General features: G+C 62.8%; 7 protein-coding genes across 9 annotated transcripts; 4 read left to right on the plus strand and 3 right to left on the minus strand.

The window, feature by feature from the left end:
• Positions 1-297: 297 nt before the first annotated feature.
• LOC125126702 (cytochrome P450 2W1) lies at positions 298-5,888 on the plus strand. Its single transcript, XM_047779109.1, has 9 exons — positions 298-496; positions 1,307-1,469; positions 1,776-1,925; positions 1,993-2,150; positions 4,006-4,179; positions 4,497-4,635; positions 4,724-4,908; positions 5,228-5,369; positions 5,493-5,888. Exons 1-9 carry the CDS (start codon positions 323-325, stop codon positions 5,687-5,689), a joined length of 1,482 nt encoding a protein of 493 aa, XP_047635065.1. The 5' UTR covers positions 298-322; the 3' UTR covers positions 5,690-5,888.
• A 2,702-nt stretch (positions 5,889-8,590) lies between these two features.
• Positions 8,591-103,514, minus strand: C5H7orf50 (chromosome 5 C7orf50 homolog). The gene is made up of 5 exons (XM_047779253.1): positions 103,342-103,514; positions 94,652-94,772; positions 19,675-19,835; positions 13,849-13,930; positions 8,591-9,152 (listed from the first exon to the last, which is right to left on the minus strand). Exons 1-5 carry the CDS (start codon positions 103,512-103,514, stop codon positions 8,967-8,969), a joined length of 723 nt encoding a protein of 240 aa, XP_047635209.1. The 3' UTR covers positions 8,591-8,966.
• On the minus strand, positions 24,121-28,409 carry LOC125126974 (uncharacterized). The gene is made up of 2 exons (XM_047779394.1): positions 28,292-28,409; positions 24,121-25,529 (listed from the first exon to the last, which is right to left on the minus strand). The coding sequence occupies exons 1-2, from the start codon at positions 28,367-28,369 to the stop codon at positions 25,158-25,160; spliced, it is 450 nt and encodes a 149-aa protein (XP_047635350.1). The 5' UTR covers positions 28,370-28,409; the 3' UTR covers positions 24,121-25,157.
• GPR146 (G protein-coupled receptor 146) lies at positions 40,381-51,516 on the plus strand. Its single transcript, XM_047779390.1, has 2 exons — positions 40,381-40,477; positions 49,613-51,516. The coding sequence occupies exon 2, from the start codon at positions 49,619-49,621 to the stop codon at positions 50,615-50,617; it is 999 nt and encodes a 332-aa protein (XP_047635346.1). The 5' UTR covers positions 40,381-40,477; positions 49,613-49,618; the 3' UTR covers positions 50,618-51,516.
• LOC125126971 (uncharacterized) lies at positions 59,752-65,405 on the plus strand. Of its 2 annotated transcripts, none has more exons than XM_047779388.1 (2): positions 59,752-59,858; positions 64,087-65,405. In XM_047779388.1, exon 2 carries the CDS (start codon positions 64,099-64,101, stop codon positions 65,086-65,088), a length of 990 nt encoding a protein of 329 aa, XP_047635344.1. In that variant the 5' UTR covers positions 59,752-59,858; positions 64,087-64,098; the 3' UTR covers positions 65,089-65,405. The 2 variants fall into 2 exon arrangements, with proteins under 2 accessions (XP_047635344.1, XP_047635345.1); XM_047779389.1 differs by lacking the exon at positions 59,752-59,858 and adding an exon at positions 63,040-63,415.
• GPER1 (G protein-coupled estrogen receptor 1) lies at positions 69,109-74,064 on the plus strand. Of its 2 annotated transcripts, XM_047779392.1 has the most exons (3): positions 69,109-69,614; positions 70,011-70,355; positions 72,287-74,064. In XM_047779392.1, the coding sequence occupies exon 3, from the start codon at positions 72,432-72,434 to the stop codon at positions 73,521-73,523; it is 1,092 nt and encodes a 363-aa protein (XP_047635348.1). In that variant the 5' UTR covers positions 69,109-69,614; positions 70,011-70,355; positions 72,287-72,431; the 3' UTR covers positions 73,524-74,064. The 2 variants fall into 2 exon arrangements, with proteins under 2 accessions (XP_047635348.1, XP_047635347.1); XM_047779391.1 differs by having other exon boundaries at positions 69,109-70,355.
• Positions 103,515-115,042: 11,528 nt separating the features above from the next.
• On the minus strand, positions 115,043-121,825 carry ZFAND2A (zinc finger AN1-type containing 2A). The gene is made up of 5 exons (XM_047779395.1): positions 121,700-121,825; positions 120,401-120,497; positions 119,870-119,964; positions 117,769-117,897; positions 115,043-116,046 (listed from the first exon to the last, which is right to left on the minus strand). Exons 2-5 carry the CDS (start codon positions 120,453-120,455, stop codon positions 115,891-115,893), a joined length of 435 nt encoding a protein of 144 aa, XP_047635351.1. The 5' UTR covers positions 120,456-120,497; positions 121,700-121,825; the 3' UTR covers positions 115,043-115,890.
• Between the last annotated feature and the right edge of the window lie 15,075 nt (positions 121,826-136,900).

Below are 136,900 nucleotides of genomic sequence, written 5' to 3' on the forward strand. Positions count from 1 at the left end.
CCCCGAGCTGGGCTCTGATGGGGAAACCGAGCAGAGGCCGCGAACCGGCCGCCAGGCTGAGTCCTCCCCAGCGAGGCGAGGGCCGAGGGTGCCCAAGTGCAGGCCTGGACGCCGGCCCCCGGGCCCCGGGCCCCTGCCGCAGACTCGACCCCACATTCCACGCACGCCTGCCGCTTTAAGCCGCCTGGCCGTCCCCTGCAAACTGCTCATTCCACATTCTCGGGGTGGCGGGGTGGGTGGGGTGCCGGCACGCCCTCCCAGGAGGCCTATAAGGCAGAGGGCGGCCCTGGAGGGGACTGGGGCCTCGCCACCCGCCGTCCTCATGGCTCCGCTGCTCTTGGGGCTCCTGGGGCTCCTGGGGCTCTGGGGGCTGCTCTGCACCTTCGCCCGCACCCCTTCCCGGGCCCCTCGCTGGCCCCCCGGGCCGCGCCCACTGCCGCTCATCGGGAACCTGCATTTGCTGCGGCTGTCACAGCAGGACCGGTCATTCATGGAGGTAGGTCGGAGCGGGCGTGGCCTCGGCCAGGATCTGCGCCTGGGCCAGCGCCGGGCCCCCTGCCAGCCCTGAAGCCACCCCAGCCCCAACTCAGGGGACCCTGAGCCCCCATTTTCCAGGACCCCTGTGGAGTGGGAGGTGCTGGCCTCCCAGGGGACACAGGAAGTCTCAGTGCCTGTCCTGCCTCGGGGAAGAGAAAGACACTCCACCCCAGAGGGAAGCAGGTGGGCAGTGCGAGGAGCAGGGACCAGGAAGCAGGCCGGGAGGGCTCCCTGGAGGAGGCAGCATTAGACGAGGGCGCTCCTGGGAGCAGCACCCCGCAGCAGAGGTCTGGCACCTGAAAGAACCAGGAGCAGGGCACACGGGCGCCTGTGGGGCAGGGGGGAACTGCTGCTGGGTATGGCCCCCCCCACCGCCTGGGCTGCAGGCCGGACCCCAGCCCAGGTCGAGCTGGCTGGCTCGAGGATGCAGCGGAGGGGCAGGCCTGGCCCTGGCCCTGAGCGCCGTCCAGCCAAAGCCCCCACCCATCATCCCCTGCCCACGAGGCTGCCTGGTGGCCCCTGGGGCCCTGCAGGTGGGCGGGGAGGAGGGCAGGGCAGCCCTGGCTCCCAGGGGAGCCGTGACGCACAGAGTGCTGCCCTGGGCTGCAACAGCCACCCCACCAGGCTGCAGGCACCAGGGTTCTCAGGCCCTGGAGGCCGCCGTGCATGTGCTGGGGGCGGCAGAGCGGGCAGTGAACCACACGGACTGAAAGGCTCCTGGGGGAGCTGGGGGTGGGGCTGTGGGCTGATGCTGGCCTGTCCCCTCCAGCTCGCCCAGCAGTACGGGCCAGTGTTCACTGTCCACTTGGGGCACCAGAAGATGGTCGTGCTGACCGGCTACGAGGCGGTGCGGGAGGCCCTGGTGGGCACCAGGCAGGAGCTGGCCGGCCGGCCCCCCATCGCCATCTTCCAGCTCATCCAGGGAGGCGGCGGTAGGTGTGCGGCTCGGAGCGGGGCAGAGGCCAGCTCTGCTTCTGGGGCCCACCGGGCACGGGAGCCCTGGGTCCCGGGGGGCGGCGGCTGAGAAGAAGGGCCCTTGCGTGGGGAGCAGGCAGGGGCGTGCCCAGCGTGGTCCTGTGGGAGCATCGGGGTGTCCACGTGGCAGGGTGGGTGCACACAGGACCAGGGCACACCGGCGGGGACAGGGCCAGCCAGGGCCAGCTCCGGGGGAGCAGCCTTGGGGACGGGAGTGAGTCCCCCGCTCCCGCCCCGCATCTCTGCGTGCGTCCGGCCCGCAGGCATCTTCTTCTCGTCGGGGCCGCGCTGGAGGGCCGCCCGCCAGCTCACCGTGCGCGCCCTGCACAGCCTGGGCGTCGGAAGGGCGCCTGTGGCCGACAAGGTCCTGCAGGAGCTGCGGTACCTGACAGGGCAGCTGGACAGCTACGGAGGTGAGTGGGGGCTGGGGGACCCCCCCTCGCGGGGCCCCTCAGTCCTGAGGCCCGTCTCCGCCCCCAGGCCGGCCCTTCCCGCTGGCGCTGCTCGGCTGGGCTCCCTCCAACATCCTCTTCGCGCTCCTCTTCGGCCAGCGGTTTGACTACCGGGACCCTGTGTTCGTGTCCCTGCTGGGCCTCATCGATGAGGTCATGGTTCTCCTGGGGACACCCAGCATACAGGTGCGGTCGCCCTCGGGTGGGGGCAGGGGGCAGAGAGCCAGCCTGAGACGGGCAGGAGGGGGTCCCAGCACCGCCCCCCGACAGAGAGGCGGGCTGCGCCTTGCGGAGGCAGCGCTGGATTTGGAGCCAGGAGGCCCGAGGCGTGTGCTGCCCTCACAGCGACGGGCCGTGGGTCCCTTGCCAGGCCCCCGTGCTTCTCGGAAACAAGGACTGGCGTCCCCGCCTCTCCCCTCTCCCCATCAGTAACAGCCGCACCTGCTCAAAGGTCGGGGTACGCACGGGCCCTTCTCCCCTGGATTTGGGGTTTGATGCCCCCAGGCCCGAAGCCCTCAAACCTGGCGTCCCCCCTCCACCACGGCTCTTCAGCGTCACAAACGCACTGTGCCTCTAGGCTGTGTGCGTGTCCTTCTCTCCCAGATTCTAAACGTCCCCACGGGTGGCCACCACTGCCAGTCTGAGCTGTGACTCGTGTTGGCACATGCGGGGCACGGCGAGGTGGGGGAGGTGTGCACCGCGGCGTGCGCATCCCTGCTCTGCAGGCCAATGTCTCCAGCCCCCGAGGCCACAGGCTTCAGCCCCGATTCGAACCCACCCCTCGCGGCGGGAGGAGCTTCCTCCCGAAGCTGGGCTGGCCGAGCCCCCAGGCAGCCCCAGGAGGACGGAGGCCAGACGGTCAGGGGACTCCAGGGAGTAGACCACCCCAAGGCCTCTGTCCCTGCGCCCCGTGTGACGGTCCCTGCGGTGGGGCACGGGCGCGGGACAGCAGTTGGGCGCGCGGCCCCCAGACAACCTGGCCAGACAGGCTGTGCCGTGACCCCCATTTCACGACAGGCTGAGCTGAGGCCCTCAAGTTTGCAAACCCACCCCCCTTTCTCTTTTTGGCTGCACCCGCGGCATATGGAGGTTCCCAGGTCAGGCATGGAATCCGAGTGGCAACTGCAGCAGTGCTGGATCCAGAGCCTGCTGTGCCAGAGGGGAAGCTCCTCCCTTCTCTTACTTTATTATTTTTTTAGAGCTGCACCTGCAGCACATGGAGGTTCCCAGGCTAGGAGTCTAATCGGAACTGTAGCCTCCAGCCTACACCACAGCCGCAGCTGTGCGGGATCCTTAACCCACTGAGCGAGGCCAGGGATTGAACCTGCAACCTCATGGTTCCTAGTCGGATTCGTCTTCACTGCGCCACCATGGGAACTCCCTCCCTTCTTTTTTTTATTTTTTAATTTTTTTACTTTTTAGGGCCGCATTAGCGGCATTTGGAGAGTCCTAGGCTAGGGGTTCAATCAGAGCTATAGCTGCTGGCCTACACTACAGCCACAGCCACAGCAGCAGCGCCAGATCTGAGCCACATCTGCAGCCTACCCTGCAGGTCACGGCAATACCGGATCCTTAATCCACTGAGCAAGGCCAGGGATTGAACCTGCAACCTCATGGTTCCTAGCCAGATTCGTCTTCACTGTGCCACGACGGGAACTCCCTCCCTTCTTTTTAAGAATGAGTCGCAGCCCATTCTAGGTTATTCCCTCAGCAGTAACCCCCACCCCCACCCCCGGTTCATCTTATCCGCACGGGTGGGCGGGGAGCAGGGGACAGGCTGACAGTTGCCTGCTGCGACTTGCACAGACCCCCAGGTGTGTTGCCTACCAAGTGGCCCCTCCTTCGGGCGCTGAGATGGAGGATTTCATCAGAGCCCCTGGGGCTGCTGGGCCCACTGGGAAGGGCAGGGCAGGGGCCCCAGACTGGGTGCACTCTTGCGGCACCTCTGCCTGGAGCCTGGGGCTGCGCCAGGGGCCCCAGACAGGTGAACACACCTGCTGGGGGATCGGTCGGCGCCCTCACCCTCCCGCCACGCCCCCAGCTGTTCAACATCTGCCCCTGGCTCGGGGCCCTCCTCCAGCTGCACCGGCCCGTCTTGCGCAAGATCGAGCAGGTGCGGGCCATTCTGCGGACCCTCCTGGAGGCGCGGCGGCCCCACCCACCCAGCCAAGGACGTGTGCAGAGCTACCTGGACGCCCTGATCCAGCAGGGCCAGGTGAGGCCGAGCCCCGCCTCACCACCCAAGAGGCCCCGGGTTCCCCCCAGGAGGAGCGGGGGTGGAGAGGGATCCTTGTTCGCCCCACACCTCCTGGCTGGGGGCCTCTTTGAGCCTCAGGCTCCTCACCTGTGAAACGGGGTGGCGGGGAGGCTGTGGTGCCCTCAGGAGGCTGCAGGTGCTCAGCTCGGACCTGGCCCTGGCCCTCCTGCCTGACCTGTGGTCCACACCTCTCCTGAGCCTGGGCCTGCGGGAGGGACATGGAGCCAGACGGAGCCACAGCCTCCGGCTGAGCCTGGCCCCTCTCACCTCTGCAGGGGAAAGACCCCGAGGGCCTGTTTGCCGAGGACAACGTGGTGGCCTGCACCCTGGACATGGTCATGGCTGGCACGGAGACCACCGCCGCCACGCTGCAGTGGGCCGCCCTCCTGATGAGCAAGCACCCGAGTGTGCAGGGTGCGCCCAGAGCCCATCCGCGGGCGCCAGGGACCCGGGGGGCGGAGGGAGGCTCCCGGGACACTGGCGCCCACCCTCTCGCCCGCAGGCCGGGTGCAGGAGGAGCTGGACCGCGTGCTGGGGCCCGGGCGGCCCCCCCGGCTGGAGGACCAGCGCTCCCTGCCCTACACCAACGCCGTGCTGCACGAGGTCCAGCGCTACATTACGCTGCTGCCCCACATGCCCCGGTGCACGGCCGCCGACACCCGGCTGGGCGACTACCTGCTCCCCAAGGTGGGTGGCCGGGCCTCCCCCACCTGCCCCTCTCCTTCAGGGTGGACAGGGCTGAGGGCCTCAGAGACGCCCGCGGGGATGCAGGAAAGAGGGTTCAGCAGGGGGCAGCCCTCGGCGTCACAGCCCCCCCGAGCCTGGGGCCTCCCCACAGCAGACTGGGGTCCACACTGCGTGGCCCGGGTCACCTGGGAAGTGGAGCTAGGCCACAGCTGGCGTGGGTCGGAGCGGAACCCCCGGCAGACCCCTGCCAGGCCCCGCCCAGGGCACGGCCGGGAGGACAGGGTGCCCGGCCAGAGGCCCACCTGCCACCCGCCCACAGGGCACGCCGGTGGTGCCCCTGCTGAGCTCCGTGCTCCTGGACGAGACGCAGTGGGAGACGCCGCGCCAGTTCAACCCCGGCCACTTCCTGGCCGCCGATGGGTGCTTCGTGAAGCGGGCGGCCTTCCTGCCTTTCTCTGCAGGTACTGCGCCCTGGCGGGCAGGCGGCCGGGTCCCCAGGGGCCTCGGGAGCCCAGGCTCGCCGGCCGGCAGGGCTCCCCCGCCGCCGTCTCCGGGAGCCCACCCTGCACCCGTGTCCCCCGCAGGCCGCCGCGTCTGTGTGGGGGAGAGCCTGGCAAGGTCCGAGCTCTTCCTGCTGTTTGCGGGCCTCCTGCAGAGATACCGCCTGCTGCCTCCGCCCGGGCTCAGCCCCGCCACCCTGGACACCACGCCCACCCCAGCCTTCACCATGCGGCCACCAGCCCAGGCCCTGTGCGCCGTGCCCAGGCTGCAGGGGCACTGACTGCGGGAGGTCTGGCCTGGGTTGGTCCTGGCTTGGGATGGTGGAGGGTGATGCGGGGGGCTCTGTGGGTGATGGGGACCACGTGGCAGGCCGCCCGCCAACCCAAGCCAGGCTCTCAGCCAGCGAGGGCTGTCTATCCTAGACCTGGCAGCCACGTCTGGGCACCAAGGGGGACAGGGGTGCCCCACCCCTGCCCTAAGACCCCGCCCAAGCCTCGTCCTCTTCCCCACCGCCCTCCCCCCCCCCCTGCCGGCACAGACCCTGGGGCGTGACTGCTGCCTGTCTGCAGCCAGATGTCCTGGCGGCGCCTCCACGGCACCCCCTCCTCACACCCCCACAAGCCTCCCCTGGCCTTTCCCTGCTGCTCTCTCCCCCGTGCCTCCCCCACTGTCCCCATCTGGTTCCTCAGCAGGATCAGTGTCACCAGGCACCACCCACCTTCAGTTTAGGGCTGTAGGGAGATGGCAGCGGGCTGCTGGGCCGCCCAGAGGCAGTCTTGGCACCGCAGGCCCCACGGGCCCCCGCTCACTGCACTGAGCTGGGCCCTGGCTCCACTGCAGCTCCTGCAAACGCCACCGTGCCAGGTGGCACTCGGCCCGTGGAGCCAGGACCCTGAGCTCTGGGGCTACCTTAGTGGGAGACAGGCCAGTCAGAGGACAGCCACCAGCTGGGGTGACGGCGGGAAGGGGCAGTGGGGGTTTGCAGGCAGGCCACCCCCAAGAGCCTCTCCTCTGGGCCACTCCCACCGCTCGCCTCCTCGTCTGCCCCGGACCTTTCCCGTGGCCAGAGCCTCAGCTTTTCACGGGCTGGAACCAGCCCTTCCTCTCTCGGGGGACAGGCACCCTCAGGGGCCAGCTGGCGATGGTGGACACTGGGGCCCAGGACCGGGCTGGTTAGCGACGCTAGCGGATTCTGCACTAACAGCTAAGGCCTCGCCAACACCTCCGTGGAGCTGGATGCAGGCAAGCCAGGCGTGGCTCCTGCCCTCCCAGAGCCCGGCTGGCAGACCGGACTGGAGGGGGCACAGGGCTGGGGGTGTGCAGAAGCCGCCCCCACTCCAGCTGGGGGTCAGAGGCCCTTCCTGGAGAGTATCAGACTAGCAGGAATTAAAAAGCCTGACCGCGCTGTGCTGTCCATGTGGGGATGCTTGCCTGGGGGCGCGAACTGGTGAGTGCGCAGGGTGGGGGGGGGCCTGCGGCCCAAGGGTTCAGTGCCAGGCACCCTGTGACGGGGAGCATGCCCCCCAGCCTCTGGGCCGTCTCCAGAGGTCCTGCTGGAAGGGCCTAGGGCTGCAAGGTCAGCACATGACGCTCCAACGCCCCCCGGGGGGCGGGGGTGGGAAGCTCCCTAAAACCAAGGGCAGGGCCGCGGCACAGGCACCGGTGCTTCTGGATGTGCTGGCGACACGTCCAGAAAGGGGCCCGGACGGGGAGGGCGGTCCTGGGGGAGGTGGAGCCGGACACCTTCCTGGAGGCAGCGCTGGGATCGTGTGGGTAAGTGGGCTCCCTGGACGGCTGTCCTCACGGCTGCAGCCCCGGCCTTGGGGTCTCGAGGGGCTGGTGGGCGGCTCTTGGTCCAGATCTGCCTTTGGCTCCAGGGCCTCCCCCGCCACACCCCAGCAGCCCCAGACCATGAGCGAACCCCCAAGAACACACACACAGACGGTGTCTCAGCTCCTGGGCCCGAAGGGACCCTGACAGGAGACATTTTCCCATGAGTCCTGAGCCCACGGAGCCACGATGCTGTGCCCCCTCACAGGGGAACACATGGGGTAGGGGGTCTAACTTCCAGAAGCCCCACTGTGCAGGGGTGCCCAGCAGGGACACTGGCTGGACGGTCCCTGAAAAGTCACAGGACCGACTGTACACGCTCAACCCAATTCACCCAAAGTGGACACGACCCTCCTGGGGCCGGGAGGGAGGGGCACCGTGGGGGGAGCAGCTGCTGAGCCCCCACTTCTCACAGTCGAGGGCCAACAGGAAACACCCGCTTCTCAGCCATAAATCCTACAGCTCCTTGGCCCCAAGGGCGGCTTCCTTGGGGGGCGAGGGGGCGGTCGGTGAGCCTGATGGCTCTGCAGCCACCCCACAAGGCACGGCCCACACCTGCCGAGCTCTGTCCTGACTCCTTTACAACAGGGGGGGCTCTACCCACCCTCTGGGGGCTGCTCCTCAGCCTCACCAGCGGCATTAGTAACCGACAGGAACCGCCCTGCGGGCCGGGGCACCGCGACGGCCCTGCCGTGTCAGCCTACGTGGCCCCCCTGCCTTCCGTCCTTCTTGGGACCAGCACTCTCCTGCCGATGGCATCTGGGCGCTGACGGGGAGGACAGCCACCCCCAGGGCTGCCAGCCCAGCGGCCCTGACAACCTGGGAGAACCAGGGACCTGCAGGCAGACCTCCCACAAGGACTCACCCGGGCTCATCAAAGCGCCCCCTCTGGCCGGCACGGGGACCCCAGGAACTGCCTGGATCTAGAACTTGGTCCCACACCCAGTGCTGCCAGGGCCGCTGCGGAGCACAGCACTGCATCCCCTGGGGCCTCAGGGAGGAAGGAACCCTCAGGCCAGTGCCCACGAGGAGGATGCCTGGCTCTCTCCTCAACGTTTCCACGAACAGGCAACAAGGACCAGTTCCCACCACCTTTTTTTTTTTTGGCTGCTCCTGCAGCTCAGGATGTTCTCAGGCCAGGGATCAAACCCACGCCACTGCACTGACCTGAGCAGGGGCACTGACAACGCCAGGTCCCGGACCAGCTTCACCACCAGGGAACTCCTCACTCTTCCCTTTTTGATTTGGCTGCCAGGGAACTCAGCTACATTCTTGATCAGCCAATCTGCCCTTCTTTGCACCCCGGCAGCCACTCACGATCCGCCCGCATGACCCACAGGCAGAGAACGAATCACAGGAGAGCCACGGCCTCTGGGGGCCAGTTTTTACTGAAAATACTCAGCTTTCCCTTATAATTGGCCAGCAAGGCCCATGAGCCACAGCCCAGGCCCTTGGTGAACACAGGGACGGACACGGCTGGCAGGAAGGGCTGACGCCAGCCAACCTCCAAGACATCCTGGTAGAAAAATAGACACGTCCCTCAATAAGCCCCTCCTCGGGGGCTGGAGGGCCACTGGGAGGCCAGGTGGTTTGAGTGAGCGCCTTCCGCTGCGAAGGGGCTCAGCCGCCATCCCCTACGGGATGAACTGGCTGAGCTGGAGTGAGAGGCAGTCCTTCCGAGAGCCAGGGGTCAGGGGGACTGGAGGCCCAGGCCCACCCGAGCTCCCCTAGGAGAGCAGCTGCAGCACCTGGCGGGCACGCTGGGTCTTCCCCAGCAGTGAGGCCTCCGCGCCGGCCCCCGCCTGGTCCAGCTCCTGCATCAGCGCCTCGGCCTTCTGCACAGTCAGCTCACGGGCCCGGCCCTGGAGCCCCTCCAGGTAGGCTAGCAGCGTGGGGAAGTGCTCCTCGGAGACCTGCAGGGGAGAGAACGTGTGGTCAGGGGCCGTGCGGACGGCCTGGGGGACCAGCCGGGTTTAGTGTGCTCAGCTGCACCCGCGCCACCTGCCCGGTCGCCACAGGACCACAGGGCCAGGAGCTGGAACAGGCAGCTGGCCGCGTGTGTCCTCTTCCAGCCGCTGCTGTTTCCCCCAGGTGCCAGGCTCTGGCTTGTGCTAGAGGCTGGCAGACATTAATTTTCACGCCTTCCTGAAAAGCTACCAAAACAACAGAAAGCAGATCGATTTTTTTTTTTTGGTCTTTTTTAGGGCCACACCCGCAGCATATGGAGCTTCCCAGGCTAGGGGTCGAATCGGAGCTGCGGCCACCAGCCTGCGCCAGAGCCAGAGCAATGCGGGATCCGAGCCGCATCTGTGACCTACACCACAGCTCATGGCAACGGCAGATCCTTAACCCACTGAGCGAGGCCAGGGATTGAACATGCAACCTCATGGCTCCTAGTCGGATTTGTTAACCACTGCGCCACACGGGAACTCCAAAAGCAGATAGATGTTTACAGAGATAGAGCTCTGAGGACAAAGAGAATAGAAAAAAGACAACGGTGGCAACGTCTTGGGGCTGAAAACGAGTGTTGGTAGGCCTGCGGAAGATGAGGCTCGAGCTGAGAAACCCCGATTATGCTGCAGGCTCCACCGCCCCGACCCTGCTGCCCCCAGGACTCCAGAACCAGCTGTGCAGTCACTTTCAGGAGTGAGAATAAAGACGGGGCTGAAAACGGGTGGCGGGAAGTTCACTGAAAAAGCAGGTAGCAGAGTCCCCGCTGTGGCGCCACCGGATTGGCAGCATCTTGGGAGCACTGGTCTGATCCCCAGCCTGGCACAGCAGTCGGTCAAGGATCTGGCACTGCCACACGTGCGGCTTAGGTCGCAGCTGCAGCTCGGATCTGATCCCTGGCTGGGGAGCTCCCTGTGCTGCGGGGAGGCCAAAGCAGCAGCCACACACACGAACTTCAAAACCCACTAGAAAGCTGCGTCGGTCAGGACGGCGGAGCCCTAGGCGTCCGCACACACACGGACCAGGGACAGGACTGAGAGTCCGTGGCCAGGCGACCTCTGAGGGCTGCCAAGGCCGGATAATGGGGAGTCCTCTCTTCAACAGGTGGTGTTGGGACAGCTGGACGTCCATGAGCAAAGCGAGCTGACCCTCACGCCACGTGCGAAAGTTAACTCAAAGCGGATCCAAGCCCTGGAAGAAAGAGCTAAAACTAAGACCCTTAGAATCTAGGAAATAAAACCCAGGGGAGAACATCTTTGTGGCCTTGGATTCCTCGGGCTCAGCTCCGACAGCAAAAGCACCAGCAGCTAGAAAAGCCCAGAGACGCTGGACCTCACCACAGTCCAAAGCTCGTCACAGCAGTGGATGTCACGTGCACGACTCCCAGCTCGAAGAAACTCACTAAGCGGCTGGGGTGGCAGAGCCCAACCCTCTGAGGGCCGCGGAGGCCGCGGGTGCGGGGCTCCAGGCGGGCGAGTCCAAGGGGAGCCGGCGTCGAGAGGGTCTGTGTGCTGGAGGCGCGCCCCCCCCCCCGATGTTGGCAGCTCTGTGGCAAGACTAGAAGCTTCTCTTCTGGAATCTGAGAAATACAAGAGAGAAGGCCCAGAGAAGCTGACACTGGGGGCTGAGCCCAGCCCCCCCCCCGCCCACGCTGCACGGAAGCCGGGGGCCCCTGGGCCGGCCAGGCTTTGAGGCTCCCCCTAGGACACGTGGGCCCCACAGGGCACCAGATGTTGGAGCAAAGTCTCTGATTTCGAAACCAGAGGTCACACAGACCAACAGGCCACAAGCAACGTGGGTAAAACGGGGCCGCACAGGAAGAGAAGCGTCTTGAACGTGTGTCCCGGCTCTCAGGGCGAGACTTGGGGAAACAAGAGGGAGCTGCCGCCCGGCGGGCGGGAGGCCGTGTCCTGACCTGACTGCGGTCCTGCCCTTCGCTGAGGCCCTGCCCGCTGCCACGGTCGGCGCTCACCGGCCTCCTTTGCCGAAAGGCTCCTGCCGGAGCCTCGGCCTGCTCTGAAGCGCCTCTTACCCCGACGGAGACGAGCTCTCTGAACGCCCCCGAGGCGGGCCCCTGACTGGGGCCTGCGGGCGGCTGCTTCACTTTCCCGGTGAAACTGCTGCCGGCTCAGGTTTTCCTGCTGGTCCGTTTTCTGGGTCACGGTGCTTTGGGCCCGGACGGAGACCGTGAACTCCGCTCCGCTCTCGCCACTAAGTCTTTGATTGGTTCTGGGTTTAGGTTGGCACCTGACGTGACGAGGGGCCGCCTTCATTCTCTGGGTGGGGGGCGGTGGCGGACAGGGAGGCGCTGAGAGCCCCAGGCTGGCGGGCAGGTCCCAGGCCCGCCAGGAGCAGCCAGGCCATGACCGCTTTTACAGCGAGAACAAACGTCTCTGGAGACTGTCCCTTCTCTGGGTTCCCAGGAAGGAGCCAGAAACCCCTCTGTCCACAGAGGCCGGGGCCAGAGCAGCACAGGACCCCCCGGCCCCATCCTGACCCTGCTGAGCCCCCAGGAAACATCTGCTGAATGAGGACGCAAAGTTCCCAGCACTTCAGACCCATGGGCAGCCAGGTGCCCGCAGCCCGAGGTTTTCTGACGGCCCGGCCGGGCCCTGTGAGCCCGTCCCTGACCTCAGGGGCTCACCCCCCTCAGGGGCTCACTCACACTGGCTACCGCGCCCTCGCAGCTGCCCATCCAGACACGGTCCCATCTCCCAGGGCAGCGCTGGAGGCCAGGTTCTGAGAGGGCACCTGCTGTGCCCCGTCGTCCAGGCTGCCAGGCTGGGGGCCCGGGGGTCAGTGGAAGCAGACGAGCCCCATTCCCGGGGGGTCACAGCGCAGCAGGGCAGACAGAGGAGAAGGACCGCAGGTGCGGGGAGGGGCTGGGAGCCAAGACCACCCGCTGGGGGAAGAGCCGTCTTCTTCTTTTTTTGCTTTTTGTCCTTTCAGGGCCGCACCCGCGGGACATGGAGGTTCTCGGGCTAGGGGTCACATCGGAGCTACAGGTGACAGCCTACGCCAGAGCCACAGCAATGCCAGGTCCGAGCCGCGTCTGCGACCTACACCACAGCTCACGGCAACGGCGGATCCTTCACCCACGGAGCGAGGCCAGGGATGGAACCCGCAACCTCACGGTTCCCAGTTGGATCCGCTTCCACGGAGCCACGACGGGGACTCCGGAAGCGCCGTCCTCAGGCCACGCTGCTGGGACCACAGCATGGCCTCGCGCTGGCGACACCAAGATCACGCGACATTCGGAAGCGACTGTGAGGCGACCAGAGGCTGAACGTGAGAACGGAAACTAGAAACCCCTTGGAAGAAAACGGGGGTAAACTGCTCCGCCCTGGATCAGGCAGCAATGGCCTCTCGGCAATGTCGCAAACACACGAGCAACCAAAGAAAACACGGGAAAATCAGACTCCATCAAAACTGAAACCTCCCTAGGACACACCCCAGGTGGTCTCGAGGGGCCAGGGGCAACCAGGCAGCAGAGGGGCTCTGGCAGCGGCAGGTGGCTTGGTGGGCGGTCAGTCTAGCCAGCTGTCACCCCAACCCCTCAGTCCTGGGAGAGAGGGGTCCAGGGAATGGAGACCCGCGGCTCTCGCAGACGCCTCACGGTCTGTCCCCTCAGCCTAGGACGTGGGGACAGACGTCTGAGGCCCACAGGGAGGAGGGGCGGGTGCCCCGGGCCGAGTGGGGAGTGGACGTGGCAGGACGGCGGGGACCCGGGGAGGGGACCACGCGGACCCACAGGGAGGCAGCCAGGCTCTTCCTTGGCGGGGACACGATGAAGGACACAGCAAAGTCCCATCGGGTCAGCATCACAGCAACACTGACTCAGACAGGGCCACAGCGGGACAGGAGAGCTGGTGAGGACAGGGCAGCGACCCCACAGACGCGAGCTCGTCCCCGGGGGAGTCGGTGAAGTTACAGAAAAGCCGCCAGCAGTCACGTGATTGGCGTCACCATCAAGCCATCACACATGTCCCCACCCGGGCATGGACAGGCCCAACCCAGCTCGCTGGCCGCACAACTGCCCTCTCGGAGCAGGTAGGGCCACGAGGGTCAGTGGACGAGCAACGACCCGGACCAGAGGACGCTGGGGGGGGGGCGGGGGGAGGGCAGACGCCGGGCGAGTGTGACGTCCCCCCGCAACCAGGACGTCACCGAGGGTCGGAGCTGGTGGTGGCCACGTGGTGTGGAGCCCTGGCTGAGGCCGGTGTGTGGGAGACGCACGCGGGAGCGCCTGGGGTGACCGGCCCCCAGCCTCAGCCTCAGCCCCACACCCCGCCGGGCCTCCAGGGCTTCCGGCGGCGCTGCCACACCCGCAGCCTCCTGGGCTCAGAGTCCGGCCACCGGGCAAACCCAGCAGGGTTCCGACCCCACCCCAAGCGGGTTCCTCCTGAGCCCGGGTTTCGTCTCCGTGAGGACGGACGGGGGCCACGGCCACGGCCTCTTTGTAATCCGAGCAGGGGCTGGGCCTCGAGAGGAACGGGCCGAGGAAGGAGCTGTGCGGCCGGGCCCAGTGGCCGGGGGTAGAGGGAGGCCAAGCGCAGAGGGGCCGGGCGCCCAGGCCACTGTGCCGGACGGGGCCTGCCCACCCCACCACTGGGCGACCTGAGCCCCCGAGGGTGTGCCCCCCGCCCCCAGCACACCCACCTGGTCCCTGTCGTACATGTGCACCAGCAGCCAGGTCTGCCTCGTCTTCTGAAACCTCCAGTCCTCGCGCTTCTGGGCCCAGCTGGGGAAGCAAGGACAGGACGTCTCAGCGCCGGGACACGAGGAGCAGGAGGGCGTCTGGGCCGACTGGCCTGGGGGGGCCCTTCCCCGGCTGGGCGCAGGGCATCCAGGCCCAGAACCTTCCCCGCCCGAGGGCGGCTCAGAGGCCCCACGCCGGGGACAACGTGTCGCCGCCACACACCTGCGGGGCCCTCGGCCAGGCACCCTCCCCCCCCCCAGCACGGACGGCAAAGGCACTCGCGCTTCACCGTAGGACGCTCACAGGAGCCTCTGGAGCCCACATCAGTCCTTCCGGAAGGGCCACCCGGCCCCGGAGCAGGGCACGAGGATGAGAGGACAAGCCCGGGGAGGCCGGGAGCCTCGACCCCAAGGACCGCGCCGGCCTGCACGTCCCACCCAGGGGCCGAGGACACCAGGACGAAGCCCGCTGGCCACGCAGAGCCTGGACTGGCGGGGTCGGGGGCAGAGGAAGCGGGCAGCACAGGGCGCCAGTGCCAAGCGGAGATGGGAACGCCGGGACGGGGAAGGTAGGTGGGGTCCGGGCGGTGCGCGGGGCGGGGGGGGGGCGCGCACAGAGACCCTTCTCCAGGGCCCAGGTGCACCCAGGAGGGTGGTCCCGCCCTGCCCCAGGAGGTCGCACACGCCCAGCCGCTCCAAGGACTGCAAGAGAGCAAAGGACCAGTTCACAGCTCTGGCTATGGCTGAGGGGCAGGGGTGGCACCGGTCTGCCCAGCAGGTGTGAGCCCTGCCAGGCCCAGTGGGGTCACCAGGCTTGGGTGAGACACCAGGTCTACCAAGGGGGAGCGGGCGGAACCCAGGTTGCCCGTGACTCTTCGGGGGCTCAGCCATTCCAGGAATCCAGAAGATTCTGCTTCATCCAGAGCCCAGGGGCGGCTGGGCATCACCCCCTCCATAGAACACAGGGCTCTGGGACGCCCCCGCCCCCACGGTGCCCTTCCTGCCTGTCACGGGGTTCACACGGGGACAACACTTTTGCCCCGCCGGCTCTCCCGGGAGAGCGCCCAGCCACCCTGTTCCTGGACCCGGCTCAAGCCTCAAAGCCCAGCCTTGGCTGCATCCCCAGGATTCCAGGAAAGAAGGTTCTAGAGGGAGGTGCGGGGTCTGCGTGGTGACGGTGATGACGCCGGTGGCGGCGGCGGTGACGATGCCTAGAGTGGCTGTGACGGTGGTGGTGATGCAGCTGACAGTGGGGATGAGACTGTGGGGACGACGGGGGCGAGGAGGGGGCGAGGAGGGCAGTGGGGGTGGTGACAGTGGCGGTGATGGTCCCACTGGTGCCACCCTCCTGGTGTGCACGGTGCGGCTTTCAAGGCACCTGCGAAGCCACTGTTTTGTCAGGTTCTCAGCACGGAGGGAACAGGAGACCCCCGCCCATTCTGTTGACCTGAGAGGCAGGTGCAGAGAGTGGCCTTGCCCAAGTGCTCACAGCCGCGCCTGCCTGGGGGGCGTCTCAGGACACCCCCACCCTCGCGCCTGCAGACTGCGGTCTCAGCACCCCCAGGCACCTCCCTGCTTGTGGCCACACCGGCCGACCGACCACCTGGCCTGCAGCCCCACTGCTCAGCCCGGGCCCCCCTCCGCAGCGCAGATGTGGCTCTGGGGAGTGCCAGCTCCGGTGTCTGAGGACACTCCTTGGGGTTCAGCCATGTCCCTGCTTCAGAGGACATTCCTCTGTACCCCCCGGGGGGGACTGCGCCCTAGGACAGCCAGTTAGCACGTCACGGCCGCCCACGGCCAACTGCACACGAAGTCCCAATCCTTCCAGAGGCTCAAGGGCACTTGAATAGCCCAGCTGGGGGCGCCAATGGTGCCCTTGGTGCGTGCCCACAAGCGCTGGGCCACCACTCACAGCCAAGTGGCCTGGTCACCAACCTGCCCTGGCCTGGCTGAACTCTCCCCAGCAGAAATTTCTGGTCCCAAGCCCGGCCGTGCCCAAGCACCTCCTCCAGGAAGCCCTCCTTGGCTTCTCGACTGTCAAGCCCCTTCCGCGCCTCATTCGCCATTGCCTCGGTCCCTGATGGCTGAGGCTCGTGCCTGCCCCCACCAACCCCGTGTGCCAAGCTCACCACTTGCCCAGGGTGGACCAACTGGCTTGGGGGCTTGGCCTCCCTGCAGCTGAGCTCAGCTAGCTGGTCTCACGGCAGGTGCTGGCTCTCGGGGCTCTGGCTCGCAAACCCACTGCAGCCTTGGGCGTGGGCAGCGGGTGGGTGGGTGGGGGGTGTCCCTGCCGAGGCCGTGTCGGGACCCTGTTGGCGACTCCTTGTTTGACGGCACCGACTCCCGTCTGATCAGGCCCAGCAGCGGCAGGACCGTGAGGGCTGCGGGCGGTGCGTGGATCTGGCCTTGCCTCCCGTGGCCCCGCTCCCAACGCGACCTGCATCTCGCATCTCGGGAAGGACACCAGGACCCTACCCCACCCAGGGGCCCGTGGAGCACCGGCTGCGAGGCGCACTGTTCCGGGAAGGGGGCGTCCTCCACTGCACCTTCCAGGACCTTCCTTGTCCCCCTGGCGTCCAAAGGAGACCCCAGCGACCCCAGCGACTGCCCGGCCACGGCCCCCATCCCCACACCTGGCCTCCTCTGCCCGTGGCCTGCCGCCCTTCTGTCTCCAAGGCCACCCGTCGGGGCTCACCCACCACGTGGGGGTGGGCACGCGGAGAAGACGGCTTTCTGGGGAGCCTTGTGTTCTGGGCCCAGGCTGCCTGCAACCACCACGGATCCTGGGGGCGGGGGCACCCAGTAAGCCATCCCCTTGGGCAGGGCGCATTACTGGGGTGTCGTGCGGTCCTCCAGAGGCTGGAGGAAGGTGAGAGCAATGGCCACAGTCAGTGGCCTCCTGGGGACAAGCGTTGGGGGCACTAGCTCTGTTCTGCCACGTGGTGGGATATTTCTGAGGTGAGACCCCTTAGTTCCGGCCTGTCCTGCTTCTGTCTCTGCGCAGCCTCAGGGATCTTGCGAGAAGCTCAAGACGGGGTGGAGGGCAGGCTGACGTTTCGAGTCACCTGTGTGTTCCCGGGCCCCTCAGCACCCCTGCACCCCAGCGGTCTGTCCGGGCAGCACCCACAGCCGGCCTTGCAGGCAGAGGACGCGGCTCCCACGCACAGGAATCCACCATCCCTCGGTCCCTTTAGGGAGCACGCAGGTCACTTCTCAAGGTGGCCTGCGGGGAGGTGCGGGGCAGGTGCAGGGACCGGGGCCCGCCTCCCGGCCGTGCTGCCTCCCGTCCCTTGGTCTGGCTGAGAGTTGCTCCTGCCACCCCCCGAGGGCTGGTTCTGGCCCCAGAACCACCCAGAGCGAGCCTGGCCGGCCAGCCCCCGGGCTCTGCCCGCCTACCAGGCCAGGAAGTCTGGTCAGCCCAGCGGGGGAGAGGACCCGCTGGGCGGTGTCCATCTCCGTGTCGCCGACACTGGCCGGCGGGTTACCACCCCCGAGCAAGAGTCCGAGCCCACGCCTGCCCTCGAGAGGAAGTGGGGACCCTCTGACCGGAAGCCTCTGCTCCCCCCGTCAGCGAAAAGGGTCTTGGCACCAGCCAGAGGGGGTGTCCACACCCACCAGCCTTCAACTCTGGGCTTTGCTTTGGGAAGAAACCTGACGTCCCTGAGGAAACATCTGGTGGCCCTTTAGTCACTCGTGGGGTGCGGCGGCTGGGCCCCCCGATGGCCCTGCCACGGGGATCAGGGCCCGCCAGCCGTCTTCACGGGGGCAGCAGGGGAAGACGAGGTCACTGCCCGCAACTGCGACCGAAGACCTTAAGGGCTCTGGAAGTTCGGTGTGACACCTGAGCTGCCAGCCGTCAGCCACACGGGCCACCCACTGCAGGCTCCTGCCAGGACGTGGCCTAGAAGGATTCACGGCCCCAACACCCCGTCTGGGGGTCTCTGCACCCGAGGGCAGTGGGGAGCTCGTCCTGCCCTCCAGGCACCTGGCAGCCCACGCACCCGCGACCACCTCAAAGCCAGAGTGGGGAGGCCCGGCCCCGCGGGTGTCCGGGCACCACGAGTGCCCGCAGGGCCCGGAATCCGAGTCCTTCAGGCCAAGGTTTGTGGACGGGGTCAGGGCCCTGGCGCAGTCCCAGCCGGCGCCCTCGGGTCCCTGGTGGCTGCTCGTCCCCAGCGTGGTCTGAGTAACAGCCCTGCATCTGCGCAGACCCTCGGCTCTCTCCTGTGGCCGCCTGACCCCGCGGACCAGCGGGTAGAGCCACTGGCTAGCTGTCCCCCCAGAGCCGCGGCAAGTCCCAGGGAGCAGGCCCTGTCTTCCTGCCACTGCAGGGGCCATGTCCTGTGCCCATCACAGATACACCGGGTGACGCCTCGGGGGCAGGGAGGGGCACTCAGCTGACAACTGGACCCTATGAATTCACGTCTTAAAACTGTACAGAAAAAAAAAAAAAAATGGAGTTCCCGTTGTGGTTCAGTGGTTAGCAAATCTGACTAGCATCCATGAGGACGCAGGTTTGATCCCTGGCCTCGCTCCATGGGTTAAGAATCCAGCGTTGCCGTGAGCTGTGCTGTAGGTCGCAGACGCGGCTCGGATCCCGCGTGGCTGTGGCTGTGGTGTAGGCTGGCGGCTGCAGCTCTGATTCGACCCCGAGCCTGGGACCCTCCAGATGCTGCGGGTGCGGCCCTAAAAAACAGAAACCAAACAAACAACAAAACACTGTACAGACTAGAAGACCACTCGACCCCTGCAAAGGTGGCTGTCATCACAAAATCAGATGCTAATGGGTGCTGGGACCCTCCGCCACTGGGGACGTGAGACGGTGCCGCTGCTGGAAGACACGGTCCTCAGACAATGGTCACTGCAGGCCCTTCCCTGACACGCCCAGGAGATACGGCCACGCGGCCACATGGCGACCTGCACACGCATGTCCACGGCAGCTCTGCTCACGGCAAACAACCCCAAGGTCCCTGAGCCGGTACACGGACGCACGTGGTGCATGACACACACGGCACGTGGCTGCACACACGGCACATGGATGCACACATGGCACGTGGACACACGTGGTGCATGACACACACAGGAGCGTGGACATACATGGTGGAAGATTCTTGGGCCACGAAAGCAATGAGGCGCCAACATGCGCGGCAATGGGGGTGAACCTCAAAAACATCCCACTAAGCGAAAGGAGCCAGTCCCCAGGGTCCACGTTGTGGATGACTCGGTCACCTGAGTGTCCAGAACAGACAACCCCAGAGGGACGCAGAGGGGACCCTGTGGTTGCGGGTCCAAAATCAGTGGTGGTGATGGCTTCACAGCTCCGTGAACACACCAGGACCGCCAAACAGCTCACTTTCCACGAGCAGACACGTGGCACGCAGTTTCTATCTTGATAAAGCTGTTCCCCCAAAGACACAATCAGGGCGCTTAGAGGGGCGGCCTGGGGAGCCTCTGCTCACTGGCCCTCTGGGTGCAGGGGGCACATCCGGAGAAAGTGTTACCCCGCTTCCTGGAGGAGGAAGCAGGTGCACAGAACGCTGCATCCCCGTGACCTCGCACAGAAACTGGGCGCCTCCCCAGGACTCACTTCCCGGGGTTTCTAGGGGCTTTTGGACGCGGCTGTTGGCGCATCTGCAGGGCTGTTGGCGCCTCTGACGCTCCGGGGGGGTGGTGTGTCTCCTGGGTCCACCCCGGGGGCCCCAACATCTGCTGAGAGGGTACCCAGCTGCACACCCAGCCCCTCCCGGGACAGCAGGGACCCACAGGGACAGCCACCAGCCCCCTCACCCGCACAGGTAGTCCAGGGCCAGCTCGGCCCCCGAGGGCCTGGCTGGCGGGCTCTGGGCCGCAGGGATGCCGGCCTCACGCAGCAGCCTGCGTGCCTCCTTCTTCCGCTCCTTCTTCAGCTTCCTGTCCAGGACCCTCTGCTCCTCTGGGGACACAGCTCCCTGGAAGGCAGGGGGGACGGCATCAGTGCCACAGGAAGAGGCTGCACCCGAACCCCGCGGCTCCTATGACCCGTGCTGGGCCCCTCCTCACACTTGCACCCCAGGAGTCCTGCGGGGGGGCGGCCTGCGCCCGCGAGGACCCCAGACCCTGCATGTGCGCACGGCTGCGGCGGTGGCCACACTGGTGTTTGGGGCCCGCAGCCTGCGGGCAGCAGGCAGTGCCCAAGTCTCTCTCTGCGTGGGGAGAGGGCCTGTGAGGCACCCTCCCTGCCTCCCCCCACCCCAGCAAACCAAACAAGAGCGGAGTCCAAGGACTCCCTGGCCTTCCTGGAAATGGTGATGCCAGCGTGACCATGGTGACCCAGGCGGAGAGGCCACGGGGCCGGCCTGGGGGACCGAATGGAGGCCCCGCCACGCACCCCTGTGTCCAGGGCCCCCGCCCTGGAGACCACACGGCCCAGCAGACCCCTCACCAACGCCGATCCCTGACAATCCTGTGCGCCCACCCTACACCCACGCCTTCCGGAATCTTCCAAAACTCGAGAGGGGCCCTGCACAGCCCCTCCCTCCTCCTCCAAACCAGCTGGGAGTCACGGCAGCCGGGACCGGGATGCGGCCCCCGCCCAGGCGGCGCCTGCGGAGGACGGGCTCTGGGCTCCTCTCCCGGGAGGAGGGTGCTGCCTGCATGGCCCCATGCGCCCGAGGGGCCAGCCGCGTCTCCAGGGACGTCCAGAGGGTCCGGCGTTAAGGACTGAGCTCGGCCATGAGGCCCGGAACCCGGCAGCCACAGAACCTGCTTCCGTGAGTCACTCTCGCTTCGCCCGCGGCGCCCGATGCGGCAGCGGTGGCCGCCCTCGCTCTGCGGCCCGAGGAGCTGCCGGAGCCACCAGGGCCCTCGGGGCCGCGCCGGACGCCAGGGGTGGGGTGGAGGGGGCGGCTGGGGGACCGGGGCGGGGGCAGGGCAGCCGCGGGGCTGATGGGACGCTCGCGGGGCCGGACACGCAGACCCACGGGCGACGCCTCCTGCATTTTAAGCGCTGGCCACTCCCGACGATGCGGATCACGGGCGAGCCCGCTGCCGTGCGCACCAGCGAGGAAGCCGGCACCCCGACCCCGGCTCCGCAGCCCTGACCCCCCCCCCCCACCGACCCCGGGTGAGCCTGTGTGGGACCCGCTTCCTTTTCCTGACTCGCTAGGCCTGAGGGTGGCCGTGCCTGCCGCCAGCCCCTCCAAGGAGGAGCAGCCTCACCTGGGGTGGGAGGTGGGCACGTGGGCCCCACCGCTGGGCCCTGGGAGGGGTCAAGTCCTAAGCAGCAAGGAGGCTGAGGGGTGCAGGGCGCCCGCGGCCAAGCCTGGAGCCGACACGCCCAGTGGCTCTGTGGTGCTGTGCCCGTGCAGGGGGGGTGTAGGGGGGAGGTGGGCGGGTGGAAGAACCCAGAGCTACCTGGGGTGTCCGGGGTCCGGGATGGGGTGGGGGTGCCTGCCGGGAAGGCTGAGAGGAGACGGCCCAGGGCGGCATCATTGTCAGCTGGCCGCGAACTTGCTGGGGCTGCGGTCCACGAAGCAGGTGCGGAGAGCAAACCACTCGCTTGTGGGCACCGTGGGGCGAGAAGGGCTCCAGGGAGCCGGCTCCTTCCTGGGGCACTGGGTCCCAGAAGCAGCAGTCACCCCAAGGGGCCCCCAGAAAAGCAGCTCCAGGAAAGGGGGACCCCCCCCCCGACAGGCGGGCCGCCTCCAAGGTGCCCTCCCCGCTGCCCACCCACCCACAGGGCCAGACAGGCCCTGCAGCCCCAGCACGGCCTCCACCGTGGCCAGCAGTCCTGGGTCTTCCCCCGACCTTCGAGGCCAGGGAACACGTGGTGGCCTGGACACACCCATCCCTGGCCACCACTTCCCTTGCGCCCAGGGGTCTGGGGCCCAGACGGTAGCACCCTGATGCCCCCGTCACTGAGCCGTGTCCACACCGGCCTCGAGGCAGGCAGAACCCTAACTCGGGTGGCCAGTGTAGGCGCAGGGCTCCGATGCCTTCTTTGATGTGGCCCTTAATTGACATCTGTGGCGCAAGGGCTCCAGAGAGTGACCCCCCAGGCCTTGCTTTACCGTGGGAAACACTGTGCCGTCCGCACAGGCTGCGTTCACGCTGGGAACCGGGCCTTCCCCACACGCCCCTTCATCTCTAGCCTGCGCCCCAACTGACAGAAAAGGCAGGAGAGGAATGGTGACTTAGCCCAAGGGAAGAGGAGGACAAAGACACCACGAAACTTACGGGACGTGTCCCCTGAGACCCCGCTTGGATCCGGACGGACAGCGCGAACCGGGAGAGGCCAGCGGGAGAAAGCCACATCCTTCTGGACGCTGGCACCCACCCCCATCTTTAAGGGATAAAAACCCCTATAGGACGACAGAGCGGGGGCGGCAGGGGGCTCTCTCCTCCCCCCGCCCGGCTTCCCTGGGAGCTATTTGCTTCCCCGCAATAAAGACGCGGCGCGGCTTGCCTGCTGCCTGTGTGTTTGCAACGTTCATTCTCCGGCTGCGTGAACAAGACCCTGGACTCCGGTGACATCTTTCTGGCATCACTGTGGCCCCGTCGGAGCCCTGGGGCTCAGACACCCGGCACCCTGCGGGGACCCATCCAAGGTCCCCAGGAAGCTGCTGGCATCAAAGCAGGGAGCCTGTGCCAGAGGGGCCTGGGGTCAGGGTGACCAGACACAGTGACACGCCCCGCCCTGCACACCTGAAGCCCAGGGCGGCCTGGCTGGTCTCCCCGCCATCTCGGGCCCCGGTGAGAAAGGGGTGGGGGTGAGGCACGTGCCTGGAGGGGAAGAACCCGCCACCCACTCATTCCTCAGAGCCTTTTGTCTGTGGCAGCAGAAAGGGTCGTTTTCTCTTTTAGGGCCACACGTGTGGCCTATGAAGGTTCCCAGGCTAGGGGTCGAACTGGAATTACAGCTGCCAGCCTACACCACAGCCACGCGGGATCTGAGCCGCGTCTCTGACCTACACCACAGCTACAGCCCCGCGGGATCCCCAACCCACTGAGCAAGGCCGGGGAGCAAACCTGCGTCCTCACGGCTGCTAGTCCGGTTCGTTTCCACGGCACAACAGGAACTCCCGGAAGTGGTTTCAAGCAGCATCGGACTAAGTGTGTGGGATCCAGCTCCTCTTTTATTTTTTTTAATTTTTTTTGTTTTTTTTGTTTTGCTTCATCTAGGGCCGCTCCCGCGGCATATGGAGGTTCCCAGGCTAGGGGTCGAATCGGAGCTGTAGCCGCCAGCCTACGCCAGAGCCACAGCAACGCGGGATCCGAGCCGCGTCTGCAACCTACACCACAGCTCACGGCAACGCCGGATCCTTAACCCACTGAGCAAGGGCAGGGACCGAACCCGCAACCTCACGGTTCCTAGTTGGATTCGTTAACCACTGCGCCACGACACGGGAACTCCCCAGCTCCTCTTTGATCACACCAAGCCACAAGAGGCAGGCTGACCAAGAGCCTGGCCTTGGCTGGAGCCAGCAGCGTGTGGGAGCGGGACCCCGGGGGGCCGGCTGCTTGCCCACGGCTGCCGGGGTGGGGCTGGCCCACGGCAGGGCAGCCTCTCCAACCTGCCCCACGCGTCCAGGAAGACACGTCAACCGCCAGGCCTGCAGAGCCAGGGGATCAGGAAAACGTGCCTAAAACCCATCAGTCAAGCACGAGCCTGCACGTGGGACCAGCCGTGAGGGGTGACCTTGCCCCGGAGCCGCGGGGGGCAGGGGCCCGAGGAGCCACCTCCCTTCTCCCCTGCAGGCCTGGGCGGCACGAGGGCTCCGGCCACTCAGCTCAGCTGTCTGCTGGTCCCAAAGGGCACAGCGACGCCGCAGAGCTGGTCAGAGCCCGGGTGGCCTCCAGGTTCTCCCGGCCCAGGGCAGAGATCGCTAACCAGGGCTGCAGTTCAGACCCGCCAGGGCCAGCCGCTCTCCGGGAAGCCGCACGGCCCCGGCGGACGCCCGGAGCCCGGCAGAGGTCGGGGCGGGAGCAGCTCTGGGGACCGGGCTCTGCAGGACGGGCACCCGCGAGGAGGCCGGCCTCAGCCCGCGAGGGCCCTCTTCCTTCCGGTTCTGAGGCCAGGCGTCGGTGGGCAGGAAGGCCAGTCCCTAGCAGCAGGCGACTCCTTGGAGGCACTGCTCCCGCTTGAAAACGAAACCGTCCCCAGGCAGTCACGCAATTATTAAAACCCAAAAGACGGACTCAGGGTAGCCAGCTATTTTTCCTTCTTCTAAAAATGAGGAGGAACAAAAGACAGCGTGTTTCCCACAGTATTTTAATCCAACTGTGCACTGGGAAGTAATGAGCCCCAGCTCGGGAGGCAGCAGACATCGGGAGCCGTCCCCCCGCTTCCCCTTCCCCGGGGCCCGAGGGCACCGTCGGCAGACACCCAGGTTTCAGTGACGCTTGATGATGCGAAACGTGCGGGAACGAACTGTGAGGTCCTTAAAGGCTAACGCCCAACCTCTGAGTGACGCCCAGGTCCCTCTGCTGCTCAGAAACATGGAATAGGAAGCCCCCCCGCCCCGCTTCTGTTCGCAGAACACCCAGCTTAACGCCAAAACAATTCCAAACAACGTGCAGAGATGCAGGATGCTGCTGGGCGCGCCGGGCAGCTGCAGGCACGGTGCCCTCCGGAGGTGCCCGCTGGGCTGGCGCTGGTGCAGAGGCAGACACGGGCTCTGGCCTCGAGGAGCTCACGGCCCAAGGTAAGTGAGCTCCTGGAGGACAGGGACGGCGGCTGCCCCGGGCCCGAGGTCCTAGTTCAGGGCAGAGCAGGGCTGCTCCATCCAGACACTGCCCAGACCGACGGCCTTCTAAGGAGAGAACCGGGACACAGACACGGGCGCACACACGGGGACGGGGACCCGAACCCAGAGCACAGCCTGCGCTTCGTGGACGCCCCTGCGGCAGATCAGGGAGGAGACGCTGAGCTGTCCCCACACCAGGCACAAGCTTGTGCCCACCACGGGCCCTGCCGGGCTGCTGGGATCTGCTACCACCGTCCACAGCGGAAGGAAACAATGAACCGTAGTCAGAGGCAGTAGTTAAGTTATTGCTCCTTTTTTACAAGTTTTTCTTTGACTGTGCCCACGGCAGGTGGAAAATCGCGGGCCAGACTGAACCCACACCACAGCAGCGACCGGAGCCTTGGCAGTGGCGTCGGATCCTTAACCCACTGCGCCACGAGGGAGCTCCGAGATTGACTTTTCCTGCTTTGATTTTGCGAGACGGGGCCTCTCGCACGAACCCCCGGCCCGGCGCCTCCTGAGGACGGCTGTCAGCTCCCCCGTCCTTTAGAGCCCGCTGCCCTGGTGGGCCCTCCTTGCGGTCAGCCTCGGATCATGCGACCAAATCACCTCCATCTTCCCAGAAAGAGGCACGGATGCCCCAGCGAGGGAGCCGAGCCGCTCGGTTCCAGAGCAGGTGCGGGTCTCGCCACAGCCTGGCACAGAGAGAGGCCTGGGGGGCCGGCCCTGCACCGGGGAACCTGCCCCCGTCTGGGCGGAGACACAGCCCTTGTCAGAACCCAGCTCCAGGACAAAGGCTCCAGGCCCCGCTCCACACTCAGCAAGCTCGGGCGCACGGGTGACCAGAAGCCTTAGCGCTTGTTCTGCTGCTCCTGTGATCCAGGCACTGAAGTGAAGTTTCTCGGCTGCCGCTGTGCGCTGCAAAAGCCAGGAGACACGATACAGAGGTCAGGGTGGGAAGCCCCGCAGGCAACCACCTGCCTGCTACCCTTCCAAGGTCCCCAGGGCTTTAGCCTGGACGGCGCGGGACCCCACGACTCGGCCAAGGCTGCTGGGACCAGCTCCCTGTGTCCTCTGGACAGAGCGGGCCCGGCCAGCACGGCCAGCCGCTCTGCACGCCGCCGGCCGGCAAGGTGAGCGCGGGGACGGCGAGCTCCCGGCTCGGCTGGGGCAGCAAGAACCCTCTTTACAAGGACCAGACTCGGTTTCTGGGAACAAAGTCCCGAGTCTGCAGCGTGTTAGCCCTCAGAACCACGTGCCGCTCACAGGCCGTGCACGCTGGCCTGTCCCCGGGGCGGACAGGAGGAGCAAAGCCAGGCCAGGGCTCTGGGGAGCGCCCCCAAAGGGTGACACGGAGGGGGGGCACAGGCAAAGCCCCAGGAATGCACGGCCAAAGCAGGAGGCAGAGTACACACACCCCTCCCCGGCTCGCAGCAGAGAGGTGGGCACCAGAGGCCCAGGGGACGCCGTCCACCTGCAGCGCCTCCAGTCGTGCGGGTCAGCGTCCAGGACAAGACTGTGCCTGCAACGCGCGGGGCTGAGGCGCTGCCTGAGCCCGTGGATGTGCGAGGCAGGACAGCAGAGGTGGAGCCGACACAGGTCTGGGCGGGGGGGGGGGGGACCCCCACAGGCTGCTGGTGCAGGGCGCTCATCTGCTGAGAGGTGGGGGCGTCGTCCGCAGGGCCAGAGGTCTCGATGACATCACAGGACACGTGGCCAAGGGGGGCCGGGGGACAGGAGAGGGCCCATGTCACCAGGTGAGACCAACCTGCAGTGGCTCTGCTTCCAGAGAGGCTACTCTGCTCCCCCAGGAGCCGGGGGCCAAGCATCTACAGGCGTGGCTTTTGTTTGCCCACTTGAAGGGGAACCTGGCTCCTTCACACCCAGTCTTCAAGGCCTTCTGAGAAGAGGACGAGGCTGGACGAGGCTGCCTGGGCGGCCAGCCCTCTGCCGGCTCCCTGCTGCCCCCTGCAGACCTTCACAGCTCCCCCCCCCCCCCGCCCCCTCGCCTGAGGGGCCGGGGTCTCCTGCGGCCAAGCCCTCCCAGGATCCTGCTAAGCCTCTGGGCTGGTTTCACCCACATCCAGGTGGCTGTCCTCCGCGGGAGCTGCGACATGCACACCAGGACCCCCAGAGCTCTGCCTGGGTGTCAGGCCCGAGGGTGACTTAAAACCCTCTCTCCTCTTTCACGGAGGGAGGCCAGCACAGGCCCGCGCCCCGCGGGGTCGACAGCCTCGCTCGGAATGTCCCAGGTCCCAGGAGGCACAGGGCACACCGCCGGCCCCCTGGCCTGAGTCGGGAGAAGGCCTGCGGGGTTGGGGGGGGGGAGCAGCCACGCCCACCTCCTCCCACCGAGAACCAGCCTTCCTTTCACCCCCGGAACCGGGACCAAGAGGCGTCCGGCTGCACGCAGCTTTTAATGTGGAAACGCGGCTCTGGCGGGCGGACAGGCAGCGCGGGCAGAGCCCGGGTGGAATGCTAAGCACAGGAAGCGTGAGTCTAGAAGTAACACCGAACACACACTAGGCTTCCTTCCCAACGCCTTCCAACGTTTAACTGACAGCGAACGTGACAGCAACGGCCCCTCCGTTGTAATGAAAATCAGATTCTTCACGTTTAAAAACACAAACCACAAAGCCACAAAGACCTTTCTCCCCCTCACTTGAGGTGGATACTTGGGGCAGCCCACTCACAGCATCCCACACTGCTAACCTTAAAGCAAAAACCCCCACAAAACCCCAAAACACCCAACTATTTTTTGCACAAGATTTTCAATTACACTTTCACCTGCGCCCACCGAGCAGCACCTGCACTGCCCTGGTCCTCAGGGGCTTCCGGGCACCCCCCGGCCCCCCCATCAGGAGACAAAACTGCACCCCTGGGCACAAAGCAGCAGAGGTGCTGGGGGCCGGGTCCTAACCCACTTCCACGTGGCAGCCCAGCAAGCACTGGGCTGCAGGCCGTTCAGGGAAAAAAAACAAAGCCCAAGGTGTTACTGGCTCCCAGACGAAGAAACTGCAAAACTCAAAGGCTTCATTAAAGGGGTATAAACTACCTCCATTATGGCACCTTCGTTCGTTGTTAAATGCAATTTCCAAACTCATTCGCATCACACCAGGAAGCTAGTGACGGGCTGAATTTTTCTCGCTTGGAAAGAATTCCAGAGTGTAACGATCGATTTTAGGAAATCACGAAGCCAAGGGATGTTACTCTCAGCCAAGTAATTTCACAAGCAAGACGGTAAATGCCCTTGTGGGTTCGGCCCCCAAACCCTGACATTTAACGAGCTCTGAGGGGCGGGGGGGCCGCAAAGGTCCCGAATGTGGGTCGCAAGCGGAGATGATGGCCTCACCCGGGGAGGGGGCAGGGACGTGGTCCCGGCCACTCCTCCCTTTTACGGGGAGCGGGCAGCGGGCCTGGCTCGCCGGGGGTCAGCTCGGCCGGGGACTGGCCGCGCGTCGCATCTCGGAGCCCCCGGCCACCGCAGCCCGGCCTCGGTGCACGACCCCGGGCCTGGGGAGCGGGGCGCTCTGCACTCTGTCTTCTCCAAGTGGGGACCAGAGGGGCCGGGCCCCGCCTCCCGGGGTCGCGGGTCTCCAGGGCGCCGCCCGCCCCCCGCCCGGCCCCGCCGGCCCCGCCGGCCCGACCCCCACCCACCCCGCCGGCCCGAGCGCACTGACCTCCGCGTCCCAGGCCGCCAGGTGTGCCCGCGGCCCGCGGCAACGCCCGGCCCGCCGCAGCCCCCGCGCACTGCGCATGTCAGGCCGGCCCGGCTCGGCTGGAACCAGATCCAGCCGGCTGGGCGGTGACGCAAGCACGACGGGGCGTGTGGGCGGGGCTCCCGGCTGGGCGGGGCCAGCCCTGCACGTGGGCCGGGGCCCCCAGACCCAGGCGGGAGCTGCGGGGCCAGGGGTGGCGGGGCGGCGCGGGGTGACGCGCTGGGGCTGGCAGCGCCCACCGGGCCAGGTGAGGCCGGACGGAGGCTCAGGGCCGCTTCTCAGCCTCCTACTGGCTGACCGAGCCCTTGTCCAGGGGTCTGCCTGCGGTCCGGCTCTGCCTCCAACTCGTCCTCACTGCAGACCCCCAGTTACCCCTCATCTTCAGGGAAGCCTTCTCTGCCTCCCTCCCAGAACACCCCCCGAGTTCTCTGATCAAAGCCGGGACCCGCCGCCTGTGGGCTCCATCGCGGTCACTTCAGTGGGCGAGTGGCGCAGCTTGCTTTATTAAAGGCTCTTCCGGCGCTTGTGCCCCTTCCCCTAAGACAAGACTGCTGATCAGCTGCGACAGTCCAAAGAAAACACCCCAGAAGCCCCGAGCCGGTGCCACGGGCCCAAGGCCCACAGCAGGCTCTGCAGGAGGGGTGGGTTCCGGGTGGGGGGGTGCTCTGTATTCTCAGCATGAGGACCCGCCGTCCTCTGGCTGCCGCTGCCGGGTGTTCCCCTCCCGCTTTGGGTGTGGGTGTCCCAGCTTCACAGCCCGATAAGGATCTGTGAAGCCCCAGAGCCAAGCCTGCATCTTTTTTGTGTTTTTCCTCTGGCCACCTCCCCACCACCCACAGGCCAATCCACACACCCACGCTTGCTTGCTTGCTTGCTCAATAGTGGGGGTGGGGGTGGGGGTGGGGGTGGGGGCAGGAACCACCTGCAGAGGGACTGCAGAGGCCTCCCAGAGCCGGAGGAAAGTGGAGGGCAGGGCCGGGACTCTGCTGGGCGGTCTGGCCTCTGCGATGCCGTTTAACCCCTAGCACGCGGGCGTCAGCGCTCTGGCCTTACAGATAAGGGAACCAGGCCTTGGAGGTGTTAAGTTTTCGGGATTTTGCCAGTTTCTCGGAAGGGACACCGTTTGGGGTCTTCTGAGTCACAGTGTATTTCCTCCGCCCACGAGCCCCCGATCGAGTTTCCTCAGGCCATTATCTCCTCCCGGTGACTTTAATGGGCAGCCTGGGAGACAGAGAGCCCACCCGGGGGGAGAGCTGGCCTGGGGCCGGTGGGGGAGGGGCAGCGGTGCTGGCGCCAACACCACAGAGAGGACTGCACCCCAGGGGGAGCTTCCTGCCCGACACTATCTCCTCATCTCCCGCTCCCAGCCACCCTGTTATCTGCACTTTGCAGACGAAGAGACGGAGGCGCAGCGAGTGTGTGCACTGGGTCAGGTCTGCCTGCTCACCATCCAGCTCCTTCCCAGGCCCCTGTCTGCCCAGGGACCCGCCTGCAGGGTACCTGCTGTCCCCTCAAGGCCTCACAGAGGCCCGGGGGCTGGGCAGGTGGAGAAGACCCCCCAGCAGGGGCTGCCAGCCCAGGTCTGAGAGCATCAGGCACAGGGCTGCTAGCTGCACCCCCGGGCTCACTGTAGGGACCCCAAGAGAAAGGGCACCGAGTCCACCCCCCTGGGGACTTTTGCCCACAAGGTCCAGCTGGTGGAGTGGAAGAGTGTGGTCGAGAGACCTGCCCACCGTGTGACCCTGGCAGCAGCACAGGGTCCGCCCTGAGGGACCCCAGGCAGCCGGGCTCAGCGCCCCGGTCAGGAAGACGGTCTGTGGCAGATGGGGTGAACTCCACGTGCTTGTTCAGCAGCATCTTCACACGAAGCGCCAAGCTCAGTGTGGGGGACACAGCAGGCAAAAACGCTGCCCCCACAGACACGGCTCGAGGCCCCCAGACCTCATACGCTGCAGTCCTCCCAACCCCTCAACCCCCGGGGTGATGGTGTTGGGGGGGGGTCCTCTGGGAGGTGATCAGATCGTGGGCTGGGGGGGCTCGGGAGTCAGTGCCCTCATCAGAGAGACCCAGAGCGCCCCCCACCAAGACCACGTGAGGGCCCAGCGAGAAGGCGGCCCCTGTGAACAGGAAGAGGGCCCTCGCTGGACACCAGATCCACCGGCGCCTGGATCTTGGCCTTCCGCCTCCAGAACGGAGAAGACATTTGTTAGTTATAAGCCCCCCAGGCTATGGTATTTTGTTACAACAGCCTGAACTAAGGCGCCTCCCCATAGTGAGATTTCAGTAGAAGGCTAATTAAGGAGGAATATTGGGGGGGTGGACAGAGAGTAGGTTTATGTTTTTATGTTGTTGTTGTTTGGCTTTTTGGTCCCTTTTTTTTTAGGGCCGCACCTGCAGCACATGGAGGTTCCCAGGCTAGGGGGTCACATCGGAGCTACAGGTGCTGGCCCACGCCACAGCCACAGCAACGCCGGATCCGAGCCATGTCTATGACCTAGCCACAGCTTGTGATAACGCTGGCTCCTTAACCCACTGAGCGAAACCAGGGATCGAACCCTGTCCTCATGGATGCTAGTTGGGTTCTTAACCCCTGAGCCACGCGGGAACTCCCGTTTATGTTGTGCAATTTTAAGTGGTTGGAGGAAGACAGAGGTCAAGGAAAATGACATCAGGAAGGTGACACCTGAGACCCAGAGGTGAGGGCACAGCCTTTGGATGTTTGGGAGGCAGGCGGTCCCAGCCAAGGGCACAGCAAGCACCCAAGTCCTGGGGGGCGGGGGGTAGGGCGGGCACAGAGACCCGCGTGAGGCAGAGGCAGCAGCAGGGAGTAGCGGGGAGGGAGAGCAGCCGCCAAGCCGGTGTTCTAGCAGCACCAAGGTGCCCCCAAACCTTCCCCAGAATCGGTAAGATGAGCTTTCACACGGGGTACCCACCCCCAAAATCCCTGGATCACTGACTCATAGCAAAGAATAAACGTGTCCCACACAGACAGAGTAACCGGAACGACTGGCTGACGGGCGGCCTCAGTCCCCGCAGGCCACCGAGCCGCTGGAACACCCGCCTGGAGGCTGACCATCTGGGCGCAGCTCACCAAGAGCCCGCACAAACCACTTTCCTCCCGCTCGCCCCGCCACCAGGTACGGCCTGGTTTGGAAGCGCTTGGCAGACAGAAAAGTGTGAGTGGGGCGGGGGGGGGGGGTGCGGGGGGAGCCCAGCCTCCGGGGACCAGGTGCAGCCAGCCCGCCAGCCCCGCCAGAGACCCCATCACGGGGCCTCGCTGTCACCGAAGCCTCGAGAGGCCCGACTCCAGAACCTTGTGTACCCGCCCAAACGGTGTCGGTGGAATTCCATCAAAGACGGGCAGAAGAATCAATGCCAATTTTATACACAATCGCTTCCGGAGAATGGAAGCGTTCTGGTTCTCCTTCGTTCTCCTTCGTTCTGTGAGGCCAGTATTTACCTTGACAGCAAAACCAGACAAAAATAGTATCCGAAAAAAGGAGTTCCTGCTGTGGCTCAGCGGTCACGAACCTAAACAGTCTCTATGGGGACACGGGATCAATCCTGGCCTCGCTCAGTGGGTTAAGGATCCGGCGTGGCTGTGAGCTGAGGTGTAGGCCACAGACGCAGCTCGGATCTGGCGCTGCTGTGGCTGTGGTGTAGCCCGGCGGCTACAGCTCTGATTCAACCCCTAGCCTGGGAACCTCCATGTGCCGCGGACACAGCCCTAAAAAGAAAAAAGAAAAAAGAAAAAAAAAAACAGAGAGAGAAAGGAAGAAAAGTGCGGATCGAAATCTCTCATAAATGTAAACGCAAAAAGCCTGTTCACGATGCCTGGCATGAGTGACACGCCGTCACCAAGAGGAGCTTATTCCAGAGGGGAGAGCCGGCCCAATAGTCAAGAATCAGTCCACACAACCCACCAGACCCACAGGCGAGGGAGGGTCCCCTCATCACAGCGATTGGCAAAATTGCAGAGAAAGCACTTGGCAACATTCGAAACTCACTCACGATACACATTCTCGGAAAGCAGGAAAGAGTGGAGGCGACCTGGTGGAGAACGTGTCAACCCGCCCTGCCCCCGAGACGGGGACCCCGGCGGGGAGAGCCGCTGCCCCCACCGCGGTTCCGCATCGCACTCAGGTGCCAGCCGGCGCGGTAGAGCAAGAAGGCAGAGACTGCAGACTGCAGACCGGAAGGAAGAAATGATACAACCGCCTCTGTTTACAGCTGGCGTAATGGTCACCTTAGAAGGTCCCAAGGAGTCCACCCAGTGACCCCGAGGCCTCCTCGGCGAGCTCAGCCAGACTTCAGGATACAAGACGAACGCTCCCCTTCAGCCGCATTTCCACGCGATGGCCACGGACGCCTGGAAACGTGCACGATGACAGTGTGATGTGGGTGCGGGGAGCGCCACGGATGAACAGAGGCCCCAGCAACGGGCCCACACGGGCAATTCGGTTTTTGGCAAACGTGTAAAAGCGATTCAGTGGCGAAGAGTCTTTTCAACAAGTGGTGCTGCAGCGATAGGACACACACAGGCAACAGAGGGAGCCGTGAGCCAAAGGAGAGGCACAGCAAGCAAGCCCGTGCAGAGATGCTCCAGCCCGCAGGTCATCAGGGGGGGGCACAGGCAAAGAGCAATCCCGCCCGTCAGAATGGACAAAACGGGGAACGCTGACCCCGTGAATGCTGGCAAGGATGTGGAGCGGTGGGAGCTCTCACCCGTGTCTGCTGGGAATGCAGACGGGCACACCCATTTCCAGAGGGCAGCCCGGTGGTTTCCTCAAAAACTAAGCCGTCTCTTATCATGTGACCCAGCAACTGTGGTCTTTGGTATTCACCCAAAGGAGTTGAGAGATTCCACAAAAATCTGTGCCTGAAGCGTTCCCGTCGTGGCTCAGTGGTCAACGAACCCCTCTAGTATCCATGAGGACGCGGGTTTGATCCCTGGCCTCGCTCCGTGGGTCAAGCATCCGCCGTGGCTGTGAGCTGTGGTGTAGGTCGCAGGTGTGGCCTGGATTCCCTGTTGCTGTGGCTCTGGCCTAGGCTGGCAGCTATAGGTCCAACTGGACCCCTCGCCTGGGAACCTCCATAGGCCAAGGGTTCGGCCTTAAACAGACATTAAAAGAAAACCTGCACATCAGTGTTGACAGCTTTACTCACAATTGCCAGGACCCGGAAGCAAGCAGGGCGCCCTTCGAGAGGTGATGGGCAAACAGACCGGGACCCATCCGGACCATGGAATGTCGCTTAGCGCTCGGAGAAATGAGCTAGAGTCACAGACGACCTGGAGGGGCCTCGCATGTGCATCCCCGGGTGAAAGAAGCCAGTCCGAGAAGCCCACGTGCTGTGTGATTCCAACAACGTGACACTCTGGAAAAGGCACAACTAGGGAGCCAGTAAAAGCCACACGGCGTGGAAGTCCACCCAGCAGTCGAGGCCCAGACACGGACACGCGGAGGAGTCCACGGCGTCAGGATGCGTGAAACAGCCCAACCCCAGAGGACACCTGCGGTAGGGTTCCATCAGTAGAGCCTCCTCGGATGCATAATGAGCGTATCAGAAGCTGCCGGGAGGAGGGGCGCTCAGGGAGAGCCATGTGGTGGAGGCTGAGACGGTCCCAGAACTCAGGGAATGGACCAGCGCAGAACTACACGCGCCTGCACCAGTGACAAGCCCCTGGCTCGGCTGTCATACCAGAGTCAAGGAAAACGTAACCGCTGGGGGAAGTGGACAAAGGGTACACGGGACTTCTTTGCTAGTTTTGCAATTTACTGGGAATTTATATATATATATATATATTTTAAAAAAGAGTTCCCATTGTGTCTCAGCGGGTTTAAGAACCTAACAATTATCCGTGAGGAGGCAGATTCGATCCCTGGTCTTGCCCAGTGGGTTAAGGACCTGATGTTGCTGCAACAGCGGCTTGGATCTGGCGTTGCTATGGCTGTGGTGTAGCCTGGCAGCTACAGCTCCAATCTGAACCCTAGCCTGGGGACTTCTATATGCCACACACGTTTGGCCCTCAAAAACAAACAAAGAAACAAACAAACAAAAAAACCCCCAAAAAACTATTCACAATAGCCAAGACACTGAAACAACCTAAATGTCCGTTGACAGATGAATGGATTAAGATGTGGTGTATATATACACACACACACACACACACACACACACACACACACACACACACACGCACGATGGAACACTACTCAGCCATGAAAAAGAACAAAATAATGGCATTTGCAGCAACATTGATGGAACCAGAAATTCTCATACTAAGTGAAGTAAGTTAGAAAGAGAAAGTCAAACACCATAAGATATCACCTATATTTGGATTCTAATACATGGCACAAATGAACCTTTCCACAGAAAAGAAAGTCATGGACTTGGAGAATAGACTTGGGGTTGCCAAGGGTGGGGGGGAGGCGGGGAGGAGGGAGTGGGATGGACTGGAATCTGGGGTTAAGAGTTAAGAGTTAAAAACTATTGCATTTGGAAAGGGTAAGCAATGAAATCCTGCTGTCTAGCCCTGGGAACTGTATCTAGTCACTCGTGATGGAGCAGGATGGAGAATAATGTAAGAAAAATAGTAAGTATATATACGTTGCTGTACAGTAGAAACTTGACGGAACACTGCAAACTAATTACAATGGAAAAAAATAAAAATCATTAAAAAAAAACCCCAAAAAAACCCCCAAAACCATGGCTCGGCTTTATCCCCGGCCCGGGAACTTGCACATGCAAAAAGAACTTCCGAAAACACAAAAGAAGCAGTGTGTGCACCTCCACAGCCTGGGCAGCAGGCTTGGCTGGGGCTCTGAGGACTGTCCCCCACCCCGTGAGCTGCCCTCCTGGCGAGGAAGGAGGCGTCGCACTTCCTGACCAACGCCCGGCATCCAGCACCAGCGCTGAGCCCACGTTTTTCTCTGCAGGGCGCCTGCATGCTTGGTCCCCTTGACCTTGACGAGTGACCTGGGATAGAAAACAAAGACCCCCCCCCCACCCAGCCCCTCCTGAGGCCTGGGTAAGAGGGCGCCTCCCAGCTTCAGCCCTGCGCCTCGGCCACGCCCGCACAGCAGGTGGCTGACGCTCTGGCCCCAGTACCGGCCACGCAGACAGACTCTGGGCCCTGATCCTGGGACCTCGTTCCCCCTCCTCGCCTCCGAGCTGTCTGTAATGACGGTTTTTTAGTTTGGAAAGAGAAAACCTCCGAGAAGGAAGACAGGCTCTGTCCCCCACCCTCAGCTTCAGGGCACACGCAGGAGAGGTCGGGGCCGACGGCACCCACGTTACACCAGAAACCACCCAACCAGCTGCCCCAGCGGTGAGGGCCACGGGAGGACGGAGGTCCCTGTCGACCACAGACTGGACGCCAAGCCAAAGCATGTGGCCGTGGACCAGGCCAGCTCGGGCTCCTGCAGGAGGAGTGCGTGACCACACGTGTGGGTGGAGAGCGGGTGGCCCCGGCGCACCCAGGCCCGGCAGCTGTGCTGCTGTCCCTCTCGCCTCTGTTGTGCAGAGTCTGGCCGCTCTCTGTGTCCAACAGGGAGGCCGGTGGTGCCCCCCTCCCCCCGCCCCAGACCCCCCACCCTCTCTCCTCACAGCACCGCTACCACTTCCACACGGCTCACAAGTGGTCCATGTATCCTACACGCTGCCGTGAGTTTTATTTGTGTTAAGTCTCCAGGAGTTCCACACAACGTTCTGATTGTCTTTCTTCCTTGGGCTTTGCCCCCCCCCCCCCACCGTGTCACATGGAGGTTCCCAGGCTAGGGGCCAAATCAGAGCTACAACTGCCGGCGTCTGCCACAGTCACAAGCACCATCAGATCCAAGCCGCGTCTGCAACCTACAACCACGGCGCAAGGTGATGCCACCAGATCCTAAACCCACTGTGGAAGGCCTGGGATCGAACCTGGCTAGTAGCCACCGGGATATGGGTTCCATCCCTGGCCTCGCTCCGTGGGTTAAGGATCCAGCGTTGCCGTGAGCCATGGTGTAGGTTGCTGACGAGGCTCAGATCTGGTGGTGTTGAGGCTGTGGCGCAGGCCGGCGGCTACAGCTCCGATTTGGTTCCTAGCCTGGGAACCTCCATATGCCACACTTGAAGCCCTAAAAAGACAAAAAAAAAAAAAAAAAAAACCCATGCAACTGAGCAGAATAGCTCTTTCTAGGTAACAGAATGGGGTCATTGACCGTATCATCTGGAAGCTGGACTGTGAGTTCCTGCCTAGAAACACGGCAGAAAAGCAACTCTGAGGCTGCGTCCTGCAAGCCGGACCACTCGACTTCCCACGGGCTCCTGTGATCCCTCCCCGTCCCGTCCCAGCTCCGAGGTAGGATCTGGCTTGTAGAAAACCACCCCTGAATGAGCCCCTGTAGCCACAGCAGCACCCCCTTGCCCTGGGGATAGGGAGCCCTCGGACTCAGCGCTGACCCGGCTGCAGGCCGAGACAGCCGCAGGGGCCTGCGGAGGTCGGTTCCTCTCGGGGCCTGAGCTTCTGCACCTACAAGTGGAGCTGACAGAGCTTCCCTGGGGAGCTGGGTGTCACTGGGAAAGGGGCCACCGCGGGGGCCCTGCCCCGAGCCCCAGCCGTCTGCTCTGGTCAGCTGGCCTGGCCTCTTGATGCCTGGCCACGTGGCTACTAGGAGCCCCAGTCACACGGAGAGGCTGGGCTTCAGAGAGCGCGGGCCGGGCCGGCTGCTGGGGCCCCAACTCCCCCAGAGAACAAGCAGGCTCAGCGCCTGGTTCTCTCGGACTCAACAGCCAACGTGGCTGAACAGCTGGTACCAGGACGCTCAGCCTTGTGGGGCTAGGCTACAGCTCCCCGAGGTCACCCTCACAGCATCCGTGGGGACAGAGGCACCAGGGCCTTCCCCGCCCGCCCACCGGCAGTGGGCTGCCTGCTCTCCCCACAGCGTGCTCCCTGGGCCAGCATCCTTGCCTCAGTCTCCCGGCTTGGGCCCTGGGGAGACGGCCAGGCTGGTGGCCCACCCCACAGGCCAGGAGTCAAGAAAGGGACAGGGAGGGCAGGCCGCAGTCCCCTGCCGCTCCCCGGCACCCAGGTGCCATCGGGTATCACAGGGGCTCTCAGAGAAGCCACACTTTCAAGACCCAAGAAGCACCGCCAAGGCCACGATGGGGCTGCTGGGTGTGCGGAGTGCCCGCTGGCCACAGGCCAAACAGGGCGCAGGCACAGGGGCCCCGAGTGGGGCTGAGGCCTGGCCCGGTCAATCCCAGCTGGCCAGCCCTTCTCTGAGCCGACCAGCCACACCCCTCTGCCACCCCCTGTCCCCGGGACCCCTGGGGCTCACTCAGGAGGACCAGGGTGCCACGTCGCCCTGGCCTGGGGCTCCGGAAGGGCAGGCCAAGTCAGTGCACTGACCTGTCGGAGCCACAGCTCCGTCCCCGGCTGGCTCAGCCGGCCCAGAGAGGGGGCGGCTCCGGCAGGGCTGACCGGCTGTGGCACCACTGCCCTCTGGGGCCCCCCACCTAAAATGCCACTCGGCTCGGCACATGCTCAGACACCCGGGCCGGGCGCATCCCGCGTTGACAGTGGGGAGATCTGCTTCCTTGGCGGACAGAAAAGGGGCTGTCAGAAGGCACGGGCCGGAATTTGGGAAGGAAGACCGTGCAGAGAGGCAGCTGCCCCGGCAACGGTGACGCTACCACACAACCAGCTCTCAACCGCCATCCACCCCCCGGCCTCCCAGGCCGGGCCTCGGCTCCCAGAAAGCTCCCCACGCTTCCTTCTCAACGTCTGCTACAAGGTCCCAGGGCCCTGAGCCGCGAGCAACGATAGAGCCACAGATGCCAGAACACTCAGCCTTGCGACCAGCCGTATCTTCGAGAACCACGGGAACTCTGAACGTTCCTTGGGTTCCCTGGTGGCTCCGTGGGTTAAGGATCCAGCATTGTCACTGCTGTGGGGCGGGTTCGACCCCTGGCCCTGGAACCTCTGCATACGCCGTGGGTGCAGCCCCCAATCGACATCCATTCCTTGCTCGCGGCACACACTTCACACAGTAGCCGACTCTGCAGGAGGCGTGAAATCGGTCACAAGTGCCTCTCTGCAAGGAAGACCCGCCTGTCTCCCCAGCTAAGGCGGCTGTCACCTTCCACGTCACCCCCGAGGGAAGGACCAAATGCAGACCCTGACCAGCGGTCCAGAGTCCCCTGGCGTGGATCGTAGCCTCTCGTGTCGGCTGCAGCCCCAGGACAGCCAGGAAGGCGGGTGAGCAGCCCCACCGTCCATCCACGAGGAGGCATCTCTGCACGCTCAGCAGAGCCCTGGCTGGCTGGAGTCTCCCTTCTCTCCACGGAGCAAGGCACCCAATTATGGCACCAGTGCCATGAACACGGTGTGTGCAGTGGCAAAGGCAGAGGCCCCTGGGGCTCTTGCCAGCAACACAGAGGGAGGCCCCCTCCACGTGGTTTTCAGAACTCCGCACCAGGCTACAAGGCTGTCGCAGTCAGAAACTCAGGAGTCAGGACCAGCTGTGCACACCTCCCGCCCCCAGGACGGTGCGGCTGTCCCCGTAGACACCCGGCCTTGCCAGGGGCTGGCCCGCACTCCGGGGAGCAGCCAGCCGCGGGCTACAGAGCTGGAGCCCTGCAGAGCGTGTTTACATCCCCCGCGAGAGGCCACTGCTGGCCTCGGCCGGGGGGGGGGGGGGGCGCCCCGAAGATGCCCCCCCCCAAGCACCTGCTTGCCAGGGGCAACCTTTCTCTGCAGATGAGGCAGTTGGGTGGCAGAGGGCTGAGGGGCTCCGACGGAGCTGAGTGCTGTCGTCACAGTGACGACCAGGCACAGGGCACCCCACGGGCAGCCCTCCTTGAGCCTGGCAGCCCAGGGACTCCGACCAGGAATTCTGGGCTCCAAGGCCTTTCACAAGCAAAGACATGTCTTAGGCAGGTTGCTAGGCTGACCCTGAGGCCCAAGCCCTGATCTGGAAAAGACCCCTGAGGGCGAGCCCTGCTCTTGCTCTGCCGTGGGACCCTGGACAAGCTGCTTAAGCCTTCCGAGCCTCAATACAATTTAAAACGAGATCATGTGTTGGGTCTCATTGACAGGTAAGGTATGTTTCCTTTAACGGCGAAATGAACATGCTTCTTAAATGGACAGGGTCAAGGCTGCTTTGGTGGCTGGTAGCGAGCTGACGCGCGTGGAAGTAACAGAGCCACAGGTTTGGTGAAACATGGGATGGGGTGGGTACCTCCAAGAGCTGCTCTGAGGACCCAGGGCAGAAGTGGGCGCAGAGCACGCGCCCCTCACTGTCGGGGGGCGGTGCCGGGGGACGGGACTGCCCTTGCCCCATCACTGGACACCCACTGCCACACAGACCCCCCGTGGAGGTGGGGGATAAGTCACAGTAATGACGAGGCCAAGGGGGCCTACAAGGGACTGGACAAGGATGAGATCTGGCCCTGCCCTTCCGCCGCAGCGATTCAGGGCCCCCGGAGGCCTCTCTCCGACGGGTGGTCAGGAAGCTGTCGTGTCCCGCACAGGGGGCCCAGCCGGCAGGGCCACCAGGCCCAGGGCCAACCTCGGCTGCTATTCTCATCATCGCTGCTCCATTCAAGCCCTGGCCACACAGCACACCTCCGCTAACTAGGACTTTCAGAAAGACGTGTTCTTGGGACCGGCTCCCGGACAGGCAGGCTGCTAGGAGTCGAGCGTCCTAGGTGAGGAGACGGCCTCCTTCTTGCTACTTTCCCGACGTTTAATTCGAACAGCAGCTTCAGGATTACTTCGGCTGCGAACCACCGCTGTCTCTTTAAACGCTTTCCTGCGGCCGGTTGTTTACAAAGAAATTCCTCAAGGCAGGAAGGAAGGCGTGAATCCGGGCAGGAGCAGGTGCGCGGACAGCCCTCGAGGGCGGGGGCGTCTGGGCGCCGCCGATTAGGGCGCGTTCGGACTCAGCGCGCCGGGCCCCGCGCGGACCGCGGCCGGCCCCTCGGCCCCCACGCGGGCCCCGGGCCAGCGCGGCGCCCGGCGGGCCGGGGGGCGGGGCGGGGCCGGGGGCGGGGCGCGCCGGGCGCGGTCACGTGTGGACACAGGCCCGCGCGGCTTGCGCGCCCAGAGCCTCCCCAGCCCCGCCGCCGTGCGCCCCGCGGCGACCCGCGCGGCCCTGCGAGCCGGTGAGTGGGCGCCGCAGGCGGGGTGGGGGCGGTCGGGCGCGCGGGGCGGCAGTGGGGGTGGTGCTTCGGCCCGCGGGGAGCAGCCTGGGGACCGGCGGCCCCGCCCTGGCGCGTGCCCCCCGCGGTGGGGGGCGCTGTCCCCGTCCTGGGCGGCTGCCCTGCGGAGCCCAGGCCGGGCCGTTGCCCCACGGTCATTCCCCTGTCCGGTTCCTCCCCCGCTGCGCTCCGCTCAGCTCCGCGGGGCTGACTGCCTTCCCCCGGCACCGCGGCAATAACTTTGGACTCCTTCTTCGATTACAAAATTGGAGTAAGTTCTGGAAGGACATCGAAACGGTGGCAGCAAGTGTCCTTAATGGTCTCAGACACGGGATAAAAATATAAAGTCCCCTAAAAAGCCTAAGAGGGCAGTGCCCCCTAGCCTGCCCACAGCAGGAAAGCCAACACCAGGTCCGAGAGGCCCGGGAGCTGGTCTCCGGCGGGGCTGTGGTGCCAGTGTGGGAGTCCAGCAGGGCAGCGAGTGTGGAGGAGGGTGAGGCTGTGTGTGACTGTCCTGAGCAGCGCCTGTCCTCTGATGGCCCTTCCGCGCTGGCCGAGCACCCGGCAGCCCCCGGCCACCTGGACACAAGCAGCTGCTTGTCTGCGCCGCAGGAGCCCTCCTCCCCGCCCCTCGGCGTCTGGCAGAGGCTGGGCTCCGTAGCGGTGGCAAGCGGCTCGCTCGCGCCAGAGTCTGGGTGAGGCCATCCTGACCCTGCTCCCAAGCTGCTCCCCCACCGTGGGGCCCGGGCACTCGAACATCCTTAGCCAGGCCCTCTCCAGCCACCATTAGGAACTCCGCCTGTGGAGTTGCCATCGTGGCGCAGCGGAAACGAATCCGACTAGGAACCATGAGGTTGCAGGTTCGATCCCTGGCCGCGCTCAGGGGGTTGAGGATCCGGCGTCGCCCTGAGCTGTGGTGTAGGTCGCAGATGCAGTTTGGACCCAGTGTGGCTGTGCTGTAGGGCGGCAGCTGTCGCTCCGATTGGCCCCCTAGCCTGGGAACTTCCATAGGAACTGAACTGTGCCTGCCTTGGGCCTGGTGACACGCTCCTCGGCCCGCTGCAGAGCCGAGGACCCTCTCGGGGGTCCAGCTCTCCAAGCCTGAACCTCTCCTGTCTTCCTAAATGAAGGCCTCTGGAGGGAAAAGGCTTTTCGAAAGCACAGCTTCTGGCTGGTGAGAGCACGCTCTCCTACGTCGCAGACAGGACGCTGAGGCTGGGCACCCCCCGGGGCCACTGCCTTCCTGCCTCCCCGCGGGGGGCGGGGGGGTGGAAACACTCTGAGTCGTTTCACCCTGGCCTGGGGTCCCTGCGGCCCAGAAGCTCCTGGCAGGTGGATGGTGGCAGCAGGACACATATCCACCTGATGCGGGTGTTGGGGGTTTTCGGTTAGAATGCAGGACAGGGTACAGCCGTTCTCCTGCTGGGAGATGTGCGGTGATGACAGGTGGGAAGGGGCCCAGCTGCTTTCTGGGGCAGGGAGAGGAGGGCACCCACCCCCAGGCCCTAGGATGTCATTTAGAGCAGCAACGTGCTGCCCAGCCTTTCAGGCCCCGGCTGTACACCAGAGCCAAGTCTCGGCAGCCGAGCAGTCGTCCCAATGCATGTGACAGAACTGTGCTTCTTCCTCCTGAAACCTCCTATCGAGCCGTTTCCCTTTGATTACTGCTGGCTCTTCCACGCTCTACGGCCAAAGCCTCTTGCATAACTGGGCTGCCCCAGGCTGCATCTGTCCACAGGGTCTCATGGCCCCAGGGCCCCAAAATACCACCCAGGCATCAGAGCAGAGTGGCTCCTTGCAAAGGCCACCCCTCGAGCAGCAGAGGGACAGGGTGAAATGGGCCAGGGGTCCTCTGTGTCCCCAGCACGTCCACCCTGCGTCCCCCTTCCTCTCACACATGCGGACAGGAGGGCGGAGGGCACCCGGGAGGTTCCCGGTTTTCATTCCAGCGGAGGAAGCAAGGGTTCCCGTTAGAGCAGATGCAACGAGTAAAAACAACCGCTGGTTCCTCCCCTGGAAAGAACCAGAGGCGGGAAAAGATGGGCGGCTGTGAGCACCGCCCGCAGGTGAGAGCTCACCCGTGAAAGCTGGGCAGGGCGCCGGGTCTGGAGTGGAGACCTGAGCTCTTCTCAGTCTGGCCCTTGAACTTCTGAGGGAGTCCGTCTCGGTCCCTCCGGTCGGGGGTACCCGCAAGGAGCACTGGCCTCAAACCCCGCTGGTCAGGGAGCCCACGAGGCAGGAGCTAGGGCGCCACCCTAGAGCACACGCCCCATCAGCCTCGAGGGAGAGGAGGCCTGGGGCCGGTGCCAGCAGACATGCCCACTCTCTTCCATGGAAAACCAGAGGCAGCCTCGTTGATGCGTCTGAGCCAAGCTGCCCAGTTCACTCACTGCCCTGTGAGTCAGAACCGTAGAAAGCGGAAGACGCAGAACTCAAAACAAGCCATCTCTGTACCGACGCCCCTCGCCTCAGCCCAGGAAGGCACGGCGTCTGTGATGGGAATCGGCCTGCGTGGGCGCTCCACGCTCAAAACCCATCCAACAGCAGCCCTTCCGAGCTCTGGCTTCTACCAGCTGGACGTTCACTGTAGTTAGAGCCTCTGCCTGTTAATTCAAAAGGAAATAACATTCAGGAGTCCTTTGCAAAGCATCTCAATGACTCCAGAACAGTGAGCTGCAGTCCAGGCCCTGTGCACAGCCGGTCGCCGGACAGTCAGCTGGGCCCAGCTGTCTGCCCGCCACGGCGCACCGCCGGGCCGCCCTGTCTGCTCTCCCTCGGCACCGGGGGCTCTGCTGCTCCCTTGGGGTGGGGCCTCCGACCCCCGCTCACGCAGCCTTGGCTCCAGACCCGGCCGGCCAGGCTGCGGGCAGAAAGCAAGGACCGAGCGGCCGCTTCGGTGGGAGCCAGAGGGTGCAGTGGAGCGAGGCCAGTGACCGTGGAGGGGTGGCTGCTGGTGCGCATTTCGCTGGCTCCGTGTGTGTACACGCCCACGCTCGTGCACACACGCTCACACAGGAGCCCCTGACCATCACGGCTGCCGGCCACACCACGGCAGCCCAGCGCGGGTCCCCACTCCCCGCCCGACTGCTGCTCTGACCTGCTGCTGGCCTCCTGTTGCCTGGGAGATGACCACGTACCTCAGCCCTGGATTTTCGCAAGAGCTTTGTTACCTGCCTACAGACCTGCACTTTTGAAGAGTCCATTTATACAACTCTGGGCTCTTTTTAGAAAAGCCTAGGAGGAAAGACCCGGGGGTGTGCTCCTGGCCGGCCGTGCGTGAGAGGGGCCTCGGGCCATCTGTCATGAGCAGGGACGGGCCTGCAGGGCTGGGACCCCAGCTCAGCCAAGTGCGGCCGCAGAGCCTGTTTGCTGTCTGGGCGGCATGGAGACCCCAGAGGTGAGCTGCCCGGCAGCACCTCTCCCCGGGGGAGCTCACACGTGGCCTGTGACCTCAGTGGACAGCGGCCCTGCGGGGAAGCTGCCACGGCGGCCTCCTGAGCAGTGGAGACGGGGAAGGAGGCGCAGCCCCGCTCCCCGCCATGCCTGCCCCCCCCCGCCCCCCCCCCCCGCCGCCAGGATGTGCCCGCTCGACGGCCTGGGGGGGATTTTCCTCAACTGGGGTGGGGTACGGAGGGAGTACCCTGCCGGCCTCGCTGCAGCCAGGCAGCCGTGCAGAGTCACTCCTCCCTGCAGCCCACAGGCCGGGGCTCCCACCAAGCGGCCTCGGTCCCTCCTGTGGACGCGTCCAAGCTGCTTCCTCAACGTACGACCACTGAATAGGACGGGCTCTCAGCACACCTGTCGCGGTCCATTCTACTCGGCTGCCTGGCCTGCTGGCGACCCCCCAGCCCCCGCCGGTTATCAGGACCTGGTGTCAGGGCTCCTGGACCTCTGGGCAGAGGCGTGGCCTGTCAACCCCTCTTTCCTACGGCCTGGCCACGCCCCGGGGCCCGCTCTCTAAGCCTGGGACCCTCGGGGCGTCCGACGCGGGCCTCCTGGGTACCCAAGGGGAAGCACCTGCTCAGGGCCCAGAGCAGAGCAAGGAGCCAGCAAGGAGCGGGGCCCCAGGGGGTGGGGCTCGGCCGCCCCACCTTGTCCTGCCACAGCCCACCTCGGGTCCCACGGCCTCGGTCCCCTCTTGGCGCCTGCAGCGTCTCCCGGCCTGAGCCTGGAGCAGACAGCTCTTCAGTGCCACGTGGTGAGGGGACAGCCCCACCAGGGAGCTTGCCACCCAGCAGCCCCCTGGAGGGGCTCACAGTGCAGCCGGGGGGCGGCTGAGCCTCCCGGGGCGAGAAACAGGCAAATCCTGGAGAACGTCTCTGCTGGAGACAAGCCCTGCAGCCGGAGGGAGCAGAAGACGAGGCCCTCGTGCGCGGGAGTACTTGTGCTGAGGGATGTCTCCCCGCCGAGAAGACTCCGGAAACAGCCAAGGCCTCAGAAACCTCGACGGCGGCGGGACGGGATCCTACGAGGCTCCGTCCCTTGGGCCTCCCACAGACTGTCACCTCCCCGGCCCCTCCCTCGGACACCCACAAGCGCTGACCGGTCTCACCCCTTCCACGTCCTCCCGAGGGGCCAGCCACAGGTCACCCCACCAGCTCGCAGAGGCCGACGGCAGCGACGCAGCCAAGTGCCGCAAGTGGACGCCAGCTCTTCTGACCGTGAACCTCTGGCCTTGGAGCCTCAACCTGGCTTCCCTCTAGAGAAGGGGGGAGCCTCGGTGCTGCAGAAGTGGTGCCCGCGACCTGCTCCCTCAAAGGCTTCCCTCGGCCCCGGGGCCCCCCCAGCACAAGTGGGCAGGGAGGCCTGGGCCCCGTCACGCGCGCCGCATCGCCCCTCCCAGCCCCCGCGGGCCAGCTGGTGCATCGCGACCTGCCCGACTGCCCGGCCCTCTGAAGTTTCCGCGATGAAGCATGACCGTAGGGCTCCAGCCTCTCTCGAGGCGGCCTCTCCGTGACGTGCTGGAGCGAGGGAGGCCAGGAGCAGATGCCTCCGAGTCAGGGGCGAGGTTCCAAGTCCGCAGAGCGCCCCCCGCCCGCCCCTCCCCGGGGCGCTGCTCTCCGCTCAGCTCCGCCCCGCAGGGCCCTCTGCACCAGGGCTGGAGCTGCCGCACAGCCCTCCCGCAGGCTGCCCTCCAAGGACCCTCCCCAGCGCCGCCCTCCAAGGACCCTCCCCAGCGCCGTAACGCCCTCCCCGCCTCCTCCAACAAGCCTGGCCGAACACGCGCTCCACCAGAGCCTCGCTGGGACCAGGCGGGGGAGCAGGGGAGCGGGCAGCGCAGCTTGTGAGGGCTGCTGCTTCCCGGGTGTGATCGAAGCCGCTAGAAAGAGCGGGCTGCAAGTCAGTTTCCGAGCAGGAATGAACGCTGTCACGGGAAAAGCGGGACAGAGTTATGACCGAACCGTCTCAGACAACCTGGGCCAAGCAAGGGCCAGTGCCCGGCCTGCAGAGCCAGCCTCCTGGCGCGTGGGCCTCCCACAGCCCCCCGCCCCCCCCTCCCCCGCCAACACCCAGCGTCTCAGCAGCCCTGCTGCCGGCATCACTGTGAACCCAGTGGCAGCACGCCCGCACGTGCCAGGCGTGCCCCTGCTTGTGGACCAAGCAGTCTTGGGTCCACAGGACACACGCGCACCTGCTGCAAGACAGAAGCAACCACAGGCCAGGCTCCCGAGAGCGAGTGGGCCCCGTGGAGGGAGGGGGGCAGGACAGGGCTCTGGCTCCTAAAAGCTGTCCTGGGAGGAACGAGGGCCCTGACCAGAAGGGGGAGGGGCGGGCCAGAACCAGGACCCCTCGGAAGTGGCACGGCCGGGCTGGACGGAGCCGGGGCCCACCCAGGGACCCTGGGGGGGTCCTCTGGGAGAGGCGGGACAGGCGGTTGGGGCCCTCCTGACGTCTCATCTGATGAAGGGTCTGGGGAGAGGCCCGGCGTGGGCACTGCGCCGAAGGAAATGGGGTGGTTTCGGAGGTTGGGAAAAGCGGGGGGGGGGGGGGCCAAACCAGCCAGTGTGCGTCTGGAGGTCTGCCTGGCGGAGACGGGAGGCAGAGCAGTGGCCGGGGAGCCGGTCGGGGCGGGGGCAGGGAAGAGGAATGGAGAGGAGCCCGGCGGGCAGCGCAGTGGCGGGGGACTGTCCTGCCCGGGGGGGTGTCAGGAGGGCCCCAGGGGCAGCGTGTCTGGGCAGGAGGACACTGGGGTCCGGGCTGATCCTGAGCCCTTGAACTGAGGGGCAGCAGCAGGGGATGGGGGGGTGCCGGAAAGTGGAGTGATCCTGCCGCTTGGGGAGAAGGTGGCAGCTCTCGGAAGAGAACCGTGGGCGGTGGAGCGTCCAGCACCCCCGAGGCGGCCCCCGAGGCGCTGGGGAGCAGGGCCGGCCCTCGTGGACTGCCTCGGGGCAGGGCCGCGGAGAGGGCCCTTCCTGGAATCCTGGTCTGCACGCCGCCTGCCGCCCAAGTTCCTCCTTCTCGGGAAGGAAGTGAGCAGAGAGCTGGGTGACTGGAAAGACAGCCCGGCCCAACCCTGTGCGGACGGTGGGAGCCAAGCCATTGTTCTCAGGCCCTCTCCCCAGACAGGCTGGGGGGGAGGCCTGTTCCCGATTCTGACACTCTCGAGACCAGAGCAGGAAGGGAAGCCGGCGACCGCAGGGGCGGAGGCAGGACCAGGCGCTGTGCCAGGAGGGCTGGCCTGCAGGGCGCCTGGCACAGGTCACAGGTGTGGGGCGGCAGGGAGGGCCCTTCCTGCAGGAGCAGGGAGGGGACCCGCACAGGGCAGGACGGCCACCCCCGCCAACACCCCCTGGGACACCAGGCTGTGACGACGGTGACCAGCTGTCTTGTCACTGGGGCAGGCGGACGCTTCCCGACATGACCAATGCTCTGGGTCACTGTGCTGCCTGCGAGGCGGCCCCCCAGCACCAGGCTGGAGAGGACGCTGTGCTGGTCTCGAGCCAGGCAGCCTGCGCGCGTCCTGGTGACACAGCCCTCTGTGACGGCGGCAGCTCCCGTCTGCTTCCTTCCTCCTCCCGCTCAGCCTCGTCCTCACACGGGTGATGGGTGCTGCCCACTTTCGAAAACGCCAGGCACTCGCGTCCGCCTGATGAGGCAGCACCCTCACAGGTGTCCCTGCTCAGGACCTGCCACCTGGAGAAGTGAAGGGACAGACATGCCAAGTGTCATGTTTAGAGGGACCGGGAGCAAACGAACGCCGGCACCGTGCAGCCGGTGACGAGTAGTTGAGATCAGAACCGCCCTCGTGGCTGACCTGTGACAGGTGCACCCAGAGCTGCTTGTAGCTTACGGGGGAAAGTTTCAAAAGTTCGGTGTCTATGAGCTGCCGGCAAACAACTCAGGCGGGTTTTTAATCTAAGATCCTGCACTGGGTGGGTGAGCCGGCTGCCAAGCACCTGAGCCCTTGGAGGGGACTCTGGCCGGATTGGCTCCACGTGACCATCTCCCAGGAATCAGGCCATTCTTTGGCCGGGGCAGGGGCCCCTCCTGGGCCGTGGCCCATGGAGCTGGGGGTGCCCTCCACGCGTGACGCTGACCCAGCAGGGGGCCGGCCTCCTGCCCCTCGGTTTCCACAGGTTTCCTCCTGGTGGCACCTGCCCTCGGGACAGAGCCATCCAGGAGGGCAGGGCAGCAGGGGACCACCCACCCACATGAGGGCCCCCAGACACAGACTCACAGCCCCAGAGGCTGTAAACAGGAGGGGCCGCTCCATCTGCCCTGGGAGGAGGGATGGCATGAGGCCCCGGGGCAGACACAGGCGGTGCCCCCCTACACGTGCACACATAGCACGGGGGAGGGGACCAAGTGAGGTGGGGAGTCAGGCTGCAGTTCCGCCCCTGCGAGGGGGGCGGCTTGGGAGTGACCGTGGGGCGGATGTTCCGGGCAGACCCCAGGAGCCCCTGGAGGCCCTGCGAGCTGGGTAAGGCCGGGCAGAGGGGGACTTGGCTACAGGCTGGTCGTGGCACTGAAAGGCCACTCTGGTGGAGCAGCTCCCCGGCCACCTTCAAAGCGTAGGCTCGCGATGGGCAGGAGCTGCGAGGGGGGCGGGGGGGGGGAACTGGCATTGAACCCGTAGGCAGGGCGCTGCTCCTCTGCCTGGAGCACCCACCTTCCCCAGCGCCCAGCCTGGGGCGCTGGAGCAAAGGCCCTGTGTCCCTGAGGTGGGCCAGATGCTCCCGCAGAAGGTGACGGGGCCAGCACGTGGGCAGCAGGCGGCAGGCCGACACCCCCACACCCAGCGTCCCTCCTGCCCACCGCGTCAGCCCGAGCATTGGCCCTCACGCCCCCACCGCTGGGGTCCCACACATCCCGCGCCTGCTCCCAGCACAGGCTCTCCCGCGGGGTGGGCACCAGGCAGCCAACAGCAGGGCGAGTCCTCACGTGTCCCCAGATCTGGGGATGCTGTTTCTCTCCTCGCGGAGCTGGAGGTCTGGCCGGGTCAGAACGGTCTGAGCGGGCCATCGGGTCCTTCCTCTACAGTGGTCCCACTGCCAACGCCCGGTCCCGCACTAGAAGTCCAGCCATGTGCCAGGCCCCCCCTCGTCTGCCAGGTTGGGAGGGAGCACGGGACATGCCAGGGCCAACGCCACTCCGACTCTGGGTGCTGGTGCCCAGGCTCACGGAACCCGTGGGGACCACACAGGTCCACTTGTGAGGCTGCTGAGGCGGTGGGAGGCGGCAGGTTTCTGGGCATCAGGCATGGGGGGGGGGCGGGGGGCAGGGGAGTGGCAGGGTCCCGATGGATGAAGCGGGAAACAGGGATGCGCCCAGCCGGGCGGCAGCCGCCTCGCTGGCAGAAAGGCTGCTGTTCACAGAGGGGCTACCCTGGGCTCCTCCATGGGCCTTTCCCACCTTGGCCCCATCACTGCCGTGACAGCAGGCAGGCTACAGGCCGAGAGCTGTGCAGGCCGCCCTGCCTGGGGTGCCAGCGGCCCCGGGGGCAGCGTCTCTTTAACCTGCTTTCAGTCAAGAAGGCGGTGCCGGCCGGGCACGGGCCTCCCCCAGGAGCAGCGGAGGGCAGGCCGGTGGGGGCGTCCAGGACACAGCGGGTGGGGCGGTGGGGGGCTCCCGCCAGGCTCACCGCTGCTCTCCCCACAGCCCGCCATGTGGAGCTGCGGCCCGCTCAACGGCAGCGGCGGCGAGGACCAGCTCCTGTGCCAGCACGCCCAGCGAGCCCTGCCGGCCCTGTCCCTGCTCTACCTGCTGGTCGGCGTCCCGCTGGGCCTCGGCTACAACGCCCTGCTGCTGCTGGTCAACCTGCACGACCCGGCTGGCATGACCATGCCCGACGTCTACTTCGCCAACATGGCCGTGGCCGGCCTGGTCCTCGGCGCCCTGGCGCCCGCGCACCTGCTGGGCCCTGGCGCCTCCGGCTGGGCCGTGTGGGACCTGGGCAGCGAGGTCCGCGTCACGCTGCTCGTGCTGTTCAACGTGTCGGCGCTGGTGGCCCTGTACTCCACGGCGCTGCTGGGCCTGGACTGCTACATCGAGCGGGCCCTGCCCCGCTCCTACATGTCCAGCGTCTACAACACGCGGCACGTGTGCGGCTTCGTCTGGGGCGGCGCCCTGCTCGCCAGCTTCTCCTCGCTGCTCTCCTACATCTGCAGCCACGTGGCGGCCAGGGTGGCCGAGTGCTCCCGGATGCAGGACGCCCAGGCTGCCGACGCCATCCTGGTGCTCGTCGGCTACCTAGTGCCCGCCCTGGCCGCGCTCTACGCGCTCGTGCTCATTGCGCGGGTCCGGAAGCAGGCCACGCCGCTCGACCAGGACGCGGGCGGGCTGGACCCCGCGGCGCACAGGCTCCTGGTGGCCACCGTGTGCACGCAGTTTGGGCTCTGGACGCCTCACTACCTGACACTCCTGGGGCGCACGGTCCTGGCCGCCAGAGGGAAGCCTGCGGACGGGCAGCATCTGGGGGTGCTGCTCTTGGCCAGAGACCTGTCCAGGCTCCTGGCCTTCTGCAGCAGCTCCGCCCTGCCCCTTCTCTACCGCTACATCAACAGAAGCTTCCCCGGCAAACTCCAGCGGCTCCTGAAGAAGATGCACCGTGGCCACCGGAGCTGCTCTTTGGACCAGGCGGGGGCACCGCCCGTGACGGCCTAGATGGCTGCCCCTGGGCTGCGGCCAGCAGATGGCACAGGGCTGGCGGCAAGGCCCACGGTGACCAGGCCGCCCAGGCCCCCACCCCCGCCCCCCGGGCGGGTGGTGAGGGGAGAACAGAGCTGTACGAGGCGTCCTCCCTGAAGGCCACGCTCAGGCCAAGGCCACTGTGTCCGAGCGGCAGGTGCGAGCGGTTGGGATGCCCCTCGGCCGCGGGGTGTGAGCTCACCTCCCGTGACACGCGCACCTTTCAGTCCACGCCCTCGACAGCCCGCCTCCCGCAGCCTCAAATGAAGTCGTGAGAGCTCACACCGCTGCCGACCCGGGCCCATTCACACACCCGCTCCCTCCCTCCTACTTCAGGCCTCGTGGAGGGAGGCGTCCTTGCGGTAGGAGAGCCGCGAGGTGTGAAAGCCTCGAGACGAGACGGCGCGCAAAAGGGCCACGGGCTGTGTTTAGCGCCGAGCCCGTTCCCGCCCCAGCTGCCGCCGCGTCACTGAGGGGCTGTCCCAAGCCTGTCTCCACGGTGCACACGGCGTGTCCACAGACTGAAGGAAGAAAGCCACTGCTGGGACCCCTAACCCCATACGAAAGCCGAGGGCGGTGACGTGTCTGGTCGGGGCGGGGCCCACGGGCGGTTCCCGCTCCCCGAGAACAGATGGAGATGAAGGCGCATGGCCCTGAAGGTGCACACGGGGGGCACGGGGCACAGGGCCCGCCCTCCCGCCCGCTGTGTCCAAGCCCAGCCGGGCGTCCCCGCCCCCCCGCCCTGACCAGCCCTATGGACCCTTCCACGCCGGCAGGTGCTATAAACGGCGACTTGAAAGACGTTCCCTTCCTCCACCCGCAAGTCTTTTTGCTTCTTTGTTTCTCTCTTCAGGGCCGCACCCGAGGCATACACAGGTTCCCAGGTGAGGGATCAAATCGGGGCTACAGCCACTGGCCTACACCACAGCCAAGCAACGCAGGATCCAAGCCGCGTCTGCGACCCACACCACAGCTCACAGCCAGGCCAGGGATCAAACCCACAACCTCGTGGTTCCTGGTCAGATTCGTTTCCGCTGCGCCACGACGGGACCGCCCACCCCCAGGTCATTACGATGAGGGGACAGGCCCACAACCCTCTGGTCCTCGATTCTGAAACCCCGAAAAGCCCTACAAAGATTTGTTTTTCAACGTGCAGCAAAGACACAAGGGTACCTTTCTGAGGAAAGAGGGGGATGGTGGGGCAGCGGCCGAGCCCCGACGTGGTTCTGCGGCATAGTTGGTGCGACGCGGTCAGCTCTGACCCTCAGCCAGGCCGCGAGGAGAGCGAGGCTCTTTGCCGAGGCGTCCTGCCGGGAGCTCGCCCGGCCGAGGGCAGAGGCTGGGGAAGCAGCCCCGGAGTCGGCTGCGTTACTTCTACAGGCAGCGTCTCCCCTCCGGGAGGCAGCGTCTCGTGAGCACACGGACCCCCGGCCCCACGTGAACTCGGACAGAACTCGGACAGACGGATCCCCTGCAGGAACCCCGGGTGGGGGCGGGGGGGAGGGCCTGGGAGGCTTCTGGGCTCCTGCCCCTGAGGGGCTGTTCCTCTCTCCCCAAGGCCCCTGCCCCCGGGAATCACAGCCGGGCTGGGGGGCGGGCGGGAGGTCCGGGCACAGCAGCCCTCAGGGCCGCTCACCTCGGACAGGCCTGCGGCCGGAGAGCCCGCACTGCCACTCGGGTCCAGGGAACGGGCGGGTGCGCAGGCCAGCGGTGGCGGGGTTAAAATAAAAGGATCTCTGGAGTTCCCGTCGTGGCGCAGTGGTTAACGAATCCGACTAGGAACCATGAGGTTGTGGGTTCGATCCCTGCCCTTGCTCCATGGGTTAACAATCCGGCACGCGGCTTGGATCCCGCGTTGCTGTGGCTCCAGCGTAGGCTGGCAGCTACAACTCCGATTGACCCCTAGCCTGGGAACCTCCATATGCCGCAGGAGCGGCCCAAAGAAATAGCAAAAAGACAAAAATAAATAAATAAATAAATAAAAGGATCTGGCTTCATCTTTCTCCTCTGCTGCAGGACCAAGGGCTCCGGGGAAGAGGCTGAGGCCCTGAGGCCCTGCATCCCTCTGCCCAGCTCGTCATCCCCAGACAGTGGAGGGGCCTAAAACCCCTTTTCAGTGTCTCAGTGGCTTTGGATGCAAGTTCACTGTCTCTGGGGGCCTCCTGAGGTGGCGGGGTCGGGGTGGGGGGCAGCCACGCATTTCTCTGTCCCTTCCCACCCCAGCGTCCACATCTGCTGGGAACGAGGGCCTTGCGGTCATGCTGGCCACCTGGTCTGCCCTCGCGGCCAGGGTCTCGGGCACAGGCCCCGACCCCAGTGTGAGGAGCAAGCCCGCCTCCGCCCTGGCTGCTGGCACCACACAACACAGAACCTACCTTCCGTGGACATGCGCTTGGTGATGTCATGAATTTGCCTGGCTCCCCTCTCCCTGCCCCTGTGTTGCATTCCCCATCTCTGCCCTATCGCCAAAAAAAGGAATGATTTTTGAGACGTTTACAAGAGAGTGAGCAGCTCTTGTAAACTGGAAAATGCCAGTAGCTTGTTTTTTAAATTGGAGTTCCCGTCATGGCGCAGTGGTGAACGAATCCGACTAGGAACCATGACATGGCAGGTTCGATCCCTGGCCTTGCTCAGCGGGTTAACGATCCGGCGTTGCCCTGAGCTGGGGTGTAGGTCGCAGACGCGGCTCGGATCCTGCGTTGCTGTGCCTCCGGCGTAGGCCGGCGGCTGCAGCTCCGATTCGCCCCCTAGCCTGGGAACCTCCATATGCTGTGGGAGGGGCCCAAGAAATGGCAAACACACACACACACACAAACACACACACACACAAACCTTGTTTTTTAAATTGACCAATCCTGTATTTCTCAAGCGTGTTCCCAAGACACCAGGATGTAAATTTCACCTAATGTTCCAAGGTCGTTAATTCTGTTCCTGACACTCTTGACTACAATTTTGTAGTGTCTTTTTTTTTTTTAAGGCTGTACCTGTGGCGTATGGAGGTTTCCAGGCTAGGGGTCTAATCAGAGCTGCAGCTGCGACCTACACCACAGCTCACGGCAATGCCAGATCCTTAACCCACGGAGTGAGGCCAGGGATGGAACCCGCGTTCTCCTGGAGACTAGCTGGGTTCGTTACCACTGAGCCATGACGGGAACGCCTCCAACTTGACTATAATTTTAAAGTCAACGGTCCTGCTTTTGTTAACAGACAAAAGCTCCTCTACCTTTTGCCAAGCTTCATCATGAAAGATCCCAAAGGGGAGAGTTTAATCTTCATGAAGGTTATAAAACTTACTGCAGGAAACCGGGTCTGCTGCTAACTGTGGCAGATACATGAAGAAATCAAACCTTTGTACCTTTACAAAAAGCACCTGACCAAGGACAAAACAGGAATAAGTCATTAAGCAGTTTAGTTACGGGAGTTCCCTTCGTGACTCAGCAGTTAAGGAACCCGACTAGGATCCCGGAGGCTGTGAGATGGATCCCTGGCCTCGCTCAGTAGGTTAAGGCTCCGGCGTTGCCGTGCGCTGTGGGGGAGGTCCCAGATGCGGCCTGGATCCCGTGTGGCTGTGGCTGTGGTGGAGGCCGGCAGCTATAGCTCAGATTCGAGCCCTCGCCTGGGAACTTCCATATGCTGCAGGCGTGGCCCTCAAAAGCAAAAAACAAAACAAGACCTAACAAAAAACCAGAAGTTAAATTCTATGTCACGTTCTTGAATTTAAAACCAGCTGGGCAATGTGGGGGCTAATTACGAACGAGTTCAACCTCTGCCTGCCCAGCTCAGGTTCTCCCAGTGAATCTAAGAACCCGCTGAGGAACACCCCGCACACCGACGATTAAATCACCTGAGACTTATCACCCGACTTCCGAAGCTTTCAGTGCGCATTTCCCAGGGTGGGTGACCTCTCAGAAAACAGCTCAGAAAGGGTCCTAAGTGGCTCTTGCCTGTCGTGCTGTAACCCCAGCATTTTCCGCTTCCTCCGTGCGCGTCGGAGCTGACCCGGAGCCAGGCAGGCCCTTCCGCGCGTTTCGTGTCCGGCGTGCGGGAACCTGGGGGCGGGGGCGGGGGGTGCCGACCATGAATCCCACGTGGACGAACCCCAGCTGTCCGAGGGCCAGCTGTGTGTCAAGGAGCCCGAGTGGACGGGCCCCGCACACCCCCCTCTCTACCAGCGGCGGTTTAGACGGTGACAGCGGCCAGGCCTGCTCCGCACGGGTCGGACACGGACCGGCCCCCCTCAGGGCGCCTGTGGGGACAGGCGGGGGCGCCCGCACGAGGGGCCGGTCTCCCCCGTGGCTGACGCCACTTTGCTCACAGCAAGCACCCGAGAGACGTGGAAAACGAACCCAACAGTGAACCGTCGAGGGGCAGAATGCCGTCAACACGCTCGCGTGCGCTCAGCGAGAAGCTCCCGTGTGCGCAGACGTGCGCGTGTCCCTGCCCGCGGCCCCGGCACGCCGCCCGCGCTGCCGCCCGCCGCCCAGGACGCAGATCCAAACCATCCAAACCGCAGCTGCCAGCGGGCTGAGGAAGGTGGTTCCTCGTGGGAGAAGCTTCAGAGGGTTCCCTTTTCGTCAAGGGCCCGAACGCAGAGCTCGGACGAGCGCGTCGGAGGAGCCCCGCATCCCCCCGACCCCCTGGCTGCCTATCGCCTCCCCGGGAGCCTGCGCCTCGCCCGGAGCCAGAGCCGGCCCCTTGGTAGCCACCTCCGGTGGTGGCGTCCCCGCCGGGCCCTCGGGAGACCCGACTGGCCGAGTGCGTCCGCCCCCAGCGGTGCCGGCCACCCCGTTGGCACCTCGCGCAGCCGCCCTCGGCACCGCGGAGTGCCAGCCCTCGGCCTCCGCCCCGCGGGGAAGCTCCTCTGTCGGCAGGTGAGGGAGGCCAGGGACCCCGCTGCCGGGCCCCAGCGGACACGCGGACCGCAGGAAGCAAACTCGCCCCAGGGCCAGCGCCACCCCTTCGGCCCCTCCCCTGGGCTCCTCGCGCCCAAGAGCAACCCTGCAGCCTCCCTCGGGCTCAGCCGCCTCCAGCCTGGGGCGCCAAGGTCTTCCAGAAGCTGGGGGTCGGAAATGAATGCAGTCCCGCCACGTCCCCGCGGACCAGCGGGAGGAGGGCGCCTGGCTCTGGGGCAAGGGCTCAGGAGGACCTGGTCTGCACAGGTGACACAGAGGTGGCTGGCCTGCCGGGCCAGGCAGCCGTCCCTCCACAGCCGAGCTGCTCCCGACAAGGCTGATGGTGGGGGCCTGTGCATTTTCACTGCCGCCGGGGATGCGGTGGCTCGACTCTGGCACAGTTTACCCGTCTGCTCTATTGGTGATGGGCACTTGGGGTGTCTGTGACCATGGCTGGTTCCTGCAGCGGGGCCCCCCAGAGCGGCTGCGGGTGGTGGGCTCCAGCCGGGGCTTTGTCTGACTCCAGGTGGTTCTCGGTGGCCCTGGAGGTGAGACCTCCTCTCCCTTGTCAGTGGGACAAGCCTGGAGTTCCCACTGTGGCACAAGGGTTGAAGGCATCTCGGGAGTGCTGTGAGGCAGGTTCGATGCCTGGCCTGGCACAGGGGGTTAAGGATCTGGTATTGCCACAGCGGCTTGGATATGATCCCTGGCCCAGGAAATTCCATGTGCTGCGAAACGGGCAAAAAAGAAGAAAAACATGAGTTCCCGTCGTGGCTCAGAGGTTAACAAACCTGAAGAGGATCCATGAGGATGCAGGTTTGATCCCTGGCCTCGCTCAGTGGGTTGAGGATCTGGCCTTGCCGGGGGCTGTGGTGCAGGTGGCAGATGTGGCTCGGATCTGGCATTGCTGTGGCTCTGGCAAAGGCCAGCAGCTTTGGCTGCCATCACACCCCGAGCCTGGGAACCTCCATATGCCGCAGGAGCGGCCCTAAAAAGACAAAACAAAACAGAACAAAACAAAAGAGAGAGAGAAAAGGACAATCCCCAGCGACGTTCTGGGGACTCAGCAGCTGCCTCACGGGCCTGAACCGCTGTCCCGCCACCATCACAGGTGCTCTGTGGCCGTCACGCCCACGACAGCACTGAGCACGGCTTTGTCTCAGCGAAGGGTTAACTCACTGGAAGTCGCACCTACTTCAGCTGGACCCCGGGAGATGCCCAAAGTGCACCCAAGTCTCCGGGGGCACGAAAGTGTCGGGGTCTCCGAGAACCACGGGGCAGCTCCCGTGTCCCGGTTTTCATGTGAAGCAGGTGCGTCGGGCCAGCGCGGTCCCCGGAGCGCCCTGCTGTGTGACCTGGGGCGAGTTCTGAGCCTCTCTGTGCCCCGTCCTCCGCTGGAGCACCAGGCACTGGGAAGGGCTGACGGCGGGAGCACCGTCGGCTCCCACCCACCCTGCACCCCTGACGCAGGGCCTGCTCACCTGAAGGGAATCGCGTGTGCAGCGCCCCCGGGGCCTCGACCCGCCCTCTGCCAAGCGAACGTGGGCTGCTGGGCAGCAGGGGCGGCAGGCGGCGGGCCCCCGAAGGCAGAGCGCAGGCCAGAGAGCCTCCGGTCGCAGCAGGCAGGAGGGGACCTTCTGTGACGATGGGACCGTGTGCCCTGCGGGGGCTGCTCACGCAGCTGTGCCTCCCGCGGGCCGCCTAGAAGCCCGCCCGGCGGGGCAGGAGGAGCGGGCCAGGCGCCTGGAAGCCCCGCCTCAGAACCGGGAGATGCGACGCCCGCCCCCCCGCCCCCCAGGCTGCGCGCTTCCAGGTTCCAAGCAGGGTGAGGGTGACTCGGGAAGGCCCCGCCGCCGGGGCAGGCGCGCTCACGGGGCGCCCCCCAGTGGCCGCCGATGCCCTCTGTCTGCGCAGGAGCAGAGGCCACTGAGCGGGAGCCCGGCTCCTAAAGCGGCCTTAGGCTGAAGCAGTGAGTGGGGCTCCAGAAGGCTCGCAGCCCGCAAGGGGGGGTTGGGGGACACAGCAGGGCCCAGAGGATGGGGGGGGACACAGAGAAGTGCCGAGAATGGGGGGGACACAGAGCAGAGCCTGGAGGATTGGGGGGGACAGAGCAGGGCGCGGAGGATGGGGGGGACACAGAGCAGGGCCGAGGATGGGCGGGACACAGAGCAGGGCCCAGAGGATGGGGGGGACACAGCAGGGCCGAGGATGGGGGGACACAGAGCAGGGCCCAGAGGATGGTGGACACAGAGCAGATCCTGGAGGACTGGGGGGGACAGAGCAGGGCCCGGAGGATGGCGGGGGGAAGGCGTAGGCAGGAGCAGAGGAGCCGGGACCCAGAAGCTTCCCGAGCTGCACCGGGGCCCACCCAGGTCCCCACAGCTCCTCGTTCACCAGCAGTCTCGGAAGCGCAGACCCCTGACCGGCACCCCTGGGACCCTCTGCTCCCGCGCCCAGGCCCCCGGCCCCAGGCCCCAGCCCCCGGTGCTCCGCCGGCCGCCTCCCGGCCATCCTCCAAGCCCCTTCCACTGGGCCGCCAGTCACGCCTGCCTTGCCGGCTCTTTGGCTAAACACCCTCTGACTTTCTCACCCGGGTGGTCTCACGGCCAGTGACACCCCGACAGGAAAAAGGCCTGGGAGGGCCTGGCAGGGAGGGCTGCCACGTACCCAGCCCACAGGGAGCCTGAGCCCCCTACCCGGGGGGAGCAACCGCGTCCGCCAGGGCTCGGGAGCGCGCCATTTGCCAGCCCAGACGGGCGGCCAGGGTCCCCCGCGCGGCTCTGACTTTACTGAACCCTCCGAAGCGTATTTTCAAAACAGGGGAGCTGGACGGAACACACAGAGACGACTCAAAGCTGCTGCTGAACACGAACAGGTGTCAACAGTGACACGTAAGTGACAAAAGTCAGGACAGGAAGTGACACAAACGCCTCCTCACCCCCTACCCACCCCCAGCAGCCGCCCGGGAGCCTCACAGAAGTGCAACCGCGCAGCGGAGTGCGTGCAAGGCTCCGGCGGTGTCCCGGCGGTGTCCCCTTTAAGCCCCGGGGGAACAGCCGCAGTGCACACTCGCCTCCGTTCACAGACCCCAAGTCGGCTCTGGCGGTGGTCCCAGCTCTTGTGCGGGGGGGGCCCTGGGGAGGGCGGTGGCGGCACCGGGCCATGCCCGAGGGCACAGCCCATGTGGGCTCAGCACAGAACAGAGTGTCCTGGGAAAGGCGGGTGTGGAGGAGGGGCCCCCGTTCCCTGCTACGGGCTGGCCCCGGCCACCTCCACATGGGGCTGCGGACACTCAGGGGAGCCAGGAAACGGGCAGGGGCCTGGGGCGTGACCATCTCAATGACGCAGGACTGTGTGGGCCAGCTGGGCCCCGCTGTGTCCCCAGGCCCAAGGCGCCCTCCCTGCATTCACATGCACAATCTAGGCGACGGGGCAACGGCGGGACATCACGGGCCAAGAGGGAGGCCACCCATGCCATCCAGGGAGCCCTGTCTCCTGGCCCCAAGCCCAGCCCAGAGCAGGTGGGCTCGGGGCCCAGAGGAGAGCAGCGCTCGTGCTGAGAGACGGGCTGTGACAGAAGGCGGGACGCACGGGCTGGGTGCGGCTCAGCAAGTCCCCCACATCCTCTTGCACCCTAAGCAGGGCGGGCACGACGGGACAGGGACCCTGTGTGCAGCAGAGGGGTCCAAACGCGTCTCCCGGCAGGGCCGGTCTGGGGACGCCGCGGAGGCCAGAAGGCAGGTTCCTGCCACCGGCCCCAGCCCCCCTTCGCCCAGCAGGAAGTCGGGGGCGGGGGGCAGGACCGCCCCCAGCGCTGGGGTTTGGCCGACCTCGTCCTCCACGAATCCCACACCCTGGCCTGCGCAGGGGCCGTGGGGGACAAGGGAGCGTCCCCCCAGCACCAGCTCCCGCCCGTGGGGGGCTGGGCGCCCCGAGGGGACGTTCGAGGTGGCCCGGGCGGGACGGGTTGGAGCGCTCGCCCTCATGCTGGGCGTGGGGCCCGGGTCCTATTTTAAGCGGCAGCGTCGCCTGCTTTCCGGGCGGGACCGTCCTGAGGACGGCGGCGTGGGGGTCTGCAGGAAACCGCGGGGCCGGGCGCCCTGTCCCGTCTGCAGCACAAACCGCCCCCGTTCCAGGCCTGGCGGGTCTCCGGGGTCACGTGACCAAACCACCGTCTGCCCAACTCGCGGCGCGTGGTTAAGGACTCAAGAGCGCATTCCCGTTTTCCTTACGCAGCCGCCTGTTCCCAGGGAGCTCGGACCAGCGAGGGGCCGTGAGCGGGCGCCGGAGCCCCTCCCTCTGCCGCCAGACCCTCCGCCAGCCAGGTGAGCAGTACCCCTGCCCCCTGCCCGCTTTCTGCCCGCTGGCATAAGGCCCATGCGAGCAGCTGGGAGAGGGGAGCCGTGCTGTCTCTGGAGACCACAGTCTGTGAACCCCCACACTGGTTCCACCGAAAGGTGAAATGCCGTTTATTTCTCGCGCCTGGGGCTGGAGTGACCGGGCAGACCGCTAGCCCTTCTCACAGCTCAGACGAGCAGAGCCTGTGGCTTCATGTCCGGAGTTGGAGGCAGAGAAGCTGTCAGGATTCGCTGGTGTCGACTGGGCCCTGGCGGCCCCCCTGAGGGCTGAGCACCACCGATCCGATCCCCCCGCCCCCCCCCCCCCCCGCCGCCACTCTGATGAGGGCAGGGGACGCTCCCGAGAGCAGAGGGAGCTGCCCAATGCCCGTGTCAGGCTCCCCTTGCCACAAAGATGCTCGGCGGAGACCAGCACCCCACACCAGGGCCTGTCCATCGGCCCGCTCGCAGACGCCAGGCCTTTAGTGTCTCTGGGGACCGGGGGGCGGGGGCAGCTCACCAGCCGTGTGGACCTTGAAGGCCCGGGGAGCGGGGGTGGGGTGGGGAGGGCTCGGCTCAGGGAGGGGACAGGCGGGGGGTTGGGGGGGCAGCGCAGGACGCGGAGAGGGCCCTTTGCCTCGCGGGAGGCCGCGTTCCTTTCCTCCTGGCACACAGGCTCGCTGGTGCAGAGGGGGCAGCGGTGGCCACCAAAGCCCCGGTGCCGCCCCGCGTCAGAAGGCGCCCCTGCTCCTGAGGAGCCCGGCCCCGCTTTCCGACAGCGCCAGATCTGCAGCCAGTCCCCCTTCCTCCAAGCCGCCCACTCGACCCGACCCCCGTCCTGCAGCAGGCCCCCGCCTGCCCCTCGCTGCGCCCTCACGGCTCCAGACAGAGCACCGCCGAGATGGGGTGCTGCACCCGTGCAGGCCTCTGGGACTCGGCTTTGGAAGGAAACACTGAGGCCGGCATGATGCTTCAAGGTGCTGAAAACGGGACGGTGCACAGCCGCCACCCCGAGACCAGGGCCTGTGGAGCTGGGGGCAGCTGGATGCAAACAGGAGCACGGACCCCCACCCCATCTGACACACACACAGTGTCCTGAGCAGCCAAGGGGACACCAGGCAGTGTGCTTGGGCTCAGAGGAGGAGCGGGCACAGCACCCGGGGCGCCAGGCCTCGGCAGGTATGCTGGGCCTCGCCGTCCCCGTGGGGAACGAGCCGCGCCCGAGGTCAGGAGCGGGTGTGCTGAGGCCCTCCGGACGCAGCCCAAGGCTCTCAGGAGACCAGAGTCGGAGCAGACGGGGCCGCAGGGCGGCGGGCGGACGGCGCCCGCGGGAGCTGCTGGCAGAGCCGAGGACGGCGTCTCCAGGAGAACTCTGGCCTCCAAGGTCGCGGTGGGCGCGACACAGTCACCATCGCACAGCTCGCTGGCTACACACCTACCAAGACGACAACCAGGCCGGGTGCCGGAAGACGCCGGGTGGAGGCAAAGCCTCCCCCTCGCAAGTCCAGGTCCGGGGTGGAAAGGCACCAGTGAAAAGGAGGCTGGACGCTGGTGCCGGGGGGGGACCCCCCAAGCCCCACTCGGACCTGAACCACAGGGTCAGGCTCGCGCCCCCCACCTTCTAACTCTGGAGGCCACCCTGGTGCGCTGGGGTGGGGCCGGGGGGCGAGGCAGGACCCCAGCAGCCCTTCTGTGTGGCTGAGGGAAGGGCCCTTAGAAGCCCTCGACCTGAAAGTGGCACCAGAACAGGCCTGGGGTCCGTCTTCCCAGGAATCCCCGGGCTTCTGCAGGGGCAGCGCGAGGCTTCCGGCGGGAGGGGGTGCGTGGTCCTCAGGCTCCACGTGAGGTCCGACCCTCGCCCTGAGCAGGGGCAACACCGCTCCGAGGTGCCCCAAGAAAGGAGCCCCCATGCCCAGGTGGAAACGTACAAACACTCAAGGCAGCGCTATTCCTAGAGCTGCAAGCCAGCAGTGCTGCAACGTCACCCATCGCGAGCGGACAGACCAGCTGGGGCCCGTCCACACCGCGAACCCTGCTCGGCAGCAACAGGACAGCCCTCTGCCTGGGCTGCATCACCAGGGGCGCCAGGCGCGGGCACCGGGGGGCTGGGTGTCCACCGCAGATCGCGACCCCCCCACGACCCTCGTGTCGCGACTCGCACCGGTGCGACCTCAGGAGGATCTGCCACGGCCAGCGTGGAGCCGGCGCATCGGGGCTGCCACACAGGCAGCTTCATGAGCAAATATCTGCATGATGTGTCGCCTTCCCGAGTAAACCCAGAACCGGCGGTGGAGAGAGAGCCAGTGGGCCCGGCAGGCCAGGTGGCTCGGAGCCCCCCTGACCCACGGCTCTGCAGCTGGCAGGCCCCCCAAGACCAGGGACTCCGGGCGCCACGATCCGCCTGCTGGGACACATGGTCCCTGGGCCTGACTCTGAAAAAGCAAAGGAGACTGCGGCGGCCTGGGACCCCTCGGCATGCTGAGGGCAGCAGGAGCCGGCGTGCCCAGCGCCCACCCCGGCAAGCCTCTCCGGAGGGCTTCCTCTCCTGGGAGGGTCCCAAGCCCGGGAGGCGGCTGTGCCAGCACAAAGGGGTGCACAGGGAGGCCGGGCCCCAAGTTCTGGTGACCCCTCACCAGAGGCTGTGTCCATGCCAGAACCACCTGACTGCAGACCCCCGTCGGGGCTCCACCAGCCAGCCTGGGGGCGGGGGTGGCCACAAAGACGCCGGGGAGAGCCGGAGCTCCTCGGGCCCAAGGCAGGCCCTGGCCTAGAGAGCAGCAGACCTGGGGACACAGCAAGCAGCAGGCCCGCCCCTCCGTCCAGCACCTGGGCCCGCTACCAGCCGACGGGATGCCTCAAACCCCCCACCCCGGCAAGGACCGCAGTGGGCGCCCGGGAGGCCTGAAACCCCGAACCCCTGGCCGCTTGTGGAGACGGACGCCGGGACGGCCGGGGCCGTTTCCTGACCTCTGCTCAGTGTTCAGAAGCCCTCCTCCCCGGTTTGCCGTAATTAGAAAGGCAGGCCCCCGGCTCCCTCCCGGGGTGCTCAGCCGTCTTCATTAGGTTGACACTCGGCATCCTGGGACTCACGCAGGGCCTAAGCACCAGCGCACGGGACATGTCACAGCTCCTCCCTGTGTCTCAGACCGCGGAGCTCGGGGGTGGGGGGGTGGGGGCACGGGTCCAGAGCAGCCTGCGGGCCTGAGGCAAGAGCAGGGGGCAGGGTCGGGACGCGGGCAGGGCTCTTCACGCGCCAAGGACTGCTCACACGTGCATCAGTGTTGCACACGCGTGTGCCGTGAGGCGGCGAGAAGAGCACGGCCAAGCCGTGTACGCAGAGACCCCCCGCCAGGCAGCCAGAGAACGCAGCTCCAGATGCAGGGTCAAGGGTCCACAGGCAGCCGGTCCGCCGTCACAGGCCGGGAAGACCACTCACGTGTGCCGAGTCCATGCTCCCGACCTGGGGTCACCCTGCGTGACCCTGCGGCCGGGCTCGGGGCAAGGAGAGCCTCACACGCGCAGCCCGGGCCTGCCCACCTTGGAAGGTCCGTGACACGGTCGCCACTGTCTGAGTCAGCAGCGAGGGGCCCCCCAGCCCCATCTGCTGGTTTAAGTTTGAGGGGAAGGGACACTGCTATCCCGCAGCCGGGGCGGGTGGGCAGGGGGGTTGGGCATTTACAGCGAAACCACATTGTTCCTGGGACAGAGGCGGGCGAGCCAGGCGGCTCCTGTGGGGACTGTTACCTAAAGCCCCTCCCTCGCAGACTCCAGCTCTGTGCAGCCCCCCACCCCGCCATCTAGGCCAGGACCCGTCAGAATTTCTCTGGGCCCAAGGGTGGTGACGCATGCAAGCCCAACCCCCTGGCAGTCCCCCGCCGAGGGCAGAGGCCCTGGATGAGACGAGCCCGTCACACAGATGGACTCGAAACCGAGAACCCGCATCTGCTGGGAACATCCCACTGGCTGGCCTGCCGGTGCGGGCGGGCGCGTGCCTAGACAACGCCTCATCAGCGGTGAAGGGAGGGGGTGCTGGGGGGGGGTGTCCCTGCACCCCACCCTGCTCCAGACCACCCGACTTGCACCTGCCCAGGATCCACCACCGGGGAAGCAGACGGTCCACACCCACCGCCCCTCGGGAATCGGGATCGGGCCCAGAGCGTCCCTGACTCAGGGCGGCCCGGCCCCCGACGCACGGCCTCCGCTGCTTCTGTTCCAGGTCGGCGGCGAGATGTCTGCCCACAACATGTCCTGGATCCGGTACCCCAGCCGCGTCTCCACGGACGTCGAGGCTGTCATAGCCGCGCAGGGCGTTGTGTCCAGATGCACGCTCGTCTACGCGGTTCTGTTCGTCCCCGTGAGCCTGGCGGCCGGGCTCTTCAACCTCGCCACCTTCCTCCGCGGCCGTGCCAGGCTGGGGGGCCTGGACGTCTGCCTGCTGGACCTCACCGCCACCGGCCTGCTGGCAACGCTGCTCTCGCTGGCGGCCATCGGCCGGCCGGACTACCTGGCCACGACCAACCTGGGCTGTGCCGTCCTCTCCCTTCTGTCCAACGCCTGCTACTTCAACGCCCAGTACGTGCAGCTGGTGCTGCTCTTTGCGTTCCTGCTGCGGCGACCCCCGCCCTGCCTGCGCGCGGCCGCCCAGGGGCCCCGGGGGCCTGCCGCCAGCCTGGCTGCCGCTGGGGGCTGTGCTGTCTGCAGCTCCCTGGGGGCCGTGGCCCTGCTGGGCACCTCTGGGGAGCTTGACCACACCACGCTGTGTCAGGCGGACCCCCTGACCGCCTGGCCTGAGTACGAGATGGTGAAAGTCAGCCTGGGCTTCGGGCTGGCCCTGGTCCTGCAGCTGGCGTTCCTCGTCCTGCTCGGTGTCCAGCGGGCCAGGCGGGCCGCTCCGGCCCAAAGGGACGCGGCCTCCGCTTGCCCGGTGGTTCCGGCCATCGTCCTGACCACGTTCGCCTGCCGCCTCTTCTACAACGTGGCACTCGTCCGGCGGGCCAGGCTGAAGCTGCAAAGGGACATCGGCTCCCCCGGGGACGAGCTGCTCATGAACCTGGCGGAGCTGGCCCTGTTTGGAGAGAGCTGCGTGGGCTCCCTGGCCACGCTCTTCCTCCACAAGCCGTGCAGGCTGGCCCTGCGCAGCGTGCCAGCGCGTCTCTGCCAAAGCCGCAGGAGAGGAGCGGCCGGCACCAGCTTCGCCCTCAACGGAGTGGGGGGCTAGCTTGGAGCCCCGCCTGCCGGACGCAAGCCTGCGGCCAGAGGGGGCTCCCCGCAGTGCTGCAGAGCCTCGGCGGCCTGGGGAGTGCCCAGGGCAGGACAGGCCGTCCGGGGGGCACTTCCCAGAGCCCAGCTGTCTGGCTTCCCCCCCAGTTTGCGCCACGCTCGACACCTCAGCCCAAACCGACACCCCCAGCCGGAGGGATGTGCCCAGCATGGGGAGCGAGCGCTGGCCGAGCCCGGACAGGGGCGGAAGGTCCTGAGGTGTCTGCTTGCCGGCACCCCCCTCCCCCCATCAAAGGGCAGGGAGCAATCTTGAAAATAAAGACATTATTTAAGGAACTTTAGGACCTATTTTTTAATTTTTATTCTTTTAGGGCCGCACCCGCGGCATTGGGCCATTCCCAGGTTAGGGGTCAAACTGGAGCTGCAGCTGCCGGCCTCCACCACGGCCACGGCCACGCGGGATCTGGGCTGCGTCTGCCACCTACTCCACAGCTCCTGGCAAGGCCGGACCCTTGACCCACAGAGCGGGGCCAGGGATCAAACCCGCGTCCTCAAGGATGCTAGTCGGGCTGGTTCCGGCTGTGCCACAATGGGACCTCCCTTTGTGGCCTAAACGGGCATGGCTGGTGACCTTCAGCAGCACCGGAAAGTGGGGGACACACAGGTCCTACCGAGAACAAAGGTTTCTTTGGTCCTTTAACCCCATCGCCACTAGAGCTCTGTGACACCACCGCTGACCCGTGGCGTGAGCCCCGCACCGAGCTCCCTGGGGTCTGGTGGGCAGCTGGTGCCTCCTGCAGGGGCTCTGGGCACACTTGCGGAAGGCTCTGCTCAAACGTCGTTTGTATTTTTTTGTCTTTTTGCCTTTTTCTAGGACCACTTTCCGCGGCATATGGAGGTTCCCAGGCTAGGGGTCGAATCGGAGCTACAGCTGCCGGCCTGCACCACAGCCACAGCAACGTGGGATCCGAGCCGCGTCTGCGACCTACACCACAGCTCAGGGCAGCACCGGATCCTTAACCCATGGAGTGAGGCCAGGGATCGAACCTGCAACTTCACGGTTCCTAGTCGGATTCGTTAACCCCGGAGCCATGACGGGAACTCCTCAAACGTCATTTTCAGAGCTGACATTACTTGCAGAAAAGCTAGTGACAGATGCAACATAAGACACAAGGCGAGGTGAGGGACGAACCTGGTCGGAAGCGCCCATCCATCGCTCCTGCTGCATGGACAGCACGGTTTCCAGGGCTGAGCAGAGAGCGCAGACCTGCCAAAAAGCTCTCTGGCTTTATGAAAGCTCCGCCTTCGAGAACGTCAATTTTCTTTTTAAGACCTTACCTTTTTTTTTTTTTTTACATGTATTGACTTTTAGCTTCCTAACAAAATTAAGAATTTGAGAGCGTCTCCATTTATCACCTGCCCCCAAACATGCCCAGCCTCTCCCCGCAAGGGTGGTCAGGACGGGGAGCTCAGGCTGACACCCAAGGCACTGGCCGCGAGAGGGCTCACCCTGGGGCCCCCAGCACGTGGTTCACACAGACGGAGGACGCACTGTGCGACAGCAGCACGCGGGACGGCAGCACTGTCCGCTCCTGCCGCCCTGGCCACCTCGCATCCTTTCCCGGCTGCAGTTCCGTCTTCTCCCAAAGGTCGTGTAGCTGGAATCGCAGCAGCCTCTTCAGACTGGCCGGGCTCCCCAGGGGGTTAAGCCCTGCGCTCTCAGGGCCTAACACTCACTCTTCTCGGCGCTGGGTGGGCCCCGCGGTCTGGACGCCTCCATCACACAGAGGGGCCGGCCTGGGTGATGCGCGTGCAAACGCCACGTAGCCATCACCTCCACACTCCTGCCCCATTCACACCCCTTCACAGAGCTGTCCTTGTGCTCCTGCGGCACGTGGGGGTGACGGGACCGCGACAGGCAGCTGGGGCTCAGGAGGAGCCATCGGGCAGGGTCACGGCATCGGGGCCGCCGTGGGAAGCCCGCTCCTTTGAGTGACAGTCGCGGCGGGAGCCATAGGCCCTGGACCCTCATTCTCCTCGACGAAAGCTCTTGCCCACCGCCATCCCTTCGTAAGGACACGGCAGTCGCCCTGGCGGGTAGGTTAAGACGCATCGTCGGCGGGGCTCCTGGGAGCGCTCTGCTCAAGCTAGGCGAGTCGGGGTGGAGAGTGGCCATGACACCCAGGACCCTGTGGGGTCTCCACGCACTGTCACCAGGCACCACACAGGGCCCGCCGGGGTCCACGCCCTTTGGGCAGCTTCAACCAGACCCCACAGCTGCTACCCAGACCTGGGGGGCTTCCCACGCGCCCCCGCCCTGGGGCTGTCCCCAGCCTCCCAGAAGCCCGTCCCCGTCCCCTAAAGCAGCAGGGTGGGCCGCCTGCCTCAGGAGGGGGCACAGAGGCTCCTCTCAGGCCGACGCACCAGCCCCTCCCAGGCTCCATCCAGTCTTCATGGTTGGGGCAGGAGTGCGGGCTCCCTTATGCTCACCGCGCACACGTGAGCCAAGTGCGACGGCCTGAATGATCTCCCAGCGCAGGTGCCAACGGCGGCGAGTGAGTCTCAGAACCAAAGGAAGCGGTGGGACGGCCACGTGCGCGCAGGGCCCTCTGGGGAGACAGACAAGCCTAGCCAGAGGATTTGCTGGTTTCTAGTATTTCGGCTACAGGAACAATTTCAGAACCCAGCCCCCAGGAATGTGAACTGATGGCTCCCAAATTTTCTTTTTAGCTGCAGCAGGCTTTCTTCAAACAGAGCCTGGGCAGTTCCTGTCGTGGCGCAGTGGAAATGAATCTCACTCGGAACCACGGGGGTGCGGGTTCGATCCCTGGCCTCGCTCAGTGGGTAAAGGATCCAGTGTTGCTGTGGCTATGGTGTAGACTGGCGGCTGTAGCTCCGATTTGACCCTTGGCCTGGGAAGCTTCACATGCCACAGGGGCCGCCCTAAAATGACAAAACAACAACAACAACAACAACAACAACAAAACACAAACATAAAGGCGGGTGGGGGCACCGAGGGCGCTGGGGCGGTAGGCCCCAGACCCCAATCCCCGGCACACGGGGCTCTGGTCCACTCGCCTCACATCCCACGACACCCTGGGGACACAGAGCCCACAGGAGACTCAGAGCCGACAGACAGCAGCAGACACACGGGGGTGCCAAGCAGCCAGGTTCCTGGCGGCCGGAAGGAGGGCGCTTCACCCAGGAAGCCAGACCCTGACTTAAGGAGAATGAGTCAGACCCGAGGGGCAGGCGGGGCGGGGTGGAAAAGCCACTTCCTGGCTCAGGACACCAAATGCAGGCCTGGGACAAGGCCTCACCCTGGCATTCTAGAGCATTCCGGCTCCCCCACCCTGCTCAAGGGAGGCTCCTGCCAACAGCAGCCCAGCCCCGGGGCCACTGCCTCCCGGGGCAAACCCGCCAGGCCGCACCTGCTAGGCCAGGGCCTGCAGGCGCACATGGGACTCGAGACCCCAACGGGGACGGCAGACGGCCCTCTGTCCCTTACGCTAACCGCGGTGGGAGGGCTGACGGTACTTTACCACCGAGGACCTCGCGAGGAAAGAAAAGGGCCCGTGACCTCGCGGCCCCAATTCACCTCGGACCCAGAGCCCAACGTGCAAAATCAGGGGTTCGGCCACGGGACCATCGGCGCCCAGGTCCTGTGTGTGAAAGCCAGCGGCCGTTGGGGAGCGACCTTTCGGTCCTGCTGGGCCACGGGGCCCTCCCGTCCCCTCCCTTCCTCCGTGAGAAAGGAGCCGGAATTCCCAGAGGCGAGGACGCTGGTCTGCCGTCTTCTGGGTCGGCTGGCTTTCCCAGGGAGGCCGCCATTCCTCGCCCTGGCATCTCGTCTCCGAAGGCATCGGCCTGTCCAGCGGCGAGCAGAGCGAGCTCGGGCTGGTGTCGACACCAGCGGAGACACGGGGGTGCCGCGCTCAGGGCGGGTGGCGGAGCCGAGGGCCGTGGGTTCCCGCCAGGCGGGCGTGGCTGGTTTTAAGTGACGTGACTTGGCTATTTCGGGGTCTACATTTTTGTTTTGCTTATTTATTTATTTAACTTAAGAGGAAATTGTCCTTTCTCATGACTCCTTTCTCTCAAAATGGTGTCTCCAGCATTTCTGGTGCCGGCATCATCTTGCATTTGCAGCTGGCCAAAAATAGATCTAAAATCAAATCAGCCGCCTTTGATGCTGTCGTTTTAAAAGCGAACCTATTAGAATCACAGCTGGGAAGGACCCTGAATATGAGTGTTTTTCCGAAAAACATTCCACCCAGCCTTCTGGTGCAACGCAGGTCTGCTTCCCAAACACAGTCTGAGGCCGTCCAGCCGGCGTCGCCGAGAAGGGCTTCGAGCTCGTTTGTCCTCGGCTCCCAAGAGCAGAGGCTCAGGCAGGGCCCGGTGTCCGGCCTCCCGCCCCAACGGGCCCCGCTCGCTCAGGAAGGGCTCTCGCGCGCCCGCCAGCTCCGAGCACCCGTCATCCAAGGACGACGCGGCGCAGTCTCGGGGCTTCGACACTCCGCGAAGGTGAGGCTCCGAGAGGAAAACACGGGATGGGGTCGAGCTCGGCGCTGATGACAACCACAGCGGGCGCCGACCGAGCGCCCGCGGACGCTCAGCTCCGCCAGCCTCTCGGAGCTGACGGCAGAGCCGCAGCCCCCAGTAGGTGGGGCGCTCGGACGGTGGGCACTGGGACCTGGGGGTGGCGCGAGAGCAGGCAGAGAGGAGAAGGGCGGTGGCCACGGCAGGACGGCAGGATGGGGGCTCCCGCTGCCCGCCTGCAGAGCAGGCGTGCTCAGGTGGCCTCAGGGGCAAAGGGCAGGGTAGGGCAGAGCGGGGCCGGTGCACCGGGAGCCGGAGAAGCTGCCGCCTAGGACAGTGCCATCTGAAAGACAATCAAAGACCCACTGCCCATCCCTCCAGGCTTCAGAAAAAGGTTCGCACCAGCGAGGAAGGAAACGCAGTGAAGCCGGACGCTTCCGTGAGGACAGAGCTCACCGGCGCGGCGTGCGAGAAAAGGGCCAGCAAGGAAGGGGTTAAGGCCGGGCTTCTGGGGCCGCGGGCGCCGCGGGGCGGGCGGCCGCCTATAAAGCCTGCGGCCGCCAGGGGCTGCCTCCCTGAGGACGGCTGGGGCTCCGGCAGCCCTGCGGCCAGGCCTCCTGCGCCCCACAGCCTTCCTCCGAGCTCCCAACGCCCCACCGCGGGCCAGTCTCAGCCGCGAGCACATCCCGGGGCTGGCGGAGCTGCCCTCTGCGGGACACAGTGCAGGTACGTGTGGCCTGGGCTCCGGCGCGGCGGGCAGCGGTGCCTCGGCAGGTGGCGGTGCCGGGATGGAGCTGGCGGGGTGTGGCAGCCGCCGGCGGCGGGGCAGATGGGGGCTCCTGAGGCCGGCCTTCGGTCGGGGAGGCTTGGCAGGAAGGCTCTCTTTATCACACAGGCTGAAAACACTGTTCCCCAGGTGTGTCCAAGCAGGGCTCCCTCCCACTGGGAGGAAAAGGGCCAGGGCGCTGACCGCTGCCACCTGGCTCCTCCGAGGCGGGCTGCCAACGCCAGGCTGCCTCGGTACATTCCAGACACACACCTGACTGAGCTGACAGAAACATGGTTCGTTTTTCTAGATCTGGCCAAGCAGTGAACGTCCGAAAATGACGCCTGAGTGTTGAGTGCTCACCTTTATTTTTATAAATTCATGGCCCATTTCACGAGGAAAATGTGCCAGCCGTCAGTTCCACACTAGGCGTCCTTAGCTTTTTTCAGAGCACCAGCAAATAGCAGCACTGTCAAGGCGCGCAAGACCCATTTTCACGGGACAGAAGGGGGCCCGCGGGCTCTGCTCGCCTCCAAGAAGCCCGCTGATGGCGCAATCCCCACTTAGAGCGCACGCAAGCCCTCTGCGCAGTTTTCACAGACGAGCTTAGAGGCAGGGGCTTTGAACAGCACAGACGGAATCTTGAGAACGACGGCGTTTACGTGGTTCAAGTTGGGATAATCTAGCAAAGACGAATCAGGAACACAAAACTGGATTCCCGTCGCGGCTCAGTGGTTAACGAGTCCGACTAGGAACCATGAGGTTGCGGGTTCGATCCCTGGCCTCGCTCCGTGGGATGAGGATCTGGCGTTGCCGTGGGCTGTGGTGTAGGCCGCAGACGTGGCTCAGATCCCGCGTGGCTGTGGCTGTGGTGCAGGCCGGCGGCTGTAGCTCCCCTGGGACCCCTAGCCTGGGAACCTCCATAGGCCGCGCGCGGGTGTGGCCCTAGAAAGGACAAAAAGACAAAACAAACCCCCACAAAGCGGGTAAAGTCCAGCTCGCCAGCGCAGGGAAGTGGAAGTGCTGGAGCCTGTGACAGGCCTGACACCAAGGCCCTGGTCACCGTCCGCCCTTCCTCCGACGCAGCAACCTGACCTGGGGTTAGGTGTCGCTTAGGCGTCTGGTCGGCTCTGGCAACTCTGCGAACGGTGATGCCTACGGATCTCGCAGGTGACGCGGACACGCCAAGGCAGGTCACTGGCGCCCCGGGCCTCGGCCCTGCGACTGGGCTGTCCCTCCGCGGGGTCGCAGCACCACCTCCCCCGCCGGGACAGCCCAAGTAAGGGAGACCCTGGGGCGGCCGAGCGGGGGTGGGGGTTGTGTCGTCTGAGGGGACCTCCCGGCCACAGCGGTTCCGGGCTCCGGTTCTGGGCTCCGAGGAGCCATGAAGAAACACATCGGGTTTTACAACATTTTGTCAAAACACTGAAGCACTTAACTATCGCCTCCCAAAACAACTGCCATTTTTATTCCTTATGTCCTTCACCCCACACGACAAAAAAAGGTTTCGTTTCAGGCACCCAAACTTAGGCTGATCTCTGGGCTCTATTTTCCTGCAAGAGCAAAGGGCCCTGCTCCCGAGTCCGCAAGGCGCCCAGGACGCCAGGTTCCCCTTCCCGCCTCAGCGCTCTTCCCAACCGCTGCTGCACGACCTCCCCTCGCCTGACGAAAGCCAGCAGTGTCCCCGGGACACCCGCGCTCCCCGAGCCCGCGGCCGGCAGGTCTCGCTCCGGGGCCTCGCCACCGGCAGCGTCACTTCGACTCGGTGGCCTGGGGCCCCGGGAGGGCGCGGGCGTCCCCTACACTCGCCTCTCCTGCCTCCCTCGGCGCGGCGGCCTCCGCAGAGCCTTCGCGCCCCCACAGCCTGAACCCTCTGCTCCTGCTTCCCCAGGTGCCCCCGGGCGTGGAGGCCCACCTCCCGGTGCCCGGCTCACGTCGGAGGGCCCCCGCCTTCGCGTCCCGAGATGGAGTCCCTGCCAGAGTCGGGCCTCTGTGAGCCTCGCAGCTGGTCCTGAGAGCCGGGCCCCGGCCTCGGCATGGAGACGCAGCCGGGCGCCTTCAATGGCACGCCCGCCGCCGCCGCCACCGCCGCCGCCGGCCTGGGCCTCGACCTGCCCGGCGCGCTGGCCAACCGCTCGGCCGCGCTCTCGGAGCACCAGCAGTACGTCATCGGCCTCTTCCTGTCCTGTGTCTACACGGCCGTGCTCTTCCCCATCGGCTTCGTGGGCAACCTCCTGATCCTGGTGGTGAACATCCGCTTCCGCGAGAGGATGACGGTGCCCGACCTGTACTTCATCAACCTGGCGGCGGCCGACCTGGTGCTGGTGGCGGACTCGCTCATCGAGGTGTTCAACCTGGACGAGCAGTACTACGACATGGCCGCGCTCTGCACCTTCATGGCGCTCTTCCTGCAGGTCAACATGTACAGCAGCGTCTTCTTCCTCACCTGGATGAGCTTCGACCGCTACCTGGCGCTGGCCCAGGCGCTGCGCTGCGGCCCGCTGCGCACCAAGCCCCGCGCCCGGCTGAGCTGCGGCCTCATCTGGATGGCCTCCGTGTCCGCCACGCTGGTGCCCTTCACCGCCGTGCACCTGCGGCACGGCGAGGAGGCCTGCTTCTGCTTCGCCGACGTCCGGGAGGTGCAGTGGCTGGAGGTCACGCTGGGCTTCGTGGTCCCCTTCGCCGTCATCGGCCTCTGCTACTCGCTCATCGTGCGCGTGCTCGTGACGGCGCACAAGCACCGCGGCCTGCGCCCGCGCAGGCACAAGGCGCTGCGCATGATCCTGGCCGTGGTCCTGGTCTTCTTCGTCTGCTGGCTGCCCGAGAACGTCTTCCTCAGCGTGCACCTGCTGCAGCGCGCGCCGCCCGGGGCCGGCCCCTGCCAGCAGTCCCTCCGCCACGCCCACCCCCTGGCCGGCCACGTGGTCAACCTGGCGGCCTTCTCCAACAGCTGCCTGAACCCGCTGGTCTACAGCTTCCTCGGGGAGACCTTCCGCGACAAGCTGCGGCTGTACCTGCAGCAGACGGCCAGCGTGTCGGCCCTGAGCCGCTTCGGCCACGCGGCCCTGAAGGCGGTCGTCCCCGACAGCACCGAAGCCTCCGACGGGAAGGTGGGCAGCGCCGTGTAGGGAGGCCGGGACGCCCCGGGCGCCAGCCGACCGGGCGCTGTGCCGCTCGCACACGCACGCGGCGCGGTCCCTGCACCGGGGACCCGGGTCCCATCCGGATCTGGCAGGAGACGCTGGCCGGGCGAGGCAAAGAGGAGGGGGCGGCGCTGGGACGGCGCATCTGAGCTTCAAGGCCGACGTGCCAGCGATCTGCCAGTCTAGGGGACGTGAGCCTGCAGACAGCCGGCCCAGCCGCGGGACCGGGCACTGGGGTCTGGGCTCCGGGTCTGTGCGCGCGGCAGACGTGCCTCGGGCTGAGGAGGACTCGGACCGCCTCCCCCCTAACCCCGCGGGTGGGACACCTGGGCTTCCGGGCTCTGCACCTACTTAAGGGGGAGGCCTGGAGAAAACACCGGGGCGCGGGCGTGAGGGGTCTGCCTACGGCGCAGACCCGTGGGGGGAGCCACGACAGTGCCACAGGCTGTTCTCCTCACGACTCAGAAAGCTGACACGTCTGGAATGTTCACCCTTTGTCAATAAACACAGCCCTGTGCGGACTCGTGTGAGGGCTCTGAGTCACTCCCTAACGGGGGCGCTGGGGGTGGGCCACCCGGAGCCCCATCAGAACAGCGTCTCCCCCACCCAGAGAACCCCGTCCGCGCCCTGGAGCTCCTGGCACCTCGGAGAGTGCCTGACACCCATGCCACACGTGCTCTGGGCACCGGGTAAGCGTTACTGAGAGCGCACAGCACACCTGCGCTGAGGAGGCTCGAGCTGTGCCCCCCGCCCCGTCCTGGGCACCCGTCCCCAAGAAGTGCAGCCAGGACGGGACTCAGCTGGCCTCCGCCAAGGAGACGCCAGACCACGTTTCAGTGACAGGAAGCGAGCCTTCTTAGTTTTTACAGTTCTCACGGCACACGCCCCCAGGACAGTCTGTCCCCAGCAAACCTTCACACTCCCCAGTGACCGGTCCCACAGTGACTCGTGCTCCAGAGACGCCCGCTGCCAAGTCTGAGAGCCAGCAAACCAGCAGGCCCGCAGCGGCCCCGCAGGGCACCTGCCTCAGCGACGAGGGTGAGCGCAGCCTCAGGGCCCAGCAACTTCCCCTGGTCACCAGGTCCACTGACAGGCAGCCGCTGAGACACCCCCACTGTGACACTCCCCGCCCGAAACGGCCCCCTCCCAAGCGCTGCCCGAGCGCGGGGCCCCGTCAGACCTGACGGCCACCCCCAGCACTGCGGCCGGCAAACCCCACGGGGCATCTTACGAGACGAGCGCTGTGCAGGTGTCCCCCCCACCCCCCTCCCGCCCCGGCCTCAGCAACCCGGTCACAGTGGCAGCCCCAGCACTGGGCACTCCATGCGAGCGCTTCCCTGAGGGGCCCAACACCCTCGCCTGGCTGGGAGGGAGGGGATGGGCTGGCAAGAAGCTGTGACTGCGTGAACGACCCCCCTGCCAGCCCAGCAGGTGATCAATCTGAGAGCTGGAAGCCAGGTACTGAGCCAGCCAGGCCTGAGCCCCCCGCTTCCCCACAGCACCCCCCCCCCCCCCCCCGCTGCCCTGATCTGCAGCCACACCCACGAGCAGGCTAAGCGTTCAGCCGCCACTGGAGCCAGAGGGGACAGCGCCCATCTGGCCTTCTGGGGCTCACCTGCGTCGGGGCAGACCTGTCCTCCCGGGGCCTGGCAGACATCCTGGCCAGCACTGCCAGCCAGCAGCCCTCAGGCACAGGTCACGCAGGCCTGGATGCTGCGCCTGCCTCAAGGCCCTGGAAGCCCATTTCCTGATCCGGAAAACCAGGGCTGCTCGGAGGGTCCACGGGGGTGGGGGTGGGGGGGCCACGGGGCCACCAGAAGGGCAAGTACAAGGCAGAGGCCTGACTTCAGCGAAAGGCTGGACCACTTCTCGCACCGACCCTGGAGCCCTGGTCCCGGAGGCAGAGCCGGCCTGCGCCTCTGACCAGCAGCGCCAGCGCCTCCGCCTCTGCGCACGGCCCGCCCGCCCTCCTCAAAGCGCTCGTCTGAGGGAGGCTGACTTGATCCTGTTGGCAGGAGCAGCACAAAATGGAGCCAAGGCGCTGGAGGGTCTGGCGTCTCCCGGTACGCCGCTCCTGCACAGGGACGCTCCGGAGACCCCACCGGGGCCCGAAGAGGACAGCTGCCAGCACACGGGTGGGGAGGGGGCGTCCGGGTCCCCCCGCCCCGGCCGGCAGCCGCGTGGGTGGAACAGCACAGGCTGGCTTCCGTCATTCCGGCCCCAGCCCAGCAGCCACAGTCCTGGTCCCTGAGGCCAGGGCTGTCCCAGCGGAAGCCGACGCGGTGGTGGAGGGCAGGCGGGGGCCTCGCGGAGCCTGGGTCTGCAGGGAGGATATGCCCCGGAGCGAGGGCCGGGCCGTGCGGGGGCACCGGCGCGCGGGCTTTCCCTCCCCAGCCCCTGCCCGGGCCGGGAGCGGGAGCGAGGTGTCCCGCCAGGAGGCGAGACAGCGTCAGGATGAAGGGGTCCCGTCCCAAGGACACAGGGCCCCCTCAAGGGTTCCCACTGGACAAGACGGGCAATCGAGCGTCTCGGTCACTGAAGAGCAAACAATCACAGACAAGTGAGGAGAGAGACTCCGCGCGGGCACTTGCTTAAGTTAACGCCCACAGCTTAGACAGGCAGGCACGAAAGCAGGGCACCCACGCGCAGGGAGGGAGGCATGGACGGGTGCGCGAGGAGGCGCCTTCTCGGAGCACGCGCCCACAGGCTGACGGTGCAGACCCCAACGCCGCCGGAGCGGACGAGGGGCAGACCCCCGACGGCTTTACGGGAGAGTGGCCAGAGCAGAGCTGGCCGGCCCTTACCTCGGGGCCCACGAAGACCCCCCACCCCCGAAGGGACTCCAGACAGACCCCGAGGAGGGCGCCGCGTCCCCGGGGCCGAATCCGCAGGCCCGGCATCCGTCCACGGCTCCACGGGGTCAACGACGAGGCCGGGGGGAGCGCTCTGAGTGGGGGGCGTACTCGTGGCCCAGGAGGACGGTCTGCGCAGCGGAAGTGGACCCCGCAGGCAGACTGCAGGAGCACGCCGACCGCCACCTGCCGCCGCGGGGACGCGCTCCCTCCGAGGGGAACGTCAGGTGCCCGCGCTCAGAAGAGGAAGCGCACAAGCGCTTCGGGCGTCACAGCGACTGGGACAGGGGGAGTGGAGTCACACTTGCGAGAACCGAAACCGGTGTCAAACACCGGCGTGCGCCCGTCCACGGCAGCTCCGGCCACAGCAGCCGGGGTGGGGACACCCCGCGAGTCCACGGGCGGCTGCGGGAAGGAACAGGAAGGGTCGCCCGCACGTGGGCTGTCTGGCTGGACCCTGAACACACGGTGCTCGGTGGACGAGCCCGCGGGCGAGACGCCGGAGCAGGCCACCCACAGACAGGAGGCAGGAGGCGGTGCCCGGGGCGGTACGGGGGCTGCTTCGAAAGGGCAGGGCTGGGACCCTGGGTCAGCCTTCCCACAGCCGCCCTCTCCACTCGGATACCCGCTCCGCAGAGCCACTCGGCCCGGCGGCCAACGCCACCGCCCTCTGCCCACGCTCGCTCGGCGTGAGGCCTGGGGTCCGCGCAGCTCCCCGGCTTCCGGCAGCTCATGCGCTCGTCTCCCTGCCTGCCTGGTCCCTCGACGTCCCTCTTCCGCAGCAGAAGCCTGGTCACTGCGGGGCGTCTGAGAGGCTTTTCCGCTGAAGACAGAGGACAAGCACGAGAGCGAAAGCTACGGCTGAACCTTCCGTGTCCCGCTCTGCGCCTCAGAAAGCCACGAAGGCCTGGGCGCCAGGAAGATCGCCCAGGGGCGCCGGGACCTGCGGGGTCCACGTCTCTGCGGCAGCTTGGGCGCCAGGGCAGAGGGGCACCGATGGCCACTGCCTCCGGGCAGCCCGTGCTTCCTCGTGGTAGCCGCTCCCACGTCCCCTTCTCACTATTTTCTCTGTGTGATGTGGCACCTCTCGGGTCAGAGGGGGCGTCTGCCTGAGCAGCGGCTGCATCAACGGCTCCAGGGAGCACCTGCTCTGGGAAACACCCGCTGAGCACCTCCCAGAGCGCCAGCCTGCGGGGCTGGGGGAAGGGAGGAGGGCACAGCCCACTGTCCCAGCCCAGCCTCCTGGCCACAGGCGATGGAGCCCACTGTGCCCACCAGCCCTTGGGGAACGGCCGTGGGACCCAGAGACAGCGCCCCAAAGGTGCAGGGGCACGGGGCGCAGAGCGGGACCCACCCAGGCCCTTGGACCCCAGGTGCTGAGGCAGCCCCCGAAAGGCCCGGCTCCCAGAACAACGTGTGAGCCCCTGGCTCCCACACCCGTCCAGGGTCATCACAAAGTCAGCTGCCGTGAGCTAACCGGACGGCTGCCATTGTCCAGTGGGTGGGGATCTCATCTGGGAACAGGGATTTTAAGAGCAAAGGAACACAGAACAAAAGCGGACCAAATCCCGACTGTGTGAGAGGCCTTTCGAGGGGTGGAATCAACCTGAATCTTATCAAAGGCATCAGCTACAGGGAGTCCTGGAGCGCAGCCAGTCGAGAGGCGCGGGCGCTGGCCCGGGGACTGGGCATCTGGTGAGCAGCCAAAGGCACAAGGGGCGGCTCCGCGTGGTTCCTGTGCCCCGCCCGCCGGCCACGGCCTGGCTCCCCACCGCGCCCGGACACCGGGAGAGGCTCCCCTGGCGCCTGAACGGGCTCCGCAGGACGCGGGCCCTCGATGAGGGTGGGGCCGCACGGGGGCCTCAGTCCCAGCCCGGCTGCCACCTGGGGTACAGGTGGGTCCCTCAGTCCCTCCCGGGGAAGACACAACAAATGCCCGCGGCCAGCGAGACAGGTGGCGTGGCCCCTGCTCAGAGCACTCGGTCCTCAGCGCGCGAGGCGGCTCTGCGCTGACTCAGACGGGGACCGTCGCACGGGTCCTGTCTCAGGCCACCCCCCCGCCCCGCCAGGCTGGGCTCTGACCCACGGGACACGGGCCCTGGAAGCCCCGCACAGAACTCCCCCAGGCTGCGGCCGCCCCCACCCAGCGAGAAGAGCGGCTGTCGGCAACGCCCCACAGCCAGTTCAGAGTCCGGCGAGGTCGCCTAGCATCCCGAGCCGCCCGCCGAGGACGGCGGCAACCGCCGCGCGGGGCGCCTTCTGTGAAAGTCAGCCCCTTAGAGGCACCGCACGCCGGGGAGGACGGGGCTCCCGGACCAGCTTCTGCAAGAAAGCGGGACACGGGGGGGCTATGTGCTGGCGTCTGAAGCCACCCACGTCTGTGTGGCCAGCCCAGGCCTGGGACGTGCCCGCTGATGGCTTCTCCACACCAGGGGCGGGCGGGGCGGCGCATCAGACGGCGGCGTTGGCAGGTACAACCTCCAGTGAAAAGATGAACAGGTACCAGGGGTGGAACGTACTGCACGGTGAACGGGGCACCACTGGAGGTCACACGCGACGCGCCTCTGACTCTGTATCGGGACGAGACGGGCAGTCACCGAGCTTCCGTGACGCAGGCAATCCAGTCCCCACGCTGTGCTCAGACGGGCAGGTCTGCACGTCAGCCACAGCCCCGAGAGACGAAAGGCACAAACACGGGAGCAGCGACCGGGACGTCGCCAGCCTGTCGACGGCGAGGAGAGGCCACCACAGGGCCTGCGTGACGTCGCGGAGAACGCAGCTCCTCACACGGCCACGCTGACCGCGCTGCGCCCAACAGATGCCACCTCTCCAAAGACACACAGACGGCCGAACACGCGCGGACGGCTGCTCCACATCACCGGCTGTTAGAGACGCCAGTCGCCTCCACAGCGGGGCCGCCCTCGCATGAACGTGTCCGGCAGCCGCAGTCCTTGGACAAGGGCACTGCCGTCGTGGCTCGGCGGGTGAAGACGCCCGCCGGCAGCCATGAGGATGCAGGTGCGATCCCGGGCCTCGCTCGGTGGGTGAAGGCACTTCCCCAAGCTGTGCTGTGGTGTAGGCCACAGACACGGCTCGGATCCCGCGTCGCTGTGACTGAGGGCGAGGCCGGCAGCGGCAGCTCCCATGCGACCCCCCAGCCGGGGAACCTCCGTACGCCACAGGCGTGGCCCTGAAAAGAAAAGCGCCTACACATGACACACGCTGGAGAGGGTGTGGAGAAAGGGGAACCTTCCCGCCCTGCAGGTGGGAACGTAAACTGGTGCCACCAGCATGGAAACCAGCACGGAGACCCCTCAGAAAACTAAAGACAGAACTCAATACGATCCAGCAATCCCACTCGGGGCATCTCTCCAGGGAAAACCCTAATTCCAAAAGATACATGCAGCCCTAGGTTCGCAGCGGCGGCCCTGCGTACACGCCCAGTGGATTTACAGCGTGTGTGCTGTATTCACTTCCGCACTCGGTTCCCCGTGGACACGTACCCCGTCAGGAAAAGCAGCCGAAAAGGAAGGGGTGTCACGGAACACTGGGTGGAGCGCCCCGTGCTCGCTGACCGTCTGTTCCACACACCACCGTGTGCGTATGACAAGCCCAAACCCCCAATCCCCGCACCCCCAGCCCCCCAAAAGCTGCAGCCGTCTCCCTTGGCAACTGCAAGACTGTCGTCCGTGGCCGTGAGTCTGCTTCCGCCTCACGGGTGAGCTCGTCGGGCCGCGTTTCAGACGCCCCACAGCGGTGCTCTCACAGGGCCTCCGTCCCCTCCTGCTTCACTCGGTGTGGGCATCTCTAGCGGCATCCCTGTGGCTGCCAGTGCACTACTCTGTTCGTCTTTACGGCTGAGTAATATTCCACTATATGCATCACACCTTTTTTATTCATTCCCCTGTTGCTGGACATTTAGGTGGTTTCCCTGTCCTGAGTGTTGCAAATAATGCTGCCTTTTTTTTTTTTTTTTGTACTCCAATACAACTTTTAAAAAATAAATAAAAGAAACGTCAAACGTGCAGGGAACACAAAATGATAAAAAGCAGCTTAGGAAGTAATTTTCAGAAAAGCACAAGCTCCCACAATGCGCTACTCCTGTGACACGACCGCGTGAACAGCACTGCCGCTAAGAAGGACACAGAATCCCCCATTTCAAGCACCCTGAAAAATAAACACCCAGGCCCAGAGGGTTACACCGGAGAACTCTACCAGAGGTTGAAAGAACACCTGATTCAAAACGAGACTAAGACAGGACAGAAACAAAACCACAGACCAAGGTCCCTTGCGAATCTAGACGAAAAAATCCTCCATAAAATGTCGACGAGTGGCACTCGGGACTATATAAAATGTGTCACCTGCCAGGACAACACAGGGCTGGCGGCTCCCGCTCACGAGGTTGGGCCGATGCCCGACAGACCAAGAGGTGCCAACAGGAGGTGGGTCCGGAGCCTGACCCGTTGACGCTGGGGTTGGGGGGGCCGTCTGGAGTGGCTGGACCCAGATGCGCGCAGACCCTCAGAGGGCAGCAAGGGACAGGCAGTCACCAGACGGGTCGCAGAGAACGGGCCGGGCCGCTCAGGGCCTCTCGGGGGACGGAGCAGGTACTCGAGCCTGAGGCCCCACCCACACCCCCAGCCCCACAAACCTGGCTCTCTGAGGCCCCCGCACTGGGCAGTAACTGGTTACACAGCAGGGCCTGCCCAGCAGAGACGAAGACCTGCAAACCCAAGGCCCTGCAACCCCACCTTGGGCCCGGACCCCAGAGAAGTGGTGCCCACGTGAGGGCGTCACTTCCCAGGGCCAAGGTCTCAACTGGGCCGCCATCACCAGAGGGACGGGCAGACTGGGGTGTGTTCCTGCGCCAGCCGGAGGAACATTCTAGGGCTGGAACGGCAGCACGGCGATGCTTAACCCAAGCTCAGCCAGAAAAGCGACACGGGCGCTCCCGCTGTGGCTCGGCGGGTTAGAGACCCAACCCCATCGCGGTGAGGCGGCAGAGCCGGCGCTGCGTGGCTGTGGCGTGTGCCACCCCCGCCCAGGAAAGTCCACATGCTGCAAGAAAAAACAAAAGCAAGAAAAACCTAAAAGTAGGAAAAACCTAAAAGTAGGAAAAACCTAAAAGTAGGAAAAACCTAAAAGTAAGGCACAAAGGTGACAAAAGCAGAAAGCGATTCCAACCACAGAACGTTCAAGCACAGCAAAACCAGCTCCGCTCAGGGGTGACGGGAGATTCGGGCCGAGAGAGAAGCAGGACGACGACGGAGCTGGCGGGTCGGCCTCTCCCGCGGCACGGGGCCGCCTCTGAGCTGACGCGTCCCTCCTGCTCGCACGTTTCACAGTCAGGAGGGATGCGGCCCGAGGACGAGGGAGGAAAGGCGTCCCCGCACGGGAGGCTGCCTCTCCAAGGCCACCAGTAAAACTCTTCCACGAGCTCCCATCGTGGCTCGGGGGGACGAACACGAGCAGCATCCACGAGGACACAGGTTCGATCCCTGGCCTTGCTCACTGGGTTAAGGAGCTGGCGTAGCTGTGGCTGTGGTGTAGGCCTTAAGCCAACCGGCGGCACAGGGCACAGGAGGGGTCAGGGCTTCTGTGGGCTCTGACCCCACAGCCAGAACTCTAAGAAGCCGGGGTTTTCACGGCAGCAACGCAAGCAGAGGACCGAGTCATAAAACCACTAACTCTCGACGGGAGTGGAGATTCCCTCGAATCCGTCTGTGCCACCTACACAAACATTAACCCATCCCCCAAAAAGGACACGTTGGCGTGTTGCTGGTTCTCCCACCACAGAAGTAACACCACTGCCATGGGCTAAGCGTCTGCTCGAGGTGCTGTGTCGGCTATTTTCCTGCGGGACCTCGCGGCGTCCCGTGGCGAGCCCACGTGACAAGGACACAGCATCTCTGTGGGATGGCTTGGGGAGGAGCGTGGTGCCCAAGGTCACGACCTGCTCAGCCGCCCTGCTCAGGCCCAGGCCCACCGGAGCCGAGCTGTGCCATGGCTGACCCCACAGCCTTCTCTGCACCGGGAGGCAGGGCCCTCGAGCTCAGGCCCCTGATGCAGGTGGGCACATCTGCCTGTGCCTTGCTGCCCCCCTCCCCAGCAGGCCAGCCCCTGCTGCCCAGCTGGAGATCGTGGGCCCAGGCCGCCTCCAGCTGACAGGGCTGACCGCTCAGGGAGGAGGGCAGGGGTGAGCAGGGGTGTGTCATGGGGTGGCATTGCAGAGGCGGGAGGATGGCCGGGGAGAGGAGCCGGGCCGCTGGCCACCCAGGGACAGCGCCCACATCCTGGGGCCACGCGCCTCTGGACCATGAAGTTTCAGCCTATTTGAGGCACTAGATTTGGGGGTCTCCGTGTTACAGCGGTTGGCTTGCACCCCAAGTGACACACGTTTGTCTATAAGCCACAGTCCATGTCCTAGTCTGTGGCCTGCCCTGCAGGCTGAATCCGGTGCCAGGCGCCCACCACACATCCCAGAACCCTGTCCCTCAGCCACTCGTCTCAGCCCCTGCCCCGTGCAGGTGGGGGCCTGGTTCCCGCACCCGTGCCTCCAGGTCAAGGGGCCTGGCTCTGGTGGCAGCCGGGCTGAGGCCTGCAGAAGCAGCAAGTCTCTGTCGGGGCCGCAGAGGCTCAGGAGGCAGGGACGGGACATCAGCCACCTGAGCGGCCTCGGGACCGACACCCGCAGGCCGGGGCCCCCAGCGAGCACCGAGCTCTGACACCTGCCCCGCACCCCCCCCCCCGCCCCCGGCCGCTCAGATGGGCATCTGGGCAAACCTTGGCAGAGGTGTGTTCCCGGGGGCAGCGCAGCTCAGGCTGCTCCGCCGCCCCCACCCACAGAGCCACCCGGGCCGCGGCCGTCCCAGCCAGACGCCCCTTCTGCCCTCCCAGCGGGGGACGGGAGCGCCGTGCCTGGGAAAGCGGCTTCAAAGCGGCAGCTGTTTTTCCAGCTGCAAGCGCTCGGGCCTGGGAAGGCTTCTCACGCGGCCGCCAGAGACGTCGGCGGACACCGGGCGGAGGCTCAGCCTCGTCCGGCCGCTCGGCCGCCTCGGCCCCAACCTGGGGAACCACCCTGCGCCCGCCGTCCGCTCGGCGCCTCACGTGCCTTGGACCGGAGCCCGCATCCCCGGGAGCGCAGCGTCCTGCCCCTCGGGCGACGGCAGTGAGTCGGGCGGCCTCCTGCGACGGGCCGGCAGCGGAGGGCATCGGCGCGGGAGGACCGCCGGGAGGAGGCGGCCGCAGCGAGCGAGGGGCCGGCGGGGCGCCGGGCACCCAGCCGTGCCGCCAACGAGCTCCTGGCGCCTCTGAGCGAGGCTCCCCTTCAGCTTTCGAATTCCCAGTGTTCGTCACGAGCAGCGCCGCGGGTTCGGGCGAGTGACCGCGTGTCCCTCCAGGGCCGGGAGTGGGGGATGCAGGACCCGCAACCTGCACCCCAGGGACCAGGCTCCAGGTGGGCCTGCTCGGCCGCCTGAGGGGCTCTCCGTGCACAGGAGGGGACGGCCCCAGGCCTGGCCTCCGGGGCTGGCGCAGGACAGGGGTGGGCGACCACCCTGGGCCTCCGGGCACGCGGCAGGAGGGACAGGGCCGCCTGACCCCAGCAGGCCCGTCAGAGTGCGGCTCTGACTCCAAAGAGGCAAGACGACTAAGAGCCGGGGCGCGTTTAACCATCGCTGCCCTCGCCCTCGACCTGAAGGGGCGCCGCTGGCGGACGCGGGGCCCCCGGGACGAACACGCGGGTAACGCGCCCAACGACCCTCCACCTTTTCCCCCGTTTCGGCGGTTTCCACGAGGGGTGTGTTCCACTTTTACTGGGGGGGGGGGCTTTGTTTCCAAAGTGAAATGACGTTAGAAATGACACTACACAGCCAGCCTCAGGAGGCCCCTGTGCCAGATACGCAGAAGGACCAGAGAGGGTGCCCAGAGGGGAAGAGGGGAGTTCCTGCTGTGGCTCAGCGGGTTAAGAACCCGACTAGTGTCCATGAAGATGCGGGTTTGATCCCTGGCTCCACTCCATGGGTTAAGGATCCAGCGTTGCCGCAGCTGTAGCACAGGCTTCGGCTTCGATCCGGCGTGGCTGTGGCTGGGGTGCAAGCTGGCAGCTATAGCTCCAATTCCACCCCTAGCCTAGGAACTTCCATGTGCTGCAGGTATGGCCCCAAAAAGCAAAAAGAGCAAGAAAGAACAAGAAAAGAAGGGGAAGAGGCGACACATGAGGGCAGTAGCCGTCCCAGTGGCGGACACCCCTAGCGTCCCTGCACTGGTCCACTCTGCGTCCCGGCTGGGGGCTCCCGCGCCGTGGGTTATGGCAAAAGTGGGTCGGTGCTGACCCCGCTGCAGCCTGGGGGCTCTGGTTCTTTCCCCACCTGGCTCCCGGCCACACCTCTGCCGGTGTGAAGGCTTTGCCCGTCCCCCCCCCCCCCGCCCCCGGCAGGATGAGGGGTGACGCCGGGGGGAGCTCCCCTCCCCGACAGCACCTGTGCGGGCGGCACACAGGAGCGCAGCCCACACCCTGGCTCACGTCCCCGTGTCCTCCTCGGCCCGCACCCTGCTGTGGCCGCTCTCCTGGTGTCCCCACGTGTGAGGAGGGACCGAGTCTCCCCCGCGTCGGGTTCTCCATCCACGCGGACCTTGCATGACGCGCATGTCTTTTCTCTCGTCATGTCTTGTTAGGCCGCGCCCGCGGCATATGGAGGCTCCCAGGCCAGGGGTCGAATTGGAGCTGTTGCTGCCGGCCTGCACCACAGCCACGGCAACGCAGGATCCGAGCTGCACCTGCGACCTACACCCCAGCTCACAGCAACGCCGATCCTTAACCCACGGAGCGAGGCCGGGAATCGAACCTGCATCCTCATGGATGCTAGTCGGGTTCGTTAACCACTGAGCCACAGTGGGAAGTCTTGTTTTCTCAAATCTATACGGAGAAGGGAGCTTGGCAACAGAACTGGTGAAAACAGACAGGCAACTCACAGAGCAGAGCAGGCGGCCATACACGGCCGTAGTTACCGAAGAGACGGAGGCACCAGCAGCCTGGGCGAGCTCCCCTCCGTCCCACGAGGAGGCGTGAAGGATGCACTGCCTGCTGCAGCCATCACACCACCACACTACAGCTCCCGACGGAGCCCTGAGGGACTCGGGCTGGGAAAGCACAGGAATCCGGCCCTAGAGAGCGAGGCACACGTCGCAGACCGGGCCTCTTCCCGCAGCAGAAACGCGCTCAGAGCTGCACCCTCAAGGGTCTGGTTTTCTTTCCTTAACAGCCATCTTTTCATGAACCAACTACCTGGTCTCTGTTGTGAAAACTCCCATATATCCTGCCCCGGCCTCCCGCCCCTGTCCCTCAGGGACCTGAGTCCTCAGAAGGCCTGCCAGCTAAACCCAACTCTCGAGTTTAGGTTGCGCAGTTTTTCAAAAGCTGTAGAGCCCAGATTTGCTCAGGGCGCCCTCACTTAGGGACGGGACGGGGCACCCCTGCAATGCCAAGCGCAGGGCATGGCGGCATTCATCTCTCTGGCTTCTTGCTATGTTTTTCTATACTGTTTGAAAAACACTGGTCAGGTGTAATTCAGGAGTGATAATAAACAGAGCCTTTTCAAAGCCCCGTTGTACTGAGTTATTTTCTGCTGGTCACGAGGAAGCAAGGCTCCCCAGCGCGGCCCTGGCCGACCTCAGCAGCAATTAGAGCATCGGAGACCCACACGGGGACAGCTGGGTGGGGGGCTGTTTTCTCCACCGAGGACTCCCAGGTCTCCCCGGCAGCGGATGGGAGCCGTGCCCAGCTTCTCCTGGCAGTTCGGAGGGATGGATGAGCTGAGAAAACCCTTTCAGGAAGAGACACCCAAGCTCACGGGCACCCCGCCACCCTAAAAGACCGCGTGCCCTGGGAGCGCAGCCCAGAAGAGCTGGACAAAGGGACAAGGACGTCCGTCACGCGGCGGGGAGGACCAGGGCCACGTCGCACACGGACGCAGCAGGACGGCGCCGTCCCCGGGCCGGGAAGGCTCCCCAGGGCAGCCCACCCGGCAGCTTCTGGGACTGATGAAGCTGACAGCCCACATGTCCCCAAACCCTGAAAAGCACGAGTTTCCGTTCTGCTCTTTGGCTGTCCTCCTCCACGGGGCACCGTGACCAGGGGGCCTGAAACAGACAGTGAGCCACCGAATGCTGGCGACGACGCGGAGAAGCCAGCGCCCCCACACGATGATGGGGGCAGGGGATGGGGGCGGGCGGCCACTCCGGGAGGTGGGCAGACGCAGACAGGCAGGGCCCGGGCAGCCAGCGCTCTCCCCGGGGGGGGGAAACGCATGTGCACAGGGGCCCGGAGCGCCGTGCCGCCAAAGCAGAGGCTCGAAACCGCCCCGAGCCCGTCGCCCTCCGGGCTGGGAAGCCGTGGCAGAGGGAGGCGTGTGGTGGTGGCCGCTTGTCGCCAGTGATAAAACCGCGTGGAAACATGCGTGCAAGACCCATGGCACTTGAACGAGCTCGGAGGGCACCAAGGTGCCCCCCCGCTTTGTGACACCGCTGTCTGCTATCAATGGGGAAACGGCACAGGGCACACGGGGGACTCCCTGGGTCCTGAGGTTTGGTTTTGGTGGCTTTTTGGCAACTTACTATGTAAGCCACAGTTATTTCAAAAATAAATTCTCCTAGATGGAAACGCGTGCCCAGGTCCTCGAGGGGGGCACGGAGCCCCGGGGCCGGCTGTCTGGACCCTGCAGGCCACTGCCTGCCACGCCAGCCCGGAGCCCTGCGGTGCATCTTCATGCCCTGCTCCAGCAGAGGCACGGCGAGGCCGGCCGGACCTGCCGGAGGAAGACCGCGCGGACCGCCTCCGCGCTGAGAAACCCGAGCACCCTCGTCAGAGGGGAGACACGGAGCCCTTTACCGCGTGACGTCCACGACACGGCAGACCACAGGGGACCTTCTCTCTTCTTTTTCTTTTCAGGGCCCCGCCTGAGGCCTACGGAAGTGCCCCGGCCAGGGGCTGAATCAGACCCGCATCGGCGACCTGCACCACAGCGACAGCAACGCCGGATCCTTAACCCACGGAGCGAGGCCGGGGATTGAACCCGCATCCTCGTGGACCCTAGTCGGGCTCACTGACAGCTGAGCCACGACAGGAACTCCTAGACGCGCAGTTTAAAACGTGTTCAGGAGTTCCTGTTGTGGCTCAGGAGGTTAGAAGTCCAACTGCTGTCCCTAAGATGTGGGTTCGATCCCTGGCCTTGCTCCGTGGGTTAACGGTCTGGCGTTGCCGTGAGCTGGGGTGTAGGTGGCAGACGCGGCTTGAATCTGGCCTTGCTGTGGCTGTGGTGCAGGCCGGCAGCTATAGCTCTGATTCCACCCCTAGCTTGGGAGCCTCCATACGCTGTGTGTGCGGCCCTACAAAAAAGCAAAATAAAAATTAAAAACTACAAGACGCTGGAGCTCCTCTATGGCTCAGCAGGTTAAGGATCTGGTGTGGTCGCTGCTGTGGTGGGGCTTTGATCCCTGGCCCGGGAACTCCCACGTCGAGGGCACAGGCAAAAAAAACCGTTAAACGACAAAAACTGGGGCCAAGCGTTTGAGGAGATGTTTCTAACTGTGGAGGAGAGGACTTCAAAGGGCAGAAAAAAGGATAAAAACGGACACCAGGAAGCAAGAAGGAACAGGCGTCAGCACACGACCGAGCCCCACGGACACGGCGTCGGCACAGGAGGCCGCCCCCGGGCGTCAGGTCAGCAGAGAAAGAGGCCAAAATGCGACGAGGGAACTCACAGCAGACAAAGGCTTCACCTGCAAAGGCGACTGTCTCACTCGTGGCGAGGGGCGCGCCAGGATGACTCCCAGGCGGAAGCTGGGGCCCCGAGCCGTCACGGCGGATTTTAAACGGTGCATCTAAGAGACACGTCACCCGTGGACACAGGTGGACACGTGGGCCCCTGCCCCGTCTGCAGGGGTGAAAGCGGGGAACGACACCCTGCAGGAACTGGCGCTCCCTTCGCGAAACACCACGCGGGCATCGGAGCAGCAGGGCGGGGCCTCGCCTCCGGAGCGGTGAGCCAGCGCAGCTGGTGACACAGGGTCCCAGCCGTGGGAGAGAAGCGGGGGGCGGGGGGGGACTGGCTCCGACCTCTGCTCTGCACGTGGAGGACGCTGCACAACACAAATCTGACCAGGGTTTCCGAGGGTCCGGCTCCCAAGGCAAGAAAGTCAAAAAGCAAACAAACAAATGGGACTCAGATGCTTCCGCACAGCCAAGGAGACCGATTAAAAAAAAAAACCCAAAGAGAATCCACAGAGAGAGAGAAAGTATTTGCCAACAACGTGGCGGACAAGGGCTTCACCTCCACACACACAAAAGGCTCGAGCAAAACAACGCGCCTGAGAGACGGGCAGAGCCTCTCCCCAGCCATCTCTCCAGAGAAGACAGGCGGCCACACGGCACCAGGAAAGATGCCCAAGAGCAGAGGCCGTGAGGGAAGCGCAAGGCAAGGCCACAACGAGGGCCCTCCCGCCCATCAGAAGGGCCATCGCCCAAGAGTCCGTGAGGCGCACCTGCTGGCTCAGCGGGTCAGGGACCCAGCGTTGCTACTGCTGTGGCTCGGGTTTGAGCCCTGGCCTGGGAACCTCTGCATGCCAAGGGTGTGGCCCCAAACACTGCTTGTTAAAAACTTAAAAAATAAACATGTACTGACGTCTCTCTTCTCAGCTCTGGCTTGGATTCAGCCTCTGGCCTGGGAACTTCCACATGCTGCGGGGGTGGCTGCGAAAGAAAAAAAGAACAGAGAAAATAGCCGGTAAAACGAGGAGTGCTGAGCAGACACTTCGCCAAAAGCACACGGGAGACTGGTCCCCGTTAGTCATCCAGAGAGGGCTTCCTGGGGGGTCCAGTCGTGGCTCAGCAGAAGTGAATCCGACTGACTAGTCTCCACGGGATGCGGGTTCCATCCCTGGCCTTGCTCAGGGGGTTAAGGACCTGGGGCTGCCGTGAGCTGGGGTGGAGGTGGAAGACGCAGCGTGGATCTGGCGTTGCTGGGGCCGTGGTGTAGACCAGCGGCTACGGCTCTGATTCGACTCCTGGCCTGGGACCCTCCACACGCCGTGGGTGTGGCCTTAGAAAAAAGAAAGAAAGAAGGAAAACACTAACTGAAACTTCCAGAAATATGTACAGTCTAGGAGTTCCCGCTGTTGCTTAGCGGTTACAAGTCTGACTAGTATCTCTGAGGACGCAGGTTCGATCCGTGGCCTCACTCAGCGGGTCAAGGATCTGGCGTGGCCGTGAGCTGTGGTACGGGTCACAGAGGCAGCTTGGATCCCACGCTGCTGGCAACTGTAGCTCCGATTCCACCCCTAGCCTGGGAACCTCCATAAGTCTCGGGCGCAGCCCTGGAAAGACAATAAATAAATAAATAGGTACAGTCCAGTCAATTATACCTCAAAACTGTCCTAAAAAAACGCACACACATTAGGACACGACCACACCCACTGAAGATCAGGTGAAAAACTCTGCTGGCAGACACACAGGGTACCGGGAGCCCTGGCCACGACCGGCAGGGGCAGGGGGGGTGCCTGCCTCGCATGAAGAAGGCAAACACTCGCTCACCATACGCTCCGTGCCAGCCCCAGAAAATGAGCCCGGACGGCCTTGCCCACCAATGCTCCGGCACATCCAAGACAGCTCCGAGCCGGGACCCCGGGTGGCGGGTCGGAGGAAGGGGAGGCGGGGAGATGGGAGGGGGGCTGGCTCCCCGGTGGGCAGGGGCTCCCCGCCCGCTCCCAACCCTCTCCGCCCCCAGGCCACAGGTTACAGCCCCCGGGGGGCCGCCGAGCACTCCGGACTCACAAATGGGAAAGGAAGCGCGCAAGAGGGAACTGCTGCTGAGAAAAACAACTCGGGCTCCCAGCGCACTGCCCGCAGAGCCAGCAAAGCCTCGCCCCCAGCGGCCCCTGTTCCGGGGCCGCCGCCAGGCCCACAGCAGCCCGGGAGGGCGGGATGCCACGGGGATGAGGTCATCCCGCCCAGCGGATTCTCAGGGCCACGAAGGTCACGACCTCGGGCGACGCTTTCATAAAGCGCTTGATTCCTGCGCTTCGGCCCCGACGGAGGAGGAGGGGCCCCGTCGAGCAGCTCGGCCGCCCCGCGGCCCGCGCCGTCCCCGCAGAGCCCACGAGGATGCCCGCCCAGGCCCTGCGGGCTCCGCACGGCGGCCCCGTCCCACCAGGAGGCCCTCGTCACCCCGTGCCCCAGACGGTACCCCCAACGCGGCACCGTCGGGTCCCCCACATCAGCGCCTGCCGCTGAGAGCAGACGCCTGAGGCTGGGCCAGGGGGACCCCTCAGGCCTGTCTCCACGAGGGACAGGGGCAGGAGCCCGAGGGAGGGCCCCTCTACCCCAGCTGCCCAGGCCGCGCCAGGACTGGCCTCTCCTGTCCACTGGCTCCATGGGGGCTGCGCAGCCACGCCCGGGCCCTGGGCTCCCAGGGCCGCTGCCGAAAAGCTGAGGTCGAGGTGCACACGTCACGGAAGCCTGCCGCGCCGTCATAAGGGACTCGTGGGACCGAGACCCAGCCAAGCACCCGCGGGGGTGGGACGGGCCCCCCTCTAGGCAACAGCCAGCTCAGCCTAGATGCCCCAGGCGGGCAGACACTGGCCCCCAGGAGGATGGCTGTTCTGCGCCCACCCGTGTGGCTCAGCGCCTGGGGTGCTGTCCCAGGGAAGGCCGAGGGGGCCCTGGCAGACCCCGCACCGCCACACGCTCGCTGGGCCCGTTGCGTCAGAGCTGAGATCGGAGGCCCAGGGACACGAAGACAGGAGCGGCCGTGTCCGTCCAGCCCGAAGCCTGGGCTCACGGGGAGGGGGAGGCAGCCCGTCCCCCGCAGAGGAGGCCCCTGTGGCAGCACAGGGACCAGAGCAAGCACGGGGCCAGGGCCTCCCCAAGACCAGCAGTCGGCCACATGGACCCGGCCCCCACTGGGGGACCTCGCAGGCCACCCTCCTGCCCGCCGCTCCAGCACACACGGCCCTGCGCGGCAAAGACTGGGGGGTGTGAGGTGGACGGGGGTCCCAGGAGAACCCACGTCATAGCTGGTGGACGAGGCCCCAGGGCGCTGGGGGAGGGGACAGGGACAGGTCGCCATCAGGCCGCGGGCCTGCCCCCACGGCGCGAGTCCACCCTGGGCCACAAAACGTCACCACTTAGGGACGCTCAAGCCTTTCAGGCGCAGGGGCTTGTGCTGCGGGAAGTGACGGCTGGGAGACCCACGGGTCCCTGGATGGGCATCTCCGGGAGGACAACACAAGCGGGGGCGGCACAGTACTTTTCCAGACTCCAGCCCGCCCCCCAGACCCCGCGGTCAGCGGCGTCCCTCGAGAGCAGGGCGAGCCGTGCAGGCGTCCGGATGCACACAGGCCAGGATGTGGTCCGCAGGGTCCCCACTTCCTCCGGGGACCGGCCCCAACCGGAGAGGGCCTGCCGGACACCAGCCCCGGCCCAGCATGGCCCGCGTGGGCAGCAACCCAGAACCCTCCGCGCACCTGGCACCGTGCCCACGGCAGAGGGGCCACGAGCCCTGCCGTCCTGGCCCGGGCGCCCCGCCTTGTGCGCCCCCTCGGACCACAGCTGAGAAGGGCGTGTGACTCCCCAGGGGCCCTGTCCACAGGTTACAGACCAACAAGCCTGAGCATTCTTCCCCTTGTTTTCCAAACTTCTTTTGATCCACGGGTATTCAGAGAACGACAACCAATCACGTTCGAGACACGAGCCGAGTGTAACCAGGAACACCGCTTCCGACGGCGGGGTTTTCAGCTGTGTCGGGATCGATCACGAACCCACCCTGTCCGTGGGGCCTGCCAGGGGCCGGCAGCCGGCACGCGGGGAGTGCTGACAAGCCTGGAAGCTCACGACGCGGCTGATGGCCCAGGGAACTGGAGTCCAGGCGCAAGGTGGAGGCGTCCAGGGAGAGCAGGACACCTGGAAACGGCCCAGGAAAGTCACGTGCGATGGAGGTTCCGTGGGGACTCGGGCCCGGACACCGCACACACCCAAAGAGCTCCAAGCACGAGTTTCCACCTGCGACCTGGACCCAGGCCAACAGAACCGGGGCTGCAGGGGCGGAGAAGCAAGGCCAGGCCGGGGGACGCAGGGACTGGCTAAGAGCCTGCGAGGCGAGGACAGCAAGGACGGGCCAAGCATGAGGGCCCAGCTTGCTGACCTGGCGCGTCTAAGCGCAGGACATGAGCAGAGGGCTCTCGGCCAGAGAGAAGGCAGGGACGGGCCACCTGGACAGGTGAGGCCAAGTGCCGGCCCGGCTTCCTCCCCGACGCCCGGCGGGGCCCCCCGGAGCGTCCCCTCGGCAGCGTCCTGCACCTGCCTCACCTCTGCGGCGCCTGCGCTGCCGGGGTGCAAGGACGCAGTGCTTCACGTGGCCACGTGGCATCCCCGGGAGTCTGGGCCAACGGTCCTCAGACTGGGCGCACACCCCCGGGCACCAAGGCTTGCCGGGCACCCGCAGGTGCCTACAGGAGCACAGCCCTGGGCCCTCACCACAGCGGCTGTCCGCCCACAGCGATGCTACGCGCCCCCCAGTATGACCAGCGCGTCCGGGCCGGCGCACACAAAGAAGGCGGAGTGGGAGACACCGGCCTGTCTGAGTCACAAACGCAGCAAACCAACCGCCGCCAAGTCACGGTTCCCACCTGCTTCCCCCGGAAAGAAAGATCTAGGAAGTCGGGGCGGAACGGGGGGTCCTGGCAGGCAGGTTACGACGAATTTCACACTGAGACATGAGGACGTCGCTCTGGCTGACACATGCGTGAAGGCACGTTCTGTGGCAACTAAGTTGCCAGTGTGCGGCCTGGGCTCCAGTTACCAGCAAAAAGGGCACCTTGGGAGTTCCCGTTGTGGCGTGGCGGAAAGGAATCCGACTAGGAGCCATGAAGATGCAGGTTCGATCCCTGGCCTCACCCTGTGGGTTAAGGATCCGGTGTTGCCGTGAGCTGTGTATAGGTCACAGACGTGGCTCGGATCCCGAGTGGCTGCGGCATAAGCCGGTGGCTACAGCTCCGATGAGACCCCTAGCCTGGGAACCTCCATATGCCGTGGGTGTGGCTCTAGGGAAAAGGGGGGGGCACCTTGGCCAAAGGAGGGCAAGCTCAGGTTACAGAGAAACGTCCCCTCCTGCAACACCGCGGTGGTCCTTCGAGGATGAGGCCCCTCCCAGGTGCCAAGGCCACACTGGACCTGCGCACGCTGGACGCGCCTGCTCTGGTCTGTTCTGCGAACCCTCGAAGAGATGTGAGCCTGCCTTGTTCGAGGTTCTCGGTTCAGACGAGACGTGAGCCTGCTGAAAACCCTGTTTCCCCAGGGCAGCTCCTGTCCCCGGGAGGCAGGCCTCCAGGGGGCGCCCTCGGTCTGGCTGACGTGACCCTTTCGTTTCTGGATTGCTGTCGTCAGCCGTTCGATAGCGGCTCCTAATCACGGGACCAACTGCAGAAGGCGGGCGCGGGCGCGGGCTGGGGGTTTGGGCTGCAGATGCTATAAAACCGGGCTGTGAGGATCGTGGCACAGCTGCGAACGCACTAAAATTCACGCAGTTGAAAACAAAACAAAACCCCAAAAAACGACCGCAGGCGGCTCCGGCAACACTACCCTTGAGTTTGAGAAAAGCGCACGAGGTCACGGGGCCTCACACGGGCCGTGGGACCCGAGGACCAGGCCGCGCGGGCCTGCCTCCCCCACGGGCGGCTCCTCGGCACCCGCACAACAGGAGGCGCGCCTACCAAACGCCCCCGCGAGGCTGCCGGGACCGTCGCGGCACGAGGTACGGCCCGCTGCTGGGATGAGCTGCGTCCCGGGAGTCGTCCAGACCGCTCACCGCAGACGAAAACTGTCAACACTCAGACCCAGGTAGACAGGTGTACGCGGACACACCTGCTTGCTACGCCCGAAACCCACACTGTCGGGTGGACCCCTAAGAAGACACAGCCCGCCACGGCCCACACGTCGCCACAGCCCACACGTCGCCACAGGGAGGGCCCTCCCTCTGGGCGCGGCCCAAAGGCCCAGCTCCCGCCGCCGTGGGCTTGGTGGCCGAAGAAAGGCCGCCCTGGAGTTCCAAGCCCGGGGGACTGACCGCTCGCGGGCCCTCGGGCTGCGCTTCGAAGGCCTTGGGCACGGCCACGGGGGACCGCCCCATCCTGACACCTGCAGCAGGACCCCCAGCCCTCCCGCCAGGTGCCGAGCCAGGCGAGGCCCCCGTGGTGCCCGCAAGCACCTACCTGGACCTCGTCAGTGGCCGCCGGGGCTGCGGGGGCCGGCGGCATCTCTCTCGCCGATGTCTTCAATTTTTTGCTCTTTTTCTCTGTCACTCCTGTGTCTTTTCTCTTCTGTTTTGCCATCCTGCAACAGAGACAGTAAACTCTAAACACATGGCAACTAGTTCTCAGGCCATGTGATGATCTTATTTTATTTTTTTTTATTTCCACGGCTCACAGTAACACTGGATCCTTAACCTACGAGGCGAGGCCAGGATTCGAACCTGTGTCCTCGTGGTTTCTGGTCGGGTTCATTACTACTGAGCCGCAACGGGAACGCCTTGTGTGTTTTTAAATGAAGAGGGGAGGGCACCCTTCCATTATAAAAGAAGTAAAGGTATTCCAGGAAGTCAGGCAAATATAGAACCTTTTTTTTCTTTTTACAGATGCACCGGTGGCACACGGACGTTCCCGGGTTAGGGGTCGAACCAGAGCTGCAGGTGAGGCCAACGCCACAGCCATGGCAAGATTGGATCCAAGCCACATCTGTGACCTACACCGCGGATCATGGCAATGCTGGATGCTTAACCCACTGAGCAAGGCCAGGAATCAAGCCTGTATCTTCACAGGTGCTATGTAGGGTTCTTAACCCGCTGAGCCACAACGGGAACTCCGGCAATCATTTTTTCTTCTTTTTTTCTTTTCTAGGGCCGCACCCTCGGCATATGGAGGTTCCCAGGCTAGGGGTCGAATCGGAGCTATAGCCGCTGGCCTACACCACAGCCACAGCAACTCGGGATCTGAGCCACGTCTGCGACCTACACCCCAGCTCACGGCAACGCTGGATCCTTAACCTACTGAGCGAGGCCAGGGATCAAACCTGCAACCTCACAGTTCCTAGTCAGATTCATTAACCACTGCGCCACGACGGGAACTGGCCCACAATCATTTTTAAGTCAAACCCCCTCATTTCATCACCTACAAACAACCGGTTTCACATTCTGGCATTTGCTGTCTTTTTTCTGAGGTTTTACATAACGTAGCTGCAATCACACAAGGATCCTGTATTCTGTTCCAAACTAAACAGGAACACAAGCTTTTAAGAGTAAGAGAAATACCATTTTTAGTATCAAAATTTTCCAGAAGTGAAAGTCACAAACATTTATCTACTCCCTGGCTGTTTTCAGCACTGATTTTTTTTTCTTTCTTTTTTTTGTCTTTTTAGGGCTCCACCTGTGACATATGGAGGTTCCAAGCTAGGGGTCGAATCAGAGCTGCAGCTGCCGGCCTACAGCACAGCCACAGCAACGTGGGATCCGAGCTGCATCTGTGACCTACACCACAGCTCATGCCAACACCGGATCCTTAACCCACTGAGTGAGGCCAGGGCTCGAACCCACATCCTCATGTCTATTGGTCAGATTCGTTTCCCCTGAGCCACGATGGGGAATCCCGGTTTTCTACTATGAAGGCCCAACTCATCCTCCCTGTCAACCAGGGGGCTGCAGCCCCACCCGGGCTGGAGGTGACCGTCCTGCAGCTACGAGGGCCTCCGTCACCCACGGCGAGAGGTGGCCGTGATCAGGCAGGGGTGGCCTCCTTGGACTACAGACGCAGCGCTGACTGGGCACGTGAAGCAGTGACTTGAGGTCCAAAGCACGCCGGATTTCATCTCCCTCGAGCAAAGTGGCATCCAGACCTCCACACTCAGGGTCCGAAGGATTCCCAAACTGACTTCTTCGTGGGACCAGACGGCGGGGGAGCCGGGGGAAAGGTGCAGGTTCCAGAATGTGGAGGGGGAGAGGGCGGGGGGGGGGGGGCCCAGGCCCAGCCTCGGGGGAGATGGGCCCAGCCTGGGAGCCTGTGCTGCACCAGCAGAGAGACCTTCCTGCCCCCGCCCTCCCCCCCTGCTGCGCGTGGAGCCAAAAGGAGCTGCGAGGAGGAGCCAGCTTCTGTCCCAGCGGCTGCACCGCGAGCCTCCCACGGTGCAGCTCGTGCAAACCCCACTCGGCTTCAGCACCAACCAGTGAAGAGGAATCCCCCTCAGTGATGGGGGCGAGTGACAGCGTGTCAGACCTTCTGGACACCCCATCGAGGGCTGGGGTGGGGTGCGGAGACAAACCCCACGCCTCCTGACACCGGAAGCCGCTTTGGGCTCTACGCACAGATGCTCAAAAATACATCCACAGCAGGTGTCTCTCGAGCGCCAACCCTGACAGGCCCAGCGGTGCTGAGCAGTGCAGCCGGCAAGGCGAGGAAGAGCCCCGATCTCATGAAACAGCCCTGCTGAGTCACGGGAGGGACACCTTTACGCAGAGGTAAAGGCTGCAGAGAAAGTAAAACCCGAGTCAGGGAGCAGGTGACCAGAGAGGCAGGCAGACGAGCGCAGGGACGGGAGGCCTGGAGGGGCCGGCCACCAACAGAGGAGTGTGATGAGCTGGGGGAGGCGTGTGCAACGTGGAAGGAACAGCAGGTGCAAAGGCCCTGTGCCAGGTGACGTCCAAAGGGGCAAGGGGTGCAGGTGGGGGAGGGAGGGCCACAGAGGAGAGTCTGGAGCTGAGCCGCCTGCCCTCCCACCCTCCCAGGGGGAGGGGCGTCAGCCTCACTGGTGGCTGAGACAGAGACACCCCGAAGCAACACCGTCCACGGGGACAGAAGGACAAGTTACATCAAGATGCCAGCCAGGGAGGAAGCACGTGTACCCGCCGCCAGCAGCCCCACCCCAGACGGGCCCCTGTGCATCGGGCTGGTCACCCTGGCTCCAGAGGGCTGAGCAGGTAGGTGCCAGGGCTACCCCAGGTCGGACCAGGCGGTGCCAGGCGCCTGCCCGCATGCAGCTCGGGGGCCGAAAAGGAGGGTGACTGTGCTGCAAAAAGAATGCAGGAGGCGGCCCATGGGACACGGCGACGGCGAAGAGGCCGCCCACAGCACAAAGGGCCCGGGGCCCAGACGTCTCCAGAGAGAGCGAGCGCGCGCGCTCTGCAAGAGTCCCCGCGTGCAGGCAGGAACGCGGAGGCTGGAGCAGGGCCTCAAGCTACGCCCTCGGCCAGGCCCGACCCTCATCGCAGGGCCCAGGCGCCCCGCGGGGCTGTGAGCGGCCGGGAGCACACGACGGCGTGAGGAGTCCGCCAAGGCCGGCGCCTCATCTTTAACGGGATCAAACCCGAGGGGCAGATTTCAGTTGGCAGCATGAGCAGAAAGCGGGGAGAGGGAGGCCGTTGACACACGGGCTCTCAAAGACAGAGAACGGGGCCGGCCGGGTACCTGTCGGCGACGGGCAGCAAATATTTACTCGCCCGTGACCGTGAGTTAATGTAAATCTAGAGCCATGCCGAAAGTGATTAAGTTTAATCACTAAGTCTATTTGCTAAAAAGGAGGGGAAGGTTTTTCCACGGTATAAAAAGGTTTCTGTTCACAGTTGCGGGAGGCGGTGACGCATTCGCTGAGACAATGACTGTTTGTCACAGACGATAACGGCTCCCTACGGGGACGGTCAGCCGGGGTGCCACGAGGGCCAGGCCAGCAGGAAAGAACCATCTAAAACCTGCTGCGGGGACAAGGGGACATCAGTCTTATTAACACCTGCTGCGGAGACAAGCAGACGTCCTCACGCAGAAAAATGAAAGTGATCCCAGCTCACACCCTACCCGGAAATTACGCAAGATGCGTCAAACGCCCAAACGTAAGAGCGAAGACGCTAAGACCCTCAGAAGACACAAGAGAGCATCTTCAGGACCCCGGAAGAGGCAACAGTTTCTTCGCCGCGGCTCCGAGACCATGAGCAGCAAAGAAAAGGGAAACAGAAAAAAGACACTGGACGGGTCAAAGTTAAAGACTGCGCTATAAATGCCGCCACCAAGAGGCCACCGAGAGAGCAGGAGACACGTCTGCAGGTCCAGACGCCAGGGACAAGGCCCGGGTCCCGACCGAACGTGCTGCTGCGAGGAGCTCGACTCGGCAGAAAAGGCGACGACTCGCCTTCCAAGCAGAGGGGGGACCCTGTGCCCCGAGGAGAGATTCGAATGGGCGAGGAGCACACGGAGGCGCTGAGCGCGGCCCTTCCTGAGGGAAACGGCGCCCGGGCAGGTGGGGGCGCTCAGGCCGGGAACAGAGCCCCGCAAAACCTGAACACGCCCGCTCGCAGCCGCATCAGGCAGACGTCGCCGACGGAGGGACAAACACCCGCGTTTTATCCACACGAGGGCCGCCTGCTCGGCGGGAAACAGGTCGGCGTGCAGACACCTGCTCCAGCACCAGGAAACTCATGAACACAGCGAGAGAGAAGCTGGTCACGGGGGATTAGCTCGGGTCATCCCACTCAGGCCAAGTGGTCAGAACAAGCAGATGCCAGAGACAGAAACAGGCTCGCGGAAGCTTAGGCCTGGAGCCAGGGAAGGAAGGAGAGAAAATGCATTTGCCGAACTCGTGGCTGCTGGAAACCGAATCATGCCATCAACGGTGTCCAGCGCGCCCACCAGCCAGGCCGGACTTCACCACCAGCCTCTGGTGGTCGCAGCTGGCCTGGGGTCAGCACGAAGACCCTTCCCTGGGCTCTCTTTTCTCACGGGCCTTTCTGCAAAAACCCCAGTGACTTTGGTTCATTTCTATAAGCAGCACCAACTTAAGATTTTCCTGTTCCAGAGTTCCTGCTGAGGCTCAGTGGTAACAAGTCCAACCAGTATCCATGAGGACGCGAGTTCGATCCCTGGCCTCGCTCCGTGGGTTAAGGATCCGGCGTTGCCAGGAGCTGTGGTGTGGGGCACAGACACAGCTTGGATCCAGCGTGGCTGTGGCTGAGGTGCAGGCTGGCAGCTGCAGCTCCAATTCGACCCCTAGCCTGGAAACTTCCAGAGGCCGAGGGTGCGGCCCTAAAAAGACAAAAAAGAAAGAGAGAGAGAAAACGAGTCACCGTTCCACCTGTCACTGGGCTGTTTACTGAGCGCCCCCCGCGCCAGGCCCCGGTTCAGGTGCCCGATGTCCCTTCTGCTGACCGGCGAGGCAGGCAGGTAGGCGGGCAGATGAAGAAGCTAAGGGGCATCGATCAGGAAAGTCACGGGCCTAAAATCGGTACGTCAAAAAAGAGTCACAATTTGCACGTTATTCGGGAAGGTGGGAGGCCTTCCAGGAGGAGGAGTGAGAAGACTGAGCTGTGCCTGCCTCGGACGAGCAGGGTGGGGAGCGGCCGCCCGCCGCCACGTTCCCGCACCCGGGGGGCAGCCGCACGGCCCGGCGGCGCATCTGATCGCCCAGCCCATCCGACGGCGTGAAGCGTGAAACTCGTGTGATGCGGCGCGAGCCGGAGTGAAGGGAAGCCCGTTAGCACGAACCGCTGACTGCAGGGCACAGGGCACAGGGCACAGCGGTCTACACGGGGTTTCATGACACGGATCAAGAGCTCTGGCCCAGGGACTCGACGGCGAGGCATTTGCCTAGCGAGGTGATGGCGGCAGAGATTTCTGTGCAAATGACGACGACACGACAGAGGGTGACGGTGCTTCTAACGCCACAAAGCCGCCACCGCCGCCGTAACTGCGCCCAGCAGGCCCGGAAGGTGAGGCCTCTGCGCCAGGCAACCCAAGAGATGCCGGGACAGCGGTGACCAGGGCCTCAGTGGGGTGCGGCCGGGAGACCCCGTGAAGAGAAAAGACGGGCTGGGGACCCACGTATGTGCAACACACACAAGCCCCGTTCCTCAGTCACACGCAGGTGCGTGCGGAGGAAGCAACGAGAAGGTCATACGTCACAACACGAGCCCCTCAGGGAGGAGAATGACAAGCATGTTTTTGTCTTTTATACTTTCCAGCAATTTCTCCAACAAGAGAAAGAAACTTAACATATGCACTCAAAAGTGTTCAGCGCGAGTTCCCACTGTGGCTCAGTGGGTTAAGAGCCCAACTAGTATCCATGAGGATGTGGGTCTGATCCCGGGCCTCGCTCAGTGGGTTACGGATCTGGCGTGGCTGTGGCTGTACTGCAGGCTGGCACCCGGGACTCCGCTGCCACCCCAGCCTGGGAACTTCCGCATGCCGCAGGCGTGGCCTTAAAAAAAATCAAAAAGTGTCCCGTGAATCAAACAACCTCACCAGAAGGAAAGCGATAACCCAGGTCAGACCAACAGCAGGAGGGCTGGGCTGCAGTCACGGGTTAGGGCAGGGCAGCACCGCCAGGCTCAGGGCGCCAGGTTGGAAAACTCCACGGGGCCTTTGAACAGCCCGCAGGAAAACAGTTTTCCCAATCGGAAGCTATCACTGGGGGCCCCGAGGTCCCCTCACACCCGGGCCACCTGTGTGGGGCGCTGGCAGATGCCGGGACATGATCCAGGGGTCGCCCAGCACGGCAGCTGTGCCCTGGCCACCCTGACCCAGGACGAGTCCAGGTTCCCACTCCGAGGAGCGGCCTCCTGCTTCTGCTCCTCTACGCAGCCCCACGGCCCTCACTCCACTGGTCAGGCTGGAAACCCTGCAACCCCAACCCCCCGCCACGGGGCCCCCCTCCCATCTCCCCAGCTCACACCCTCCGGCGCCCTGGAGCTCCGGGAGCCGTGGGCCTCGCCGGACCCTGCAACGCAGTGACCCTACGTGTTTCAACAGCCCTCACCCCTCAGCCCCACGCCCACAACCTCACTGGCAAGGTCTGCCTCTGTAATCCCGCCCATACACCGCAGCTCCCTGCCTGGCCAAACCCCAAGTCTAGAACCTGGTCCAAATTCAGGACCCCAGGCTTGAGGGACCTTCGGGGCTGCCCGGCACTTCCACAGCCCCGCTCAGCGGCTTCTCCCCACCTCTCAGCCTCTCGACCGCCAACTCCTCCTCCCCGCTGCCCTCCCCGTTCCCGGCAGGGGACCTTCACTCCGGAGCCCTGAGCTGCTCCCGGGAGCCTCCCACTACCTCGCCTCGCTGCGGCGCCAATGCCAAGGCCATCACCCCGGGATCTACCGCCCCTCCTTCTACAGGACCCACTGCAAATTCCCCCATCCAAAAACCCTTTCCACGGGCTCTCCACTCTCTTCCTTTTATTTATTTTCTTCTCTGCTGGCTGCCCTGAGGCACGTGGAGCTGCCGGGCCAGTGATCAGACCTGACTGAGTCACAGCTGCGACCTACGCTGCAGCTGCGGGAATGCCGGATCCTTTAACCCCCCCCGTGCCAGGCTGGGGGTTGAACCTGCAACCTGGTGCTGCAGGAGATGCTGCAGACCCGTTGTGTCAGAGTGGGAAATCCTCCACCCTCAAGCGCAGTCCACTGGTGCCTTCTCGAACTCCGTTCCAGCCACCCTCCCACCCAGTGTGACCAGAACCACCAATGAAGCCAGGTGCTAACACGCTCCTGACCAGAGCCCAGCCAGGCTCCCTGAGCCCTTCTCTAAGCCTCCATCTGGGTCTGAAAAGACTTGAACAAAAAAGCAGTTTCCAGCAGCTCAAGGCCACATCTTAACAGCGACTCTAGGTCCCCTGAAAAGCACCTGAGAAAAATCCAGGCTGCCAAAGGATCCGGCCAACACCTGCAGACGGGGCCTGCTCCCTCAGCCTCTGGGGTCAAGGAGGAGCCCCATTTTCCTGAGCACCAGCCAGCAAGCCCAGAGGGGTTTCCCACAGACCAGCCCCGGTCATGTTTCTGGTCATTTTCCACCCCCTGACCCCCTGAGCACAGCCCCCACCTCCCTACGGCCTCAGGTCAGCCTCACCCTGTTTGTGGTCACTGACAAAAATCCCACCTCACCGCCGAAACCAAGTACAGCAAAACCAAGTACAGCCGGTCCTGTTGATCTCTGAGTCACCGAGTGGACCTAAGGGACCTCACGGCAGCATCTGACACGACTGGTCCCTCCCATCTCCCCTGCTCTTTCCTCTCAGCTTCCCAGGCACACTCCACTCTCCGACCCCTTTGCGCCCTGCGCCCCGACTCTGAAGGGCCCGAGGCTCAGCCCCTCCCTCTCTTCAGGCCCTGTGGCTGGAAACACCACCCTTGGGCTAAAGGTTTCTCTGCTCAGGTGTGTATCACCCACACACCCCCTCTCAACAGAGGGGTCCAATCCACACCCCACCATCCTCTGCACACCTGAGCTTCCTGCACGGTCTGTTCCCCCCCAAGGATGGTCACGTGGTGGAATCCCGCTTTCAGCTCCAGCTAACACCCTGGTGTCACCCACAACGCCCCTGTCTTGCACCGCCTTCCACGCCACGGTAAACCCTGTTGGCGCATCCAGAGCACCTCCAGAAGTGGCCCCTCACGGCCTCTACCCTGAGGATCCTGGTCCAGCCGCCTCTCTCCCTTGGATTATTCAAAAGCCTCCAACTCGTCTGCGGCCTCCGCCCTGGCCCCTCCAGCCCACTTGCGACTCGGCGTCCGGAAGGACTAGTGAAATACCTAAATCGGGTTAGGCCCCCCCCCACCCCTCTGCTGGGACCCTCCTCCAGAGCTTCCCTCCCTTCCCCTCCTCGGCCCGGCGCCGCTTGCGGGGCTAAGCAAAATCAACCGCCCCCCAACCACCCCCAAGCCTGGCTCGCTGGGCCGGGGCTGCTTCAGCTCCAACACTGCGGACAACCGGGAGGCACCCCCGAGCAGTGGGGAAGGCCCAGAGCGGCCGGCGCTCGGGATCCCGCACTCCCCCCAGGTTGCCGACCGGGGAAGCGCCCAGCCCTCCTTGCGCACCCGCCAGCCCCGGAGACCTCGCACCCACGCGGGGCGGGCCCCAGACAGTCTCCCCTCGCCTACCTGCGCGTGGCCTCCAGCGCCGGCTTCCGGCAGACGCGGCGCCCAGGTAACGGGGACCCGCCCTCCGGAGCTGCACGGCCCATTGGCTGAGGCCCGCCTCCGTCTCCCCGCTGGCCAATGGCGAGCGGTAGCAGCCAGGGCCGGGACGCGACCAGACGCGCCGGTGGCGTCATTGCTGGGCGCCGCTGGTGCCCGGAGCCTGCGGTTGCCAGGCAACCCTCCACGTGCGGGATCTCCCAGTTCAAAGCAGCGCAGTGCCGTTGGTCCACCGGGGTTCATATTGAACAAGATAAATGTACATAGATTTTTTTCCCCCCTGTCTTTTTAGGGCCGCTAGCCATGGACATTTGAAGTTCCTGGTCTGGGGGTCGAATCGGAGCTGTAGCTGCCGGCCTACACCACAGCCACGCCATAGCTCAGGGCAACGCAGGATCCTTAAACCCCCAGAGTGAGGCCCAGGGTGGAACCTAAACCTGCGTTCCCCATGGATACTAGTCGGGACTGTCACCGCTGAGCCAGGGGGGAAACTCCAGAGGTAGATTTTTAACTGCTTTCACTTAAAAGTGGGAGCAAGATTGTGCAGTCTCTGCATTACACCTGTGCGCCAGGTTTCCCAATGCATCGGAGGTGCATGCAGACACCTGTTAAGTCCAGGTGAGGTCACCTGGGGTGAGGGTTGAAGGCGGAGGTGGGCCTGACCTCGCGGGGTATCTGAGGTCTGAGGCAACCCACTGCCAGTGAAACTGAGGAGTTACCCCGTTGTTGACTTCTTCATAGTCCCAACACTGAGAAAGGGAAGAAAGAGACTTGGCCTGTGTGGACATTTAAGCTGCAGACCACGTGGAGGAGACAGGTGGACGGGGTTATGCTATCAAGGGAAGGTTCTCGAGATGGGAGATAGGAAAGCCAGGCAGGGTTCTTTAGTTCCACTCTCTAAGGCCAGCCAGTTTCTAATCTGGCCGCGTTATACCAGAGCCCCTGCTGGTCCTGTGTTCACACACATGAGAGTCTATAAGGCACACACTTGGGGGTAGAGTTTCTGCACCATGTGTGCAAGCACGTCCAACGCTACCGACTCCAGGAAAAGCCATTCCGTTTTCCAGCTGCTCTGGAGGACTTCACGACCATCTAGGGGAAAAAAAAGTTCATCCATAAGCTTAAATATACAGAAGCGTTGACGTAGTTTAATTTTTGCTTTTATTTTTAGCTCTGGTAATATGCCATGCAACTGAGCAGGACTCTATGGCAGCTTCCTGGAATGCAACAGACCCCCACCCCACAACGCCCCTACCCAATGGCCTCCACCTGCCTCTTGTTCATATAGAAAACTTGAGCCTCCTAGGCCTTCTAGGTCCAAAAAGGTTTGTTTTTGTTTGTTTTAGGGCCACATCTGAGGCATATGGAATTCCCGGGCGAAGGGTCGAATCAGAGCTGGCCAGCCTACACCACAGCCACAGACAGCAACGCCACAACCAACCCGCATCTGAGACCTGCACCAAAGCTCACAGCAACGTGGGATCTTTAACCCACTAAGCGAGGCCAAGGATCAAAGATGAGTCCTCAGGGATACTAGTCCGGTTTGCTACTGCTGAGCCACAACCGGAACTTCCAGTTCCAAAATATTTAATCAGTTAAGTGAGAAAAATGCAAAAATAAATGAATATAGTCAGGCAAGACAAAATAGTTTAGCCCTAAAACAAAAATCAAGGAACTTTAGTTCCTCCTCCAGGGCTGTAGGTAATATTCTGACCCATGTTCTTTGAGCTGTTTTGCAGAGACTGAAACCCACGCCAGGTGGAAGAAATGAATTACATACTGCCTGCAAGTGTGCAGACCCCAGAAGGTTGATGATGTTGCGTCCCAATGACCTCACCAACAACCTCACACACACCCCAAACCCCCTCACTCACCCGTGTTCTGAAAGACCTTTCCCCTAAAGCCTTCAAGGAGTTTGGGTCTTTTGAACACTAGCTACCTGGACTCCTTGCTTGGTGCCCGCAGAAAACACCGCACTTTGGTTTAACCCAATCTGCTTTCAACAGATTGTTTTCACTGCACAAAGCAGTGAACCCAAGTTTGCTCCAGGCGCTTCAGATCAGCCTCTCATAGAAAACAGCTTTAAACATGGTCAAATATGCATAACAAATACAGAGAACAAAAAAACGAGCTATGTCTTAAGACATCAGAGGGCTCATTTTACAGTGAAATATTATGGAACCAACAAACAGGAGAAAAAGAAGGAAGCCCAGAGAAGTAAGCCTTACAGTTACAGTCATTTTTCACTCAGGGGCCAATCAGTTCTGCAAGGAACAGCTGAAAGACTGAGAACCTGGAAACAGGTGTTGACAGGGTTTTTTGTTTGCTTTTGGTCTTTTTGCCTTTTCTAGGGTCCCTCCCGGGGCACACAGAGATTCCCAGGCTAGGGGTCCCATCAGAGCTGTAGCCACTGGCCTACGCCAGAACCACAGCAACTCGGGATCCCACCTGAGACTGCAACCTGCACACAGCTCACAGTGGATCCTTAAGCCACTGAGCAAGCCCAGGAATCGAACCCACAACCTCATGATTCCCAGTCGGATTCGTTAACCACCGAGCCTCGATGAGAACGCCCAGATTTTGACAGTTTCCTGGGCTTAGGGCTACCAAGTGGTCGCATCTTGCGGTTGAAACCCTGAAAGGTTACACAGGAGGCATGAATACAAACTGCAGTCCTGGGAGGGACTCCATAAAATCCGTCTGCAATTCATCTCCATGTCTGGAACCGCATTTAAGTGACTGAGGATTTAGTGCTGGTGCAGCTAGCCTGCTAAAAGAAGAACACGTCAGGGCTTCCTACAGGACCCTAATATCCTATGCCCCAAATTACAGCCGCTCACATATCACGACGAGTTCTCAACGGAAGACCACTGTGCACACAAAGGGACAACACAAGGCGAAGGAAAACCACCACTATCAGCGTCACACCCTCAACCCAGCAGAGCCTCTTGGATCTGAAAACGAACCGCTCCCGTTGCTACCAAACCAGGCTCGCTTGGGTGAAGCGGAGACGCAGAGGCCTGCAGCCCAGCAGAGAGGCAGGAGGAGAGGCCCCAGAGGCACCTCCGGGAAAGCAGGGGCTCGGGGGAGCTCCTGGACAAAGACGAAGGCAGCGGCCGTGGGAGGCTCGGGGCGCTCCCGCGAGGAGACGCGGGAAAGGCGGCAGCGTCTCTCCTGCGCAGGCGTGACCCAGCCGCCGGCCGGCACGTGGGCGCCGAGCGCGACGTGGGGCGGGGCCTCCTGCGCTCTGACATCAGGTTCCGGGAGCGACCCCGGCCCGGCCCGGCCCGCTGGGGGGGTGGGGGGGCGCGCAGGGTCCCGCGCGGCCCCCTCGAGCTCCGCTGGCGTCGCTGGAGAATGTGCGGACATGCGAATCATAGCACGACCCAGATGAGCGGCGCAGGTGACGTGGGTGCGACCCGCAGCCCCGCATCACGTGCGAATGTGAGGCCCGAGGTCAGGGGCTCGGCTCTACCCGATCCACTGCCCAGCGGGAGCTCCTTGGCCCGCTGCTGAAGGCCCGCTGTGGTCCATGCCCTGGGGGCCTGTGCCGAGGCTGCGCTGCTGGACCTTCCAGGTCAGCTGGCCAGTAGAGCCCGCCTCGACTCCAGCCCCGAGCTCTGCCTCCGGCCCCTCACGCCCAGCCGACTCCCAAGGTCCCCAGTGCTGGGCTGGTGCGCACCTTCAGGGGGTCTCTGCAGCGTCCAGACGCCAAGGGCCAAGCACGGGAAGCACAGCTGTTTCTTCGTGATGGATGTTTGTTCTCCATTTCTGCACAACAAATGATCACAAAACGTGGCAGCTGCAAACAACACACACTACCTCGCAGGCTCTGGGCGAGGTGGGGCAAGGCGTCCACAGGTTTGGCTGCGGTTTGGTGGGAAGGCTGTCTGGGGGCGGTCCACCTGGCTGCTGGGAGGACTCTCCGAGGGTGTGGGGCTGCGGTCGCCCAGACGTGCCTGCCACGTGCCTCTCTCCACACGGCAGCTCAGAGCAGCGCATCTGGGGTCCCACAGGCTCGGGAGCAAGAGGCCCCAGGGATCAGGAACAGAACCGGAACCTAACCTCGGAGGCCCCATCCCATGGTGCTGCTGCGTTGGGTTCATTCCGAGACCCGGAGTGACCCCGGCTGCATCTGTGCGTGCACTGGGTCTCCTGGGAAGCGGACTTGGCCAGCACTGCGTTCACTACTTGCACACCAGCAGGCTACTGGGACAGGGGAGCCAGGCCCCGGGGCGAGTGTCAACCCTGACCCTGTGTGCATGGCTACCTGACATTCCAGGCGTTGCCCTTCTCTGGGGTTTGGCTCCTCTGGGCCGCTGGTGCCTGTGGGGGGGGGGCACAGATGTCCACTGGCCGATGGAGAAGGGACATGTGGTCCCCCCATTCAATGGACTGTTACTCAGCCATGAAAAGGAAGGACGTTCTGATGGATGTGACACTCAAAGAAGCCACTCTGGGAGGACCTCATGGTGTGTGGCCCCATTTCTAGGGACTGTCCAGAACAGGCAAATCCAGAGTGGTCACGGGGGCTGGAGGAGGAGACCAGGGGTACCAGGATAAGAGTGAACTTTAACGTACAAGGTTTCTTTTGGGGGGGAATGAGAATGTTCTGGAACCAGATGGGGGGGCTCAACATTGTGTATGTGCTAAATGGTGCTAAATGATTCACCGGTGTTTTGGTTTTTTTGTTTTTGTCTGTTCTAGGGCCACTCCCACGGCATATGGAGGTTCTCAGGCTAGGGGTCGAATCGGAGCTGTAGCCACCGGCCTACGCCAGAGCCACGGCAACGCGGGATCCAAGTCACGTCTGCGACCTACCCCACAGCTCACGGCAATACCGGATCCTTAACCCACTGAGTAAGGCCAGGGATCGAACCTGCAACCTCATGGTTCCTAGTCAGATTCATTAACCACTGAGCCACAATGGGAACTCCCTAAATGGTTTAAGATGCTTAAAACTGTGAACTTTGTGTTCTTGTTGTTTTTGTTTTTCAGGGCCACACCTGTGGCTTCCAGAGGGTCCCAGGCTAGGGTTCGAATCGAAGCTACAGCTGCAGGCCTACACCACAGCCACAGCAACGCCAGGTCCAGGCTGCACCTGCGACGTACACCATAGCTCGTGGCAATGCTGGATCCTTAACCCACTGAGAAAAGCCAGGGATCGAACCCACATCCTCACGGATCCTAGTCAGGGTGGTTAACCACTGAGCCAGGACGGGAACTCCTGAACTTTATGTGTTTTTTACAAAAAAAAATGCTTGCTCAGGGAGTTCCCGTCGCGGCACAGTGGTTAACGAATCCGACTAGGAACCATGAGGTTGCAGGTTCGATCCCTGGCCTTGCCCAATGGGTTAACGATCCGGTGTTGCCGTGAGCTGTGGTGTAGGTTGCAGATGTGGCTCGGATCCCGCGTTGCTGTGGCTCTGGCGTAGGCCGGTGGCTACAGCTCTGATTATTAGACCCCTGGCCTGGGAACCTCCCATTTGCCATGGGTGTGGCCCAAGAAATGGCAAAAAGACAAAAAAAAAAAAAAAGCTTGTTCTTCCTTCAATGTGTTTTTTTTTTTTTTTTCCATTCGTCTTAAGTTCTAGGCTCCCCCGGCCCTAGTACTTTTGTTACATTTGGTAGAACATGTAAAAAGCCAACTCTAGAGTATCGTTCCCTTCCTGCTGGCGGAGCTTCCCAGGTCCTTGGCTTCCGGCTCATCCTGTGTTTCCTGTAGCAAAAGGAAGCAGACGCACGGCTGGTTACCTCCTCTCTTTCTTACCCAGAAGCATGCTTCGCGCCAACGAGAGGACCCACGGTCGGTGGAGCCTCACAGGGCTCCATGGGCCGGGCGGTGAACGCCGCCACTCACTCGACCTCTGTCCGCAGGAGGGCAAACGAAGCTGTCCCCGACTCTGCAGGTGGAAACGGTGCTGCAGGGAACGCGTGTGGGCGGTGGTAAAGCCAGGGTGGCTTCCTGGAAGGGGGGTTGCTAAGCACACACTAGTTTTGCCAGCTGTTGCCAAATTTTCCTCTCTGGTGCTCGGGCCATTTGGCGCCCCACCAGCAGGGTATGGAAGTGTGTGCCCCTCATAGACTGGCCAACGGACCACGTTCCAGGTTGGGATGTTGGCTCATCCCACTCTAGAAGCAGGAACTCCAGGTGGTTTTTGTTGGTTTATGCCACACCTGAAGTTCTGCGGCCAGGGATCGAACCCACACTACAGCAGCGCCCAGAGCGACAGCAGGCGCCGCCCGTGGCGGTCCCTCTCTCCCTGGGGTCCTGCAAGCTCTTCCGTGACCGTGATGGACACGGTGAGCGTGCAAATCAATCCTGTTCTCCAGGCCACGTGTGTGTAAAGGTACAAGGGGAGCTTCGCTTCGTTCGGAAGAAAGAACTCTCCAGAATGTGAGAGCAGCCAGCTCTCACATTTTGTTTTTTGAAAAAGATCATGTTATTTAAGTTAAGACTTTCCCTTAGAGTTTACCACAGAATACTGAACATAGTTCCCCGAGCTACATCCACTGGTGGTTTATCCACTCTGTGCTTAATCGTTTGCCTCTGCGGATCCCAAACTCCCGATCCACCCCCTCCAACCCCACCCTGGCGCCACAAGTCTGTTCTCTGTGAGCCTGTTCCTGTTTTGTAGATCAATTCATTTGTGTCATATTTTAGATTCCACATATAAGTGATAACATATGGTATTTGTCTTTCTCTTTCTGATTTACTTCACTTAGTAGGAGAATCTCTGGTGGCATCCATGTTGCTGCAAATGACATTAGGTTATTCTTTTTTAGGGGTGAATAATACTCCACCGTATACATGCATCACCCCTTCTTTACCTAGTCCTCTCACAACGGACATGTAGGTTGCTCTCGGCTGTGGTGACTAGTGCTGCAGTGAACACCGGCGGGGTGTGTGTGTGTGTGTGTGTGTGTGTGTGTGTGTCTTTTCAAATGCAAGTTTTCATCTTTTCTAGACGGCTGCCCAGGAGTGGAAGTGCTGGACCATAAGACAACTCTAGTTTTACTTTGAAAAGACCATCTTAAAAAGGTAATTCTTGTAGCATTTGTTACAAAAGAAAACTTAGCTGCTGATGTATTCCAGGGACAGCTCGTCTGCAGATGGGGGGCGGGGGGTAGCTCCTAAAGACGTGGATCTCCCTGGCGCCAGGGAGGAGGAGCTCAAAGAAGAAACGGAAAACGACCAGCAGACATGCTTCTTACACGACATTCAGCTCCTCTCACAGCCCCGACCCGCTCCTCTCAGCTCTTCAGCAAACCGTGACTGCTATTTTTATATCCGTTCAGTGAAATAAAGCAAAACCAATCCACATTTACCTGGGGAACGTTCACACCAGACCCAGCAGAAAAGGCAGACTAGTTTCCTCCTCTCGCCGCTCTTCCCCCAGCACACCAGCACCCTGCGACACCTGCAGCGCTGAGTCAACGTCCAAGGCGCTCGTTTGGCCGCGCCCACGGCATGTGGAGGGTCCCAGGTCAGGGGCTGAATTGGAGCTACAGCTGCTGACCGACACCACAGCCACAGCAACGCCACATCCTTAACCCACTGGGCGAGGCTGGGATCGAACCCATGTCCTCGTGGATACCGACCGCTCAGATTCGAGTCCGCTGAGCCACAAGGGGAATCCGCCAAGGTGCTCATTTTTAAGCGTAAAACTTGTAAATTAGGAACATTTCAGGAATTCATCTCAGAATCTACCTTTCAGATGAGGTCGGAGGCTTCCTGCAAAGACTGAATCGGGAAGGTTAATACATTTAAAACACCCCCGGGGCCGCTTACTGCGAACGGACCGACCGCCGGGAACCCAGGTCCAGTCGATGCTCTCCCGCCTCTTGGGAGGCCCTCTGGTGCCACCTTGTGGGCGCCTCTGGTACCGCGGCCGCGCACCTGCTGGGCCCCAGGGAGCTCCCCCCGCCCCCCGCCCCCGCACGCGGAGAGAAAACGCGCAGGTTCATCTAGTGACCCTCACTCTCCAGCAGCCAGGCCCTCTCACAGGACCCGGGAACTGGCTGGAAAGGCCAGCCTCTCGCTCTCCGTAAAGCCGGGCAGAGGTGATGCCCTGGGGCTTAGCTTCCACACCCTCTCGCCCTGTGCTTCTGGGCCCTCTCCTTGCGGGGGGCCCGGAGAACCTCAGGCATCACTCCCCACCCCAGTCCCACCCGCGGCTCCACCTGTAGGTGAGGAAACCGCAGCCAAAGGCTGTACCACGCGCCCACCTGCTCTGCTTTGCAAACAGGCCAGAGCACCCAGCAGCTCTGCCTCCCGCCCCACCTGGGGGAAGAAGGCAGGGACACACCACTTCCCGCTAAGCCTCCTCTCAAACGCACGCAGCTTGTGACCCTGCAGAAGGAATACGCCGAACTTCTCCCAGTATCGGCACTATGACAATTTAAACTGCAATTGTGGGAGTTCCCCCTGTGGCTCAGAGGGTTACAGACCTGACTAGTATCCAGGAGCACACGGGATCAATCCCCGGCCTTACTCAGTGGGCCAAGGATCCAGCATTGCTGTGGCTGTGGCTGGGGCTGGGGTGCAGGCCTGGGCTACAGCTCTGACTCGACCCCTAGCCTGGGAGCTTCCATGGACCACGGGTGCGGCCCTAAATAAAACAAACTGCACCGTGGCCTCCCCGTCCCTTGGTCACACCAGCTGGCCCCCTCGAACTCCCAGGACTGGGCAGTTCTCAGGGGATGCTCGCCTTCTCTCATGAAAAATGTGCCAGCGACAGTACAGTGGCTCCGAGTTTCCACGTCAGGCAAACACGGAGCAGCACAGCAGCTGGCGCACGCGGGCGAAACGATGTCAGGAAGAAGCTGCTGTGCTGTTTTGGAGGCAACTCGGCACCTCACCTCCCCCCCCCCACTGAGGTGCTGCCGGGGCCCAGCCCCAGCAGCCAGGAGACGACGAGCAGGAGGAGGGGCTACAAACAGTCGCGGAAAGAACTGGAGCCAACTCCCCCAGCAAGTGCTGCAGGTGACCCGTTTATTGAAAGGAGAGCGCCAGCTTTTATACATTTTACTCTTGTGGCACTGATTATACAAAACAACAATATATGCTAATTTGCTATTCCAAACTATTCTTTTAGTTTTAGATTTTTAAATAAGGATTACATAGAAAATACGTACAAACTGTACTTTATTCTTAGAACATAAGTAAATAGCAAGCAGAATAATAGGTATCTAATTTTTGCTTTAACAATGATTTGGCATAAGGTGATAGATATTCTTGCCTCAAGCTACCTATTGTGCTCCTCTAGCAGGCATGAACAGCCATCGATGGGGAGTGGGGTATTCACACGTGGCTTGCTTTTGAGGTCAGGCTGACCTCAGACCATTAGCAGGTTGTGGGAACATAAGCTGTCTTAAATAAACCTTATCTATTATAGAAATCTTTATTAATTATAAAATCTATATATCAAAAGAATCTTGCCAATTATAATAATAATTTCCACCTGCTGGGTCCCTACAATAGCATTTATTGTAGGAAAAAATATCTTGCCTTATAATATTCACAATTGTTGGGCCATGGGCAACACCCAAACCACCCCCTAACCTGTCTCCATGGGGACAGACCAAAGTCCAACAAAATCCCCAGGCTTACGTGGCAGTTCTGTGTAATATTTCCTATTACTCCTCTGAAAGGAAACTTCCCATTCTTAGGAAAGTTCTTTATGCATAGTTCAATTGTTTTCAACCTATTTGACAAGGGCTTAGGTTTACAAGTAGGTAATGGCCCATGCTTGGGTGAAGCCTCAGGAATTCGAAAAGGTTCCCATATTATGAGCCAAGAATGACTCACAACACACATAAACGTCAGACAGGAAAGAAGCGCAAGAATAGGAGAGAAAATCACATTTCAGGAATTTTTACGAAACAGGATCGGCTGGGGGATTCTTCGAAACTGCTTGGCAGCTTCAGTTTCTTCAGCCTCTGCTGCGGCTTTGCTCACAGTCAGGCCTCACGCGGGATTCTTCTTCTTAGCCACTTTGTGGCTCCCAGCAAGCTGCGCCCCCTTTCGGCACAGCAATGGACGCCCGCGGGCGGTAAACCTAGGGCCCCCAAAGCCTAAGGATGTGCTGGGGCAGCGCCTGGAGCAGCAGGGAGCCCGGGACTGAGACCTCTGTGAACGCTCCCGGAGGCCAGCGCTGCCCTGCCTGCCTTTCACCCCTGCTGGCCATTTCAACGTCTGTTCACACAGGGTTTAAAGGAACAGAGTAGTGTCTCAGAAATGTCCTAACCCCGCCGAAACACTCCCTCCGCAGCGAGGACGGGAACCTGAGCGGATGCCTAAGGCGATGGCTCCTGATAAAACGCGGGGTCGCTCTGTCCTGTACTTTGGACAATCGAGAAGAACAGTGTTAACAGGGAGTTCCCGCTGTGGCTCAGTGGTAACGAACCCCACTGGTATCCACGAGGACACAGGGCTGATCCCTGGCTTCGCTCAGTGGGTTGAGGATCTGGCGTTGCTGTGAGCTGTGGCAGAGGTTGCAGATGCAGCTTGGATCCGGTATCGCGTGGCTGCGGTGTAGGCCGGCGGCTGTAGCTCTGATTCGACCACTAGTCTTACGCTGCAGGCGCGGGCCCCTCCCCCCAAAAGCACTGACAGAAACATAACGCAAGCCTCCTACCCCCTTTAAAATTTTCAGTAGCTACAATTTAAAAACAGCTGAGACTTCATCATAACCAAGACACTCTTTACACCTGCCCATATTTTTAACGATATTTTACTTTTTCTCTGGTACTGTCTTCGCATCCTAGCATTTTGGAGTCTCGCTTTGAGCGTGAAGCTTTCATGAGAAAGCCCTGATCTGTACTTAAGATTCCACAAAACAAGAAAATGCAGGTTCACGTCCTCAAGTCCAAACATACTGACAGCAGCAGCGTGGTGGCCCTGGCTGGTCTCACGCTCCCCGTCGCTCGTGGCTGGAGGCACCACTCGGACGGCAGCTGCAGGTGCTCTGGCCTCGCGGTGCCCAGACCAGCAGCACCAGCATCAGCAGGACTTACTGGAAATGCAATCGGGGGCCCTGGGGGTGGGGCCAGCGCTGTCCGCACCCCCCCTGCGGGGCCCTGGCGCAGCTGGAGGACCACAGGTGCAGAACTAAGGCCACCGCTAAGACACCACGGCGTGGAGCCGCTGCCAGCTGCTTGGAGAAGGAAGCTGACGGCAAGCCCCGGCCCCCGGTGTGTCTGGAGGCTATAAAGCCAGAGAGATGTAACTGCCTGGATGTGCGGAGACGGAGGTCTCGGGGTTAGGATCGGGCCCCAAATGGGAGGGCATTTTATCTGGTCCCGTTTCCTGAGACCCCGGGTTCCAGGAGCAGAGGGCTCTCTGCCCACCTGCACGCGGGTGGTCACGGGCCGAGCGCCAGGGGAACGGAAGTGGAGGGCTGGGGCCGCCTCTGGACAAGGCCCCGGACAGGGCGGTGGCAGCCCCGCCTCTTCTGGGCACAGCCAGTCACCACAGAAGCCACACGGGGGAGACAGGGTGATCAGCTGCTGGTTGTTTACGTGACAGAAGCTTCCAGAAGGCTGGGCCCCTGGCCCTCGCGCCCAGGGCAGAGCTGCTCCCTGTGAGAGGTACGCAGGCACCAGAGGCAGGCTCTACGCGCAAGCGCCCAGCGTGTACAAACAGGCCAGAGTCAACACGGAGTCCCATCAACGCCGCTTTATTTTCGACCCGAAACGGAACAAGAACTTGTTTCTAAACTATAAGCATTTGCTCGTGTGGAAACAATACACTGATTGTACAAAAGACGTGCCAGCCAGCACTGCTTCTGAAACCAACTACGGCGACTCTCGGTCACCCTGGGCTGGACGGAGCTGCTCCTGTGTCCGGGGCGACAGCTGCTCGAGGTCAGACCCCCCCCCCCCCACCCCCACCCCGTCCGTATCTGGAGGCCGGGAAGCCCAGGGGTGGCTCCTGCTTCCGAGGGCTCAGCTACGAGGCTGTGCAGCCCAGCTCCAGCACAGAAAGGCACGGGGGGCGCTCGCCCAGCCCCTCATCCGTCACCAAGAAAGCCACCTGCACGGCTCGAGGGAACCCCCGGCCCAGTGCCGGCACAGGCCACATGAGGAAGTCCCCGTGAAGTGACAGGACCGCCTACGGGCTCCGTCCCTCGGGGCCAGCACCCGTGGAGGGACCAGACTGCCCGTCACAGGATGGGGTGGGGTCCTACACCCGGGAGCCCAGGACGGGGCGGTGTTTGGAGGGAGGGTCGCTGGACAGGTAACTGGGCAGGGTGGGCTCACAGTGGAGCGGGCGGCCCCAAAGCTCCCGCGACCGGTGTCTTTATAAAAGGGGACGTCTGGACACTGAGCACAGAGAGAGAGGCCACAGGAAGACGAAGAGCCCCCCCCGGGGGGGGGGGGCGTCCACGAGGCCGGCGGAGCTCCGGCAGCACCGTCGCAGCAAAAGCAGGGACGCGAGCCCGCGTTGGCCCGGATCCACTTTGAATCCACTTTGAATGTCGGCCGGCGCCCGCGGAGCCGACTCGCCGCTCACCCGGCCGTGCTGAGCGGGCGGCCCCCGCGGCTGCAGCCGTGGTCCAGCGGGTGTCTGTGCTGGATGCAGAAGCTGCCGTGACACTGGCCGCAGGCCACCGGCAGCACCTCCTTCCTCCTGCAGCCGCCTCGGGAGCACCGGTGCCTAAAAACCTGAAGAAACGCCGTCCCCTCAGTGTCCCGACCGCCTCCGTCGGCGGTCACCGCGCAAGCCCCCGAGACATCCATCAGGTGACCCGAGACAAGCTACCGAGGGGACAAAGACGTCCAACGAGGGGCCAGCGCGGGGGCAGCATCTGGTGGGGGGGGGGAACTCACAGGAGACGACCGCGAGTGCCCTCAGGACAGGGAGCCATGCCCGGGGCGGGGAGGAGGGGACAGGGCGGGGAGGGAAGGCGGCCGAGCCGGGGGCATCCTGCGTGGCCCGAGGGAGCCGGCAACAGGGCCCTGGGGACGGTGGGCGCAGGGCGGGGCGGCTCCCGGGGTCTGCGGGGAAGGCGGCGAGGAGAGCGGGCGACCCGGCCGCGTCCCTTTCCGCCCCCAGCGCCGGAGGAGCCGGGCCGGGCGGGTCTTTGCCAAGAGCTTCCAGAGGGCTCGGGGCCCAGCAAACGCAGCAGCAGGACCGTGGTGGGAGGAACCGGGAGGAAGGGACCGGCTCGCGAAGAAAGGCCTGCGACGAGGGCAGAGGCGCAGACGCAGCCGCTCCAGCCCGAGGCCACCCGTCCTAAGTGCATTTCTGAATTGATTTGTTTATTTAGTCTTTTTCGCCTCTTTTAGGGCCGCGCCTGTGGCATCTGGAGGTTCCCAGGCTAGGGATCCCACTGGAGCTGTAGCCGCCGGCCTAGACCACAGCCACAGCCACGCGGGATCCGAGCCGCGTCTGCGACCTAGACCCCAGCTCACGGCCACGCGGGATCCTTAACCCACGGAGCAAAGCCAGGGATCGGATCTGCGTGCTCATACACACTAGTTGGGTTTACTCGCCACCGAGCCCGGACAGGAACTCCCACTTCTGTATTTAACATGACGCAAGCCGGCTCTCTTAACCAGAAGCCGGGCGGGACCCACGACTAGACAGCGTGATGTACGCCTGGCAGAAGCCAAGGCCCTGGTGAGCAGGTCTCCCGGCCCGTGTCCTGAGCTCGGGCAGTGACGGGCACGTCTCAGGAAAGCCACCCCAACAGGACAGGGGCCCCGGGGAAGCCGGAAGCCTCCAGCTGGGGGCGGGAGGGGGACCACGAAGTCACAGGCCGCCTCCTGAGGGGCAGGTCCCGCCTGACTCTGGTCGAGGACGGGGAACCGACCACAGGCCCAGGGCCCGGGGACAGACGTTCCGAAGGAGGACAAACCCGCCAGGGCCTCGGCCGGAAAGAAACCAGCCACAGGGTGTTACAAAAAGCACCGGGGCAGCAGCGATGGACCAGCACACGGGCGCGTGGGCCCCGCGGCGCCCAGCCAGGAGCCCAGCGCCCTGAAGGGAGGCACAGACAAGCAAGCTGGAGGCCAGCACCCCAGCCCCAGGCGCCCCCAGAGCGAGTCGGCAGCGCGCAGCCCTCGCCTCGCCCAGGCGGGCGCAGGAGCAGAGCTCAGCCCTCTCTGCTCGTTAACAGGAGGGCTCGGGACCCACGGTCACCTCCCACCCTGGGGGAAAGGGCGCCGTGCCTGCCCCCAAAGCAGCTCCTAACAGCGACCCTGCGAGTGGGGAGGGCTCGCTGCGCGTCACCGGAAAGACCCAGGCCGTTCACCCGACCCAGGAGCGCCCGAGCCCCGCGCGCGCGCGGCGCTCCGCGCAGCAATGATGAAAGCCAAGCGGCAGGGCGGGCTGAGCGGCCCTCCTCCCCCGCGGAGAAAGCGGCCCCCAGACCCCAGCCTCACCTTCTCGTCCCTCCGGGGGCGCGACTTACACCCTCCGTCCATGTGCGCACCAACCACGGCGTCGGCCAGCTCCCCCCTTCTCACTGGGACTGGGCTGTTACAAAGCGGGCAGACTGGGACCTGGACATCCTGCAAAGAGACGGAAGACGCTCCAGACTCAGACACGCGAGACTCAAACACCGCCGGAGCCACGGTGAGACTCCCCTGGAGTCACGGGAAGACGTCCCTAGAGCTCGAGGACGGAGCTGCCTGGAGGGGAACCTCTGGCATTGAGGCCTCATGGACTGTGAAGCCCCTGCAGAAACAACCCTGCCAGCCCAGGCATGTGCAGCCGGGAGGAAAGCTGTGACGCGGGCCGGACGGGGCGGGAGCCCCAGGGCAGCAGAGCTGGGTGGCCAGCACGTGGAGACGGCGCTAAACCTGCCGGCTGCCCGCGGCATGGGGCTGACAGGAGAGGCCATCCGTCAACTGCCACGGGCCTTCCTGACCCTCCTGTGGCCTCTGACGTGGCCTCGCAGAGAGACGGTCGCCCGGCAGGACACACATGCCACCAGCCAAGCCCAAGACTAGGGTGAAAGGGGGTGCTCTGGAGGGAACAGGGCGCCCCGCACGGTCACCCCGGCTGTGAGCCAGGGCAGGAGCTGAGCAAACTTAGCAGTGAAGTGAGCCTGAGCGTTGAGGTGCCAAGGGACACTAGACAATGACAGGGAACCACACACAACTACGGGTACCTTCTGTTTGGGAGCTGAGCTGGCAAGCCTCCCAGGAGCAACTGGGAGATCAGGTTAAGAAATCAAGGAAGTTCCCGGTGTGGCTCCAGGGTTAACGAACCCGACTAGGATCCATGAGGATGTGGGCTCGATCCCAGGCCTCGCCCCGTGGGTTAAGGATCCGGAGTTGCCGTGAGCTGTGCTGTAGGTCACAGACGAGGCTTGAATCTGGTGTTGCTGTGGCTGTGGTGTAGGCCGGTGGCTGCAGCTCCAATTCAATCCCTAGTCTGGGAACTTCCATATACCGTGGGTGCGGCTCTGAAAAGCAAAAAAACAGAAAGAAAAAAAGAAAAAAAGAAACCAAGCACTGCTCGGTCACCTCTGGGCAGACCCTCCCTAGGGCGGGGCACAGGACGATCACGCAACACATCGGGCAGTCTGGCCTGGGCACCGGTGCCAGGTAAACATGAGTCAGCCTCCCCCGCCCCCGTGAGATACGGCAGGGTCAGGCCTCAGCCAGGACTGGTCCCAGCCCGGGAGGCTGTCACCCTCACCTCTAACTGGCACCTGGGCAAGGCAGCAGAGCGCCGACTGGAAGGGCTCACAAAAACACCCCCAGGAGCACCCGAAAGAGCGCTCAGACCGGGGCCACGTCAGACCTCAATCACCACGGCCTGAACTCTCTTTGGGGTGCTCCTGTGGTTATTTTTGGGAGCCCTCTGAGTCAGCACACGGCTGCCTCTTGGCCCTCAAGTCTTAACCCTGAGCCTCGAGCAAGTCTGTCTCCTCCCCGTCTCTGCCACACAATGCCCGAAGCCCCTAAGCAGGATGCCAAGGCCAAGAGTTACCCAGATAAGTCAACAGTGGCTTGGCAGGGAGCCGCACCCGCAGCACGTGGAAGTTCCTGGGCCAGAGACTGAACCTGCACCAGAGACGACGCTGCTTCGGTGACAATGCCGGATCCTTAACCTGCTGCACCTCCAGGGGGCGCCAACGAATAAGCACTTTTAACTCCTCCCAGGTTAGCGCCCCTGTCGTGCACCGCCCTGCGCTCCCAGGCCCCGGGAAGACACAGCGGTTCTCCTTGCTGTGCCGAGGCAAAGGAACACAGTGTTTTAACATGCCAAGCAGCTCTGAAGGTTTGTCGAGAACAACCATTTGACTCCAGGAGTCCCTGAAAATAACCCCCGCTGCTTCTGAGCCTCCTGCCGTGGCGGGAATGCTGTACATGTGCCTTGAAGCCTGAGCTGTGGCTACTATGACTGAGACCCCAGACGTGACGGTTTCATTTTAATGAAGTCACCAGCTGCATGTGGCTAACGTCCACTCTTTTGGACAAAAGAGCTTTGGGGTGAGAATTAGAATCCTTAGAGAGAAACAGCATAAATTACCTTCTTGAAGGCCAAGGGACAGTTGTGTGCAGCGCAGGCAAAATGGTCTTTGCAGAAATCTTGTTTACACGCGTCACATCTCAAAGGAAGAAAATCTAAAGACAAAAAAAAAAACAAAAACAAAAAACCCATGGTAAAGCGTTTTAAAGACTAAACCGAAGACTTAAAGGTCCTGTGACCTTCCCCGAGTTCGTCACGCCCATCAACACACCCTTGAGGGAATCACACGAGGAAAAACCCGGGGCACAAACTGCACGACAGCAACGACAAGGACGAAACCCGAACAGCCGTCTTTTCCCAAGAGCCGCCATCCCGCGTGGTGTCACCCAAGCACTTATGTCCACGTGGCGCTGGCCGCCAGCCACACACCTGGCTGTTCAGACCCGAACCTCAGGCCAGCATCCCATGACGAAAACGCCAGAAAGGCTAAGACCCACAGGACAACAGCCAATGAAGATATGGCTGGTTCTCCCCCATGAAATAGCCAACGAAACACCTGTTTCTTGCTAATGTTCTCTTAAAAGTGCTTACCTAGCTGCCTGCAAGTTTCTTCTGAACAATGCTTTCCCAAATCAGGGAACTCCATGACGAGAAGGCATCCAAAACAGACGGCGGAGCGAAACGCCACCTGCGAGAATCAGAAATACTCACTAGGAAGAAAGTAATGGCTGCCCTGATTTTGGTACCAGGGTTTATAACATCCAGCCGATAAAAGTAAACAAACACGAGAGGGAGCCTTAAATGGCCACGTGGCCACCCTGGGCCTCTAAAGGGAATCAAAGTACCTTCGTTTCTTGCCTTTTAGAGAAAACAGGAGTTTTCGCCTAAGTACCAGCTCCTTCAGAATCAACCCCATTAGGACATGGATTGTTTTTCAGTCCTTTTAACTCCTACTTTAAGAAACCCACCATGAATTCAGGTTTTCATTAATCAATTATTTTGACTCACACAGACAAGGATTTCCTGTATTCAATTTACACAGCTCCCAAGGAAAGCTACCGCCTTGGTGAACTTTAGGGCACAATTTCACCCACTGAACATGCTTGTTGACATAAAGAAAACTGTTACCAGGTGCTAAATCACATTAGTCGACCACACCATCCCAGAGAGACTGGACACAGCCCCCTGCTGCTCTCTCTAACTCCTTTAAGCCTTGAGTTCTATTTAGAACTTACTCCTGGATGACCACTGGAAAACTAGCAAACAAACGGTGACGTCCTTCGCTTGAGAGGAAACTGAAGCCCACAGCACGCCTCACAGAGCCCCGTCCGTGACCTGGCACCCACCAAACTTCTCAAAAGCTTTGTCCCTTCCAGACTTGCCGTCCCCGGGGCCTTCTCCGGACCTGCCCCCCAGCTCTCTCCACTCCTGGGGGCGTCTATGCTGACTCCTAAGCCTGAGATACTTTGGCCACATCTACCATCCACTCCCAACCTCCGGCTTCGGTTCAGAGCGTCACTGACACCCTCACCACGCCCCACTAAGTCACACTTCCTCTCCTTTGCGATTCCTCCTCCAGGACCCACTCGCTCGGCTTCCCACTGTAGCTGCGTTCCCTACCGCACGGCGCGCTGACCCCGAGGCAGGTCCGCTCACCGGTGGATCAGGAGGGCCCAGCAAGTCCCAGCAACACTTGCCGGGGGCGGGGGAGGCGCAGGGGGGGCGGTCGGAAATCTCTCGGCCGAAGACCGCCGAGAGTCCAACCCCAGTCCCGACGTGATTTTGCCCTCAGAGCCGCAGCTACGCTCTGACAGCCCCGTTCCGCTAGGACATGACGCCCTACCGGTCCGAGGTCCACGGCCCCGTCGGACCCCCGCCCCAGCCCCGTACCTGCCCCTCGTCGGAGACCGCGACAGCTGCGGAGGAAACCGGAAGGCGGCGGAGAACGAGACCTCTGACTTCCCGACCGTGGTCAGCCGCCGGGGAAAAAGCCAAAGGGACGAGGAAAACGGGATCCGTGGGGCGGCTGAGGCCAGTCCGAGTCTCCGTGAGGACGCAGCATCTCGCCGCCCGCAGCTGCCAGCCATTTATCCGCAGCCGCCAGCTCAGAGAGCCGCCGTGGCCCGGGCGCGCCCGACGACGTCACCTCGGGCTGACCAATCCTCTACCGCGATGGCCCAGGCGTTCCCGGCTCGCCCCGACGACGTCACTCCGGACTGGCCAATCCCATCCCGCCGTGGCCCGGGCGTTCCCGGCGCGCCCCCATGACGTTGCCCCCGGCGGGCCAATCCCGCCCTGCCGCGGCCCCTTCTCGAACAGTCCAGGGACTTCTCTAGGCCGCCGAGTCACGGTGAGGCGGCTCTGCGCAGGCGCGCTCGGCGGGGCCGGCGCGGGATGCTGAGTCACGCCGGCGGGGTCTCGGGCTGCGGAAGGAGGGTGCCCTGCGCGCCCGGGGACCGCTGGAAAGGGGTCGGTCGGGCATCTCACAGTGCGCCATCCACGTATCTGCCATGCACTGGTGTTGGAGTCACCCCGGCAGGCAGGTTCACTGCTGTGGAAACCACAGACCTTGAGGGCCGACTGTGTGTGTTTCTACGTGTATGTGCGCAGTTCTCCTTGCCCTTTGGCTGAGCCATTTGAGCAGGAGCTGTGGACACGATGCCTCGTCACACTTCAGCTGCTCCAGCCTGTTTCTCAAGTGCAGTTGCTCCTCCATGACCACTCTTGAGCCACCCCCAGCTGGGACATGAGTGTTGAAACCCCATTTGGGTTTTGCCATCAATCTCTCTTTCCTTTCTGTTCCAGGAGCTCACCCGCAATTACACATTCGGTCTTGTGCAATCTGGATGGGAGACGGGGTTCCTGCCCTGACAGTTTTATTGAAGGTCACAGACATTGTCCTAGACCGTGACTCAGTCAGGGCCCCCGTAGGTGGTTCCTAAAGACCAGACTCAAGGTTTTCTTGGCAGTAACCTCAGAGAAGTGGTGCTGTGATGATCTCAGCAAGGGATTGCAACCTGCCCTCGGTGACATCCATCCTGGTTACATGGGTACTCCATGTCTGCTAGGGGGGGGTCTCTCTCTCTTTTTTTTTTTTTTTCTGATTTGTGCATTGATTGGTATTTGTGGGGAGATATTCGGAGATGCAACCGTTCTGTCCCTCAACAACCTCCGTCTGACAGCCTTAACCTCCGTCAGTGGCTTCAGCTTGAATCACTAAGATCATTGCCAAATAGTGCTTGCTGTTTATTTATTTAGTCTTTTGCTTTTTCTGGGGCCGCTTCCACAGCATATGGAGGTTCCCAGGCTAGGGGTCGAATCGGAGCTGCAGCTGCTGGCCCACGCCAGAGCCACAGCAAGGCACGATCTGAGGTGTGTCTGTGACCTACACCCCAGCTCACGGCAACGCCGGATCCTTAACACACGGAGCGAGGTCAGGGATCGAACCCACAACCTCATGGTTTCTAGTCGGATTCGTTGACCACTGAGCCACGATGGAAACGCCTCCAAATAGTGCTTTTTAAAATTTCCATTCGCTCTCTTCACTTATTGGTTGTCATCAGAAGCTGGGAGGTGTCCCGTCTCTGCTTATGTTTTAACCCTAACTCTGAGCCAAAGAACCAGAACCAGAGTAAACTGGAGCATCAGGGAGGGGCAGGAGAAAAATGGAAGTGGATACCCAGGGCTCTAACAGGTGTGCACTTGGCCCTCATGTGTCATTCTTCTCCGTCCTGATCTGGCCGTGACCTCACCAAACTGTCCTGAGGACAGAAGACCGTCAGGTCAGGATGTGTACACGCCGCTTCTGTGTCATCACCTGCACATCTGCGTTCCTGCAAAGAGAGGTGCTGACTGCCGATGCCTAAATCACGAACCCCATCTCCGTTAAGGGCTGCCTGAGGTGTCCTTGGAGAATTGCCCTGTGGTCAGCAGGGAAGACGTGAAACCGAGCTGTGGGGCTCCTGGGCACACAAGCCCTTCTGTGTCCCCCGTTTCTTATTTTCAGGGAATAAGCGTCAGCCTCCATGACTGCGCTCCAGAGGGCAGGTTCAGGTTCAAGCAGCTGCTCATCCGGGAAGGGAAGGATGCAGAGACCCAGGGAGGAGCCATCAGGAGACAGGAGTTCAGACGTGGGGCAGGGTCCCCGTTCCGCCTCAAGGAATGTGCACGAACCCCCCGACACAGGGGAGATGTTCACTGCCTGATGGAACATTCCCCACTCCGGAAAGGAGGCCCACCAGTCCTGCGGCCCCTGAGCACTGCAGGCTTGTCTCTGCCCTGACCCTCGTCTGCGGCCCTGTTTTCCGCTCCCCCGACTATAAACCCTCCTAATCGCCCCCGGGGGCGGGGGGCGGGGGCACAGTCTTTAAGGCGATAGGCTGCTGGGGCCTCCTTTGCCTAGCAAAGCAATAGAGCTGTCTTTTTCTCCGTCACCCAAAACTCCGTTTCCCCGTTTCTGTTCGGGCCGGTGGACAGAGGCCGAGTTTCTGCAGCAGAAAGACCTTGTCCTGCTTATGCCCCAGCCCCGGGGGGGTGGGGGAGGGAGGCGCAGACCTCGGAGCCTTCGTTAGTGAGCCTCAGGAAGCTCTGCTTGAAAGGCAGAGGCCAGCATGTGTGTCCAGCAACACCGATTCTCAGTCAAGGGACCCCAGGGCCCTTCATCAACGGGTCACTCTGTGACCCCCATTTGACATGTGAGGAGACCGAGGCACACGCAACAGGAGCCAGGATGGAAGCCCAGGCCCCCGAGTCCACCTTCGAAACTCCTCTGCTACTTACACTGGCTGGGGATTGATAGGTTCCCTGGAGATGGAACAAGCCCCCTCCCTGGGAACACAGCCGTTCGGAGCTGGGCAGCAAGACCACGGAGCACAGAAGACAACTGCCTGCAAACAAACCACCTACAAAGAGCAGCTGCCCCCCGAACGTCAGCTCCTGCTGTATGTCTCTGGTTGTGAGACTCGGACCCCACCCATCTTCTCTCGTTATTTTTCCCTTCCCTGCCACAATCAGCAGGGCCCCAAATGTGTAGTCCCCCGTTCGCTGTCCTTCCTGCACGTCCCCACCGTGGACCCCCTGCACAAGTTCCCGCCAGGACTCTTTATAAGACCGGCTTCTCCTCTCAGTCGGGGCTTGGGCTCAGCCCCTCTGTCTCAACACATCCCTGGCATCACTGCCTCGGGCACGGGCGTTCCTCCTTCCGTGAACCCGACGGGGATGAGGATGGAGAGGCAGCCTGGGACCAGGTCATCGGGACCCTGAGGGAAGCAGGTCCCCCAGGGCCGCCCGCCAGTCACGGGGGCGGGGAGGGGGGGAGCACGGACCTCACACGACAGCACGGGGTCACAGGAGGCTTTGTGCTCGACCGAGTCAGGAACATACACTTGTCCCTGGCACACACCGTTAGGGGTGCAGGACAGCTGTGGGAACGGCATGCCCGCTACTGTGCAGCAGACCTCTGGAACTGTCCATCCTGCCAAACGGGCTCCGTCCCGTTAAACACCGCCTGCCCCCAGCCCCCAGCGCCCACCCTCCCCCTTTCTCCCCCTGTGAACCTGACCCCTCCAGGGACCTCACAGGAGCGGGACCACACGGTGTCTGGCCGCCTGTGTCCGATCATCACTGGGCATCGTGTCCTCAAGGTCCATCCAGGCTGGAGCAGCTGGCAGAGCTTCCATCCTTTTTAAGCGGAACTGCATCCCATTGTGCGGGGACCACGTTCTGTTCCTCCATTCGTCGCTGCACGCACTGTGAATGACACCGCTGTGAACATGGGTGTGCAAATCACAGCTGCTGGGTTTTGTTTTTGGTTTCTTCTTAGGGCCGCACTCGCGGCACATGGAGGTTCCCAGGCTGGGGGTCTGGTCACAGCTACAGTTGCCGGCTTACACCAGAGCCACAGCAATGCTAGATCCTTAACGCACAGACTGAGGCCAGGGAGCAAACCCGCAACCTCATGGTTCCTAGTTGGATTCATTTCTGCTGAGCCACGATGGGAACTCCCAGTTGCTGGTTTTTAAAAGAAAAATCTCAACTTCCTGAATAAGAAATATTCTATTTCTTACACAAAAAAGGGATATATACCTAGCATTTGCTACACTCATAATTTTTTCCTTTTTTTTTTTCTTTCTTTGTGTTTTTGTTTTTAAGGCAGCACCCACAGCCCATGGCAGTTCTCAGTCTAGGGGTCGCATTAGAGCTATAGCTGCCGGCCTACACCACACCCACAGCCGTGCCAGATCCAAGCCTCATCTGTGACCTACACCACAGCCCATGGCAACGCTGGATCTTTAACCCAGTGAGTGAGGCCGCGGATGGAACTCACAGATACTAGTTGGGTTCCTCATGTCTGAGCCACAGCAGGAACTCCGCCTCTTGCCAGACCTTGGTCTGACCCTCCAGCCTCTCCTTCCAGGCCCCTGACCAGATGGCCAAGTCATCAGCCTGGGCCTGTGAGCCGACAAGTGGCTTCACCTTGGGCCAGTCCTTCTCCCCAACTGTGTGACCCGGTGCCCTGCCTGAGGCCCGTCCACGGGGAGATCCCCGCCTCTCCAGGCCACGTGGGAGTGGACACAGTGTGACAGAGTCCAGCCCAGGACAGGAGCGCTGTGTCCCATGGCGGGAAGCCCCGTCTCTACCACCCTGTCTCCGCCACAGCAGACAAGGAGGGCAGGGGTGCGACCAGTCTTGCTGCACAGCCGAGGCGTCTGCACTGACCCTCCTGTGGGGCAAGTCGTGAATTCCAGACGGTGTCCTTTCCAACCCCAGATGCCCTGCCAGGTTGAGTGGCCAAGGGGCAGGGCTGCTAGCCCTCCCCTGCTCCGGGCCCTCGAAGCTGGCAGCCCTTGGAGTCACCCTGGTACAGGAAGGGGTGTTACTCCTGAGTGGGGAGGAGGCCACCTCCAGAACCGGGGGCAAGGCTTTTGTCTCCAGTGCGCCCCTTCGGAAGGATCTCGACGCACCCCCGACCAAGGGAGCGCTGCAGGTCCCCTGCTGAGCCGCGGCACCGTCACGGGGCTCGTCTCCCTCCCTCTGCAGAGCCTGTGTCTTGCCGGCGCCTCTTGCTCCCCTGGCCCCGGTCCCTCGATGCCACTGATGGGGGGTGACGTCCGGTACCATCAGTAATCAAACTTGGGAGAAGGTCGGAATTGCTTGATCAAGCAAGGGCAAGGGCGGGCGATGAAGCGCCCGTCTGTCAACACAAATGGAAGCGAGGATTAGAAGTTAGCTGGGGGCTTACACTGATATTTTTAGAATCCACTTGAAAGGGATAAGGATTCTGAGAACAGGAAGATGGTAAGCGCGACATAAGTCCGTAAAGGAGCCCAGTCAGCGCGTGGCCTTTGTAAAGAAACCATTACGGTGACGGGGGAGGATTTAGCTGTAAAATGGCTTGAAGAGCGGAATCGGATCGGAGGCAGGCAGCCGAGATTTAGGAGAGGAGACACGGCCCCAAGTTGTGCTGGAGGTTCTGAAAGATATTGTCGTTCTGACAGACAGTGAGGATGCTTTGTGTAGCCTGTCTCTGGGAAGAACTCGATAACGCTCCGCCTAAAGATTTCTTCTCAAGATGAGAAGCGGGGGAAGACGGAGAAGCAGACACCGCATTTCCAAAGCGCCACGTCTCCACGCAGATGCTCGCTGCAGCCACGCCGGGAACAAAGGCAGACTGACGGTCAGTTTCGCCCCTCGCCCCGCGTGGAGCCCAGCACAGGGCGGGGCCCGGGTCGTGGACTAACGCCTGCGAGAGCAGACGGGTTCCCCTCGTCTCACCGACGCCTCTTCAACCAGGAGGTCTAAGAAGCAGCAAAGGGCTGCTACGGGGAATCTCCTTCCTCTCCCTTTCACAGGAAGGAGCGAGGGCTTCTTCCCCTGAAGATCAGGCAGCTTTTTGGGGTCCCGGGGGAAGACCTAGTCCAACAACGACGTCCTCTAAGAGACACCTGCAGAACGTCCCCTGAGCAGACACCAGTGGGCAACGGGAACCCTCGTCCAGGAGCACGTGAAGGTGCCGGCAGGCAGGGCTGAGGTGCAAAGAGGTAGGACTGAAGTCCTACGGGCACCTGGGCACAGCCACTGAGGATCTGGGTTCGCGGGAGGTGGGACACCCAGCAGGTGCTCAGAAGTCCCTAAGCAGGACATCGAGGCAGTGCTGCCCACAAGACAGGCGTGGGGGGAGGTCCTCCGACCTACAAACCCAGTGTGCTGGGGCCCCTGTCAGGGCCACAGGGGGCCCAGGAGCAGGTCCAGACTTCCAGGTGAGCGGGGTCCGGTGGCCAAGCCACGAGGAAGGGAGGGTCACAGAAGAAATGAGTATCACCCAGGGGGACCATGGGCAGAAACGAGACGAGAGCATGTCCCCTCACGACCCCCACTCGACGTCGTACCGGAAGTCCTGCCCACACGACAAGACAGGAAAAGGAAGTGCAAGGTATAAAGCCGGGGAGGGAGAAACACACCTGTTTCCGTCCACAGACGAATCATTGCAGAGCCCCCCCCCACCCCCGGGATGCCAAAAAGGCCCTCTGGGAACGAATAAGCAATTATAACAAGGCTGAAGGATAAAGGGTTAACACACAAAAGTTCGTTCCTTCCTCTACCAGCAATGAGTAAGGAGAACCTGAAGCCTAAAATGCAACACCGTTTACAAAACGGACGGGCGGCTGAACCGGGGATGCCCCCGCTCAGGCTTCACACGTGCTGTTTTCTCTACTAAAGGCTTTGCTCCCAGCTGCCCACACAGCTCACTCCCTCCCATCCATCACATCGTCTCTCCAAAAGCTGTGTTTCTGGACGATTCTGGGAAGAGTGCAGAGCACGAAGCGCCCGGGGGTCTGTCTCTCCACCTGGACAGCAGGGGCACTGGCCCCATCTGTCTGATGTAACCGCGTGAGCTCTAGAGTCTACTGAAGGCTTGCCACCTCCAGGGGAAGGCCCACGCAGTAAAGGGCAGTGCATTCTGGCCAGTTTCAGCTCCGAAGTGGGTGGCAGACACGTGGTCTCCGCTTCCAGCCCAGTGGCCGAGGCAGCGGTGCATGGACTTCTGGAGAAGCCTGCATGCAGCCTGTGGCAGCCAAGCGGAAGTCCATCAGAGGCCCCAGACCTGTCCCCTGCTTGCTCACGGCTGCTTCCGCCCCAGCTCATTGTTGCAGGCCCCTCCCCCGCTAGCTGAAGCGACTTCCAGGCGGGTTAAAGTGCTGGCATTTTTCTTCTCCTCCTCCGTCACGTCTTCTCTTTTTCTCCTTTTGGGAGCCAGACACTAAAGACTGGGAGATGCAAAAGCAACTGCATGTACAGGGGAAAACGAGAACTTTACTGTGCCCGCACAGGGACAGGCTATAATGACAAGTACAACTACAGTGACAACGAAAAGCAGAAAACCCTGGGGCGGGGAAAGCATCTAATTTATAGAGTTTTCAACAAAAGAAAAATCCACAAACTGTACAAAGAAACAAGAAAGTATGGCCCAATCAAAGGGGAAAAAAATCAACACAAATGATTCCTGAAAAAGATCCGATGAAAGACCTACTAAACAAAGACCTTACAACAACTCTCGGTTTTTTTTGCCTTCTCTAGGGCCACTCCCATGGCATATGGAGGTTCCCAGGCTAGGGGTCTAATTGGAGCTGCAGCCGCCGGCCTACACCACAGCCACAGCCATGCGGGATCCGAGCCGCGTCTGCGACCTACACCACAGCTCATGGCAACGCCGGATCCTCAGCCCACTGAGCAAGGCCAGGGATCGAGTGGGGGAGCACAAGGGGCAGAGGGAATATCTGAAGAAATAGTGGCTGAAGACGTCACAAATTTGATGAAAGACATGAATATAAACTAACAAGAAGCTCAGTGAACCCCAAATAAGATCAACTCAAAAGAGGCCCCAAATGAGACACCTGATAGTCAAACTTTCAAAAGGCAAAGATGTGGGAGTTCCTGTCATGGCGCAGTGGTTAACAAATCCAACTAGGAACCATGAGGTTGTGAGTTCGATCCCTGGCCTTGCTCAGTAGGCTGAGGATCCGGCATTGCCATGAGCTGTGGTGTAGGTCACAGACGTGGCTCGGGTCCCGTGTTTCTGTGGCTGTGGCATGGGCTGGCAGTTCCAATTAGACCCCTAACCTGGGAACCTCCATATGCCATGCGAGTGGCCCTAGAAAAGGCAAAAAGACAAAAAAATATATATATATGTGTGTGTGTGTATATATATGTGTGTGTATATATGTGTGTGTGTATATATGTGTGTGTGTGTATATATGTGTGTATATATGTGTGTATATGTGTGTATATGTGTGTATATATACATATGTGTATATACATGTGTGTATATGTGTGTATGTGTGTATATACATATGTGTGTATATATGTGTGTATATGTGTGTACATATGTGTGTGTATGTGTGTGTATATGTGTGTGTGTATATGTGTGTGTGTGTATATATATGTGTGTGTATATATGTGTGTGTGTATATATATGTGTGTGTATATATATGTATGTGTGTGTATATATGTGTGTGTGTGTGTGTATATATATGTATGTATATATACTCTTAAAGAACCAATGGGTCAAAGAATAAACCACAAGGGAAATGAGAAAATACTTAGACTTGAGTGAAAATGGAACCACAACATACCAAAACTTATGGGATGCAGCAAAAGCAGTGTTAAGGGGCAAATTCTTAGCTATACATGATTTTTTTTAAAAAAAAGGGATCTCAAATTAATAACCTAACTTTATCTTTAGAGAGGAGATAAATGAAATAGAGAATATAAAAATAATAAAGACAATGAAACAAAAAGCTGGTTCTTCAAAAAGATAAACAAATTGACAAAACTTCAGTTACATGGATTAAGAAAACAAAGACAAATGATTAAATCAGAAATGAAAGCGGGGCCATCATTACCATCTACAGAAGTAAAAATGACTACAAGAGAGTACTATGAGATACTGCATGCCAACAAGGTGGGTAACCTAGACGAGATGAATACATTCCTGGAAACATAAAATATACCAAGAATACGTTACGAAGAAATAGAAACTCTCAATATGGCTGTAAGTAGTAAGGAAACGGAATCAATATTCAATAATCTCCTGGCAATAAAAGCCCTGGACCTGATGGATTCACCGGTGAACTCTAACAAACATTTAAGGAATTACATAAATCCTTCTCAAACTTCTACAAAAGACTGAAGAGGGGGGAACATCCTCATTTATTCTACAAGACCCGCATAATCCTGATATCAAAGCCAGACAAAGAGCGTATAAGAAAACTACAGACTAATATTCCTCATGAGCATGAGGCAAAAATCTTCAACAAAACACTAGCAAACCAGGGAGTTGTTGGCATGTCTCAGTGGTAATGAACCCAACTAGTATCCATGAGGACATGAGTTTGACACCTGGCATTGCTGTGAGCTGTGGTGTAGGTCAGATCCCGCCTTGCTGTGTCTGTGCAGCTCCGATTCGACCCCTAGCCTGGGAACCTCCATATGCCGAGGGAGCGGCCCAAGAAATAGCAAAAAGACAAAAAAAAAAAAAAGAAGAAGAAGAAAACATGGACAAAGGCGATGTCATGACAATTAAAATTTTTGTGCATCAAAAGGCAACATCAAGAAGGTAATAGGAGTTCCCGTCGTGGCGCAGTGGTTCACGAATCCGACTAGGAACCATGAGGTTGCGGGTTCGATCCCTGCCCTTGCTCAGTGGGTTAAGGATCCGTCGTTGGCGTGAGCTGTGGTGTAGGTTGCAGACGCGGCTCGGATCCCCTTGGATCCTGCGTTGCTGTGGCTGTGGCGTAGGCCGGCGGGTACAGCTCCGATTCGACCCCTAGCCTGGGAATCTCCACATGCTGCCGGAGCGGCCCAAGAAATAGCAAAAAGACAAAAAAAATAAAATAAAATAAAATAAAAAGTTAAAATTCAACAAGTGAAAAACAAACAACCTGATTTTCTTTTTGGCCACACCTGCAACCTGCAGAAATTCCCAGGCCAGGGACTGAACCTGAACCCATGTCACACCAATGTCAATGCCAGGTCCTTAACCTGCTGTGCCACCAGGGAACTCCTAAACGACCTGATTTTAAAATGGCAAAGGGCTTGGATAGACATTTCTCCAGAGAAAATATATGAATGTCCCATAAGTACATGAAAAGATGCTCCGTATGGTGGATCATTATGGAAATGCAAACAGAGCTGCAATGAGATACCACCTCATACCTATTAGACTGGCTGCTATTAAAAAAAGAAAATCACAAAGGCAGGCAAGGATGAGGAGAAATTGGAACCCATGCACACTGTTCAAGGGGCCATAAAATGATGCAACCCCTGGGGAAAACAGTATGAGGGCTCCTCCAAAAATGAAAAATAGAATTACCACCCAATCCAGAAATTCCGCTTCTGGCTGTACAGTCAAAAGAACTGAAAGCAGAGCCTCAAAGATACGCTTGTACAGCCACGTTCATAGCAGCATCTTCCAACGGTTAGAAGGCGGCCACCTGGAGTTCCCATCGTGGCGCAGCAGAAACGAATCCAACTAGCAACCATGAGGTTTCAGGTTCAATCCCTGGCCTCGCTCAGTGGGTTAAGGATCCAGCGTTGCTGTGAGCTTCGGTGTAGATCGCAGACACGGCTTGGATCCTGCATTGCTGTGGCTGTGGTGTAGGCCAGCAGCTGTAGGTCCAACTGGACCTCTAGCCTGGGAACCTCCGAATGCCATGGGTGGGGCCCTAAAAAGACAAAAGACCAAAAAAAAAAAAAAAAGATACAAATGCATTTATACAAAAAGCAGAAAAGGCCCACGGACATAGAAAACAAACTTACGGTTACCTAAAGGAAAGGGCGGGGGGGGGGGGGGTGTAAAATAGGAGTTTGGGATGAAGGCAAACACACTAGAAAGCCATATACATAAAAGCGAAAACCAAGCAGGACCTACCTGCTGTGTAGCACAGGGAACTATACTGGATATATCGCAAGAACCCATAAGGAAACAGAATCTGAAAAAGAACATATATGTATGTTCATATAGCTATATATTCCTATATGTATATATGAATGTACACCTGAAAGTAGCACAGCATTGTAAATCAACTGTACTTCCATAAAAAAAATACATAGCAGTCAAAGCTCCAAAGAGCTGTGGTCTCACACCGTGCAAGCCGCCCATTGAAAGCGTACGCCTCAGCGACTTTTAGCATATGTACAAGGTTGTGCAACCCTTACCACTAACTCCAGACCATCGTCGTTATTTCAAAAAGAACTCCGCCGCCCCGCCCGTTACGTCCCTCCCGCGCCAGCTCCTCCAGCCCCAGGCAGCCCCCGGTCTACACTCCGTCTCTATGGCTTCGTGTAAACGGACTCCTTGGGTACAATCACAGGCTTCTGGCGTCTTTCACGAGGCAGAAGTGCTCAGAGTTGCTCTACGTAGCAGCACTTTCTCGCTTTGCTTTCTGGCTCCGCGCGCATCTTTGATCCACCCCGGCTCAAGCCTCTCGCCTCCTTGGAACCCTCCCAGCCTGAAAGCACCAAAATCCGAGTCGTCGCACTGCGGAACCATATCGCCGTTTCAGAAACGGACGCTGGCCTGCCGTTGCTGCCCAGCTCTCCCAACACACCTGAAGGACTAAACCACTTCTTCTCCGAGGCTTTCCTGCCCAGTTTTCCTCTAAAAGGGCTGCTTTTCCGCTCCGACCGGCTCCAGGGATGCCTCGGGGAGGAGCCCGAGCTCCCCGCCCCAGGACGTCAAACCCGCCTCGCTCCTGCCACCAAGCGGTCAGAGGCGGGCATAACACCAAGCAGGACGGGACCGCAGAGGGACGAGGAGCCGCGTGGGCCGCCGCCTTCCCGCGCAAGGTGCCGGGCCTTCAGCTCATCTGAGTGCGGCCGGCCGGCGGTGCCCAGGAGTCCTCCAAGCCCGGAGCTGGGCTTTTTACGGGCTGCGGTAGAGGTGGTCTCCAGCACTTACAGACCAGGCTGGTCATCAGAATCGGCTGTGGGTGGGTTAAAACCGCAGCTGCCAGGACCCCACCTAAGCCTGCAGCTCCCGGGGTGCTACTGTGTTTTAAAAATCTCCGCAGGTTGGGACACGGGGCGGCTGCGGGCCCCTGGTGGCAGGAGCCGTGCAGCTCTGGCTCATTTCTGTGGGATGGAGGGAGGGCTGGCCGCTGCAAAGGCCTTTATAAAGCCGCTTTCTAAATGCGGGCGAGATTCCCACACGATAAAATTCACGATTTTAAGGTGACCATCATAGCGTGGAGCGCTCACGACTTTTACCTCCTTCTGAAACATTTCCGTTACCCCAAAAGAAGACCCCATCCCCATCGGGGGTCACTCCCACCACCCCCGCCCCGCAGCCCCTGGGGACCAGTCAGCCACTTTCTGCCTCCAGGGACTTGTCTGCTCCGGACGCTTCATGGAAGTGGGGTCACACAGTGGGTCCTGCGCCTGGCATTCCCACGGAGCGCCCGGGTTCTCCAGGGCGGGGGTGCGGGCCAGCGCTTCCGCCCTTTCTGCGGCTGAGTCAGGTCCACCACGTGGATGGACGTGGAGGGGAGTTACTGCCGGCTTCTGTGCTGTCGGCTGGGAGAAGATTTGCCGCCCAGGACCATGCTCTGGCCTGTTGGTCTGGAATCTGAGGAGCGCGTCTCCTGCTCGTCCTGGCGCCCTTCAAGGCCGCTGAGCGTGGCTGTCCTGGGAAGGATGGGCGCCAGCTGGGTGACACACGCAGAGCAGCCTCAGATGCACAGCTCCCAACCAAGCCTCTTGCCCTCTCTTCGGGAAACGCAGTTTGCTTAAAGCTGTCCCAGTGCTTTTTTTTTTAGGGCCGCACTGTGGTATACGGAAGTTCCCAGGCCAGGGGTCGAATCCAAGCTACAGCTGCCCACCTACACCACAGCCACAGCCACAGCAACGCGGGATCCAGGCCACCTCTGCGACCCACACCACAGTTCAGAGCAACGCCGGATCCCCGACCCGCTGAGCGAGAGCAGGGATTGAACCCCCATCCTTATGGATCCTAGTGGGATTTGCGTCCACTGTGCCAGGACAGGAACGCCCACCAGTGCTTTGATTTTAGACACAAGATCCCCACTCTAGCCCAGGGTCCCCTCAGGAGGGCTGAGCACCCGGTTTTCCTGCCTGCGGTGCCCGTGACCATGGGCCGTGGCCACCTCTCCATCACTGAGTCCCTGCACCTGGCAGGGCCTCGGAGCCACCAACCCGAGGTCTTCTGGTGGTCGTGAGGACCTCAGGTCACCTGACCACCTGCCCCCAGCCTGGGAGCAAGGGGACCCCAGCAGGTTACTGCCTACGGGTGGCCAGGGTGGGGTGGGGTGGGATGGTGGGGGATGAGCTTAATCCTGTGGCTGTGAACACACAGCTGAGAGACCAGAGGCTGGGAGAGGGTCAGAGGCCCTAGTGCGGAGCTCCCAAGGTCCGGGGTGGGGTGGGGGGTGGGGGGCTGCAACCTCCTCTAGCGCTGCCTTCACTCCAGCCCCGTTCTCCGTGTAAACACTATGGGGGGGGGGAGGCTGGGCTCCTGGCGCCACCACAAAGTCCCTTCTCTTTTCCCTGACACTTCCTGCGGACTGCAAATTTCCCTCTTAGAATCAACCTCCCCAAATTAAGCCACCTAAATTCCCAAGGAAGCTGAAAAGCCATTTTTCTTGCAAATTGTATATGATGATAATTTAATATAAGCCATAAGCTAATAAACTAAAGACCATATATTATAGCAGTAGCACAATAAAAAACAAGCCAATATAAGAGACAAATGAACAATATTTTAGCCAAGGGAAAAAAGGATATGAAGTAGAAATAGGAGGGAAGTTATATTCTGTGCATAAATAACTTTAAAAAGAAATAATAAAGACGCCTTCTGTGACTTTTAATAGATTTGGGGAACAATTATTTAATGGCAATAGAGTAAGAGGTGATGCAGCCAGCTGAGCTTTGCAGGATCAGGGTTGAAATAGTTGCTTTTTTTTTTTGCCTTTTTGCCTTTTCTAGGGCCGCTCCCATGGCATATGGAGGTTCCCAGGCTAGGGGTCAAATGGGAGCTGTAGCCACCGGTCTACACCAGAGCCACAGCAACGCGGGATCCGAGCCGCGTCTGCGACCTACACCACAGCTCACGGCAACGCCGGATCCTTAACCCACTGAGCGAGGGCAGGGACCGAACCTGCAACCTCATGGTTCCTCATCAGATTTGTTAACCACTGCGCCACGACAGGAACTCCAGGATTAAGTTAGTTTCTTAACGAAGACACGATGAGCAAGTGTCATTTTCTGGGATTTTTGAGCGTGGAGATACACAAAATTCCTCTTCATTTGTGTGCCACCGATTTCAGCAGGACACATCTCCATTCATCTGAGAGGTGGCCAGTGAGCCTTAAAACTTCTTCGGAGGTCCCTTCCTGGCTCAGCAGTTAACCATCCGACTAGGATCCACGAGGATGCGGGTCTGGTCCCTGGCCTCGCTCAGGGGGTTAAGGATCCGGCATTGCCGTGAGCTGTGGTGTGGGTCACAGACGCGGCTCGGATCCCGCGTTGCTGTGGCTGTGGTGTAGACCGGCAGCTACAGCTCTGACTCGACCCCTAGCCTGGGAACCTCCATATGCTGCAGGGGTGGCCCTAAAAAGCAACAAAACAAAACAAAACAAAACTTTAAAACTTCTTTTATGGTCAGTGGGGACCTGCTGTCCAGCACAGGGAACTTTCCCCAAAATTCCGTGATGACCGATGTGGGAAAAGAATCTGAAAAAGAAGGGCTATGTGTACACGCGTCTAAGTGAATCGCCTTCTTGCACAGCAGAAATTAGAGCAACATGGTAAATCAGCTCTACTTCAATCAAACTTTCAAAAACGAAAGAACGTCTTTTAAAACCACATCCACCAGAACAGAATTTAGCAATAAGAAACAGCAAATGATCCATAAGCAGGGCAACTTGGATGACTCGCCAGAGAATTAAACCGAGTCAAAGAAAAGGCAGTTCCCAAAGATGACACATCATGTGATTCCACCTGTAGAACCTTCTCGAAACGGAAAATCCCGGCAACGGACAAGAGACGAGGGGTTGCCGGGGGGAGGGGGTTGAGGGC

The sequence above is a fragment of the Phacochoerus africanus genome, chromosome 5 (genome assembly GCF_016906955.1).
Source record: "Phacochoerus africanus isolate WHEZ1 chromosome 5, ROS_Pafr_v1, whole genome shotgun sequence".
Lineage (NCBI taxonomy): Eukaryota > Metazoa > Chordata > Mammalia > Artiodactyla > Suidae > Phacochoerus > Phacochoerus africanus.

Bases quoted from the DNA above. Each gene is read 5' to 3' on its own strand.
- ZFAND2A (XM_047779395.1), bottom strand. From the start codon at position 120,455: ATGGAGTTCCCTGATTTGGGAAAGCATTGTTCAGAAGAAACTTGCAGG. The intron at 119,965-120,400 runs GTAAGCACTTTT...TTTTGTCTTTAG, and splicing joins AGAAACTTGCAGGCAGCTAG to ATTTTCTTCCTTTGAGATGT. The intron at 117,898-119,869 runs GTAATTTATGCT...GTCTCTTTGCAG, and splicing joins GTCCCTTGGCCTTCAAGAAG to GATGTCCAGGTCCCAGTCTG.
- GPER1 (XM_047779391.1), top strand. From the start codon at position 72,432: ATGGAGACGCAGCCGGGCGCCTTCAATGGCACGCCCGCCGCCGCCGCC.
- GPR146 (XM_047779390.1), top strand. From the start codon at position 49,619: ATGTGGAGCTGCGGCCCGCTCAACGGCAGCGGCGGCGAGGACCAGCTC.
- LOC125126702 (XM_047779109.1), top strand. From the start codon at position 323: ATGGCTCCGCTGCTCTTGGGGCTCCTGGGGCTCCTGGGGCTCTGGGGG. The intron at 4,636-4,723 runs GTGCGCCCAGAG...TCTCGCCCGCAG, and splicing joins CAAGCACCCGAGTGTGCAGG to GCCGGGTGCAGGAGGAGCTG. The intron at 5,370-5,492 runs GTACTGCGCCCT...TGTCCCCCGCAG, and splicing joins CTTCCTGCCTTTCTCTGCAG to GCCGCCGCGTCTGTGTGGGG.
- C5H7orf50 (XM_047779253.1), bottom strand. From the start codon at position 103,514: ATGACGCCACCGGCGCGTCTGGTCGCGTCCCGGCCCTGGCTGCTACCG. The intron at 94,773-103,341 runs GTAGGCGAGGGG...TCTCTGTTGCAG, and splicing joins GCGCTGGAGGCCACGCGCAG to GATGGCAAAACAGAAGAGAA. The intron at 13,931-19,674 runs GTGAGGGGGCTG...TTGCTTCCCCAG, and splicing joins GCCCTGGACTACCTGTGCGG to CTGGGCCCAGAAGCGCGAGG.
- LOC125126971 (XM_047779388.1), top strand. From the start codon at position 64,099: ATGTCTGCCCACAACATGTCCTGGATCCGGTACCCCAGCCGCGTCTCC.
- LOC125126974 (XM_047779394.1), bottom strand. From the start codon at position 28,369: ATGCGCAGTGCGCGGGGGCTGCGGCGGGCCGGGCGTTGCCGCGGGCCG. The intron at 25,530-28,291 runs GTCAGTGCGCTC...TGGCTTTTGCAG, and splicing joins TGGCGGCCTGGGACGCGGAG to CGCACAGCGGCAGCCGAGAA.